Genomic DNA, 138,612 nt, shown 5'->3' with positions numbered 1-138,612 from the left:
ACAACGAGTTCTTTGAGAAATCACTTCAGAAACTTGGGGTGCTTACACATAGTCAGTTTCCTAATATCCTCAAATGCAGTTCCAGAAACTCATTCTCGTAGTCGTTCCCTCACCCCCAGGAGGCATCTCCTGCTTGAACTCGTCTGTCTCTTAGTGTTTCATATGAATCCACTTTTGCCTACCTGATCCATTTCTCCACACAACAGCGGTCTTTAGTATCTGCCTAATGGATGAAAAAGGACGCCTGAATCCTGCCCGAACTGAGTCTGTGAGTAGAGAGAATACTTGGTGGACAATGCCTCAAGGCCACCATTTTCATTCACCCAGAATTCCCTCTAAGGGCCGTCAGAAATCCGGTCCTGCGCTGGGGCATGGGAGCGCACGCCTTTAATTCTAGCACTCAGGAGGCAGCGGCAGGCAGATCTCTGAGTTCATGGGCAGCCTGGTCTACATTGCGAGTTATTGGCTAGCTAAGCCTACATATAGAGACCCTGTCTGTGTGTGTGTGTGTGTGTGTGTGTGTGTGTGAGAGAGAGAGAGAGAGAGAGAGAGAGAGAGAGAGAGAGAGAGAGAGAGAGAGAGAGAGAGAGAGATCCCCTTTCTGCATACTGTATCTAGGATAGGAAAGCAGCACCCATGAAATCTCAACAATACGATTTCCTAAACAACACCATGTTGTTGGTATCAACGTGAAGGGGAAAATCTCACTCACAAAGCCCCACCCCCTAGATAAAGAGCTACAGGCAATCAGTGGCCACTGAGAATGACTGAGAATGACCCCATAATATCCAATCTCAAGTGATCAGCCCTAAACTCATCTACACAGGAACAAGGCTAAAAGGACCCAGTGAATTGTTTATTGTTTGACAGCCGAAAGGGGGCTCACTGATGGGAGGCAGGCCAGAAGACGCCTTAAGCACGCCTTGAAGTTCTCACTGCACGGGATATCCGGAAGGACCCGTCCGAGTCCCGGCTTCGGCTGGTTGGGCTAGCTGGTGGGATACGCCCTCGTCTCGCCCCTCAGTCCGCCCCTCTTCTTTTTAAACAAAAAACTTCCGGTCTGCTGTAGTACCGCAAAATAAACAGACGCTGTGATGCGCTGGTTCCGGAAGGCCTTCGAGTTTCAGTGATTTAGAGAGACGTGAACGGAAAAGAGAACCGGAACCATTCCTTCACGGAACCATTGAGGTGAGGCCTCGGGGAAGCATTTGAGCAGCGGACCACGGCGGCCCGGGACCGGACTGGCAGGTATGGCGGCGGTGGAGTCGGACGCGGAATCAAAGGCCGCCATCCCCGTGGACCTACGGCGGGAACGGCGACTGGTGTGCGTGGAGTACCCAGGCGTGGTGCATAATGAGGCCAAGATGCTACAGACTCTGGGAGGCGAGGAAGGCGTCTCTCGAGTAAGGAGCTGGGAAACTGCGGGACCGCGGGAAAAGAACCAAGTCTACCGAATGGGCGGGACTACCCGATGGGAGAGCGGTTTCCTTGGCAACAGAGTGTAGGCAGGAATTAGGGCCTTTGAACTAGCTTTATTTACACGCCGCAGTCCTTGGAACCCCTAGAATAGGAATTGACAACACCTACACCTTACAAGTGAGCAGACACAGTTTAAGGCCACACAGCAGTGTGTGTGCCAGATCTTGGGATAGGTCCTGAGTTCAATTCCCAGCAACCACATGATGGCTTACAACCATCTATAATGAGATCTGGTTCCCTCTTCTGGCCTGTAGGCAAACATCCAGACAGAATGCTGTATACATAATAAATAAATAAATCTTTAGAAAAAAAATAGAAAAAGAAATGTTCTCCCTGAACACCTTAGACAAGTCAGTTAGTATCTGGCCCCTTCCATTGTTACATTTTGATACTTTTATTACCTGTTTATTTATTACGTGGTCCCGAAGCTGTAAATGCAGAGCAGGGGACTTCTCTTGTTCACCTGTGTACTAATATCCGTATAATTCCCAATTTTAGAAAATTTTTTTTAAAAATGTGATTGAGTCCTAATGACAACCTAGTGAACTAGATACTGCTGTTTTTATTTCCATTTTCCAGATAAGGGGACAGGTAAAGGTTAGGCCAGACAGTCGCTACAGTTACAACAGGGACTTGAATTCATGCCCAACTAGAGTTGGAAAGAGCTGGTTGTGTTAGTAGAGTTTCCATTGTTCACATAATGACCTTCACAGCATCCTTTTCTCCCTTACCCCAGGGATAGCTGCAAGGGATCATCCTCTATTGTTCATACCTTCTGCTTGGGTTTCTGGAGTACTCCAATATGCTAGGCCATGTCTAGGGTCATCCCTACTCTGTTAGGTCAGTGCTGTGTGCTTTGTGTGTGTGTGTGGGGGCGGGGGATGCCTGAGGACTGAGGCTGCTTTTTCTTTTTTAAGAGTTAAACCTTATTTTCAGTTGTGTTTGCAGGTGACTCTGAAAGCCAGAAGAGGGTGTTGGGTCCCTTAGAGCTTTGATTTCAGGTGGTTGTGCACTGCGCACTGGGTGCTGGGAACCAAACTCCAGTCATCTGGAACAGCAACAGATGCTCTTAGCCTCTAAGTCATCCCTCCAGCACCCAGGCTTTTAGCTTCCATCTTTTCCCTAATTTGCTCCTGAGCACTTCCTGAAGGCGCCCCGTCCTGAGTATTGGGAGTTAAGAGTTGAACTTGTGCGTGGCCTCAAGCCATTGCACATTCTTGGTGCAAACATGCAGAGCTGACACTCGTTGTGTGCCTCTTACCAAATGTGGGGCAAGCATTTGTTCACATGTAGGTGGCAGGGGCTGGGTGTTTACTATGAGTTAGGCTCCACTATTTCAATTTAATCTGTGTAACAGTATCATGAAGTGGACACTATTCTTAGGACTTTTTGTTGTTGTATTTTGCTTGCTTATTTTGCTTTTTTAAGAAGACAGAACTGGGGCCTGGAGGACTATAAGTAATAAGCAGTGACTGTCAGAATGGTTATTAACCTCTTGTAGCCCCCTGTGGATCTAGAAGCACCTACTTGTGAGACTGACTGCTGATTGAATCCTGGGGCAGACTAGTTTTTGGCATGGTTAGCCCTCCCTAGTCAGTTGTGAAAGCTTCTGTCAGCTCAGAAGTAAACAGGATGGTAAGCCTGCCTGTGATGAGCTATGAGAGTCCTTTTGTGCCTTGCACTTGATAAATGATACCTTAATTATCTCACTTTATAACCTATTGGAAGGAGGCTGTTTGACTTCCTTTTCTGTACTATCTAAACACTGAGAAATGTGGGTGTAAAAATGAGTTCTGTGGAAGGAAGAGCTAGAAGTAGAAGGGCCACCTGGCCTTCCTGGGCTTTGTGGGAAGAGGCACAGTGCTCTGCTGGGTGCTAAGCTGCTTACCGCTCCCGTGTCTCCCTTGGTATTGCTGCAGATCTACACTGACCCTTCCAAGAGGCTTGAGCTCTACTTCCGGCCCAAGGACCCATACTGCCACCCTGTGTGCGCTAACCGTTTCAGTACCAGCAGCATGCTGCTCCGGATCAGGAAAAGGACCAGACGGCGGAGAGCTGCCCCAGGGGCCGAGACCCAACCCCAGGTCACGTTCGACTTGGAAATCCTTGGCATCATCTCCACAATTTATAAATTCCAAGGTAACTGTGATATCTGTACTGCTATCGGGTGATTTCAGGGCCTGATATGGAGCCACACGGAAAGTGGGGTAGGATGTGCCCATGCCTGAGGGAGAGCCGTTGCCCATTGTGGAGACAGCCTTTCCCTTTTCCAGTAAACAGCCCCTTACGGACTGTGGGTATACTGCCTTCCAACCTTTTATTCATATCTCTCTGTCTCTCTGTCTCTGTCTCTCTCTCTCTCTCTCTCTCTCTCAGACAGAGTGTCCTAGTTAGGGTTACTATTGCTATGATGAAACACTATCACTAAAAGCAGCTTGGGGAGAAAAGGGTTTATTTCACTCACAGTTCCATCCAAAGCAGTGAGGCAAGGAACTTAAGCAGGGCAGGAACCTGGAGACAGGAGCTGATACAGAGGCCAGGGAGTGATGCTGCTTATTGGCTTGCTCCTCATGGCTTGCTCAGCCTGCTCTCTTATAGAATCCAGGACACCAGCCCACAATGGGCTGGGCCCTCCCACATCAATCACTAAGAAAATGCCACGTGGGCTTATCTGCTTACAGCCCGATCTTATGGAGGCATTTTCTCAATTGAATCTCCCTCCTCTCAGATGACTGTAACTTGTATTAAGTTGACATGAAACTAACCGGCACACAGGGTCTCTCTGCATAGACCTGGGTGTCCTGGAGTTCTCTGTGTAGGCCAGGCTGGCCTGGGACTCACAAAGATCTGCCTGCTTCCACCTCCTGAGTGCTGGGATTGAAGGCATGTACTACCACACCTGGCTTTCTGGCTCTTTTTAAGTGTTTATTTTCTGTTTTTTATGTGTTTAAGTGTCTGTAAATGTCTAAAGACAGTGTCCAATACCCTGGAGCTGGAATTACAGGCAGATGTGAGTCATTGATGTGGGAACTAGATTTGGTTCCTTGGGAAACTAGGAAGCTCTTAACCCCTGAACTATCTCTTCAACCTTTTATACCCTTAAGAGAAGGTAGAAATCTATTGAGTTCTGTGACAATCTTTCCATTTTTAAGATAAACCATTGTGTGGGGCTAGATCAGACTAGTGATCAGCTCTCCAGTCTGAGACACCAATGTTTTGGAGCCTTCTCCCAAGCTGGCCTTAAACTCTAAGCCCACTGAACATCTGTGCTAGCCCCCCAGATTATAGGACTGTGATCCTGCCTGGCTCCCCTGTCAATTTTTGACTGCAGCTAGTTTTATCCTCTGAAACCTCCCTGGCTGATGTGGGTCCCTTGGCACCTCATGCTTCTTTGAACTGGATGCCTAGTGTAGGATCCTCATTCAGAATTGCTCCTTCCAGGGAACTGTAAGGAGGAAGCAGAAAGGCAGGAAAGACAGAGCCAAAGAGCATTCACTTTGGAATTATTCCTGATGAGCCCTAACAATTTGATGTCCAGGTTTTTTGTTGTTTTTTTTTTTGTTGTTGTTTTGTTTTTGTTTTTCGAGACAGGCTTTCTCTGTAGCTTTGGAGCCTGTCCTGGAACTCGCTCTTGTAGACCAGGCTGGCCTCGAACTCCCAGAGATCTGCCTGCCTCTGCCTCCCGAGTGCTGGGATTAAAGGTGTGCGCCACCACCGCCCAGCTTGATGTCCAGTTTTTAAGTTAGCATATAAAGTAGTGGGTTTCGCTGTGACATATTTCTACACGTGTAGCATTGTATTTGTTCTTATCCTCTGTCCCCAGCTCACCAGTTTCTTTAAGCAAGTGCCCTAGCTTCCTTTGCCTCAGCCTCTTGTCGGTGCTCTGGGTCCTGGACAAGATTGCCAGCGATGGTGTCTGTTAGAGTCATGTGGGAGGTGCCTGGCGCACGATCAGCACACCTTAGACACAGCTGTTTACAGCTGCTGCCCTAAGGAAGAATCTGAAGAGACTAAATGGTTAAGAAGAGAAAAGGGAAATCCAAAGAGAAAAAAGGAGGGGGAGGAGTTTGAGGCCAGCCTAGATTGCAGTAAGATTGTGTCTCAAACATAAAACAAGGGAAAGAAGAGTGGGACCTAGACCTAGAGTCCCTGGGGCTGGGCATGGATGCAGGCTCCTGGTAGTGCTTGTTCACCATGAGGATTGTCCTTCCAGGAGGAGGGGACTCCTGATGGGTCACAGGTGTATTTCTCTCTAATGAGCAGCACACTGTTGCTCTGTGTGGCCCTGGATCGTCAGTTTTATGAATTAGCTCCCTGGACTTTACCTGCCGTCCTCCCCTTAAGCCATTCTTACTGTACTAATTTGTGCCCCCATGAGAAGGTGCTGCACAGCTCATCCAGCCCCTTCCTGAAAGGATCCGAGTATCCGCACAGCGGTGCCAGAGCCAGAGTGAGTCTGCCATCTGTCCTTCTGTCTTTCCAGGAATGTCTGACTTTCAGTACTTGGCAGTGCACACGGAAGCGGGTGGCAGGCATGTGTCCATGTATGACAGAGTGCTCATGCGCAAACCCGAGAAGGAGGAGTTCTTCCACCAGGAGCTGCCACTTTACATCCCCCCACCCATCTTCTCCCGGCTCGACACCCCAGTGGACTATTTCTATCGCCCTGAGACCCAGCACCGGTAGGCAGCCCCCACCCCTCACCCCACTCCAGTGCAGCAGAGGGCCTGGGGCCGAGGCAGCAGGATTAAATTCAGAAGGCAAGTGTCCTAAGCAGTGGTCTGGTGGTCACAGGCTGGCACTGTTCCCAACAGACAGTGAACTATAGGACTTGAGAGCTCCTGATAACAAATGGTCTCTTTGGACCTTGGAGTCACCAATAATGACATTACCTGTGAAATGCCTGGTGTGAACATCCCACTCTAACCCAGCCCTTTTCTGTCTCCTCTACACACCTCATGGCCTCCTGGTCCTGTCAGAAGAGTTCATAGCTAGCTCTGTTACTCAGGCTTCTGCCATCTCCCTGCAGAACCTCAGCCCTTTTGTCCCACTTCCACCTCCCCGTCTGCCCTCTTGACTGGAGGTTGCTGCCAATACTGTCCAGCCCTTACCTGTTTGCTGGTGCCTCCCTTCAAACTATGACCCTCCCTGAATTTCGCTTACTGAGTGTGAGGCTGTGTTCTGAGGGTGGGTGCTGTGAGTCTGAGAATCAGTGGCGGGCATCTCTTGCGCCGAGGGTTGTGAAAATCCCAAATAAGACCACATGCAACTCAAGTGGGGTGCGTCCTTTAGTTTACCACAATCTGGACAGAATGGGGACCCAGCGGCTGTTGGAGAGGCAGGTCCTAGGCATTGTGAAAGTTGGTTTTCTCTGGAGGCAGCTGCACATTGACACAAGGAAGAGTCCCTTTGTATAAGAGCCAGGACTGACTAATATGGAAGAAATTAATTTGAACATGCCCAGTCTGAGATTATTAACAGTCACCAGCTGTGGGGAAATGCTGAGGCTGCATTTGGTCTCAGCCTCCCAGCAATTTGCCAGCTCCCTATCATCCTGATTTTACAAAGGAGGTAGATGAGACTTGGGGGCTCCAGGCCACATGGTAAGCTCTGAGCCTGGCTTTGCCCAATCGCTGGGCCTTGCCCACACTGTTCATACTTTTACACTTGTGATCTCTAGAGACGAGGTCTGTCTCCGTAGCCCAGGCTGGTCCAGAGCTTATTTCATCATCCAGGCTGGCAACATCTCTTGCCTTAGCCTCCCAAGTGTTTGTGTCGTAGACTTGAGTCACCATGCCTAGTACCTTTTAAAAATTATACACACACAAAGACAGCATTTCTCATTTTGTTGTATGCTTCCCAGAAGCAGTGACTTGACTGCCTTTGTTCTCTCCTATAACTTTGGACCTGGCCTGAGCAAAGGGCTGCCAATAGCTGGGACCCAGTTAGAGAAGCCTTGGGAAGCAAGGCCAATATGCCAGACAAGCCAGAGGATGCAAACAGTGTGAAAGCCGGTCTGTGATTGGTCTCTGGTGTTTCTGAAGGAGACGCTGGCAGGCTGTGTGCAGCCTTCAGAAAACTGAGCTCTGAATGTTGACGTGGCACATGGTGGGTTCTGTGCCCTGTGAAAAGGGCAGGTGCTGGAACAGATACTGTAGCACAAAACAAATGATCGTGTGAGGGAGAGCAGGAGCCTGGGACCTTCCAGAAGGTGTGCCCAGGACGGCCATTTTGGAACAGGGTAGGACAGAAACACTTGCCAAGTCCTGATAGAGTCCTGCAGTGACCCAAGCTTGGAGCTTGGTGTCAGCAGACCACGTGGCAGAGAGGCTCTGCTCGGGGCTAAAGGCTATGAAGCAGGACAGAGTGTGATCAAATGGAGGGGTGCATTAAAGGCATTCTGTGGGTGGACTGAGGGGCTCGGGAAGCCGTGGAGGAGCTGGCAGCAGAAATGAGTGATAGCACAGCAGCGCAAGAAAGGGCTCAGAGAAAGCATTCTAGACCAAAGCTCAGGCCCATGCGGAAGCTGCGTCTAAAGCCAGGGATTAGGGTTAAGATCTCTTTGCTCTGGCCGCAGGTTTAGGTCTCATCACAAGAAGAGTATTGTTGCCGGGCGGTGGTGGCACACGCCTTTAATCCCAGCACTCAGGAGGCAGAGGCAGGTGGATCTCTGGGAGTTCAAAGCCAGCCTGGTCTACAAGAGCTAGTTCCGGGACAGGCACCAAAACTACAGAGAAACCCCGTCTCGAAAAAGCAAAAAAAAAAAAAAAAAAAAAAAGAGTATTGTTCTCTGCTTTAAAAAACTACTGTAGCTGGGTGGTGGTGGTGGCAGAACTCAGGAGATAGAGGCAGGTGGATCTCTGTGAGTTCAAGGCCAGCCTAGTCTACAGAGTGAGTTCCAGGACAGCCAGGGCCATTCCACAGAGAGATCTTTTCTCAGATAAAAAGCAAACTTCTGTGAATTGAGGTGGAGTAGTGTATACCCATACTCCAGTTACCCAGGAAGCTACAGGAGGACTCTCATGTAAGCCCAAAAGCCTGGGGCCAACTTGGACAAAAAGAGTTTGTTTCAAATGAATGAATAAATGACTAAACATGAGTAAATAAAAATGAATGAATAAACAAATAAATAGAGCTGCTGGGATTATAGGTTCATACACTGGTGATCCCAGCACTCACAAAGTTGAGGGTCGCAAGTTTAAGGCCACCTGGAGCCGATGTAAAAAGAACCAGATGGTGGTGGCGGCATGTGCCTTTTATTCCAGCATTCAGGAGGCAGAGCCAGGAGAATCTCTTGAGTTCAAGGCTAGCCTGGTCTACAGAGTTGATGTGGGATTTCCCTGTGTATGCTGTGAATACAATTGGTTAATAAAGCTGGCTTGAACCCATAGTAAGGCAGAACAGAGGTAGGTGGGGAAAACTAAACTGAATGCTGGGAGAAAGAAGGTGGAGTCAGAGAGAGAAGCCATGTAGCCCTACCAGAGACAGATGCTTGGGACAGAACTTTACCTGGTAAGCCACAGCTACATGGCAATACACAGATTAATGGAGATAGACTAGTTTAGAATATAAGAGTTAGCCAGAAATATGCTTAAGCTATTGGCCAAACAGTATTGCAAATAATATGGTTTCTGTGTGATTATTTTGGGGCTGAGCAGCCAGGAACTAACTAGCAGCCTCTTACAACAACACAGAGTCAGTTCCAGGATACCCAGAAGTACATAGAGAAACCCTGTCTTGAAAACCCCCTAAAATGGGAGCTGGCAGGATAGCTCAGCAGTAAAGAGCACTGGCTGCTCTTCCTGAGTTCCTGAGTTCAATTCCCAGAACCTACATGGCAGCTCACAACTGTCTGTAACTCCAGTTCCAGGGGTCTGACATCTTCACACAGACTTATATGCAGACAAAACACCAGTGCACATAAAATAAGAATAAATTAAAAAATAAAAAGGTAAGAGTTGTTGAGGCCATCTGTCGCTTTCCTGTCTCCTCTACTGTTTTTCTGATCATGAGAGTGAGTTGTGCGGACGGACAGTATACTGCGTGTACAGTGTGCCTGGCACCAGAGTGTTAGCCCTGTAGTTGAGTATAGGGTGTGGGAGAGTGGGGGGTGTATGTGTGTGTACTCAAGAGTGTGTTCGAGTGCTTGTGGGCATGCCTGTGCCACAGTGTATGTATTGAAGTCAGAGGACAACTTGTAGGAGTCAGTTCTGTCTTTCCACTATGTGTGTCCTGGGGTTTGAACTCAGGTCATCAGGCTTGACAGCAAATGCCTTTATCCACTGAGCTACCTTGCTTTGTTTTTCTTTTTTTGTGGGGGCGGGGAGGGGGACACGGTGTATGCTTTTTCAAGATTGGGTTTCTCTGTGTAACCTTGGCTCTGCTGAAATTTGCTCTGTAGACCAGGCTGGCCTCAAATTCAGAAATCCACCTGCCTCTGCCTCCCCGGTTCTGGGCCTAATAGTGTGTGCCATTATGGGTGGCTGCCTCATTGTTTTTTCAAAGTTGAATATTTCTGAGTATTTTTGTCTCCTCACAAAGCAATTTACACCTGTAGCAGGAAGAGCGCGCCATAGCAGTGGAACACCTGTGCTACACTCTGCACACACAGGCTGGCAGCAACTGGTCCAAGCCTCTGGAGTAGTCATGAGTGAGGGCCAACAGACTTGGGGCCTTTAGGCATGACCCTTTTTCCTCATGTGATCAAACAGGTTCCCTGCACATGGAAAGAACCTGCCTTTCTTCCCAGGCACTGTTGATTTTTGTGTATGGCTGGCCTTCTTAGGGAAGGAGGGCCTGGCTGTCCACCTCAGGGGGTTGAGTGTCCTACAGCCTGGGATTGCAGAAGGAAGGCTGGCAAGGTGTTGAGCCCCTTCTGCTCCTCCCAGCAGTTCTCCACAGACTTAGAATCACAGTGGTCAATAGAGCTAGCTGGAGGCAGTGGACAGGCAGCAGAGGCAGCTATGTCTCCCCTCCATGCTCCTGAAGTGAAGGCCAGCCACTACTTTCCTTCTTGAGGGTGCTGGGGGCTCAGGGAGAAGGGCTTTAAAGCAGGGTAGTGTTGTACTTACCTGGGATGGTTCCTGACAGGTACGTTTGAAAACACACACACACACACACACACACACACACAGAGACTTGACCCCATGTTTCATATTTGGTTTGTTAATGTAAAAACTGTTTTAAGTTTGCAGGTGGTATGCACTCATGTAGAAAAGTAGGGTAAAGTGCAAACTCGATGAGGTTGAGGAGGATTGCTTGAACCTAGGAATTCTAGACCAGCCTGGGTTACATAGCCAGAGATGTTTTTTTTTGTTTGTTTTTTGTTGTTGTTGTTGTTGTTGTTTTTTTAAAAAAAAAAGGTAAAGGGATAGCAGAGGGAACTCAGTGGTTAGGAGCACGTGTTGCTCCTCCAGAGAACCAGAGTTTGGTTCCCAGCACCCATATTAAGTGGCTCACAACTTCTGGCCCTGACACACATTGCATAAACATACAGACACATACGTGTAAATAAAATCAATATATTTGAAAAGGTGATGACTGCAGATGGGCTTGTGACATCTAGTAAAATGCATTTTGAAGAGCTGTGGGGGTGGGGCTAGTGTGGGGAAGCAGAAGCCTATGTATGGTAGTAACTATTGAAGCTGAGGATGCATCCATGGGGTTCCTGATGCTGATGTCTCTGTGTCTGCTGTTTGTGTTGTCTACCTCAAAGGGTTAGGGAATCTCTGCGAGTGCTTCAGGAGCCACCCACTCAGGCATGCTCTGTGCTGATACATGTACAGAGTTTGTGCGTGTGTTTTAAAGGTTCATGGCACACTGAGGAAGGTATGGAGATTGAAGTACCCTTGTGTATGAGAAGCACATCTCACACACTTCTCACCCCTCCCATGCACATACACAAAGTGGTCTGTGTGTTCCCGGGCAGAGAGGGCAGGACACAGCACTCTACAGGGTACAGTTCACATGGGTCCCTCCTGTTCTTAGATACTATGGATGTGGTCAGGTAGAACCCTGGCTTAACCTCTGGCTGCATCCTTGTCATTCACCTGTGTTGTCCAGATGCTTCTGAACTAAGTCATGCTCTGCTAGGTAGAAGGACAGTTGACTAAGAGGTGGCTGTAGCCAGGCCTCTTGGGGCTGAGGCCCAGCTCTTGTAGCAGATGCTGTTTGGGCACACTTTCTAATGTTGGTGGCCTCAGTTACTTCCTCAGAAACTCCTTCCTTGGAGAATCATTTTGAGAGTTGAGTGAGTCATGTAAACAGGCAGAGTTCACATCACTATCCACATATGTGGCTGATGGGCATTTGGATTGTGCCCAGCTTTGCACTGGCTGGATTTTGCTGTGTGTGGCTCTATGCAGTTGTAGGTGAGAGGCCACCAGCCTTGCCATGGTGCCCTTTCCCATACCCCAGTCTCTGGGACTTTGGGACCTTGCCCTCCTTCAAGGCTATTGGCCCCCTAGTTTCCCTGAGCCACTGCAGTTACAGCTCCTTCTCTCCATTGAATCCAGAAAAAGGCACACAGATGTGGTCTATAGTGAGGCGTGCCTGCTGGATTCCCTGCCTGCCTGGCCGGGTCTATGGCTGGGATGGTAATCTAAGCTTCTCTCTTTCCACAGGGAAGGCTACCACAATCCCTCCATTTCGGGCGAGAACCTGATTGGATTGAGTAGAGCCCGGCGCCCCCATAATGCCATCTTTGTCAACTTTGAGGACCCTGAGGTACCTCTACAGCCCTTGGAGGCTGCAGTACAGACGTGGAAGAAGGCCTGCACCAACCCCATAGATCAGAAAGTGGAGGAGGAGCTGAGACAGGTGAGTCTCAGCCCCACCCAGCCTGCTGGGCCACTCCTCCACCGCTCAGGGTGGTGAGGCTTTCTCTAGCACTGACTGGTAACACAGGGGCATTTTTACCTCCAGCTGTTACATCTAAGAGCTGTCAGAAGCTAGGTTTGGTTTCATAGGCCTATAACCCCCGGAGTAGAAGTAGTGCAAGAAGCAGGCCAGTTGGCCAGCAAAGTGAGTTCAGGGCTAGCCTTGGCAAACTAGATTATCTCAGAAAGTAGAAAGAGGGCTGGGAGACACTGCTGGGTCAAAGCCCGGTTGGGGTGCCCAGAGACGGGTCATTGCTGGGTGTGACCTGACTGGAGCTGGGGTCTAGCAGCCCGTGCAGAGCTATTGCTTGTAACAAGCCCATGGCATATGGTCATGTACCAGACTGTGGCACCTTCATCCTGGATTGAGCTGGAGAAACGTCACAGGGCACTGTAGTCCCTTTGGGCTATATGACTGGGTTTCTGCTGGGTCCATAGGCCTAAACAGCAGGGTCTCAGTGAGGCTTTCCTTGTCGAAGCTGAAGTCAGACCCTGTTCAAGGACAGGGTCCCTCAGAAGCACAACTCTTAACTGAATCTCAGTAGTCACTTGAGGCTTTTTCTGTGGCTCATCTCTGCCCTGGCCCTCCATTCTCTGGTCACAGTGGCCTTGCACAGCCTCCTCAGGACCAGGCCATCCCCTTCACCTTCTTGAAGTCCCATCTCCAGCACTTGCATTCCAGGTTAGCAGAGATCAGGGCTCTGGGGTTTTAGCATGAGCTTGCTCAGTCTTGTTGCTCCAGTGCACTGTGAACCATGCAAGGACAGGAACTGTGTGGTCATTTTCATGTGCAGGATGTATAATCTAGGCCTTCAAGGAATTAAGAGTAGGAAGGGGTTTATGAGGTAGGTGTGGCGGGTTTCAGAGGCTTGTTGAGTCCCTGCCTTCTACCACTGGGGCCCAGACACACAGGACATGATGTGAGAAGGCCAATAGCTGTTGTTCATCTCAGACTCTGTCTGTGACTTTCCCTAGCTCTTTGACATTCGTCCAGTCTGGTCACGAAATGCTGTCAAGTCTAACGTCAGTGTCCACCCTGACAAGCTCAAGATCTTACTTCCCTACATGGCTTATTACATGGTAAGTGGCAGCTAGTCTCACAGTCACCTTGGTTCCCACCAGTGTGGTTCTTGATCCTTCATGTGACATATTAGAGCCATGGCAACAGAAGGTAGACATACCTCCTAGCATTCCTGCCACATGGCACCCTGAGACAACTTGTATAAATAAGATAGAGAGCTAGGGAGATGGCTCAGTAGGTAAAGTGCTTGCTGTACAGGCTGGAAGATCCCCAGCACCCACATGAAAGCTGGGCATGGTGGCATGTGCCTGTAACTCCCAACGCTGAGCAGGTGTAGTTGGGCAGATCCTGGGGAAGTGTATCTTAGAAAGTAAGGTGAAGACTGATAAAGACAATCAGCAACAGCCTCTGGTATTTGGTGTACACACACATGCGCTCAGTGACATACACACAAAAAAGAAACAGCTAAAAAGATTTCAAAACTTCCTGGTCCACCACAGTCTTCTAATAATGTTTCTGGCTGTATGTGGATGACTTTGGATGAAGGAGCATTTCTTAAGTCATAGGTAAGCATCCTGTACATAGTGACCTTATAATGAGAAATGTCCAAGTGCCTAGCACTGGGTCAGCCTACATATCACTGTCTGTTCTTTCTGGAGGTGACAGTAAGAGTCCCTTTTTATCTCTGAGGAAAAGCAGGGCTCCGAGAGTTGACTGCCTTGTTTTGGTTTTGCAGCCCAGAGCCCAGGCCCCTGAGTGACATCTCTCAGCTCAACTGCCCATACTGAGTAGGGCTTAGTGGAAGAAGTCTACTCTTGATTCCTCCCAGGAGAGGATGGAAATAGGCATGGTGGTACAAAGGTTCCTAAACATTTGAAAGAAAAGGGGTCCTGCTTACCTGCCAAGGGGAGCCAGCATAAAACATGACCTCAGAGATTGATGATGGGCAGGGGCACTGTGGACTCCAGCCTGGAGAGCTCCTCTCTCCCTGAACATGACTTCTAACTGCAGTGCCGTTCAAGAACAGGAATCCATGCACTAGGACATTGTGGGTACCAGGAGCAGTGGTAGAAACTCCTGATCTCACTTCATCTTCATAGAACCTTGTCAAAGGGTAGAGTCTAAAGCCATGCTCTCAGAGCTGGGGCTCCTGCTGCCTCACTGCAGGGCTTGGTCTCCACCCAGGTACTAAGGACTCTTGGCCCTTTCTCATGTGCAGCACTTTTTGGTCTTTAGATAACAGGTCCATGGAGAAGCTTGTGGATTCGTTTTGGCTATGACCCTCGAAAACACCCAGATGCCAAAATTTATCAAGTGCTTGACTTTCGAATCCGTTGTGGAATGAAATACGGTAAAAATAAGTTTATTTTCTGTCTTTGTCTCTTTGTGTCCTCCATTTTAAGCAGATTCCTTAAAAAAAAAAAAGATGTATGTGTACATATCTGTGTGTGTGTGAGTACAAGCACACGTGTATGCAGGTGAGCACTCCTGTGCACACACGTGGAGGCCAGAAAAGAGGTCAGGTGACCTGTGTCACTTTCCACCTGGTTCTTTGAGGCAGAATCTCTTCATGAACCTGGGATTCAGGTTTTCTGAGCTGACTGGAAGCCAGCAAGCCTGAGCAGTCCTGTCTCTGTCACAAACCCACACTAGCGTACCCAGAGCTTGGGTAGATAGGATGCGTGCAGGGTGTTGCACAGCCACCTCTCCAGCACCGTTTCTAGCACTCGCCTCTATTCTGAGGCTGAATAGGGGATGGCTCAGCAGTGACAGCACGCATGCTTGTAGAGGACCCTGCTTTAATTCCCATTACCATGTCAGACAACTCACAACTGTCTGCATCTCCAGTTCCAGAGAATCCGTACACTGCGTCTGGGCTCCATAGGCATCTGCACTTACACGCACATACTGACACACATTTAAAATTAAATATGTGGGTGTGTATAGAGTACACATACCTTTAAGAGCCTATTCCCAGCAGAAATAGTAGCACACACCCTTAATTCTAACATTCACAAGGCAGAAACAGGTGGATCTCTGTGAGTTCAAGGCCATCATAGTCTATATAGTGAATTCCAGAAGAATCAAAGCTATATAATGAGAGACTGTCTTAAAAAAAAAAAAAGTCTATTCCTGTGGAGAGACCAGAAACATTTCTGTACCTCCCAAGGCCCTCCCGCCCCTATGGAACAGTATAAAGGATCTTGGAAATAGAAGTGCCAGCTCTTTGCTGACTAGGCTGTGGCTTTCTAGTTTATAAACAAGGACCTATGGCTCAAGTCCTACTTAAAAATTTTAAGTCCAGGATGCCAGGAAACCACATAAGGGTATCAGCATCTGAGAACTGCTAGATGTGCTGGCATCCATTCCTTCTGTAGGCGGCAGATGGAGTTGACCACCTTAAGGTGAACTCCTGACTGTTGCCCAGATGGGTTTGGCACCTACTTCCCTTCTGACACATGGCCCTTGCGTGTAGGTTATGGTTCCAGGGACATGCCTGTCAAAGCGAAGCGCAGCACATACAACTATAGCCTCCCCATCACTGTCAAGAAGACATGTAAGTGGCTGGGTTGCCTGCATTAGGACATAGCCAAGGGAGGTGGGCAACAAGATGGGAGGTCTGCTGGCTATTCCTTACAGACAGGTGCAAAGGGTCAGACTGGGTTGTACTCACTTCCTCTATTCCAAAGCACTGTCTTGCTCCCATGTAGCCAACCAGCTTGTTAACATGCGTGACCTAAAGCAGGGCCTGGGCCCATCAGGAACAGACGGCCCACGCAAATTGACCTACAATAAGTACAAGCTCAAGGTGAGTGTCCTCGGGCTCCAGTGTGGGGTCAAGTGTGGGGACAGAGTGTCTTTGCAGGGCTGGGCGTTTGTGATTCTGGAAAGGATCTATGACTGACTGAACTCTCTGCCTTCCAAGTGCCTTCTCATTACTCCCACCTCAGACCCCTCTGGAAACAAAATGAGAATTTGGAATGCCATGGGGAACTAGGGCCATCTGTGCAGAGAGGTGGTGACAAGTCCTGAGAAGGAAATTTGACACCAGCAGATGTGTGGCTGCCCCTGGGGAGCCTGGCTCCCCTGAGGCCTGTAACTACTGCTGAGATGACAGGACTTGGGCATAGACATGAGCACAGGCCAGACCAGAACATCTGGGGCTCAGCTGTGGGTTGACATGTGCGATGGGATGGACCCAGACCTCCAGTGCTTACATTGTCATCAGTGTCACCCCATGGTGGTTAGCTCACTCCCACACTTCTCCTGATCCCTCTGCAGTCCTGCGAGAGGCCAGGCTATTGTATTCTCTACCCTGCAGTCCCTGCTTGAGTGGCTGTGACAGAAAATGTAAGCGCAGAGACACGAGCGGGACAGCTGTCCCCTAGTGCCATCATGCCTTGGCCACCAAAGTCTTGGAGCCTTGTCCTTGACTTCAGGGTCACATTCTGAGTGGAAAGAAGAGAAAATGATACTCATTAAATGCTGCCCTCCTCCCGAAAAAGCGGTCAAGGGAACATGAGCGGCATGTAGAGTGACTGATTAGAGACAGCTGGTGAGGGGCAGATCCCGTCCTTTGAAGGCACAGAAGGCGGAGCCCAGTACAGGCTGGTGGCAGACTTCCAGGGGTCCAAGGAGGGCCTGACTGCCTCCACCCTCCAGAACCTCCTGGAGAGTGAGAGCCTCCTTTCTCCACATCTGCTGGCCCCCTGGGCCTGGGGACAAGCCAAGTCCTTAGACTCTCATGGAAGCCACAGCATGGGTGTCCTTAGCACTTTCAGACCCTGGAGTGCTACATAACCACCCCATTCTCTTCCCTCCTGTCCACAGGATTCGGTCTACATCTTCCGGGAAGGGGCTCTGCCACCCTATCGACAGATGTTCTACCAGCTGTGTGATTTGAACGTGGAAGAGTATGTATGAGGGGTCCTGTGCCACTGATGATCCCCGGAGCTCTGGGCTAGAACTCACTAGAACAAGACCAGTGTTCTCTGCAGTGAGCGTTAAGGGAAACTTGGCCACTGGGAGTTGGGTGCTGCTCTTGGTCCTGCCATATGTGGGCTATAAGGCAGGGACCAGCAGTCATGGCTGCACTGTACCCTGTAGAAAACAGCCCTGCTTGCTAATAGCAATGACTCTTGCTGAAGTATTTTCCTGAGAGTCTCTTTGATTGACATGGTTCCTGATCCTGGACACCTGCCCATTGTTCTCAAGCAAGTTTAGAAAACACAAGAGTGGGCCCACAGCGTGGAAAGGAACCAGGCAGCATATGGAATCTAGGGAGAGCCTGACTGTCGACAGAAAAGTGGGCCTGGGTATATACCCTCCAGCTTTGTGTAGTTCTTTAGTTTTTGTTTGTTTTTGCTTTTGTTGCTGGGGTGGGTAGGGGTGGGGGTTTCTGTCCAGAGACTGCAAATGTTAAGGAACCCAGCTGGGAGCATCCATCCCTGCAAGACCTTCATTACACACCACCTCTGAGACTTCCTTCTGAAGCACTGTTTGTCACACAGACCCCATGTAAGAGCCTCCCCATGGACATCCTGATCCAACAAACCCCTTGCCCATAGAGCTGTGCTGGAACTCTATCCCATGAGGAAGCACACTTGGAGCCACTCTCTGGCTCTGAGTTCCCCACCATAGAGCCCTGCCCCTGATTCTGCCCGCAGATTGCAGAAAATTGTTCACCGCAATGATGGGACAGAGAGTGTGTGCACGGAGAGAGATGGATGGTGCCTTCCCAAGACCACAGACCACCTGAGGGACACCATGTCACTCATGATTCTGCAGACCATCCGCTCTGAGAGGCCTGGTAAGAGCCACATGTGCTGGGAGGCCTCAGACCTACCTGTTCTGACAAAAGCTCCAGAGACCCTCATATTGTCCATCACCCTTGGTGGAGGGAGGCCTGTGAGCTAGGACTCAGCTATGATACTTCCTGTACAGAAATGGCAGCTCTGCCCATCTCCTCCCGTGGGGTTGTGTGGCCCTGTACTGTAAATCCCTAGCTCCTTTTTCAAACCAAAGCCAGAGCTAGCCACTGAGGCAGGGAGTCTACAAGGGGACCTACAGAGCAGTGAAAAGCTCTTGCAAAGGACTTCCTTCCAGGCTAGGTAGTGGGTATCTGAGTAGAGCAGGGCTTCCTGCCTGTGTTTGGGACACGGGCTAAACCTCCTGGGAGTTCAGTCAAGGCTGTGACCCTTTTCTGGGAGCACTGGTGTGTGCCTTCTCACGGTGCATAGGGTCCCAGGCTGCTCATGACTCTAGAGAAAATGGCTTCAAACATGCCTTGTGAGGCTCCGCCTTCCTGCATCCCGCCCTCATACTTTCCATAGTAGTTTCTTCAAGCCCAAATACCTGTCCTAGTAAATGAGCTCCGGGTCATCTAGGAAGCCTGCATGGGAGACATAGCCTTCTTTCCCTCTCGCGCAGCTCTGTTCTCTGACACAGGTAAGGCTGATCAAGGGAAAGGGCAGCTGATGTTCGAGTCTGGTGAGGAGGGCGAGGAGGAGGAGGAGGAGGAAGAAGAGGAAGATTTCAAGCCCTCGGATGGAAGTGAAAATGAGATGGAGACAGAGATTCTGGATTATGTGTGACAGCGCTGGCTCCAGGCAACCAGGTAAGACTGGCAACTATTCTCACGAAGAAGCCAGAGCCAGGTCACCCCAGAGGCACCTCTGAAGGAAGCTGGTATCTTAAGAAGCAGGCCCTGGCTCTGTAACCCACTGCTCAGTACTGCCTTCTGCCCTGGGTGTTTGAAGACGACCCTAATGCCATGTAGATGACCCAAGGCCAAGAGCTGCAGAAGCCAGAAGTGGATTTGGTAAAGCTTGGGACACCTATCCTGGCAAGGTCTTGTGAATATAATGACAGATGACCTGAGGAGCCTGGTCTGCCATCACAGACAGCCAGACTACCCTTGGTTTAGATAGCATCTGCCTGGGGTAGTGTTGGTAAAAGACAGGCCTAGCCATAATTGTCCTGTTAATGAATTTTCCTAGGTAGGCACCGATGGTGTCTCAGCTTGGGAGTAGAGCTGGGGATGTTTCCTCTTGTCTGGGGCTCTCTAGCGCCTCATTTGTTCCTTCACTCATTCAGGACATGCTGGTGTACCATGATGGGACAGTTGGGACAGGCCTGTGCCCCATCCAGGGTGGTGAGATGAGGACACTGGGCAACCTCAGACCGGGCTCAGCCTGACTTCGCCAAATGGACCAGCTCTTCAGTTCCCTGGAAACACCCTCTTGTCTCACAGCTTCCTTTTGTGAAACCAGAGTCTGTCATGTCCCTGCCAAGCTGGCCTCCCTGGAAGGTTCTCTCATGCATGGCCTCCCAAGCCCTTGGGCAGCAGCACCACTTCCTGAAGGATGCTGAGTGAGAGATGGGCCATTGCCTTGTTTCTCTGTGCGGCCTCTGTCCCTTGAACCGTGTGGCCTGGCACACAGTCAAGTCACAGCAATTCCAAAGCCAGATGCCTTGAACCAGCTCACCCTCCTGACAAGATTGAGGACCCATTGTTTCATTTGACCCAAGTGGATACCCCTGGGAACTTCCCAGCCTCGCAGGGAAGCAGCTGGACCCTTGTCCTCTGATGACCCTGCTCCCTGCTGCTTCAAAGAAAGCTCAGCCCAGAGGCAGGAAGTAATCCTTCCCTAAAGACTGGCCAGCCTTGCCTGGCCCCACAGGACTTCTGTCACAGAAGCTGCCAGGACTCCTCCCAGAAGCATTCCCACTTCTGAACTGCTGCCCAACCTGGTCTTTGGGGAGGTCTATCTAGGTTCTGGTCCCATCTACCCAGGAATATCTTGACTGTAGATCTGAGGAAGGTTCTGAGTAAGGGGCCCCATGCCCTCTGAAGGCCTTACCTACACAGAGCCCAGGGCAATAGCAGTCTTGCCTTAGGTTGGCCAAACTAGGACTTCCTGAGCTCTAGCCACGCCTAGCAAAGGGTGGTGATTCTTCTCCTGAATTCCCATGTAAATAAAAGTGTTTTCAGTATGAAAATATAAAATGCCCTCGGAAGTGCTCGTGTTTCATGCAGCTGATTCCTAGTCCTCTGACTTCACAGTTCCTGAGTCTTGGTGCATATTGCACCCTGGTATTGTCTTCTATTTGTGTTTTGCTGGGTGTGGTTGAGAAAAGACCATACTTGTCTCTAACAGAACTACAGTGTTGTTTGGCACAGAACCATTAGAATTTATTGTAAACAGCTGGCTCACAGTTGTAGTCCAGGTCCACAGCCTTGGGGCATGCATGGTGTAGGGTGGAGATTCAGTGAAAGGGCTGCCGTCAAAGACAGCACGCTGACTGTCCCGTCCTCCGCAGTCTCAGGCCTGCAGTAGACTGGGCATGAAGCCCACCCACATAGAGGCTAAGATGTCGTGTCACCGCCTACTGATTTATACAGCATTTCATCTGAAAAAAGCCTCAAACGTCAGAATGCTTGACCAGGTGTTTTAGGGTTTGTTTGTTTGTTTGTTTGTTTGTTTGTTTGTTTGTTTTGAGACAGGCTCTCTCTATGTAGCCCTGGCTGTCCTGGAACTCACTGTGTAGACTAACATTGAACTCCCGGAGATCCTTCTGCCTCCACCTCCTTCGTGCTGGGATTGAAGATGTGTACACCATGCCTACCTTGACCAAATATCTGTGTACCCTGTTAATTGATCACCATAGTTAACACAATTTCCAGTTCTTTCCAGCAGCCCTTTGGCCTCTGGGGACACCTGTACTCATGTGCGCATACTCCATACAGACATATACACATAATTTAAAATAACAAATCATTCAAGTACATACGTTTAACAGTTGATAAACTAGACAATGTAACATGATAAAATCAGAAGGCTGCTTGGGGTCATTTAAGCCTCTCTGCTCTTTGTACTTGGGGTGAGTTCTGCAGGCCAGTGCCTGAAGGGACTCTCCCAGGTGAGGCCACTCACTGGCTCCTTTAAGACCCACTACACCCTGTAAGCTTATGTCTCCTGCCTGAGAGCAAAGTAGAAGCACCTCTCCCGAGGCACCTGCAACCAGGAAAGGGAACTGCAGACCCTGCGCTTGCCATGCATGCCAGGAACTCCTTGTCAGAGAGAAACTGAGGCTCAGGCCACACAGCTGGGGAGTGGCGGCAGCAGGTCTGGCCTGAGTTGTGGTTGTAATTCTGCTTTATGTGATACCAGTGTTAGTGGACTTTGCTTCTTAGGAAACATTTTATTACCACCCCCTCAAAAAAAAAAAAAAAAAAAACAAGTGCTGTTAAAATGGCATGCCTAAATCCTGATGTGTCTGTGTCAGTGGGGTCAGTGTTCACCTTGATGCTTTCAGGCCAGCCTTTGGGGAGGTTGTAGACTGAGCATCCAGATGTGCCCCTAGGATCTCCCCATAAAGAACTCCACATGCCACAAATAAGTACATCCAGCGTCAGCAGCAGCCAGCACTACTGGACTGTGTGACAGAGGTGTGTCCTTGTGGGTCTGTCACTGTAGACCTAGGCTACTCCAGTGTTGGGGCGGTGGACATAAGGACTCTCCTTCCTGCTCAGTGTTGCTGTGAACTGAAAAGTATTCTAAAAGCTAGATAGAGACTCCTATCCTCTACTTCCCCTCCTGCCGCTTTCCTCCTAAGCCACCGTGCGTTGCTCAATCCGTGCTGCCCAGTACAGAATTGCTTTCTTTAGCACTGTTCTCAGAATCAGTAGCTGACATGATACCCAACATGCGTGTTTCCTGCTACCCCACCTCCACTGTGTCCCACCTCTCACATGTGCACACCTACTGTGCACCATGGAGAACTGCACACTGGATTGGGCACAGCACATGAACACAGTGGTGCATGTGGATCTGTAGGTTCCCCCCGTGCTCCGGCACACACATGCAGAGCTGTGATCTGAGCTGGGGACTTGGGCTCCTGGACTGGAGGGGCTGCTGGCCTAGGAAGACTCTGGCTGTGCCTGGCCAGCTGCTGTGTCCTTCGGGTGTAAAAGGCAGCTGCACTCCTTAAAGGGAGTCTCTTAGGACTTGGTTTGTGTCCGTTGCAGTAATAATGTTTTCCTGGTAGCCAAAGTACACATCCCTAGGATGGTGGCTGTTCTGATAACCTCGTACTGGCCTTCACCTCCAAACCCAGTATTTTCCTCCTCCCTCCTTCATTCTGTGCCTCTCCTCTGCCAAGATTTTGTCTTTCTGCCTGGTTATGTCCCAGAATCCTTGCTTGTGTTCTCCAGGAAGCCCCACCCCACCCTCCAGCAAGGCAGAGAGGTGAAATATACCCCTTTATCTGAAGGTGCCACCAAGCCCTGGTAAGTGAGCCACACCAGGTTTCGCTTTGGAAGCTCCCCTCCATCTGTGCCACCATGTCCACCTAGTTTCTTGTCCTGCGCTCCCGGGACTCTCTGCCTCCTGCACTTAGCTCAGCCTGCACTGCCCCATACTTAGTGCAGGTTCTTGGAGTTAGCAAGGGTCAACCACAAGAGTCTCTCAGGGATTCCCCACTAAGGCACCTTGAGATGAAGCACACTCACTTTTCTGAAGGTGATACTAGACCCTAAAATGACAGCACCCAGCCAGGGTTGGCCCTGGGATGCCCTCCCCCACACTATCCATGCCACCTGCCTCTGTTCCCAGGTAGGCAGTAACCCACACAGGTGCACACTGGGCGCCACGCAGGTTGCATGGGGCCAGCCTGACCTGGGAGAAATGGATTCATTCCACACCTGTGTGTCTGAGTCCATGGTATGCACGTGACCTTGGCTCCAACTCCATAAATATAGGAGAAATGGAGAGAGGAGAGAAAGGCGCCTAAGGGCAGACACTCACCATGGGGCGCCTGGAGGTTCTGGTTTTTGGCCTCACCTGCTGCTTGGCAGCAGCTTGTGCTGCAAAGGTAAGTCAGAGCCCTGCAGGGGACTGCAGCCCTCTCTTGCATTAAGATCTGGAAACTAGCCGGGCGGTGGTGGCGCACGCCTTTAATCCCAGCACTTGGGAGGCAGAGGCAGGCGGATCTCTGTGAGTTCGAGACCAGCCTGGTCTACAGAGCTAGTTCCAGGACAGGCTCCAAAACCACAGAGAAACCCTGTCTCGAAAAACCAAAAAAAAAAAAAAAAAAAAAAAAAGATCTGGAAACTGGGGGCAGGGTCTGGAGGGCGGAGGACAGAGAAATCACAGAAAGGGAAGAAGAGGCTAGCAAGCTCAACAGCACTAGCACTCCAGGTTCTGGTCCTGCGTGGGCCACACCCAGCTTGTCTTGCTCGCATGAAGCCTAGCGCAGCCTGCAGAACTGTACTGGAATCACACACCAGGAATAGTTTTGCGTGTAAGGACATCTCTTGCACTATTTGGAGCATTTATACTAAAAAGCCCACTATTGCTCTGTGGTTTCAGGTGTGCCTAAGTGGCAAGCCTACCCACAACCTCTGGCTTTTCCCCTTTTCTAAGGGAACCCCATAGAGAAAGAAGCAGCTAGCCTGACATTACAGAGCAACCACATCCTGTTCTTGAATAGGAATCTGAAATGTCTGTTCCAAATCAGGGCCTGTTCCCCAAGTAACCTCCATTTCTTGCTCTTTCTGAGAGGGGTGAACCCTACCTGCTGTATGCAAGGCTTCCCTCCAAGTATCCGGAGGAGGCTGTACCAGTTCTGGGGCGCCTGTAAGGTCTGCCCTTTGACCATCGTTCTCCGTGTGTGTGCACAAGTCGCAGAAAGCTCGACAGATGCAGGAGACGGCATAGGTCCCTGGACAGGGGTCCCAGCTCCTCACCATGTTACTTTCCACCCCCTTCATGCTCCAGTCCTTGTCGTGCTGGCTTGAGCCCTGGAGAACACCCTCCCTCCCCTGGAGCATGGAAGTTGGGGTGCTGGTCCTGGGCTCCTGCCGTGAGAAGGAAGTAATTACCTTTCTCGAGAGAGTTCTTTTGGGGACCTGAACTTACTTTCCACTGATCTACAGCCAGCCAAGACACCCATCCTGACACTGGCCAGAATCCCTGCATCCTTTTCCCCCCCTCCCCCCGAGGCACTCAGGTCAACCACAACCACACAGATACGCTGAGAGGTGACATCCCCCATCCCCAAGCTGGCTCTCTGACTCATCCCTGTAGCCTGCCCGGAGGCTGAAACAAGGAACCTCAGATCTCCCAGCTATCTGTGGAGTTTCCCCAACTCCTCTCTCCAGTTTCCTCACCCAGTATAGTAGGGACTTCATGGGCCTGAACTTCAGAAGGCTCCTGGGGTCCTAGCTTGGGCCTGCAGCTTCAGGCCACCTACTTCCCTCTACCTGAAACCACGCACAGGGGAGAGGCAGGAGGTCACACTGTCGCTGCTGCCAGGTAAGCAGAGCTGCTCCTGCATGTGTCCTGGACTGATGCATGCAGAATGGGAGGGGGCATGCACTGGCACTGAGGTTGGACAGCCTTGTCTCAGCAGAATGACTCCCAGTGGGGAAGCCCCTGCACCTCAGTTTGCAGGGACAGTGGGCCAATGGGTACCTGCCTCCAGGCCACTGGGTAAGACTACATACCAGCTGAGCGGTGGTGGCGCACACCTTTAATCCCAGCACTCAGGAGGCAGAGGCAGGTGGATCTCTGAGTTCCAGGACAGACAGGGCTGAAGTGGCTTCAGGCAGCTGCAGAAGGATGGGCCAGGATTGGGTGGGGGCTGAACCATCCCTTCCAGCACTTGGCAGGGGACCTGCTAGCACCCTGGAGCCTGTTCAGTCAGCCACTCTGAATTCAGGCTAGCCCAAACCCATCTGACCCTGCCACGTTTCACCTGCAGCTGGGTTCTGTGTACACAGAAGGTGGTTTCGTGGAGGGCGTCAACAAGAAGCTTAGTCTCTTGGGTGGTGACTCTGTTGACATCTTTAAAGGCATCCCCTTTGCCACTGCCAAGACCCTAGAGAATCCCGAGCGTCACCCGGGCTGGCAAGGTGGGTGCTGGGTGCTGGGTTGGCCCTGGCCCTGACCCTGGCCAGGCTGGTCCTCTTCATGCCTGCCCCTTCTCTCACTGTAGGAGTTCTGAAGGCCAACAGCTTCCAGAAACGATGCCTACAGGCCACCCTCACCCAGGACAGCACCTACGGGCAAGAAGACTGCCTCTACCTCAACATCTGGGTGCCCCAGGGCAGGAAACAAGGTCTGGACTCTCAGTTTCCCAGAGGATCCCACCCCAATCCCTACACCAGAGCTTCAAGGAGGGGTGCCCACTGCTGATCCCCATAGTCTGGGCTGAGCACCTGCTCTAACAGGGCTAATGAGTTCACTAGGGAGAGGGCCTGCCGGTGTCTGAAGTCCCTGTCTGCCCCGTTACAGTGTCCCAGGACCTGCCTGTGATGATCTGGATCTATGGAGGTGCCTTTCTTATGGGATCTGGCCATGGGGCCAATTTCCTCACAAACTACCTGTATGATGGGGAAGAGATTGCCACTCGGGGTAACGTCATCGTGGTCACTTTCAACTACCGTGTGGGACCTTTGGGTTTCCTTAGCACCGGAGATGCCAACCTTCCAGGTAGGTTGCAATAGTCAATGTGCTGAACCCTGTGAACTCTGAACCCAGCAGACAGATACACTCCAGAACTCTCTACCCTGATGGCTACGGGAAGGCCCAGAACCTTCTTCAGAGAGTTGGGGTACAGGAGCTGAACTGTGAGGCCTGGGAACTCTAGGCAGTCATCAGGAAATGAGAGAAGCTGAGGGACAGAGTGACTGAGGCGCAAGTTGAGTCCTGGAGAGCAAGGTAGGGAGGCTGAGGGAGAGTCGAGTGGACATGGAAACCAAAGGACAGACAGACAGTAGGAGGAAGTGTGCAGGACCCAAGCAGAGCCACCAGCTGGCTTTATTTCCCTGGACCTCCCCACCCTTGCAAGTCCTCTTCTGCTCAGCCTCCTGGAGAGCCCTTGTTTGCCATCCTGGACTCTCCAGGGCTCTCCAGGGTGTCACAGCAGTTAGGACTGGTTCCCGCTGTTCACATGACTTGCCACCCTCTGTATAAGCCCCAGGTCGCTCATCTCTAGCCTCCCCCAACTCTAGTTGAGGGTCTCTCCTGATGAAGGCTGTATTCCCCAAACCCTCAGGTAACTTTGGCCTTCGAGATCAGCACATGGCTATCGCCTGGGTGAAGAGGAACATCGCAGCCTTTGGGGGGGATCCCAATAACATCACCATCTTTGGGGAGTCTGCCGGAGGTGCCAGTGTCTCTCTGCAGGTCTGGGGCCCTCTGGTGTGGAGAGTCTGACCCCAAGATTACGGGAGGGAGCCAGTGGGGCCTAGGAGAATGGTCAGAGCAGGTGCAGCTAGGAGCTCTGGCCCAGGTACAGCCTGTTGAGAGGGCTTCTGGGTATTGCAGACCCTCTCCCCGTACAACAAGGGCCTCATCCGGCGAGCCATCAGTCAGAGTGGCGTGGCGCTGAGCCCCTGGGCCATCCAGGAGAACCCACTTCTCTGGGCCAAAAAGGTAAGTGCCACAGGACAGGAGTAGCCAGGGTGGGGACCGTTCCCATTTCCGTGCTGCCCTGGATCTTCCCTTTGCTGCCCACAGCCATTTCAGGCCTGGCCACGGCTTCCTCTAACCTCCCACTCTGCATTCCCCTAGATTGCTGAGAAGGTGGGTTGCCCCACAGACGACACTAGCAAGTTGGCTGGGTGTCTGAAGGTCACAGATCCCCGGGCCTTGACACTGGCCTACAGGTTGCCCTTGAAACAGCAGGAGTGTAAGTGTGAGCTGCTGGGGGTGGGAGGCATTGTGGGCCAAGATAGAAAGATGCCAGACCTGGGCCTGTCCCTAACTTCCTGCCACTTCCCTCTAGCAGGCCCCAGTAGTAAGGGGGGGGGGGCTTATACTGATCTTTCTTCCACTCCTCCAGAGACATTTAATAAGCCAAACATGGCCAGGTGTGGTGGCGTATACCTTAATCCCAACAGTCTGATCTACACAGTGAGAGGCCAGCCAGAGATAAATAGTGAGACTCCCTGTCTAAAAATAAATTAATTAAAAAGGAATAAAGAGTGCTGGAGAGATGGCTCAGTGGTTAAGAGCTTTGCCTGCTCTTCCAGAGGTCCTGAGTTCAATTCCCAGCAACCACATGTACTCAAACCATCTGTAATGAGATCTGGTGCCCTCTTCTGTCCTTCAGGGATACATGCAGGCAGAACACTTTGAATACATAATAAATAAATAAATAAATCTTATTTTAAAAAAAGGAAGAAAGGAAGGAAGGAAAAACATGATAGCATGAACCCATACATAGTTTCAGGAAGATGTGTGGACCCAGGCCCAGGGCCTTTCTACCTTCCTTGTTTTTTTTTTTGGTTTTTTTTTTTTTTTTTTTTTTGGTTTTTCGAGACAGGGTTTCTCTGTGGTTTTGGAGCCTGTCCTGGAACTAGCTCTTGTAGACCAGGCTGGTCTCGAACTCACAGAGATCCGCCTGCCTCTGCCTCCCAAGTGCTGGGATTAAAGGCGTGTGCCACCACCGCCCGGCTACCTTCCTTGTTAATGTGTCAATCATTTGCGAATTTCCAAATGCCTCCTGTGGTGTTTGGACCTTCTAGCTGGAGCTGCTATCAGCAAACATGAAGAAGCAACCTGTCAGCCTAGGAGATGGAATTTGTTTTCTTTGCTTATTTTTCTAAAGCGAAGTCCAGCAGTCTTAGTGTTTGTGCCCTCGGTTCCTCTTGTCCTCTTGTATCATAGAGCAAACCCTGAGCCTATGCGTGATAGGCAAAAGCTTGCCACTGAAGGAAGCCTCACTGTGCTGGGCCCAAGGACAGCCAGGGTCTCCTTGCTGACCCAGTGCACAGGCCAACTGGCAAGCCTGGAGGGCAGGCAGACCTCATACATGGTGGCCAGCAGACTAGAACCTCCTCCCTGGTGTAGGTTCAACAAGGAAAGAGGGAGGGGACAGGAACACTGAAGCAGGAGAGCAGACAGCCCTGGCCTGTGGAGCAGTGGACTCTCCCCATGGTCATGAGACAAAGTCTGGGGACGTTCTTGCCTATCACAGCCAGGGAAGGGAACCACTAATGTCGAGCATGTCAGGGGCAAGTTCGACAGCCTACACACAGGACAGTCATCCCTATCACAAGCTGACGGTAACCCAAAAAGTCCCTGGGCTGGGGCTAAGGAACCCTGCCTGGTCTGGTCAGATAAAGGAAGAAAGAGGTCAAGCTTAGTACAAAAGGTCAAGAGAAGGACCCGGCAGGCATTTAAAAGTATAAGGACCTGTTGGCTCTCCCACTCAGACCCCATTTGGTATTACCTGGGCTTCACCCCTGTTGTCGATGGAGACTTCATCCCCGATGACCCCATCAATCTGTATGCCAATGCCGCTGACATTGACTACCTAGCTGGCACTAACGACATGGACGGCCACCTCTTTGCTACTATTGACATGCCAGCCATCGATAAGTCCAAACAGGATATCACAGAGTGAGCAAGGGAGGGCAGCATGCGCCTGATAATACCTGGGAAGGAACAGGCATTGCTTGGGGAGGGGGAGGCTAACCCCGAGAGGGGGAGGAGGCGGGGTTGCTTAACAGGGTGAGCATGAGGAGGTGGGTGCTGTGTTGGGGTAAGGGCAGACAGACATGCTCCTACCACCACCAGCAGCAGGTCCAGTGTCTGTTTCCCCCATCCCCATGCAGGGAGGACTTCTACAGGCTAGTCAGTGGAAGCACCGTCAGAAAGGGGCTTAAGGGTGCCCAAGCCACCTTTGGCATCTACACCGAGTCCTGGGCCCAGGACCCATCTCAAGAGAATAAGAAGAAGACAGTGGTGGCCTTTGAGACTGACGCCCTCTTCCTGATCCCCACAGAGATGGCTCTGGCCCAGCACAGAGCCCATGCCAAGTGAGGTTCTGGGAAGGGGAGTGTGGGGGAGGCTCTTGAGAGAGGGCTGCTTAGGCTATTGTGGCTTTTGACCAAGGCCTCTTGGCTAACTGAGCAATGAATTTAGCTCTGAGCTACACATCCGTCAAGATTAAACGGGTAATAGAGGCATATACCTTGTCCAATCATGTGAGACATATGAATTCAGATGGGGAGAAACAAATCCTTAACCTTGAATTATGGGAAGAGCCCTCTGAATATTTTGCAGAGTGGAGACATGAACCATGAACCTGCAGATCCATGAACATGGATGCAGCTTTTCTTTCCCTGGGCATCAAAAACTCCAGTTGAGAACTAGGCACAGTAGCACACACTTTTAATCCCAGCACTCAGGAGGCAGATCTCTGAGTTCAAGGCCAGTCTGGTCTACATTGTAAGTTCCAGGTCAGCCAAGGCCACATAAAGAGACCCTGTCTCAAGCAAGCATACCCCAATTTGTGAGACTTGGGGGTCCATCAGTCCCTGCCCTGCTCCTCCTGGCCTCTCTCCAGGGCCTACCTCCCAATGGAGCCTCCCCCCAACCTATCTGTTTCTGTTACCCTTAGGAGTGCCAATACCTATTCTTACCTGTTTTCCCACCCTTCACGGATGCCCATCTACCCCAAATGGATGGGGGCTGACCATGCCGATGACCTCCAGTATGTCTTCGGAAAACCCTTCGCCACTCCATTGGGCTACCGGGCCCAAGAAAGGAGTGTCTCCAAGTCCATGATTGCCTACTGGACCAACTTTGCCAAGAGTGGGTAAGATGTGGGGTTGAGCCTAGGACCAAGGGCAGCAAACTTGAGGACTCCTGCGGCTCTGTAAGCCTGGGCTCTGGCCCTGCCCCTCATTTGGGCAAACTTCTTATCCTCAAGCCTTGGTAACCAGTTTGCACACGGGCAGAAGAGCTGCTGACCCAGCCCCAAGGCCAAGAACATGTTCACCATGACTGAGCATCAAAATGTTGGCTCAGAGGGCCGACCTGTCTCTGTGTAGAGCTCTCTGTGAGCACAGGTCTCCAGTTATAGCAGGCTTTCTCAGACCACCAGCGCCCAAGTCATGGCATGGAGACTTACTACTAATTATAACTGCTCGGCCTTATCTTATGCTTGTCCCATTAGCTCTTATAACTTAATTCAACCTGTTTCTCTTCATCTACAGTTTGCCTGGGGACTTTTTACCTTTCTTTCATTCTATATGTCCTACTTTTCCCATGACCTCCATTGCTGGCTGGCTAGCTGGCCCCAGGCGTCTCCCTTTTTCCTCTCTCTCTCTCTCTCTCTCTCTCTCTCTCTCTCTCTCTCTCTCTCTCTCTCTCTCCTCCTTTTCCTACTTATTCTCTCTGCCTGCCAGCCCTGCCTATTCCCCTACTGCCTAGTCATTAGCTGTTCAGCTCTTTATCAAACCAGGCAGGCAAGGTGAAAAAACAAGAACACATCTTTACCGGGGCTGGAGAGATGGCTCAGAGGTTAAGAGCATTGCCTGCTCTTCCTAAAGGTCCTGAGTTCAATTCCCAGCAACCACATGGTGGCTCACAACCATCCGTAATGAGGTCTGGTGCCCTCTTTTGGCCTGTAGGCATACACACAGACAGAATAGTGTATACATAATAAATAAAAAAAAAAAAAAAAAGAACACATCTTTACCTAGTTAAACAAATGCAACGCACCTTCCCATAGTTAAATACCCTGCAACGTAAACAAATGTAGCACCTTTCCATAGTCAAATATTTCACACATTCAGTCTCTTTGTAGTCCTCAGCCCCCACTCAGTCTCTTCTCATTCTGTAGGGATCCCAATATGGGCAACTCACAGGTGCCCACCCACTGGTACCCTTATACCCTGGAGAACGGCAACTACCTGAACATCACTAAGTCGATAACTAGCACGTCCATGAAGCAGCACCTGAGAGCCAAGTTCCTGCAATACTGGGCTGTGACGTACGAGGTGCTGCCCACAGTGACCGATGAACAGGGGACCCTCCCTCCCCCTGAGGATGACTCAGAAGCTGTCCCTGTGCCCCCTGTGGATGATTCCCAGGCTGCCCCTGTGTCCCCAACAGACGAGGCTCAGATGCCTGTCGTTATTGGCTTCTAATGTCTGGTAAGCCTTGGTCCCAGGGTCCTCCTCTTTTTAGGTTCTCCTTTCTCAATAAAGTCCTTTCTCAATAAAGTCTTAGCTGTGCCCACCTGGTATTTGGTTTTTGTTCCTGAAACAGCCTGGAGGAAGGAGGGACCCTCAGTCGATAGCGACAGACACTTGGTTCATCCCTGCCAATCCTCAGGCTGTAGAAGTCAAAGGACTGTCTTTAGCTTAGGAGCAAACACACAGCACCAGAGATGTCAAACACGGGGCGGGAGTCTCTTGTAGGCAGGAAGCAGGCACCTGGGATCCTGGAAAATGACTTGTCAGGGTCATTCTCTAGCCCTGGCCAGCATATGTGGCAGAGAGAGAGAGGGCCATATGGGCACAGGCAGCTATAGGGAGCTAGAACCTGGCTCACAGGCCTCAGGAATGCCAATAGAAAGACACACACTACAGCCTTAAGCACTACATTCTGGCTTTCCTATGCCAGCAGGGGATAGAACCCCGAGGCTGGTGTCTCAGGGAGTGTCTCCATAAGAAAGGGGTTGGCCAGGGTCCTGCTTGTCTGTGGGTAATCCTCCTCTTCCCCCTCTTCTCCCCCTCCCTCCTCAGACTTTTTTTGTTTGGTTTGGTTTTTGTTTTTTTTGGGATAGGGTTTCTCGGTGTAACATCCCTGGCTGTCCTGTCCTTTGTAGACCAGGCTGGCCTTGAACTCACAGAGATTCGCTTGCCTCTGCCTCCCAAATTCTGGGATTAAAAGTGTGTGCCACCAAGGCCTGGCCCCTCTTAAGACTTTTATGACTTTGAAGTCTACATGTCCCTACTGTGATCCAATAAACATTCAGGCAAGCTTCAAATGCTCCCCTTCCTCCGCAGCTGTAGGAAGGCTTCCTTTTGGTTAGGAAACCATCCTTGCAAGTGGCTTTTGTTTCGAACCTAGGACTTGCTGTATTGTCCAGGCTGGTCTTGAAGCTGGTCTCAAGGGCTCCTCCTGCGTCAGCTTTCCAAGAACCTAGGATTATGAACTAGGACTTATAATACTATTTATATTAAATTAAATAATTGTATTTTGAGTCAAAGTTTTGCTATCTCAGGCTGGTCTCCAACTCATAATCTTCCTGCCTCAGTCTCCCAAGTGCTGCGATCACAGGGGTGTATCATTGTGTTCAGTCTGCAAGCATAAATTTTTTAAAAATCATTTATTTGTATTTTATGTTCATTGGTGTTTTGCCTACATGTATGACTGTGTGAGGGAGTTGGATCCCCTGGAACAGGAATTACAGACAGTTGTGAACTGCCATGTGGGTGCTGGGAATTGAACCTGGGTCCTCTGGAAGAACAATCAGCGCTCTTAACAACTGAGCCATCTCTCCAGCTGGTAAAATTCTTAAAATTGTAATAAACAGGTCAGCAAGATGGCTGAGCAGGTAAAAGCCTGAATTCACATAAAGGTGGAAGGAGAGAACCAACTCCATGAAGTAGTCCTCTGACCCCCAGTGTGCACATACCCCCTACACATTGAAAGATATTTATTGTGTGTGATAGAATACTTGTCTTAGGGGCTGGAGAGATGGCTCAGAGGTTAAGAACACTGACTGCTTTTCAAGATCCAACACTCTCACACAGACATACATGTAGGCAAAACACCAATGCACATAAACTAATTTTTTTTCTTAAAAATCCATGGGCTGGAGAGATGGCTCAGAGGTTAAGATCACCGACTGCTCTTTCAAAGGTCCTGAGTTTAATTCCCAGCAACCACATGGTGTCTCACAACCATCTGTAATGAGATCTGATGCCCTCTTCTGGCCTGCAGGTGTACATGCAGGCATTGTACACATAATAAATAATAAAGAAAACATTAAAAAAAAAAAAAACCCATGTCTTAGGCTAACTGAAGTATTTGCAAGAGAATTACACTGTTGTACCCCCAGCACCATTTGCACCATTTTTTTTTTTTTTTTTTTTTTTTTGGTTTTTCGAGACAGGGTTTCTCTGTAGCTTCGGAGCCTGTCCTGGAACTAACTCTTGTAGGCCAGGCTGGCCTCGAACTCACAAAGATCCGCCTGTCTCTGCCTCCCGAGTGCTGTAAAGGCATGCGCCACCACCGCCCAGCCAGCACCATTACTTTCTTTTGGTATTTTTTTTAAATTTTTTTCATTTATTTTACATATCAACCACAGTTTTCTCTCCCTCTTCTTCTTGTTCCCTCCCTCCAATTCCCATCTATCCCATCATCCACTCCTCCTCTGTATCAGAAAAATAGGCAGCCCTCCCATGGGAGTCAACCAAGCATGTCATATCAAGTTGAGGCAGGACCAAGCTCCTGGTGCTGTATCAAGGCTGGGGAGGCATCCCTGCATAAGGAATGGGTTCCGAAAAGCAAGTTCACGCAGCAGGGACAGACTCTGGTCCCATTGCAGGGGCCCCACAAACAGACCGAGCTACACAACTGTCATTCATGTGTGGAGGGTTTAGGTTGGTCCCATGCAGGCTCCCTAGCTGTCAGTCTAGAGTCCGTGAGCTTCCATTAACTCAGGTCCGCTGCCTCTGTGGTTTCGCTGTCATGGTCTCGACCCCATTTTGCTCATACAATCCCTCCTCCCTCTCATCAGCCAGATTCCTGGAGTTCAGCCCAGTGCTTGGCTGTGAATCTCTGCATCTGCTTCTATCAATTACCGGAAGAAGGCTCCACGATGACAATTAGGTAGTCCCCAATCTGATTAAAGGGGAAGGCCAGTTCAGGCACCCTCTCCACTATTGCTTGGACTCTTAGCTGGGGATCATCCTTGGAGATTCCTGGGAATTTCCTGGCACCAGGTTTCTCCCTATCCCCCCAAATGGCCCCCTCTATCAAAATCTCTTTCACTACTCTCCCCTCCGTACCAGCCCCGACTTGATCAACCAGATCCCTCGTGCGTGCGTTTGCGTGTGTGTGTGTGTGTGTGTGCGCGCGCGTGCGCGCGCGTGTCTGTTACCCAGGAGATCTCACCTATTCCCCTTCCCAGGGAAATCCACGCGTCCCTCTAGGGTCCTCTTTGTTACCTAGCTTCTCCGGAGCTATACCACTGCCTATTTCCCAAATTCTTCATCATCCAGACAGAAAGAAACTCTGGATCCACTCAACATCGGTTCTCCACTCTCCTTTCTAGCCCCTTGTGACATTTCATATACCCTGAAGGTCTATGTTCTCCCTGCCCTGGGTGAGCACACCCGCTCCCCGCCCTGCCTGCTGCTGGTGCTCCAGGACCTTAAGTACTCCTCTGATTGTTGCAAAGTTGGTAGCAATGCACTCACTTTCAAATTTAAGTGACGTGGGTCCTTCATTTAAATTCTTGGCTGATCTAACTAAAGGTTTGTCAATTTTGCTCATCTTTTCAAAGAACCTGATTCTCTTTTCCATTTATCTGTTGCATGTTTTCCTGTTTTTGTGTGTGGAGCACGCGTATTTGTGCATGATCGGGGTGTGCATGTGGAGGCCCAAGATTGATGTCAGAAAGCATTCTGGGTTTTCTTTCTGTAGGCCTTTCCCCACAGTAGACGAGATGATTTACTTCAGTGTGTTTGAGGTTTTCCCTGCACGTGTCTAGGAGGCCAGAAGAGGGCGCCAGGTTTCTTAGAAGTACAGGTGGTGGTGCGATGCCACAGGGAACCAAATCTACATCCTCTACAAGATCAACAAACATGGCAGACAAGTATGCTGACGCCCCCCGCCCCGTGCTCTCTCCAGACCCTGTTTAAAATGACGTGGATTTCTTCCTTCATTGTGTGTGTGTGTGTGTGTGTGTGCATGAGCACATGGTGTTTGTGAAGACCAGAGGAAGACTTACAGGAGTTGGTTCTTTTTTTTTTTTTTTAATGAAAATAAGCTTTATTACATCAAGTAATACATACAAAGATGTAACAGTTGCAGCAGTTTTCTTCCAGATGTTGTGACCATCTCACAGTAAACACGGAACTGAGATCCACAGTCTCAGGATAGACATTTGCAGGGCGTGTGGCAGGTTGGGTAGACTGCTCTTTCTTCTGTAGTTGGTTCTTTTGCCACCACGTGGGTCCCCGGGACTTGGATTGTCAGGCTTAGAGACAAGTGTTTTTACCTGCTGAGCCATCTTGCTGGCTCACACTCAAAATCTGCGATCTCTCTCTCTCTCTTTTTTTTTTTTTTTTTTGATTTTTCGAGACAGGGTTTCTCCGAAGCTTTTTTGGTTCCTGTCCTGGAACTAGCTCTTGTAGACCAGGCTGGCCTCGAACTCACAGAGATCCGCCTGCCTCTGCCTCCCAAGTGCTGGGATTAAAGGCGTGCGCCACCACCGCCCGGCTGCTTTTTGTTTTTCAAGACAGGGTTTCTCTGTGTAGCTTTGGGGCTTGTCCTGGCACTTGCTCTACAGACCAGGCTAGCCTTGAACTCACAGAGATCCACCTGCTTCTGCCTTCCGAGTGCTGGAATTAAAGGTGTGCGCCACACCACCCGGCTTCTCTATGTATTTTTAAAAAATATTTATTTTTGTTTGTGTATGAGTGTTGGCTGCATGTGTACAACACATGTTCTGGTGTCTAAGGAGACCAGAAAAGAGTGTCAGATCCCCTGGCGTTGGAATTATAGGTGGTCATGAGCTACCTGATAAGGGTGCTGGGAAGCCTGTCTCTGGGCACTACCCTCCACAGTGAAGGGAGATGTGTATGCTCTTCTCTGTTGAGCCGTCTCTCAGTCCCCGAATCTTCCATCTCTATAGAGACTGCACCCTGGAAGTGTTTGTTTTCAGATGCCAACAATTCAGAGGCTGTGCTATGCTTCCTGAGAACACGCTCAGGAGTGCTCAGCAGCATAGACACACCTCTTTAGCCGGTCTGCCACATGCGAGCTGGAGGAGTGTTTCCTTTAGCATGCCTGGGGAGCGCAGCTGGCTCTTCTATGCCTGCATGAAATCTACTGAGAATCCTCCATGAAAGAGAGCCAGAGGACCCTTCTAGTAGCAAGAAAATAAAAAGAACAAACCACAGTGACCAGGCCATAGTAGAAACGGGATTTTAATATAATATTCAAGTCTAGCATTTTCTATTTACAACAAATAAATATTGCCCCACCCCAATCAGTAAACTTTATTACTTTTTATACAAATATTCAGTCGTCTTTCCCTCCCCACAGCCTCCCACTTCATGTAGTCTCGTACGACCCAGGCTGTAGTGATGCTGCATGGCACGTTCAGTGGTATGGGATTCGATACCAACCGGGTGGTCCATGAGAGGGCTTCTCTCTCTGATCCAAGGGAGGGCTGGGGCTCGTGCTGGGCGAGACTCCCTCGCTTTGTAGGCCCTGAAGGTGGAATCTTTGGTGCAGCCTGAGAAAGGCTAGAGTATGGGAGGAAAGGCCAGGACTTCCATGAAGGTCCCAGGCCAGTGCCTGTGGGCACAAGGAGAGAATGCAGTGGTCAGCCCTGCTGGGTGTGTGGGTGCCCTGGGGCATCCGGGGGCATGGGTGGCAGTGATTTGCACCTGGGGAGGTGTCAGGAAAGTGTGGAGGGTAGTGTCCAGGGCAGGCAAGGTACCATGCCCAGTTGGCAGCACTCCTTGGCAAAAGTCAGCTAGTCCTCTGGTTCCAGAGAGCAGAAGGCACCTGAGGCGGCGAGTGGTCCCCGGAGGCCAGGTCAGCCTGACAGTGGCAGGTGTCAATCCCGGCAGCAGGAGAGGTTTAGGGTGAAATTGGAGTCTGGGGGTAGCCTGGGCTAGCAGGTAGGCAGAGGTACCTGTGTGGCCTGGGCCACTCTAGTCTCTAAGTGCTTAGTCCTCAGCCAGCCAGACCCTGGGAGACGTCCTTAGAAGATGCCTTTGGCAATCTTGAGTCCTTTCTGCTTCATGCGAGGGAGGGTGGAGCTGGCTCCATGCTTGACCTTATTAGCCCCCTTGGTGAAGGTCCGCTTCTTTAGGATAAAGTCATAGTTGGCAGTAGAGTTCATGGCATAGAACACGTTGGCGTTTTCTGGAATCTTCAGCTCTGGTGGGAGGGGAGCAGGGCAATAATCAGTGATGATCATGGGGATGGGATAAGCCTACCACTTGAGAGCTCCTCCAGGCCAGGCCACCAACAAGGACCTCTCCTGTGACTCTAGCCAAGAGTCTCCCTGTGCCGCCTACCCACATGGCTGTCTCTAATAGTTGGGACTTCCAGCCAGAGCAGGCTTCCTGGGATTCTGACTGCTTTCTTTGATGCTCCCCTACTACTCACAATGGCTCTGTGGACCAGCAGGAGGCAGAACCTTCCTCTAGGTCCAACTTCCACCATTCTCCCCTGGCCTAGAATCTGTCCATCATTACCGAGCTGGACTTGCTGCTCCTACTGACCTTGTGTCTGACTCTGGATCCTAAGCCTCTGTAGGCCTGCTTTCTGCAAGGCAGGGGGTCCCCTCACCCAGTCCATATAACCAAAATGATAGAAGTTAAGAGAGGTCATGAGCATCACTGCTGACTGGGGCAAGCAGTGACACACCACCACTGCCTGGCGGGTTGGTTCTTTTATTTAATTATGTGCATGTATCTATTGTATCTATGGAGACCCAAAGAAGACATCAGATCCCCTAAAACTGGAGCTACAGGAGGTTGTCAGCCAGTGGATAAGTGTGCTGGGAACACACTTAGGATTTTAAGGTTTAACTTTATGTATGAGTATCTGTCTGCACGTATGTGTATGTGACATATGTGGTACCCAAGGAGATTAGACGGGAGCATCGGATCCCTGGAACTAGGATTATAGGTGGTTGTGAGTCACCATGTGGGTGCTGGGAACTGAACCTGGATGCTCAGGAAAAGCAGCAAGTGCTCCTAACCACCAAGCCATCTCTTCAGCACACAGTACATACTCAAACACTGAGCCAACTCTCCAACCCGGGCTTGTTCTTGATTCCATCCTTCTACTAGTTTCTAGAACATGGGACTCGCTATGTGTGCTTTTTGTGTTCATGTGTAGATTTTAACACGTGGAAATTCTTTCTGAACACCTGCTTTCTTAGTTGAGCCAGACAATGTCCTCCAGCAGACCCCAGAGTGAGCCTCTCTCAACTCTTACATCTTAGGTGGGGAGGCCCAGCAGGTGCTGGGGCAAGACAGGTCGCAGTAGGTGCCATGCCCACATTTACCTGCTACTGTGCTTTCTAGGGTCTCAGGCCTTGGCTTGGAGTAAAGGACAGTGCTGACCTGCCCCTCTGCCCTTGGCCTGCGGCAGAGGATGGTGCTGACCTGCCCCTTGCCCTTGGCCTGGGGCAGAGGATGGTGCTGACCCGCCCCTCTGCCCTGGCCTAGAGTCCAGCCATCTGACTTACTGTGATCTTCTGAGATGATCTGCACTAGTTCATAGTCCTCTGGCTCATCCTCATCCAGGTTGTGTTTGTCCATGGCTTTTCGGATGACAGTCGGGGCCTTATCCTGGCTGGTCACCTGAAATGGGGGACAGGCTATCAAGACAAAGGTCATAAATGCTTTCCCAGGGCACAGTGGCCAGAGACCCATCTTTGTACCTTTCCATCTTCTGCTTCCTTAAAGTGGCCACCATAATATGAGGATGGCCGCTTCCTCTGTCCCCAGACTCATTTTCCTACAACAGCCTTCCACCAACTCCCACACTGCCTTGGGAGCCATGTGCCCCTGAAGGCAAGAGGATTACAAGCCTGGGGAACCAATAATTTCCACTCCAGTCCTAAGGAGAAACCAGCCAATGCCCACTAGTCACCTACATCCTGCCCTGCCCTGACACTGTGATGGCAGGTGGCACAGGCTGGCTCAGGACTTAGTCGTGGGGTCACCCAGGTGAATGTGAGCCATTGCAGCTCCTGCGGCTGAGGGGCGGGCTCCACTGCAGCTGGAGCCCTGGCAGGTGAGAAAGGGCCTCCCTGTGTGCCCACCTACAATCTGTGAGCAATCCCATTGGCTCCACGTTCAAATAACACCCATACTTTAACACTACTGACTCGCCCATGGCCACCAGCCTGCTTTGGCCTCCCTTTCCCTGAGCTTGAACTGCAACAGCAGCCTTCTCAGCAGCCTGCCTCCATCTTGGTCAGCAGACCAAGTCACCAAAGAAAGTCAAGGGCCTTACAGTTTAACGGAGCCCTGACCACCTCTCCCTCAACCCTCGTCCATTGCCTCAGACTTGATGACCTACAGGCCACAGTCTCCTTACTGCTCCTTTCCCACCTCTCAAGCCCTGAGTGCTGACCAAAGTCTTCCGTTATTTCTATTTTTTCAAACCTAGAAGGTCAATGCTAAAAATTAAAGTCGCACACAGGTGTCTGTGCATGTCTGCATCCTGGCTAAGTTGGGCCCCGTAAGGAGGCCCTGCTGCTGGCTCACCAGGATGCTCTTGTACATGTTGCCGTTGTCCACATCCAGGCTGACCCGGATGATGCAGCAGTCGCCCACCTGCTGGTTATAGAGTGGCAGTGAGGAGCTGTAGCTGCAGACCCCTGAGACGGAGCGCTTGTGGGTCCGTGTGGTAGACACGGGTGTGGTGGAGGCTGATGAAGAGGAGGTGCTGCTGGAGGCTGAGCTGATGCCAGAGGTCTCTGGGGATGACTGGGAGGCTGACTCCCAGAACTGTGGAGGACAGCAGTGTCAACAGCAGCCTGAATCACGAAGGGCCCTGAAGGCTAGAGGTCAGCTTTGGGGACTTCTGGGCCCCTTGTTGGACATAGTGTGAGATACAACAATAAGGAGGGGTGGGGACATGGGTGGTCACCTTCTTTTCCTGGCCATCAGGAGACTCTGGGACAAAGCTCATGTTGATTTCCTCTACGTCAGAGCTGGAAGAACCAGCTGAGTGCACGCTGAGGGCATCAGTGATGTCCCCGCTGCCGAGGTAGGGGCCGCACCGGAGCTGGTCACAGGACTTGGAGTGGGCACTGCTACTGGTACTAAGCTCAGTGCTGGGAGCCTGGCGGCTGAAGGAAAAGGATGGCTTACGTCAGGGGTCTTCTCAAGGACACCACCCTTAAATATGTGGAGTCTTGGTCTACCAGTGCTTGGTTCTCCCTGGGTATCTATAGGATCGCCTTATTTCAGAGAGCTGTAAACTAAGCACCAGAGAGCTGGGTCAACTCACTCTGTGACTGACAGGGCTGGCAGTGTCAGGGTGAGACCCTAGAGCCAGCTTAGTTGGCTCTCCTAGCCCACAGCCCCGAGACTCCTCTGGTCCCGGTGCGCCCCTGGGCTCAGGCACTTACTCGCTCCAGCGCTTGACAATGGCTGTGCTTTTCTTGCTCCTGAGGGTATTGCTGGCTGACTCGGATGGAGGCTCCAGCTCACACGAAAGGTTGTAGCTAAGGCAGAAGTGGCTGTGAGGCTACCAGAAGCTAAGCTGGAGCTCCCAACCAGGGTTAGCCCAGAAGCTGGAGCCTGGGTACACAGCCATCACCAGACAACAGTGTAGCGTGACAGTCCAGGGCCTACAGCCTCACCTCTCAGCCTCACTGAGCCGTTCCATGGCTCGGAACCAGGCTCCGAAGTGCTCCTCCGGAGCAATGCTGTAATTGTTGCAGGCGGACTGCAGCAGCTTGATCTGGGCGATCACTTCGAACTCCTGGGTCAAGGAAGACAGGGTGGTGATGGACCTATGAGGGTGGGCAGGGGCTAGCTGCTAGGTCTTCTCTGGCCACTCCCCCACTTACACCCACTCAGGCTCCTTCCTGCTTCCCAGTCCAAACAGCCACACCTAGGAAGCTGTCCTGGATGCCGCCTCCCAGCTCCCCTGGTATAGCCCTTGAAGGGTGTACCGGATGTCACCAGAGATCAACACAAGGGTAGAGCGTGTTTGGCCCCCTCCCCACCCAAGGGTGGCAGTGCCTCACCTTCCTTCTCTTCTCGAAGTTGATGAGTCTCCCCTAGAAGATGACAGCCAACATCCATAAGAAAGCAGTCCTCTCCACCATTAACGTCCTGCCTACTTTGTTCTGCACTACGACAGGCACCCACTAGGGGGCAGGGAGCAGGGGCACCTGGCCCTAGGCACCACCTCAGATAAACCTGAGGGGAGATTTGTAGACATTTTTGTCTAACCCATTCTGAGTTAGAAGGCCCTGCTTGGCCCACAGGCAGTTTGACCTTGGAGTGTAGAGAGTCACCATCTGAGGGTCGTGCACATCAAGTCTGGCCAACCCACTTCTCAGCTCTGCCGTCAGACAGCTCTGGAGGGCTCGCCAGGGGGGGCAACCTTCAAGTTCTCATGAGAACCAGAGCTCAGGGGTCAGCAGGGGCCTCCAAGGCCTCAGGATCCCACCCTCAGCCCACCTCAGCCCTAGGTTCACTCACATACAGATAGTCCTTCATGGCAGTGTCCAGCATCACCAGGTCAGTGAGGAATGTGCCCAGGTAGGGGACAGTGCCCTGGATGACACCCTGGGACATCAGGTGGGAAATAAGGAAGGCTTGGTGCTCCTCTCCCCTACTCACCTGACCACAACCCCACCAGGGCCTTGCACTTGGAGCAGCCCGAGAGCCTTTGCCCCATCTCTCCCAGGTCCTCCCATCCCAAGCTGGCAATGGGCAGATCAAGTGGTCCCTGCTCATACTCTCCCCCAAAGAGCTGCTGGGGCCCTGACTCTGATGGTACAGAGTCTTGTTCTGTTCCCCAAGATGTAGCTTGTCACCTTGCAAGGAAGATAAAGGCCAAGGGAACCCTTCCTCTCCCAACCTCCAGTTCACTCACTGTCTCCTTCTGCCGCCTCTGGGCTCTCCTAGGGTTCATTTCCAGAGTGGCAAACTTGGAGGTTCCCTCCTGCCAGGGTTGAAGGCAGAGTGAATGAGATTTTCTCCCTTCCGACCCCAGTCTGTGCTCTGACCCTGGGTCTGGAGGTCCCGTACTGGCCCAGCATGCCTTCTGCTACACAGTTGGTGCTTCTAGAGCGGTCTCCTTTCCTAACACTCAATGGTGAAGGAGGGAGGGCCCGGGCCTGGCCTTCCTGCACTCGAGTCCTCACCTTCAAAGTTCAGAGGACCCTGCACCTGCCTCCTGCAGACACGTGGGCTCAATGCCCAGACCCAGTGCCATCCTGACTTATTTCCTGTAAACAAGTCCAGTGATCTCTTGCACACTCTTTTCCCTTAGATAGCATCGCCTCCTGTAACCTCAGTACCCTCTATTTGCCAGACAAGAAAACAGGCATAGAGACTGGCAGCAACTTGTGCAGAACCCCACAAGGACTCAGAGGAGTGCAGCCCACTGACTGGGTCCTGTCCTGGGACCCCTTGGTGTGTGGCAGGATCTTTAACTGAGCTCAGTCATAATGGGAGAGGGACAAGGTGTCTCAAACTCCTTGTTTCAGCACCCAGGTGGAGCCCATGACCAGTGCTTCCCACAGGGCCCTCAGCAGAGGATACAGAACTCCTCAGGGCTGTCTCAGCCTGACCAGTATGGCAGGGGCAGGGCTCACGAAAAATGCTGCCTTTTGGGGGGGGTGGTGAGAATGTTCTGGGGTGAGACAGAAAGGTATGTTTATCAGTCCCTGATGTTAAGCTGCCTGTGCTTCCTGTGGCTTCAAGGGACAAGGTAGCCTGCCACCATTCCTCATGACAGCCAACAGCTTCCACTTCAGGGCAAAGGGGAAAGCCAATTATGCAGGCATATCTGTACCCTGGGACTACATGGAGGAAGGACCCCCAACCCTGACAGGCCTGGCATCACAGAGACAGAATGAACTGCCACAGGAAAGAAGGTAATTGCACCCCCTTCCATCTCCTGCCCATCAGTCTGCCAGTGGCTAAATCCCAAGAGGAAGCTGTAGATCTGCTAACCTGGCTGGCTCTTCCTCCTGCAGAAGCCAGGCTGGCTGTCCCCACTAAATCAGATTACCAGGGGCCTCCTGTTCCTTCTATGCCTGCTACCTATCCAAGCTTTGTCAAGCACAGAAGTTTGCCATCCCCTTGTTCCCCGCGGTTCCTCACCTTGATGAGCAGCTCTCTGCTCAGGGAGTAGTTGTTCTCATCAGAGAAAATCTCCGACAGCTTCTGGAACACTCGAAAACTGTCCCTGAAGGAAGTACAGAAAGAAGGCAACAGTTAGGAAGAGTCTGCACTGGGGCAGGCACGATGGAGAATCCATTTGCTTTTACACCAAAGACCCTAAGCTGCTGGAGAAGGATGTTTTAAACATGGCTCCACTGGGGACTACAGACAGGTTGCTTTCAGCTGGACAGTTCTGTGGCTGTGTGCAAGCACAAAACTCTCACCTGGTTCTATCAGGGTGTGCACACTGCACTGTGCTCACCAGTGGACACGCCCCTTGGACTTTGCTGCTGGGGCTCACTGAAGGCAGAGCCATCCCAGGGTATAGCAGGGGCAGGGGACAGGAAGGCCTACCTGGAGACCTCTTCCCATGTCTTCTTCAGGCGGTGGATGGCATTGCTCTGTAGAGCAGAGAGGATGGCGTAGAGGGAAGAGAAGTTCTTGAGCGCTCTGCACTCCTGGAGACAAAGAGTCTGTGAGGGGAGTCCCAGGCTGAGGCCCCCGTAAGAATGCCAGGAAGCTCCCAGAGGGCATGCCAGGGGCACTCATTCACGCAGTTGCTCAAGTGCACAGTGCCAGGAGGGAGTGTGCACCTGGCAGGGGGCTGTGTGGCCCTGAGGTCTGTGAGAAAAAAGAAGAGGTCCCCAGGCCCCTCCTGCAGCCTACCCTGGCCACCTCGATCCAGTGTTCCACCACCCGGGCCCTGTCTGGGGCCTTCATGCTCTGGTCGCCAAGGCAGGTGGTAATGACACAGTTGGCCACGTTGTTGAACTGGGCGACAGTGGCACGGATGGTAGGTGCGAGGTGCTCCTTGCCCTTCTTGTCCCGCTGCGACCAGATGGAGCCCAGGCAGTGGTAGGGCACCACTTTCTTGAACAGTTCCTAGGGAGAAGAATTAGTGTCACTGTGAAATGCTCGGCCCACAGGCCCAAGCTGGACCTCAGAGAGTGAGGATGAGCCCCGTGGGACTCTTACCTCTCCACCTGACCTCTGAGAGCAGGAACTATGACAGGGAGAAGGCAGGGGCACATACCAGTGGCTCATGCCTGCTCATCTCAGAAAGCATCTGCTGCCCCCTCCCCAGTGAACACACCGGTTACAGTCTGTCCTGTGTCTGTCTGTCTCCAATACATAGGTAGCACTTCATAAGTGCTGAGGCTAGCTAGATAGGACTCCAGGGGGGTGGCCCAGGGGCCTATGGGTATCTTGGTGAGCATGCCTCCATCCCTAAGAGGTCAGGCCCACCACACTTCCTATCTGCTCCAAATCCTTAAGTGTGTAGTGTGTGCGCACGCGCACATGCGCAAGTGCACAATGCATGTACTTCATGACCACCAAGCAGGGGGAATTACTTGGGATTAAGTAATGTGTCCTATTCACATGTTTGTTAACAGTGGAGCTGGGATTTGCCCTGGGGGCACAGGCTCTGAACCAGAAAACAGGTCTAGACAGCAGAATACAAAAAGAAGTCAGCCTTGCCCTACCCCACTGAGCCACTCACAGCGTCCATCAGCGTAAACTGCTCAGCCACCAGATCTGGAGGGAATAGCAGGAGGTGCAGCTTCTCATCTAGTCCATTCTCTGTGGCTCCCGGCAAAGACCAGGAAGGCTGTAGTGCAGGAGCAGGCACAGCAGCTGGCTCCAGCTCCAGGGCCTGTGACAGAGCCGGTTCCAGCTCCAGAGCAGGTCCGAGGGACAGCTCAGGCTCTAGCGGTGGCACTAGAGCTGGTTCCAGCTCAGAAGCTGGTGCCACCACTGGTCTGGATGCCAGTGCTGGTCCTAGGGATGGATCTGGCTCAGAAGCTGGTACTGGCTCTGGCGCTGGCTCTAGTGCCAAACCCTGGCTGGAAGCCAGAAGCAGTGCTGGAGCTGGCTCAAGCTGGGAAGCTGGTTTCAGAGACAGCACTGGAGCTGGGGACAGGGCTGCAGGAGAAAAGATGTCCAACATGGGTGCCTTGTCCAGAGCACTTCCAAGGACAGAGAGACAGGCACCTGTCCCCCCAACAAGATGCTGACCCAGGTCACAGTATACTGCCTGCTGGTCCCAGGCGCATTCTAGCTCCTGGCCCGGTGCCAGTCCTGGGGTCTCTGTGGTAGGAACTAGTATTGGCCCCTCTGACCAGGCTCTGTGTGGCTTCCCCTGTCTCCTCACCCTCAGGCTCAGCCTCGCTGGGCTCCAGGTCCTCCAGCTGGGCCAGAAGAAGGTGAGCGCGGCGCTCCAGGTCTGAGCCTGGCATGTTGAGCTGCACATAAGCCACCAGCTGCTTGAGGCAGGGAAAGTCCGGAGGTTGACAGAAATCCTCTGAGTATTGGTCCAGCCAGGTGCCCAGAATGGAGGAGATGGCACTGGGGACAGGCAACAGAGTCAGAGGCATGGCCTCTCCTTCCACCCTCCCACAGCACCCCTGTGGTGTGCTTCCACCCACAAGTCTCCTTTGGCTGTCCTGACTGTGGCAGGCCAAGGAACGAGATAGAGGCTACAGAGAATTCCCATAGGAGACTGCTCATCAACAGGATGGCAGTTCTCCAGGCTCTTTAGGGGAACGCCCCTACTCCCGTTCAACTCTGCCTGAATGCAAATTCAGGAAGGGCTTATCCTCTTACCCAGCATTCAAGGAACCTCAACCAGTGACTGGGACTACCTCAGTACTTATTCTTTGTGAGCCACGTGTGGGCTGTTTTCCTGAGGCACATGGTTTGTTCTTTGAACCCCTTACCAAGGAGTGAAGCTGTGTGTCTATCGAGATAGGCTGTGCTAGGAAGGATTCCCATAGTAGCTGGTTCTGAATGGTACCCCATATGCACGCCTCTCTCTCTCTCTCTCTCTCTCTCTCTCTCTCTCTCTCTCTCTCTCTCTCTCTCTCACATACACACACACACACACATACACACACACACACACCCTCTCCTCTCTGCTCCTTGAATGCTTAGTTCCACCCTGAATTCTGTCTTCCTCCTGCTACAGGAGGAGCCTTAGACCTCAGCCCACCAGCACGAATCGGAAGTGTGGGACCTACGGTTTGCTCAGCCCTGTTCCCCAAACCTCCCCACTCTTGACCCAAAGTCCACTTACTTTTTGAGTTGGTCCTGCGGTCCACCATCCTCACTGGAGTACGGGAGGATGCAGCCATATCTAGAGGAGGCCGTGAGGGCGTCACATCTACCGTACCTGCTTATGATGTCTAGTGTTATTGGCCGACTCCCTGATGGGAAGGGACCTCAGGGAGGCAGGGACTCTCTGCTCTTGCCACAGAGAAGTGCCTGGCAACACAGCTGCACACGGCACATGTTTTACACACTCAGACACCTCGGCAGACCCGGGGCCTCTCAGTCGGTTACCACAGGGCCTGTGTATATCCAGGTCAAGGTTCCCCTCCTTTCTAAGTGGGGAACTGTTTAGTCTGAGACTCAGGTGAAATGGCTCTGCCATGGAAGAAAGGACAGCCATATAGATAAGACCCACACGGGCCTTGACAGCTCAGACTGGGGTGGCACTGCCAGGATCCAGCTAATTCAGTCCTGACAACCGTCTATGAGAATGTTTACCATCAAACTGGGGCTCACAGGGACACAAGGTATTCTCAAGACCCAGCCAAGAGGAAGGGTGCCCTGGGTCTGGAGCTGGTGCTCACCTCTTGAACAGCAGGTCCAGCACCTGCTGAGTGGTAGTGAAGGCTCTGTAGGTGCACAGGAAGACAGTGACGTAGGAGAGGTCACTGCCCTGGAAGGCAGGCACCAGGTGCTCCACCAGCTTCTCCAGAGTGCCAGCCTTCACCGTGCGCACCTTGCAGGTCTCGTAGAGGTTCAGGGCCGACTCATTCTCACACTGGGTGAACAAGGGAAGGACACAGTCAGAGGCAGGGCTATGGTCTCAGGAAAGCTGGAGGCTGGAACTCAGATCACCTCCTACACACCTGCAGTACAATGTGGCCAAAGCTGGGAAAAGAGGGTCTCTGGCAAAGGGTCTTGGATTTTCTTTTCTTTTTTTCTTTTCAAGACAGGGTTTCTTTGAGTAACAGCCTTGGCCGTCCTGGAACTCACTCTGTAAACCAGGCTGGCCTCTAACTCACAGAACTCCGCCTGCCTCTGCTGGGATTAAAAAGGTGTGTGCCACCACCACCTGGCAGGGTCTCAGATTTTAAAGTAAAATATGAGGCGTGGAGCGCTTCAGGGTAGTTTTTTAGGTGAGTGACAAGAGTATCTAACATACCGGGGGGGGGGGGGGGGTCCAAACTGAACAGCCCATCCTAGAGGTGGAAAAACAGGCTCACTCCAGAGTCAGGGATTGGCCTTATCAGGACCTAGAGCGTTCCCTGAGGAAGCTCAGTGACCAGAGAAGAATCCTGTTGGGACAACAGCAATGACACTCAACAGCTGTGGCAGCAGGTTTTTCTTCTGGAGTGTTATGGGGCTGGGTCAGGCCGAGCTGCTGAGCTCAGGGGGCCCACAAGGTGTGTTCGGAGACAGCAAGTTTCAGAAGTGTATACATGCTCGCTAATTTTGTCAACTTGACACAGCCTAGAGTCATCTTAGAGAAGGAGACCCGACTGAGACAACGTCTCCTTAAGACAGTGCCATAGACAAGTCTGTAGGACACTTTTTAACTTGGTGATTAAGGGCCGGACGGTGGTGGAGCACGCTTTTAATCCCAGCACTCGGGAGGCAGAGGCAGGCGGATCTCTGTGAGTTCGAGACCAGCCTGGTCTACAAGAGCTAGTTCCAGGACAGGCTCCAAAACCACAGAGAAACCCTGTCTCGAAAAACCAAAAAAAAAAATAATAATAAAATAAAAATAAATAAATAAATAAATTGGTGATTAATGTGGCAGGACCCAGTCCATTGTTGGTGTACCATCCCTCTGTTGGTGGTCCTAGGTTCTATAAGAAAGCAGGCTGAGCAAGCCACAGTGAGCAAGCCAGTAAGCAGTGCCCCTCTATAGCCTCGGCATCGGCTCCTGATGGCAGGTTCCTGCCCTGTTTGAGCTGCTTCCCTGACTTCCTTTAGTAATGGATATGGATGTAGAAGCGTAAGTCAAATAAACCTTTTCCTCCCAGCTTGTTTTTGGTCATGGTGGTTCTTCACAGCAATAGTAATCCTAGCTAAGACAATGTACAAAGCCTGAACTTCTATTCCCTAGGGACAGAGGGCAGCCCTGCTATGTGAGAGGATTTATAGGACTAGGAGGAAGGTGTAGGACTGACATCTGGAGACAAGTACTTAAACCAGGCAAAATATTCAAGTATGCATGGCCTTATGGGAAATGCGAAACAACGCCAATGGTGTCTCTCACTTGTAGGTAGGTAAGTCAGCAGGGCCTTTTTGCACGGGTTGGACTTTGGGTTGGGGGAGGGAAGGAGAGAGGTGGGGAGGGTCTCCTCTTGTTACTCACCCCTAGCCAGCGCTGGCCTTTGGTGGCTCCCTGGTGTAGCTGAACCTTGCGCAGGGAGATGGAGTAGATGACCCCGTTGATCAGCTCCTCCCCAATCTCCTGCGTAGAGCTCTGGAAAGACATGGGCCAGCAGCCGGACCAGGTTATCGGGGTCTGATGCAGGGGGATGACACAGACAGCAGTTCCGAGACCTCCAGTGTGAAGTTAACGGAGAGCCCAGGACTCCCTTTCCCACCAGGCTCCTCATGACCCAAAGACCAACGCTTCAGGTCCCTGCTCCTGCCTAGTCCTGGATCACACCCCTATTCTCCTTCTAAGACAGGTATTGTTATCCAGCCATTTTGCAGAAGGGTAAGGGGAGGTTGAGGCAGGAGTAACTGATCCAAGTCAAACTGTCTTGTTGTATATGGCAAAGTCCCCATCCCAAAGTCCTAACATAGTCACAGGTGCCATTGGCCCTCAGTAAAACCTAGCCCCAGAGCCCAAGGCCCGGGGTCACCTTCGCCCTCATCTCTGTCTAGTCTGAGGTTCCTGCCTGACTCGGCAGCATCAGGCAGTTCCTCCTAGTTCAGCCCTGAAGTCAGCAACATGGGTCTAGGAAGGTGCAAACGCAGGCCGCATCTGACTGCTTCCTTCCTTCCCCTTCTGCTCATTCATGCTGCTGAGACCTCTTGGGCAACACGGGACTTCCCGGCCGGCTGTTCTTTCTCACGTGAATGGGGAAGAGCAACAATGCTGGGGTTCCACAAAAGCCCAAATCATGAGGTCTAGTTGAGAAAGGAGGGGGTCATATGGCTGCTTCTCAGAGTCCCAAACAGAAAGTAAACATGCTTCCCGATACCCCAATATCTCTTCAACTCCTGTGGTCTAGGGAAGGGCTATAGCTGGGATGGAGGGTAAATAAACCAACCTCTCGGAGCTCAGAGAGGGGCTAGCAGGTACGAGTTACTGCCCCTACACCCCATGTGAACCATAAGGATCGCTGTGGTGTCCAGAGGACTCTGGCCAAAGTGCTTACCTACCCAGAGTCCCACTGCTGACCCTCCCGGGGGCCAGGGTGATGTGGGCTACACCTGAGCTCTCGTGTCTGCCATCCACCCTCACAGGGCTCTGGGAAGCCTGGAAACAACTTTTGGATCTTCTGACCTCCTACTCCAGGCTTTGAACCAAGGGTAAAGCCATGGCCACCACACTAGGCTCATGGCTGTCTATCTTCTCTGGAAACAAGGCCAGGTCTGTTTCCTGGAAGTCAGTATGTAATAAGAAGGTTCACGTACCTAAGCAATCCTGGCCCACAGCCTTAAGAGACTAGTGACATTGTCATCAGCTCACCCCTGGCCTGAATCTAGAAAGTCTTTCAGAGACCATGGCCCTGCACCACCCACTGTGCCTCCTCAGAGGTTCTTGGTAGTCAAGGCTGGGAGAGTCTGCCTTTCCTAAGGAGTCTGGCCACATCTGGTGTCAGCGTCCTAAACACCCAGGTGACCAGCAGCAGGAAGTCAGGGTCTCACACATGAAACTCCCTCTCCCACCACACAACACTGGATTTCAGCCCAAGGAGCCCAGTACAGTAAGTTTTTTATTGGTGCTCAATGGAAAGAAATGTGCCCTGCCTGGCCAGGCAAACCCGAAGGAGAAGCTGGATGCAAGTAGCACAGCGGCCATGCTCGAGCAGGGCTCAAAAGCAAGTCCTTTCTCAGCCCTGGGCTCCAGCTGACAGTCTAGCAGCTGGCCTGGGCCCTGTGGGAGTGTCATGTGATCCCTGTACCCTTCCCCCACCTGAGGGGGGACATTCTGCCAGCTGGGTGAGGGGGGTGCTGACAAGCACCGAGAGTCATACATGCCTTCCTCTGGGGAGTCGATACCCTGTCACACAGATGGGAACTGCTCCATTTCCTTAAAGCAACCACAGCAGAAACGAACCAGACCACCCTACAATGCTGAATGTGGGCACCTTTGCCAGACCCCCAGGGAAGACAGATGCTGCCGACCTGGTTAGAAAGAGGCAGAGAAGAGCCCCTCTCCCCAGTCTAAAGATCCTCCCTAAGGCCCCTCTGAGGCTGGAAGGGCAGGGACCTTGGGCTACCTTTGTAGCACATGGCGGGATAACTCAGGCAGACCAGGGAGAAGAGGGGTAAGCTGGCCTAGTGAACAGCTGATACAGCAAAAGTGTTTGCCTGCCTGTCCGCCTGCGGCAGGCATCCAGGAAGCCTCCGAGCTCCGAGGAAGGAATGCCACATGGTTGGCTGTGTCCTTAAGGAGGATCATCCTACCCCCAGCATGTGCAAGGCCCCCAGGGCCCTGGGACAAAGTTGGCAGCTAGGTGTAATACACTTGGGTCAGTCACTTGTGGGTGACAGTATCCCTGGGGGGGGGGTGAGCAACACCCCACCCAATCACTGTCTCTTGAGCTAGTCCAGAGCTCCCAGAATGGGGAAAGAAAACATGGCCTGGGTGGTATCACCTGATTAATGTTCTCAGGGTAGCAGCCAGCAGGATGTGTGTGCCCAGCTAAAACAGAGAGCGAGCTGCAGGCCAAGCCCAGAACAGTAAGCAGCAAGGGGCCCACGGGGACTCCAGGCCTGTCATCTCTCCCTGAAGAGCACTGGGTGCTGGTGGTGGGGTGTCCAGTCAGACAGTGGCTGCTTCTGTTTCAGGCCTTGGCAGACATGGTAAATTTCAGAGCACAGAATCACAGTTTCTCTCTGCTCTTACAGAGGCTCAGCCTACTTGGTGGTGCAGGGGGATTCTAAACCTTCAGGGTGATTTCTACACCTGCCTGTACTACTGCCCAGGGCCACCGAGTCACTAGATCACCCCAGGGCTCTAGCAGGCCCCTTGCAGGCCCCCTACAGCTCTGGCCACGCAGGACCCACAGGACCAAACCCATGTACCATATGTCAGGAAGGGTCTCAACCCCCAGTTTGGATGAGCCATGGGCTGGGAGACCAGCAACAGCTAATAGGTGACAGGATGGGGGCTGCAGAGGAGTAAGGGTAGCAGACCATACATGGTGTACCACCAGAGCCGATGACGTGTGAGAGCCACCTGTCAGAGGCCCACCTGGGACTACTGGACCCAAATGGCAGCTCACTCAGAGTCCTGGACCTTGAATGAAGCTTCCAGAAGAGGGAGAGAGCGGTCTGCATGCTAGTTAGCAATCTCAGGCTGTCCTCTCCCCATTTTAGAGGTGGAAACCAAGGCCCAGGGGAGGGGCCAAACAGACAGTGTACATGACTCCTCAAACCTAGGCCTTGGTTCGGCTCTTAGACCATGAGCCCCAGTAGAAGAGGGATAATGAAAATATCAAGTATTAGAGTCCTCTAGATGCTAAACCCTCATAGCAGCTCTAGGTAATCCCCAAGCCTGTAGGCCACAGAGGGTGGCCTCAGCTGGGGACTGTGGGTGTCTGGTTGCCGTGGCAGGAAGGGAGCACTAGGACCTCAGGCTGTAAAGCCCTGCGTTCAGCCTGTGCAGAGCTCTCCCAGAGTCAGATCCCGTCGCCAGGAGCCCTCCCTGTCAGCCTGAATCCAGCTATTGGTCAAATTAGCATTTTAGGAAAGAAAACTGAGCTCAGACGGGGAGGGGAGATCCATCCCTTCTGCCCAGTAAACCCAGCTTTGTCTACCTGGTCCCGCTGTCTGTTATCATAAAATGGCCACTGTTGGCCAGGTCTGGGATGACCCACACCACAGACCATGCTGTCCAGCTGACTCGGGCACCTCTTTTACCAGGTCCTTTTACACTTAGTGCATGTGACTCTTCCAGTATGCTGCCTGAAAGAAGAGGGAACAGCCAGGTAGGGACAGGTAGAGGCCTAGATCCAGGCAGATCCCAGGAAACAGCAGCCAGGACAAGGATTTGATCCCTGGCCTGGAGGGACACACCCAGGGCTGGCTGCCGCTTCTATCAGAGGCACAACACCAGGGCAGGGTCCAGCTAGCATTATACCCATCTTACAGATGAAGGAAACTCTGGAACTCAAGAGGAGCCAAGCTGGCCTATGAGCACAGCTGCCTTCACCACAGAGCTTGGGCTCTGCACCTCTGGGCTTAAAAGGGCAGAACTCCTGCAGGTGCGGCGGTAGGACAACAGCCTACATTCTCAAGGGAGGGGAGAATGCTAACAGAACACCCATAGCCCAGCAGTTCTGGTCCTTGTGCCCTGCTCAGTGAGCAGCCCTCAGGCTGTCCTTTCTCCAGAGAACTGAGTTTGCTCGGGGCCTCAACCAATCTGAGTCTCTCACTCTCACTGTGCTGGGGGTGGCTTCCTTGGGGTGTGAAGCACTTGTGAGGATAACAGAAGCTCAAACCCAGGGCAGGTGCAAACTGAGACCCTTCAGAGTGCAGCCTTCTGGAACCCCCTCCACAACCCACAAACCTGAAAACTGTCTGGTCACCTCACTGAGAGTCAGCCCCCATTCTTGCCCTGCTGGCAATCTGGTTCTTCCTGCTCCAGAGCTGCCCTGGGACTCCCAGGAAACGGACCAGCAGGTCTCTCTCAGCGCAGAGGATCAGTACCAGTCTGGTCTGGGCCTCCTCATCCTCTTTTGTGTCTCTGAGTAAAAGCAACAGTGGGACCGGGGGGGGGGGGGGGGGGGGGCTGGGGGCCCGGCAGTGATGGCCAGTCCCCTCAGGTTCCTGGAGGCTGCCTTCTTAGAGTCAGCCAGGAAGTCCCTCTGAAAGATTATCTTGTGTATACACACACACACACACACACACACCCCTCCCTATGTCTCCGAGTCTTCAGTGCCAAGGGAACAAAAGAACCCTAGGGTAAGTTAAGAGTTGCACACAGTGTGATCAAGAGACCAGACCGTCCAGAAGAAGAAGCCCCCACTTCACTGTGTCCAGCCCACACAGCCTTCAGGCTTCACAGGCTAGCTGCCGCGGTGAGAAGGCGGTCTGGCCTCTGCCTCTGCAGTTGACTGCTTATTGACTCTGTGCAATCGAATTAGTTGTTTCATCTGTCAAATGGGCTATTAATAGCCCTTTCACCACCCCCTCCCAGGACAAAATGCATGCAAATTATTTAGCCCAGGCCCTTCCACCAAGCCCTAGGCCGCTAGCTATTATGCTAAATTCCTGGTCCACTGTCCTCAGGGTCTCCAAATGTAAAGTACTTTCACCTTCCTCTAAGCTTTCCCAGCTCTCACCCAACCAGGCCCAACCTCCGCCCCCAGCTTCTGCTGTCTTCTACTGTCCACTAGCCATCTCTGCTTTGTCCCGCTTCCAGCTCTTACAGGCAGCAGGCACCCCATCCCCAATCCCAGAGAACACGGCTTGTGCCGAAGTCCTGTCTACGACCCTTCCTGACAGCATACTTATCTAGGTCAGGGACTTCACCTCTCTGCCCTCCAGCCTCTTAGCAGATGGCGCTGGCATCTAAACTGGAGGTCTGTCAAAGTCAGGAAGAACATGGTGCTAGGGCCTGCTGCCTGTAAATGCTACAGAGCCACAAATCACTCCTGCCAGGCTGGCGCCGAAGCCTGCCTGTCGCAGGAGCATAGACCTCATGACCTCCAAAAAGCATGGACTGAGGCGGGTCAAGCTAGGTCAGTAGTGGCTTAACTTAGAGTTGAGATGGCAGGCAGATGCCCAGATGTGTGAGGACATCTGGCAACCCCACGGCTGGGGAAACAACGACAGAAGAGGAAAAGCAGAGACAGTTTGGTGTTTTCCAGAGAACCCAGAGACCTTAAGCAGGTCAGCTTCATTTCTGGACCTGGGACTGCCATCAGGAAATCAGCTCCAGGATGGGGATGGGAGGGAATTATTGGCAAAACAGAGAGGGACTTCCCTGCCCCCTCCCCCAGGCAAATGCTAAATGGTCATTGTGTTCAGTTTCCGGTTGCAGCCTCCTCTTCTGCCAGGACCCTGGTTTTCCTGCCACAGCCAGAAGCTTCCCCTCTGATGTCTAAACAGTGACAGGACAGCATGGAGGCCTGGAGAGGGAGGGCAGAGCAGGCACCTATAGCAGCAACCTGTGCAGGGGCAGAACTTTCCACCTTGCCACTCCAAGCGATTCTCAGGGGTATAGACAGCCAGAGCCAGAGAGAAGTCTGAGCCCCCCCCATGAGTGATCAGGCCAGACCCTTCCAGCACACAAAGCCCGACGCTCTGCCAGACATAATGAAAGCCAGATGAGCGCAGGGCTGTGGCAGGCCGCCCACCACCATGTTCCCTGGAGTCCCTCCCCAGCCGCCATGAGGATGAGACCACTGGGTGAATGAGATGCCGGGCCTGGACACCTGCCAAGCTTGGGAGGCCTTCCAGGCCTGGGGGTTCCCTGACCAAAAGTTCCCAAGTTGGGCACAGAAGTATGCTTTGTCCAGGCCTTCTCTAGGCAGAGCAGGATTTGGAACTGCCTCAGGAGTGCACTACCTCTGGGCATGATGGCAGGTGCACACTGTAGGTGGGAGGCGGAGGCCCCGCCCAGGACATGCAAGAAACAAGCTCCTACCTTCACCTATTACCCCCACCTCCTGCCATACATAAAGGCAAACGGTCTCCTTTCTCTGAATCTGCCTAGACTCTTACAAAGTCAGGATGTCGGCACATTTTTTAATCAGGCGGAAATGAATCACAGGTCTCAGTGAAGCCCTGTCCTCTCACTACCTTGACACCTGGTTCCACAAGTTGAAGATCAATCTCCACCCCTACCCCCCCTTCTTTCAACTGCCCCCTCTGAGCAGCCTTGATGTTCGGGGATCATTAGACCTATATCTGACTCAGTGATAGCTATCCAGAAGCCCCAGAGGCCTCACTCATATCTGGGGAGTCTAGGACTAGGTCAACCCAACCATTGACTGATCCCACTGTATTGTGTGGCCTCCTCTAGTCCCCAGTCCCATTAACAAGGGTGTGAAATGAAGCTAGGCCCTTGTGGTTGGAGCATTCACGAACCAGGGATGTAAACAATGACAGCGCGGAGAGGCCTAAAGGTCTGCCTGAACCTGATTGCAGAGATTGGGGCTGTCAAGCTTGGGATGGGTAGAAGCAGGCACTGGCATGATGAACTGAGGGGGACACGGAAATCCAGCTCTTGTCCCTAACTACAGCTCAGGGTGTGCTGGAAGCTGTGATGCCCAACTTGCTGCCCCGGAGCTGGTGCAGCAGGGAGATTTCTGTGGAAGGAACCCCCCCCCCCCCCGCCCACGCTCACCCACCTCCAGGCGCGGTAGATCCGGGTCTAGCTGCGTGAAGCTGTGCAACACCACCGGACAGCTGTCCGGGACGCCCACTTCTAGACGTACAGCGTCCCACACGCTGCGGCTGCGCCGGGAGCCAGGAAACAACGACTCGCCGCCCCCTACGGGCCCGGCCGCCTCGGCCCACATGCGCTGCACCATGGACGGCTCGCAGTGGCTCGGGCGGCCGGTGGGCCGCGAGACCCAGGGCGGCGCGGGCGCAGGGCCGGCCCAGCGCAGCTCTGCGCTGCCAGCGCTCTGTGCCCGCTGCCTGGCCCGCTGATGTCAGCTGGGGGCGGGGGTCCGAGGAAGGGGCGTGGTCTCCAAGGGGCGTGTCATCAGTTGCGGATACCGTGTGCACGTGCTGTCTGACTGATGTGTGGGTGGTGCCCCGATGCTGTTTTGCTGAAGTCAGAACTGGAATTCCCAAGAATTCCAGTTACCACACCCCCTAGTTCTGTAGCCTGTTTCTTCAACTGGAAAGTATGGGTAATGAAAATGACTTCCTGCAAGAGTGTGACAAGAGGATGTCACGAGATCACTGATTATGTGCTCATATACCAGAGTACGGGAAAGGGTAACCCTGAATATTGGGTTGAGTGTCCAGCCCAAGTTCCCCTGGGAGAGAAGACATGCATAAACTAGATGGGACCTACTGTGTAAAAGAAATGCTACCTCTGGGTGAGGCTGTATATTTTTTTTTTCCCAGGACAGGGTCTCTTTGTGTAACCCTGGCTGTCCTGGAACTCACAGAGATCCACCTGCTTCTAACTTTTGAATGCTGGAACTAAAGGCATGCACCATCACATTGGTTGAGACTGCATACTTTCAAAAAGCTTACTTTATGTGTATGATTATTTTTCATTCATGTGGGTATCCTGCAGGTGTACCTGGTGTCTGAGGGGAACAAAAGGGGGCACTGTGAGCCACATGGGTGCTGGTAACTGAACCCAGGACTTCTGGAAGAACGGGAAGTGCTCTTAACTCTGGAGCCATCTCTCCAGCTCCAAGGTTTAAATTTTTCTGAATTTTCAAACTGTCCTAAAGTATTTTTACGAGCAGGGTCCAGTGATAAAGCTGGTTTAAGAAAAAGATAAGCAGGTTTGGCTTGAGATGGAGGCTGCTCAGAAGCCTCAGGGGCCTTGCCTTGCCTCCAGGGAAGACCGGCTGTGCTGCAGTCCTGCAGGGCGGCACTAACTGCCTGACTTCCTGAGGGCTTCTCCCAAGCCCCAATCCTGGGGCCAACCCAGCACCAGGTCAGCTTTGTTGCCTGTGACCACTGACCTTTTTCTAAGGACAGCTTCTCTCTGATACTTAGATCCGAGGCACTACCTTTCCAGCCTCAAAGAGGTTGCAGGGAAGGGGTAGTCCCAAGGAGGCTGGAGTTGGGAGTTAATCACACTGCAGCCTCATGTGGCAGCTGGACTGCCTTCTGTCTCACTAATTGCATGTGATGACCACTGGCAGAGAGGTGGAGGTCCCATCCATCTACTCAGCCCTTCTGGTTGCTGTTCTCCTGTTTTACCAAGTTCAAGTTCCCTTTCTGTCTTGTTCTGCACTGCTGCATCCTTCCTCTTGGAAAGCCTGTTCATGGGTACCATACATGTAGATACAGAAATACAAACATTCACATGTATAGGCAGATACACAGACATAGCCACACAGACAAACATACAGATACACAGAAAACCTAGCTCCCATGGCCCAAGAGCTCAACCCCTTTCTTCCTCTGGTCCTCTTTCATGTCCTCATGTCCTCTGTGAAGAGAAGAAAGCTGGCAGACAACACACTGTGCCCGGTGTGCCCGGTGCCCTAGACCCTGCAGGGATCACATCCTTGTCATCCTAGGCACTGGCTATGACTTGCGAGATGCTTCCCAGCATGCAAAGCACTCCCCAAGGCCCGGTAAGCTTCCCTCATGATCATCCCCACACTACCAAGGGCAGGCCCATCCTAAAAGAGGGGGTAAGGACGGCATGTGACATGACACGAAAGAACACAACCCACACCTAAGCCTAACCATCACTTGGGGGAACAACAGGTCAGAAGGACACACTAGACAGACTGCCAGCCTACAACCTACAGAAATACAGCCTGCAGGACAGGCAGACAGGCTTTTCTTTTTCCAACAAATATGGAGGGGGTACACAAAAAAGAAGAGACACCAGCCAGTGTGTGGGTTTGTAAACAAAGCAGCTGTTAACAAAGGCTCCCCTCCTACCTGAGGGCAATGCAGTCTAAGATGCCCAGCAGGATCCTGAAATAACAACAGGAAACTCTGTGTGATACCAAAATGGTTGGTGCAGTAACCCAGTCAAGTGGCTGACCAGCAAGTACAGTCTAGTGTGGCTATGATGGGCAAAGGGGTGATTTCTCATTGGGCAGGGTGTAGAGATGAAAGGTACTCAGAGCAGCAAGAGATTTAATTTTTATTTCTAGAATTGTCCATTTAATATTTTCAGAGCAGGCTGGCCTCGGGTAGCTGAAGAGTACTGCATATTGTTGGCACTGGACATTACTTCTTCTCTTTCTTTCTTTCTTTCTTTCTTTCTTTCTTTCTTTCTTTTCTATTTGGTTGTAAGAGATAGGGTCTCACTGCATAGCTCTGGAACTCAAGAGATCCACCTGCCTCTGCCCACCAAGTGCTGGGATTAAAGGCATTGGCCAACATGCCTGGCTGGACATGGACACTGTTTCTTAGCTGCCACTATGGTATGGGGTTACCATATGAGTTGTATGGCTGAATCCATGTATCTGGGACTTGTGGATGAACTGACCTTGTTAAAGCTTTATGCCATTTTTTCTACCCTGGGTCTATTTGAGATTTTTCCATAATAAAATTTAAAAGAACAAATAGGGTTTGGCTGGAGAATCACCCTCTAAGGCTCCTGGGGCTCCCAGCAGCTACTGAAGGAAGGCCACAAGCTATAGACCTGGTGGATATACTGACCCTGAGCTAGATTTGAGCTACTTCCTATGTTCTTCCTCTGCCTAGTCACTCACACAATCCTTACAATAACACAGGAAAGAGATCCTGCTTTGGGCTCAGGTGGTGGACCCCGAGAAACTGAGTTCCAATGCCCACATGTTCATGAGAAAGGCTGGGGCAGCCCCAGTGGCCCTGGGTGAGTCTGAAATGCAAGGCTCACATTAACACTAACACTTGGGGTATTAGAGAACTCTGCTTCCCTCTGCAGTGAGTTCTGTGGAATCTCTCCCCTTTCCTCACTCTGCTCCTGGTCTTCCTGGAAATGCATCTGCTCCTCGCTGGGGACATAACGAGCCCCTCAGAACAATGCTGACCTTCCACAGTAGGATGTTCCTCACAGAGAAAAGCTTTGGAGACCAGCAGCAAGCCAAGTGTGGTGCACATGTGTATTTTGTTTGGACTGCAAAGTGTTTTTAAATTTTTGAGTCAACAGTAAAAGGTCAGGTGACTTCACATAAAAATCTAAATTCCAAGCTTCTCTCAAAGCTCTGGGTGACCCACTCACACCAGCTGCATCCCCACGTGGGATCTGCCCGCGTGGGATCAGAGGCTCAGGGGAAGCTGAGTAGCACCTGTGACCTTAACTAGGCACACACTCTGAGTTTGCCACAGACCCTTGGACACAATCCCTGATTGAGGAGAAAGGTGTGTCCAGATCAAATTGTTGTCTTTTTCTTTTCTCCCTGCCCTCACACAATCCCTGATTCCCTGACGAACGAGCCTCTCCAAGTTCCCATCTGCACAACTGCCTATGGTCCCCAGAGTCTGGGCTTCCCCCTACTAGGACAAATGTGAGTCCTCACCCCACCACAGTGAACTTGTCACTAGTGCCTTTCAGGACCTTGGCTGCCTCCGCACTGGCTCCCCAGAGCACAGGTCCACGATTGCTGAGCAGCAGACAATGTCAGGGCAACCACAGACATGGGTCAACACTTCACACCTGGACTGGGCCACAGCCAGTGAGGACAGCAGCCAGGCTGGGCACCGGTAGAAATCCTTTTGTCTCTTGTCTAGGCACATGCCTGTCACCCCAGCCCTGGAGAGTCCGAGGTCAGAAAATTATGGATTTGGGACCAGCCTAGGCCACAGAGCAAGATCCTGCTTCAGAACAACAGACAACTTTTCACCCCTGGATGGCAGGTAAAGGCCTGCCCACCCATCTGCTGTTCTGCATGTAGAGTGCTTGGAGGGAGGACATAGATAGGGTGTGGCCAGGCCCAGGTCATCTGTCATTTCCCGACTAGAGTATCATCATTCCTGGCCTGCCTGGGTTCTGGGGTGGCCCTGTGTGGGTGTGTGAGCACACACCTTGGCGGGAAGTGACGCACCGGAGCCAGAGTGGGTGCGGCTAGCACAGTGGGACAGGCCTGGCTATCCTGCGTCCCCTGCAGCCTCCAGTGGCCTCTCCATACATTGAGGTGGGAACTTAAGTATCTAACCTCACAGGAGATTGCACTGGGTGGAAGGATGTGACATCATTACCACACATCTCTGACCTCACATGGAAACTGGAACAAGGCCAGCTGATACTCAGTGGAGGGCTTGCTGGAAGACAGTGCAGACCTGGCCATCTCAGTGTGATCCCTGGAAAGCCCACTCAGAGTCTGAAGGAGAGAGCAACTCCAGCAAGTTGTTCCCTCACCTCTACATATGCGCTGTGGCAAGTGGGCCCACATACATCATACACACACACACACACACACACACACACACACTCTAATTAATTAATTAGAGGGACTGAAAAGACGGCTCAATTGTTAAACTCTGGCAGAGGACTTGAGTTCAGTTCTCTGCATCCACAACCAGCTGTAACTCTGACTACAGGGGATCTAACACCTCTGATGTCAAATGGACATAACCACATGCAGACACACACATTTAAATATAATTAAAAATAATAAAAAAGTTTGTACAAACGTGTACACACACACTAAACAACTGTTAAAAAATATTCACCAGGGGGCTGGAGAGATGGCTCTGAGGTTAAGAGCATTACCTGCTCTTCCAAAGGTCCTGAGTTCAATTCCCAGCAACCACATGGTGGCTCACAACCATCTGTAATGGGGTCTGGTGCCCACTTCTGGCCTGCAGGCATACACACAGACAGAATATTGTATACATAATAAATAAATAAAAATATTAAAAAAAATATTCACCAAACCTGGGGCAATGGAAATGGCCCGTGTAAGGACACATGAATTCTGAATCAGCCTCACTGAGTCTCATGGAGCCCCTGGAAGATTGTGGCTCTCTGTCCCACCAATTCAACTCCAAGCTGGGGACACTCAGAGGTGGCAAAGAGCAGTCTGCCTGGTACCATGAGACATGTTATTCATGGAACAAGAACCAAGGCCACCCTGATGACGAGATGCCCACTGCAGACAAACACCTGAGCAGCCATCGACGGCACTAAAGCCGTAAGTGCCACCTGAGGGAGATGGAGGCAGAGGAGAGTCAGTGGGAACACACAGGTAGAAATGGAGGGAAGACCCGAGGGATAAGCTGTTGGGGCAGTCACAGGAGTCACCAAGCATGTATGGCAGATGAAGGAACCAACAGCCCCATGTGTCCCACAGTCCTATCAGTCCCCAAGCCTGGTAATCAGAAGGCAGTCATGTCCGTCCCATAGCAGGAAAGGGCCCATCACACACAGAGAGGCCTTGACATCAGACACCCATTCTCTTCCCTTCCCTGGAGGGTGGGCAGCTGTCCTACCCTCCTCTCACACACTCAGCCAAGTGCCAAGTGGACAACGTCCTGAGGATTTGGAACCAGATTTGAGCCACACTCCCTGCTCTATGTCTTTTGAGTCACCTCTCTGAGTCTGTTTCTCTCCCAGAAAACTGCGGACACTAACATAACAATGACTACAACATACCAGCCAGTTTTCAGAGTTCCAGGAGCAGATGGTAAGACACAAAGCCCATGTAATCCAAGAAGCACCATCCAACACAAGCTGCCATGTGAGAGGTCACAGGCATGCTGCCCGCCGTGGCCGGGGAGAAGAGCTGCCAGAGCTCACACAGGTAGCATGAGCACAACACCCCAACCTCCGTGTTGACACTGGGTCCAGGAGACAGAGCTTCCCTGTGCTTCTTACCAAACTCCTTCAACCAGTTCTGACAAGGAGGGTAAGGAGCCCTGAGGTGCCATGTCCCACAGCCCAGCCCTGACCTTGGCTGTGACAACCTTTCCCAGCAAACACTCACCTCAGTAGTCGGTGCCAGCAGGGGTGCCGGCCAAGGTGTTGCTGGAGTGGGAGTGCGGGGAATGGTGTGGCGGGCAACAGCCCACCGCCTGGCAGTCACCACTGAGACACAGGCAAAGAACACTGAGCCCTTCCTCCCCCTGGGCACAGTAGGTTTGGCATGGACCCAGTCTGCTTCCCGGGCCATGGTAGGGTGGGAGCCCAGTGGGGGAGTGGGCTCTTTGGCAGGCTTTCCTTTCCGATAGTGTGCCTGTCGCCTGCCTGCCCCAATGGAGTTGAGCACCAGGAGTGCCAAGGCCTGCTGTCACCTGCATGGCTGTCATACTTGCTGTTGTGACGGGCAGGGCCAGGAATTCCCACTTGTACCAGGCCAGAGGGCAAGCAAGGATGAGTGGCCAGGGCTCTGTTCTGGGCTGGCCCAGCAGCTCTAGCCTTAATTTACATCCCTTAGGTGGACCCAGCTCTCTCCTCCAGTTCCCCTCCACAAGACCTCATCCCCACTGATCTCCCTTGGGGGGCTTGGAAGTCTCCATACTGGGATAAAATCAGCCCTGTCAGGAGCAGAGTCACCAAGTGAGCAAGCCAGGTCTATGGGAGACAGCAGGGAAGCCCTCGTGACTCACACGGAACTGAAGGAATCCCAGAGACAAGTGTGATTCAGGTGTGTGCCTGCAAGTCTTACAGGAGGCAGCACCAAGCAGGGACAGGAACCAAGGCCACCCCCCCCCACACACAATCACACATTTTTTGAGATGGTGTCATGTAGTGCAGCCCAGGCTAACTTCTAACTTACTTTGAAGCCAAGGATGACCTTGAACTCCTAATGTTGGGATTACAGGTGCTGCCACCATGCCAGGCACAGAACTTCATTTTAAGCCAGGATTGCCTGCTGCTCATGCCATCAAGTAGGGCAGTGAAAAACCAAGTTCTGCCATTGCTGCATCACAGAAGAGACCATAGGAGAACTAGGTAGGCAACCCATCAGGAAAGGGGCAGCAGCAAAGTTAGTACATTAGGCTTTGAGAACACTCACCAGCCTCTCTCTGGTTTTACTGTGAAACAAATACTGGACGTCATCAAACAAGCTTAACACTGCCATCTGACACACAGAACTGGGGCTCAAGGAAGAGACTTGCCCAAGGGCTCCCTGGCTCATATCTGCCAGGCCTACAGCCTGTTTCCATCGCATCCTGAGACCTGACTCAAGGCCTACCAACACCAGGATGAAGGCCAGGCTCCTCACCCTCCTGGGACCCGGGCTGGGCCCTAGCACTTTCAGAGGCAGGAAGCAAGGGTGGTGGCCAGTGAGTCTACAGCATCCTCAGAGGCACATCCATCTCCAGTCTCCAGGATGAGCTCCACCAGCACCACAGCTCTCCCAGTGGCCCTTGCGTACAGGGTCACTGACTGACCAGATGGTTCAAAGACTTGGGGAAGGTTAGGGTCAAGCCCTGGTTCTTGTCCATGCTTGGTGCCGCCTCCTGCAGGACTTGCAGGCACATACCCCCCCACCCATCTGTGATGGGAGAAGGCAAGGCACATATAGAGACTTTCGAACTTGAATCCAACCTCTTGCTGCTCCCTCCCACCCCATTCCCAGTCTTGTGATAAGATCTTCACCCTAAACTCACCCAGAGGGCTCTTTCACAGAAGAGAGGATCTCAGGGACCTTGGGATGGGGATTCTCTGGGAATGCAGAGGGAATTCTGGGGAAGGGGGAGGGGTCAGGCCAGACTGGACAGGAGCATAAGAACCAAGGGCAAGGATAGATGATGCAGGGGCCCTGAAGCTGACATGCCCATACCTCCCTGCCCCCACTCCATCTCTCCACTAAAATCCTTCTACTAGTTAGTTTCTGCCCCATCCAGAAGAGGCTCCAAGTCCTCATTTGCCTTGACAATGCTCTGAATGAGGCCTCAGCCATAGCTTCTGTGTCCTCGGCAGCCCACCACTCAGTAGACTTCTTAGACCACTGAGACACAACAACAGTTCCAGCTGCCTCCCTGTGTGCCAGGTACACTTCCTGTTCCTTGTCACTGCGCCCTGGGAGGCCAGGTGTCAACTCTGGCTTCTGGCAAATTCTGACACTCAGCCCTGACCTTTGGAAAAAGCAGTGCCCATAGGCTGTAAATCAGCCAGCTCAGGCCTCTGAGACCCTGAGACCAAGGCTTAGCATCTCTGGGCCTCATTTTCTCATGTGTGAAATGGGCCCACAGCACAGGTACTGCATGCAAACCTACTATGTGTTAGGCTCTCAGCAGCTCCTCACTCTCTGAGGATACCTGTGTCATCTGCTTTGCCCCACACACCAGCAGCCCGGGTAAATGACACAAGAGTTTGGTCCCAGCAGGCTTAGAGCATTAAGCACTCAAGTGTAAGATGCATTAATACTCTTGGGGACACTGTGGCAAGGACACAAGAGAACAGATGTGAGCTGACAATGCCTGGGCAACACTAGTACCATAGCTGAGCTCCATACTACAGAGGGAGCTTCAGCTGACAGTCTGGGTCTGTCCAGCACTCAGGACGGCCTTGTAACTGGGCCTCCACCAATCACTCTGAAATAGCCACTGATGTGAAAGTAAAATTTTTTACTTGAAGAATGGATATCCCCAGGAAAACTTGTTCCCTGGGAGAGAGCAGCTGAGGGGGAATGCAGGTTGGCTCACCCAGGCTCTGGTCCTCTTCTTCTGGAGTTCCCAGCATGGCTTTCTGCTCCATCCCCTCCCTTCCCCTTTGCTTGGCTGTTCTCCTTGTTGGCCCCTCTCTCTCCTGTACTGCCCACCTAGCCACCGGCATTGGTTGGTGCAGGTTTACCAGAGAGGCAGGGGTTTCCTATGATGTGAACCTGTTCAGGTTCACAGAGGCCTGTGGAGGAAGTGTGAAGGGGTCAGGAGGGCAATGGTATTGTCCTAGTACCTCTCATGGACAAATGTTTATATGGACTTCCTGACCACCAAGCCTGTGCAAGACATAATGTCTAGCTGGGCAGCGGTGGTGCATGCCTTTAATCCCAGCACTTGGGAGGTAGAAGCAAGCGGATCTCTGTGAGTTCGAGGCCAGCCTGGTCTACAGATCAAGTTCCCGGACAAGCTCCAAAGCTCAGGGAAACCCTGTCTCGAAAAACCACCCCCACCAAAAAAGATACAATGGCTGCCTCTGATGCACATTTCCTATTACCCAACACCTCCATCCCTCCCAGCCTCCCAGGCCTAGTACCCCCATTTCCTGACCCTGCTGAAGCCTTTAGCTTAGGCTGCAGGGCTTGATCCTGGGGCTATTCCTATTCCTGCAGGGCAGGGCTGCCTGGGGCAGCAGCTCTGAGGTGGCTGAGAGGGCTGGAGGGTCTGAGTCACAGCCAGGTCAAAGAACAGGACCAGAAGGACCAGCTGCCGCTTCTGAAGCTGGGGTTCCAGGAGGAGGGACTGGAGGGAGGGAGGAGCCAGTAGGCCTCCCGCCCCTCCTCCCATCCATATGCTCCCAGCCCCACCCTTTCACGAGGCTGGCCTGGGAGAGCAGGCCCTTTGTTCCAGGCCCTCGGGAACCACGTGACACTTCACTGTCACTGTCACTGCCTGGAACGAGGATGGACATAGGAGCTTCCAGAGCCACAGGAGTGGGCTTTCGGGGCTGTGAGGATGGGCGGTACCTCCTTAGCCCCTGCCACAGGAGCTTCCAGAGCCACATGAGTGGGCTTTGGGGGGTGTGAGGATGGGCGGTACCTCCTTAGCCCCTACCACAGGAACAGCGCACCACCCCTGCCTACACACCTGTGTACACACAACTCATGCCCACTCCCCAAAGACACCTGTGTCATCTGTCCTGTTCTCCACACCAGTAGCCCTGGGACTATATCCCCAACCACTCACATAAGCCTATGTTGTCTCGGCCTAGCACTTTTTGGGGATATTACTGCTGGGAAGTGTCTTCCTACCCTTCACAGTTGAGGGCAGGCCTTGAGGGGTGAGAGCCCATTGTTTATAAACAGCTAGTGGCTGTCGCTAGGAGCTGTGACTCAGCTGAGCAGTGACTCCTCCAGAAGCTGTTTACTCGGTACAACATCCTGTTCAGGAGGCTCACTGGGGCCCTGGTTCTGCTCCTCTTTTTTCCTGCAGCCTGCTGGCCTGACACTCCTGTGAGGGAGGAGAGGACAGCCCCCCAGCCCTCCATCCCCACCCCACCACATGCACCGGGGACTGGGACCATCATCAAGTCACTCAACTCGCTCCTGTGGTTCATGCTGCACTGTCTTTGCTGAGGCCAAGGAGAGTGCAGGCCTTGGGTTGGGGGCATACCTCTAACTCTCAGCTCTGACCAAATGGCCCCGTGGAAGTGGTACTGCCAACATCTGCACCCTGCAGCCCAAACATAATGTTTACCCACAGAGGGTCTGGAGATGGGAGATTTCTGAAGCCCTGGTCCCCAGTCACCTGGTCCCACATTAGACCCTGCCTTTAGCACTTCTCAGTGAACACAAAACATTTCTTGCCCAGCCTGGCCAGGCTGTTGAAGAGACAGTCATTATCGCTACTGTACAGCAGGGAACAGGGAAGCCCAACGAGAGTAAACAATCTGCCTTGGTCACACAGTACCAAGTCTAAGGGGATGCTCAGACCCATTCAGTTTCTGGGCTGCCCATTTTACTTTGAATCAAGTTAAAGATGACAAAATATTTATGCCTGCGGCACTGACAGGTGCAGGGCTACAGGGTCTGTGTCACTGAGAGGGGTGGTCTGTCGTACGGATGAAGCCTGGGCTGAGATTCTGACTTCCATGTACCCTTACCACTACCCCTAACCTGGTTGGAGTCATCACTGTTAGGTTCAAAGAGAGAATCTTTTCTGCCCACAGAACAGTTCAGTTCAGTGATTTCAGGGTGTCCTCACTTACAAAAACCACCCAGTGCAGACACCACTGGATCACACAATGTGCCCAGGCACAATGCGAAAGGCTCCCTCACAGCCACGCAGCGGCTCCCTCCCACAATCCCTGCCTTTCTTAAAAAACGCCAAGAGTGCCTTTGTCCTTGTAGTGCCATCTGTGAGCAGGGTGAGCATCTCAGGGGCTCCCGTGTTTTTGAAGGGCCAGAGCCTCCAAGTGACTTATGGGAAGGTTCATAGAGCCATGGGGTGTTGCCTTCTGCTCTTTACCGGGAAGGCCAGGAAAGCTGGGAGCACAGCAAGCACAGGCCACACCTGCTCCAGTGTGGGGAAGCTGGGAAAAGCCTAGGAGCCTGGCTCACAGCAGGGCTCCCCTGCTCTGGCTGCCTGCCTGCTGGCTGGCCATTCTACCAGACCACCTAGTCCTGTGGGTTGCCAAGAAGGGGAGGTCCTGAGAATCTGTGCCCTGCCCTTGGCCGCTCCCACTGGCTTTGGGCCCAATAGATTCAGTATTGCCAAGATTGAAGTTTCTCTCATTGCAGCTAGGGCTAGTTCTGCCTCCTCCACCCTGGGCCTGCCCCCAGGATGCCCTGCCAGTAGCCTCTGCCCAACTGGAAAGATCCAAGTGGCAGCTGTGAGCTGGGGTCAGGACAAAATTCCAAAGCACCTGATGGCTGTTGGGTCTCTTTTCCTTTTTGGTCTTGGCCCACAAAAAGAGCTAATCTCTGCCTCAGACATGCTCTATGTTCAAAAGGAATATTCAACAGACACAGGACCGGGCCACTTGTTCAGAAAAAATGGTAGCCCAAAGCTGCCCCGGGGGTTGGTTCTCCCTGGGAAGAACCAGGCATTCTTGCTAATTCAGAGGTATGCAAAATGTAACCTGAACATGGCTTCGGTGACAAATACCGCAGTTTCTAAACCTCTTCAGTTTCTCTTCCTAAGTAGGAAGGGAGCAAGATCTGTAGCGAGGTCTGGCCACCTGAGACCACGGGGCCCTGGGCCACACAGCAGCTCACCCACATTGGCCTCGTGAAGTCTCCTGGCACCTACTGGGTGCCTGTTCAAGAGCTGACGGTAAGCCAGCAAACAGAAGAGACATAAAGCTGGAGGACATTGCTCAGTTGGTAGAGTGCTGCCCAGCACGCATGAGGCCCTGGATGGTGTATACCTACCATCCTAGCTCTGGGCAGCTGGGGGACTTCAAGGGCATCTTTGGCTACATATGTAGTTGGAGGCCAGCCTGAGTTACATGTTTTGTTTTGTTTCAAAACAAAAACAACAACAACAACAAAAATACATAATCCATCCCTCCCCCAAACCCACATCTGCCCTGCAACCCTAGGGCACTATGAGCAAAATACATGTTTGAAGGTAAGAAGGCTATAGGGAAACAAACAAACAGAACAGGGTGGGTACAGAGGAAATCACTGCAATTTTCAACCAGCCAGGAAGCCCCACACTTCATGGGTACAGCGGTTACAAGTGTCCTATTTCTCATCCTTACCCACAGCTAGAGTGTGCTTGCCCACAGTGTTGGCAGGTAAAGGGATGCACACCTGCGTAACACAGCATACATCCTGCAGCGTTCCCTCCTTACAGAACTGCACCTCCTTCCAGCTGGGGCTCCCGGCACTGCTCCCGGCACGGTGGATGCACAAGCACCTACATGAACAGGTGATCCGATGGCTCCTGGGTTTTCAAGTTCCTGACTATTCAGAACTCCTCCAGATCAGGAGCTTCATGGAGGAGGAGGGGCACGCTGTCTGCCCACCTGTCCCCGTGGAGGTGTTACTTTGCTACAGAGGAGAATGAAGCAAAACACCAAGGCTGGAGCCGGCCAGCAAAGGAAGGCAGAGGAGGCGGCAGCCAGGCTTCCTGGGAAGCAGGCACACATTCCCTTAGAACAACAGCAGGGCCCTTCCCAGAAATCAGCCTGCCCTGGGATGTCAAGTCAGCTCTGGTTCAGGGCAGGGATCACCCTCCTTCCTGGTTGGCCGGAAGGAGTTTTAGGGAGAGTGTGTGGCCACTAGCTAAGTAAAGGGTTTTCTGGTGCAGCTTGGCCTGTGTGGAGAAGACCTCACCAAGGGATAGCCAAGGGTAAGGGGAACCCACAGCCAGGCCCTTGTGCTGAGCAGGCCATTTGTCATCCAGGGTTCATGAACCGCAGGAGTCAGGACAAATGGGCCCTTGTGGTACGGGGGACTGTTTACTATGCCAGGGACACTGCGTGCCCAGAGCTGCCACCAGCCTGCAGCCCAGGGCTGGGAAGCCCTTTTTAGAAGGACCTCCGGAGTTGCCCTGGCCTGAAGAGGGCTCCAGACTCCCGCAGGCTGCTAGATGGCAGGGCTAGCGCCTACTGCTCTCTTCCCACAGAACTATTCCCACCAAAGCAGTCCCCTAAACTGAGGGCTGGTGACACTGCTACATGCTGGCTCTCTACAACCTTTAGGCTTTGTTTCTGCTTTGGCGCTTTTCTCGAGAGCAAAACTCAGACGCTCTGCATCTGTCTGTCCATATCTGGGAACTTAACAAGGGAACAGCAAAGGCTAGGCACCCCCTCCTGCTGTGGCCTGCTAGAGGTCTCCAAGCCCCCATGGAGTAAGAGAATGACTATGCCTGCAAGGCTCTAAGAGGAGCCCTTTCCAGCCACTGAAATGCTGGGTGTCTGGGAATGACTATCAACGGATGAACAGATGGGAAAATGGACACCGGGGCGGCTAAGGGCAAAGGCTCACGGCCCCACTCCACAGCTAGGATGTGATCATATATTTTCCCTCTCCCCCTTCAGCACTGGCCCCCACACACAGACACTTGTCCTTCCACATAAGGCTCAGCCACCGACAGACTTGTCATGTCTGGGGACACATACACCAGCGGACAACAATGACAAGGGCCCATAGTTACTCAAATGTGGGCCTGAGCGTCCAAAGGCGGGGAAAGGATCCTCAGTCACGCATGTGCACACCGAGCACACACTGATCCACATCTCCCAAAGCAGCCAAAGACACAGCTGCTCCATCTTGAAGGCCCAGAGGCTTGGGAGGCGGGCATCTTTCCCACAAGGAGAGAGTATGACCTGGTAGCTCCCTCCCTCGGCCCCTACATCTGGTCTTTTGTGTCCAGCACCTGTTCCTGACAGGGCTGCTGGGAGCAGTGGCAGAAGCAAGCACTCTGTGAAGGGATGTCCTGGCCCTGGCTGCTGGGAAGGAGATACTCTCAGAATTGCAAAGATTTTGAGAATAAGAGTCTTAGTCCCTTCCCACCAGACACTACCTGCCCACATGCTCCCTCCAGCCTCCAGCTGCCACCTCTATGGCCGTCAGGGCTTAATTCGAGCCAGGCAAACCAGCTGGCTCTTAAAGTCTAACCTGCAGCGTGGATATTCCGAGGCTTGAAATTGGCCTGGGGGAGGCAGTGGATGATGGCAAGGTCACCTCAAATGGCTCAGACAACAGACTCAACTTCACAGGGTCTTTCTGGAAAAATCTGTGGAGTCAATTCTGGGCCTACAAGTGTCCCTGCCTGTTGCTTGCTCCAAGAGTAATCACTTCTGGAGAACCCTGCAGCCATCTGTCTACAGTGCTGAGTACACTCCCTGTACTGTTGGAGGGCCTGCTTGTGTGGTGTCTGGTAGAGCGCGCACGCACGCACGCACACACACACACACACACACACACACACACACCACGTCTAAGCGTGCAGGGAGGTCATAGAGGATGGGATTAAAGAGCCTGCTCAGGTCCAAGCCAGGATTTTAACCAACCTAACTTGATCCTCCCTTCTGACTTCCAGAGACCTGCTAGCACCCACCCCTCCTTGTGACAGGGGACAGGAGATGGTGCAGACAATCAAGGCTGGGCCTCAGCCAGGCATGGGTGGGAGGGGCAGGAATTCTTTTGAAATGGATCCAGTTCAGGTGGGAGCAGACCCAAGGTTTCAATACCCTTTCAATACCCCACCCCATCCCACGCCCCAGTCTGAACTTTACTGGGCCATCTCACTCATCCCCAGTCTCCTGGGACAGGCCACCTAGGGCCAGGACGGAATCCCCAAAGAGGTGGAAGAGGAGGTGGGCTACACAGACCTCCCCATCTCCTCTGGTAATAAAGGACTGCAGGTGGCACTCAAGAGAAAAGTCTCTGCCCTCTCCAGGAGAGGACCCATTCCTCTCCCAGCAGCCTTTGTAAGAGGCAGGGCTACAGAGCCAAGCAGGCAGAGCTGTGAAGAAGGTAGGGTGCCCAGGCAGAGGTGGGTTTGGGCTTCAGGCTCTGGTTTCTACTCCCTCCATGCTGGGAAGGTATAAATAGGACAATCCTGGCCACTGTTTACCCCATTCTTGCTTCTCCTCTTGGGCAAACACCCACCAAGGGCTTGCCCAAATTCTGCCTCTGTCCCTCCTGTGAACACAGCAAGTGTGTCCAGCGTACAGCAGATGACATCACAGGAGCCTCCCAACTGTGAAAGTTGTACACACCCCTCTAGTCTAACAGATCCAAGAACAGGCTGCAGCCCAAGCTTATCAAGCAGGAGAATGGGCGAGTCTGGCTCCCTCCTGAAGCAGGGAGTCACCAACATCTCACTGCCACACCCAGTCAGAAAGTCTGGAGGTCATCTCCTCACCGCCACCCCATTCTAAAGTTCACCCTACCCATCCAGTCCATCCTGCCCTCTCCTCTACGCTGTGAGGCCACTCCAGGTGCCCAGAGGCCTCTTCTTTTCCAGCTATGCTGGCCTCTTCTTTGACTGTGTCCTTGGGCAGCGTTCAAGCACAGGGTTGGGCTCCACGAGTGAACACAGCACCTAAGGGAATGCACAGCCACACAGCCCCTGCAGGGAAGGCAGGAGTAGGAATTCTCTTGTAGAAAGGAAAGGAAAAGAGGACACAGATGGATTCTGAAGGATGGTGGCACACATCTTTGATCCCAGCACTTGGGAGGCAGATCTCTGTGAGTTCAAGGCCAGCCTGGTCTATGTGGGCGTACCTTTCTCAAAAAACAAAATGAAAAACAGACTGGCTTAGCAATCACGTCAGGATATCCAGTACTACGCCTGAAGCTGGGGTTCAAGCCTGGGGTCCAGCTCCACAGTCAGCGTATCCAAAGCCTCGCCTGAAGCCCTGAAATCTTCCAGCTGAGATGGACTCGGGCAAGTGGAAGCCCTGGGCCCAACATCTCACTTCCCATGTAAACCCCCATGTAACTCATGGGGTAGTGTTTATGTATAGGATGAACTCGCAGGCAAAGGGGCTGATGAGCTACAGATGGAGAAACAGATCAGGAAGGAAAAGTATGGTGGGGTTGTCTGGCTAATCAGCTGGTTTAGAACCTCAGTCTTGTATTACATGGGCTCCTGTATGCCTGGCACTGACATTCTACCACTGCCCAGCTGTCACTCAGGTATCCAGGAAATGGCCTCTGTTGCTAGGGGATGGCCTGATGCTTGGCAGCTGCAGCTTGGGGTGATGGGAAGAGGGACTAGACTGGGGTTTCCCTCAGGAAGGATCCAGGGGGCGAGGGCTGCTAGGTCCTGTGCTGAGGGTGTGGGTGGACCAACCATGAGAGGTACCCAAGCAAACTCAGAACTAAGGGCCACACATAGGCTGTGGGAAAGCCCCTAGCTGGGAGTCTTCCTGCAGGTATTTTGGGGGACTGCAGTTGCCAAGCAACTGTGCTAGGTTGCCATGGGAACTCTCTTCTTCTGGGGCTTGTCATTTTTAGGGGGAATGCCACAATCCTTCATCTCTACCTCCTCAGGCTGGCTTAACTACCTGTAAGGGAACCTGGAGGCTCCCCCAAACCCACCCCACCTGTAAGGAGGCCACCTATCCATACCGATAAGAAAAGACTCCTCAGGCCGGGCGGTGGTGGCGCACGCCTTTAATCCCAGCACTTGGGAGGCAGAGGCAGGCGGATCTCTGTGAGTTCGAGACCAGCCTGGTCTACAAGAGCTAGTTCCAGGACAGACTCCAAAACCACAGAGAAACCCTGTCTCGAAAAAACAAAACAAAACAAAAAAATAGAAGAAAAGACTCCTCAGAGTTCATTGTTTATTTATTTTGAGACTCACAATGTACCTCAGGATGACCTTGAGCTCATAATCCTCCTGCCTCAGCTGGGGTTATAGGAAAGGACCACTGTGATCCTCTAAGACAGAGGATTCTTTTGAGGCTTGAACTCCAGCAAAACACAGAAAGCAGAGCTGAGGCTCTCATTAGCATTAGAGGAATGAAAAAACTATTTAATTTGTTTACGTCTCCATTCCTGCTAATCACCACCTCAGGGCCTTCCCGCCCTGCCAGGGCTCAGACCACTGCAAGCCCTGTGTAATTGAAAGGCATTCTCGGCTACAGCGGGCGCCTGGCCCCTCCCTGGCTTGTCTGCAAAGGAGTGTCACCTGGGGCTTGCCATTACCCAGCTAGGGGTTGTCCCCACACCCTGCCAACCCTCCCCCTCAGAGAGCTCTGAGCTGCTACAGTGCAGATTCAAGGGACCAACAGTGTATGCGGGTGTCAGGACTCCCAGCATGCCCCTGAAGAGCACAGTTCCTTCCTGGCATGGGATCCTCACCCGCCATACTTCTGGATGGCAGACTGAAGTTGAACCCAGGTACTGAGACCTCAGTCACACCCTCTCCCACCAGACCAGCTGCAGGCCCCATATACCTGCCCTGTGTTATAACTTGTTCAGCACTCTCCACCTGAGACCGCATGTGTGCAGTTCTCCATTAACTACTCTGTTAACTGCCTGGGTCAGTGGGCCACTTACTATGAGCTCAGGGCTGAGCCTGGACCCAGTAGCATTCAAACAGAGGTGCAGTCAAAGAAGGGTGAAAGTGGGAAATGGCCTCCACTCCAGACACTCTGGAGCCCATTCCACATTGTCCTAACAACCTACATACCAAAGGGCATTTAAGAAGACCCCACTGTAACCTGCCAGGAGCACACCTCCTTTTGGGACAGTGAAATCGCTGAGGCAAGATCCCTTCTAGTCCTATACTGCACGGGCAGTCCATCTTTTCTTAAGGCTACTTCCTGAAGCCTTCTAGACCTGGGTCTTGTGGCCTGTGGTAACAGGAGAGTTTTCTGGAAGCTGGTGAAGAAGAGAAGCAAAGCCCTGGCCTGAAGGTGTGTGCATGTGTGTGTGGGGAGGGATGAGCTCAGGTGTCTTCCTCAACAGCTACGAGCTACCTGCCTAGTTTGATTTCCTTCAGTGTGTGTCATCAATGATGTGACTCCTGACCTTTTGACAGTTTGCTTTGGTCTCCTGGCAACCAGATGAGCCCTTTGTGGAAACTTAGTGCAGTGCAAAGCAATACAATGCTGGACGGAAGTGGGGACACCAGAAGTCACAGCGCCACCTGCTGGTGCTACCATTGGCAGCCTCTAAGCCTCATGCCTCAAGCCTAAGACCACAAGCCTCAGGCCTCCAGCTGCTCTCCTAATACTTGAGGGAATCTGGCCTTTACTATGACCTTATCACAGGTTAAGCTTTATCCTACCTAACGACCTTGGGTCCTGTAGGTACAATCAACATGAGGTTAGACTGGCATGCACTAGGGTCAGGGCCCATCCTAACCCAATGTCCTTACAGTAATGGCAACAACTAGACATAGACACAGGGAGGCAGCCCTGTGGAGGCAGAGGGCTTGGAGTGACATGTTTAGGAGGATCTAAAGCTAAGGCCTATAGCCATGCCAGAAGCTGACGAGAAAAGAAAGACACACTCCTGCAGCCTTAGGAAAGGACTCAGTGGTACAGATGCCTTGATTTTAAGCTTCCGGCCCCTAGAACCATGAGATCAGGTTTGTGTTGTGCAGGGTCATCCAGTATACGGCATCGTGTCAGAGCAGCTGCAGGACACTAACACAGCATACCAGCCAAGCCCGTTACCTCCTTTCACTGTCACACCTGCCCTCGGGACATCTCCCAGAAGACCGCTTTCCACACTGCTCTTCTGTAGCACAAATAATAAAAATCCAGAGACAGATACTGGGGTTCAAGCTGAAGATCAGAAAAGCAAAACAGCCAAGCCACTAGAGAAGTCAACTCTACCAAGGCTGGGCGACTGCAGACAGAGCTGAGCCTCTGTCTCCTCCCATCTTATATTCCCTTTTAGTGCTGGGATTAAAGGTGTGAGCCACCACCACCTGAATCTTTTCTGTATTGATCTTGTGTAGCCCAGGGTGCCTGGAACTCACAGAGATCCATCTGCCTCTGTCTCCCAAATCCTGAGATTAAAGGTGTGTGACACCACTGCCTGGCCTCTAGCGGCTTAGTTTTACCCTGTTATCTTTAGGCTAGCTTTATTTATTAAAACAAATAAACTAAAACTATACTCTTCCTGTCTCTGGTGTGGCCTGGCTTGCAAGAGGTACAAACAAAAGGGTAAGTGAATGGACCTCCACCTCTGTGACTTCACCAAGCTCAGACGTCCATAAAAGTCAGAAGCTGGGGAGATGGCTAAAAGGTTAAAGTGCCAGGCCAGGACTGGATCTGGATCTCCAGGACACAGGCAAATGTCTGGTGGGCATGGCAACCTGTCTATAAATCTAGCCTCTAAAGGTGAGGCAGCATCTCCAGAGCAAGTTAGCTAGCAAGACCAGCCACAGTAATGGAGACCCTGCCTCAATGAAAACAACACCTACCATACACACGTGCCTACCCATGTGCAAACATGTGTCCAAGCTGGTGTACTGGCACACACTTTTAATCCCTGCAATCAGAAGGAGAATCTCTGACTTTGAAGCCAGCCAGGGATCTACATAGTGAGTTCCAAGATAGCCAGGGCTATGGAGAGAGACCTTGTCTCAAAAACAAACCAAAACACCCCACTTAAACCAAACAAATAAATAAACAAATAAAATGCATGCCTCCACATATATGCATAACACACATACATGAAAATGGAAAAAGGAAAAAAAAAAACAAGTGACAGCAGTGTGGGGGGGAGGGGTGATGGGAAACAGGGAAAGTGATGGTAGGTGAAAGCCGGAGATTCCTGCTGCTCACAGCCACCCTGAATGCTGGGACGACCAGCCTCGGTGTCTCTATAGCCCTAGTCCTTGAAGCTCTAGATGTTTAAGGCCATGTGGGTCACCCTTGCGTTTTCCTGGGTAGCTGCTGTGCCTCTCAGGGCCAGTCTAGTCTCTGTGAGCACAACGGGGGCTCGTTCTGGCCGTGTATATAAGACGACACCCGTAACACTTGAGGGCTGATGTCATCTGTGACTAAAGCACAAACTTAAGAGGGAGAAGAATTATGGGTGGGGATGGGAAATGGCAAGGAATACAAACCCAGACAAGCCTGGTCCTGGGGCAGTATTCTAAGGACAGTCTCATTTGCTAGTCTACACACTGGGTGGTTGGCAAGTAAGCAAAATAACATCATGCCACGCTGGCATAAAGCTCCCAGAGGCCTGCATGTTAGTCTTCCGCTCTGCCTACGTATCGGTAGACCTCCAACACCTCCAGTCAACAAACACTGCAGCTACAAGGTCACTACCAGTGCTCTGTTTAGAAAATGAGTGCTGTCTCATTGGTCTTCGCTTGTGCTTCCTCCTGATCCTCCACCACCCCTGCTCGACTCTGAGGAAACAAGTCCTGATGTTATGGGCTGTCCTACAGAGGGCTCTCATGATCACATGGAACTGAGGCCTAAGGCCCTACTGTATCCTGCCAATCGCATTGGAAGGAGCTCTGATGTGGCTTTTCCCAGAAGAACCAGTCGGGGTGCAGTAACCCAAACCCAAATGAATTATTACCAAGGCCTGGGGATGGTTAGTTGTGAGTTAGGGACAGACTGTAACACCTTGGAGGACAAGCAGAACCTCTGCTTCTCCTCCTGCATACTTGGGCGGTCCCAGAGGGCAGGGCCTACAGCTATCACTTTAAGAGCCACACCCAGGAGCAATCACTGGTCCGAGTTCAGGCGTGCAAGGCACTAAGTGAAAGGACAAGAGGAAGCTAGAGCCCTTACCCTCAGCTCACCCTGAGGATGCTAGTGATGGGGTAAACCTGGAAAAGTGGGGCAGACAATACCCCCAGAATGACTCTGGGAACTCTGTCCCCAGGTTCTAGTTACTCCATTGAGGACACAGACACTGCTGCCCCCTGGTGGCCAGTACCAGCACTACAGCCCCAGGCAAGAAACCCAGAAAACAAAACACAACCTTTTGTTTGCCTGTTGTCAAGGTAGCAGGTCTCCCAGGCCGCAGCTGGGCAGAGGAACAGGACCTGTAGGTTCCAGGAGTTACCACAAAGACCTCAGAAGCCTCACTTCGCCCCCTCTTTCCCTCTGATGGCTTTGGGGCTCTGGCACACTCAGGAGGCCGCCTCTCTGAATCTAGGCAATAACTTGACCCCAATTCCAAATAAGGACCACATACTCCAGTGAGGACGGTCTTGTCCTTGGACCCTAGAGGAATGGTCTAGATTTTTGCCGCCTTCTGCATTACTCCAGCCTTTAAGTCATCCAAACCCTCGGGCTGCTTGTTCTCTGTTCAGGAAGTCCACGGGGGGGGGGGGGGGCATTTTCCTAGAGCCTTTATGGGTAATGGGTCACTGAAGGAGAATCAAAGCCAACAGACACTCCACAAGCCCGTGGGATCCTGGGAGATTCACAAAAACCAAGCACCCCAATCTGCAAAGAAGGAAAGTGAGATCTTCTCTGCAGGCACCTCCACACTAAGGGTCTTCGCCCTGCCCTCCAGACTGGTCTGAGGATGACCTCTGTCAAACAGACCCTGGGAATCCTAGCATCATCGTCTGTCCATCAGCGCCTCTCATAAAATGGGCACCCCCAATGTTGCTAGGAGACTGGACGCCTCAGCCCTAAGACAGAGCTGCCTCCAGCCTCTTCCTTCTTCCATTTCAACCACCTCTTCACTGTCCCGCCCTCCTCTGAAACCTAGGAAGTCTGTAGGATCTTTCTAGAGTGAACAGAGGTGTGCGCTCGTGCCTGGGTGGGCTCCATACGGAGGGGTGGCCAGTGTTCCCCAGGACTTCAGGAGACTCTCATTCCCAAAGGAAACCCCACGCTAGGGTAGAGCTCTGACCCAAGAGGCCGGAAGTCTTCCCTTCTCCTCTGGTCCCCGCCCACCTAGCGAGCTTCTTTCCAGACCTCAGTTTCCCAATTGTACTAAGACAGGTAGGACGCGGAACAGCGTAAGTGCACACTCTGCGTGGAGGCGGCCCCGCTCGCTCTCCGGGTGTGTGCGGGCCTCGTCCACACCCACGGCTGCAGGGCCCCCAGCCGACTCACCTGGCAATCTACCATCATCCTCAGCCTCGGCAGCTCATCGCCAGCCCCAGGGCGCGGCCCAGGGCTCGCAGAGGCCGCTCGCCTCGGCCCGCGCGCAGCGCAGCGGGGCGTCCGGCTGCGGAGCTCATGGCGCGGCCTCCGGTCCCCGCCAGGCCCGGGGCTCCGCGGCCCTCGCCAATCCCGCTCCCATTGTCTGCCCCGCGCCTCTCCTCGCCACGGTCCCGGCCGTTGAGGCCTCGCTGCTCGGTTCCGCCGGAGCTCCCGGGACTCGGGACGGGTGGGCGGGGAGAGCGCGGCCCCGCCCCGGTCCCGCCCAACCCGCTCGCAGGTGCGAGGGGCGGGCCACGGCGCACGAGCTCGGGGACGCGCGAGCTCGGGGACGCGCTCGGCCTGTCTTCTCGCGGGGCGCACGGCACGCGAATGGACCAGGGCGCAGGGAGGTCGGCCTAGCGCGCGCGGTGCCGGCAGGCGCGCGCACGTGACCCCGCCTTACCGCGCGCACGCGCCGCGTGCTCGGGAGGACTGATCTCTCGCGTCCCTCAGCCCTGTACCCTACGCAGTACTCCCCCTCCTCGCAGGGTTTAGAATCACCGTCACGGGTGCTGAGGCTGGGTGGACATGGAGAGCCTGGACACTTTGTCACCCAGGTACCCCCACGCCACCTTCAGGACTCAGCTCGGTGGGTGGCTGGTGTCAATAGACTCTGAGACTGGCCGAAGATCAGGTCCTTCCCCGGACCTCCATCTCTCCTATGCCTTCCCTTCCACCTCCAGGTTTTCCTTCGCTTGTGTGAGGATTAGGAGGGAGCCTAAAAGGAGCGCCTTGTATCTGGGAGTGAGCAGGTGTTGGGGTGTGGGGAGTCACTGCTACTAAGGAGCTGTTGGGCACGCAGGATTAAGCCTTGTTTTAGAAATAGGAGAGATGGTTCAGCTGGTAAGAATGCTTGCTGCTTTCCAGAGAACCCGAGTACAGTTTCCAGCACCCATGCTGAGGCTCTAACACTCTTCTGGCCTCCGTAGGCACCAGCGTACATTCACACAGACACATGGACTCATACACATTAATAAAAATACACCTTGCTGGTTGTAGGCATGAACACCTTAAATTCCAGCTCTGGGGAGGCAGAGGCAGGCCAATCTGAGTTCGAGGCCATTATTGTCTATGTAGGGAGTTTCATGTCAGTCAGGGTACAGAGTGAGACCCTGTCTCAAATTAAATACTTTTATTTATTTATTTATTTTTCGAGAAAGGTTTTATCTGTGTAGCTCTGGAACCTGTTCTGGCATTCGCTGTGTAGACCAGGCTGGCCTCGAAATCACAGAGATCTGCCTGCCTCTGCCTCCCAAGTGTTAGGATTAAATGCGTGCGCCACCACTGCCTGTTGGATAAATAAAATATTTAAACAAAAAGCCTCATTTATAATGAGCAGTGGCACCAACATTAACAGCTAACCAGCCACATCCAGCTGTGTCTGGGAGACTTAGAAGCATCATTCATCGCTCCACTCGCCCCAGCCAGGATATCCTCTGTGTCAATCTCCCCATTTGGAGGACCCCCACTTTCCTGTTTTATTTTAAAGCACACTTACAGGGGCAATCACTAACCCACTTTTTTTTTTTTTAATTTGTTTTACGATTTTTTTAAGTGTATGATAACATATCCAGCTGTGTTGCATTGCTCAAGGAAGCCAGAAGAGGGTGTCTGGTCCCCTGAAACTGGAATTACAGGCAGTCACGAGCTGCCATATGGGTGCTGGGAATTGAACCTGCCTTCTCCTCGAGACCCCAGGTGCACGTTCTGGCAAGAATCAGCTACAAACACGAGGTCCAGCTGGGGACTGGCCTTGGCTAGCCACACTGGCTGAGATCTCCTCCTTGCCTGGGGGACAGCTGACATTTTCAGTGTACGAGGATTCAACAGTGTGGGCCCAGCTCAGAACCTCACCGTCCCCACCCGTATAGCAGCCACCTCTGCTCAGAGTAACTGCCATGCCAGGGTTTCTGCAGGTTGAACTTTTTTCTTTTTCTTTCTTTCATTTTTATTTATTTTTTGCTCTGGTGGAACAGCCAGTACTCAGCCTGAGCTGTCACCTCAGCCCACTAACCAGCTTTCAATGAAAGAAAGAGGCTTTCAGAAGTCACCCATGACCCTACCTGCCACAGGTTATGCTGAGGCTCAACTATGGTTTTGAACCAAGTCCAGCAGGCCCACAAGGCTGTGCTGTCTAGGAACCAAGGAGATGTGATGGGACTCTGAGGAGCTAGGGTTTTGGGGTGCCCGGTAATTCCAGGCAACCAGTTGGGAGTTACTGCAGGCTAAAGGTCCAAAGCCTTGTCCAGGAACTCTTCTCAGAGCCAAGGTATCCTAGAGAGGATGGCTGGAGCGGTTGAGTGGACACTGTTAGCCCAGCATGAACCCCAGACACCTGCTTCATTGCCCTCCAGTGGCTCATGAAGCTATAAGCTGTTGAGCCGCCTCCAAAGTACATCTTCTGCCTGGATGGCTCAGGGCTGGAGCCACCAAAGTCGCTGTCCAAGAAGGGCAGGTGCCGAGAGGTCTCCTAGCATTATTCCATTGATGGGGTTCTGAGAGGTGAGTGACCTGCCCAACACTGCCCAGGTCCTAAAACAAACTCTTTCCTTTTTTTTTTTTTTTTTTTGGTTTTTTGAGACAGGGTTTCTCTGTGGTTTTGGAGCCTGTCCTGGAACTAGCTCTTGTAGACCAGGCTGGTCTCGAACTCACAGAGATCCACCTGCCTCTGCCTCCCGAGTGCTGGGATTAAAGGCGTGCGCCACCACCGCCCGGCCTAAAACAAACTCTTAAACAGATTTTTGTAGCGAGCTGCGTGAAGCCACACCTGATGGCAATGTAGAGAGCTGCGTGGAGTCGCACCTGATGGTGCTGGCTCCCGCCCTCCGCGATCCCGAAAGCGAGTGCTCTCTGTGATAATCAACTCCTATGGCTAAAGCCTGACTTATGCTATTATCATGCAATGACTGTCAGCTGCTTGCATATGCGTGAACCTATGGGCAGTGCCCACCTGGCAGTCTGAGGTTGGCGGCCCAGGCCTACTTAAAGGCTGGGAGCGGTTTGCCCAGGGAGAGAGAGAGAGAAATTTTACAATTGTCAAAAGGTCCTGAATAAAACTGCAGTGAGAAGAGCTCCGGTGTTGCGCGTCCTCCTTGCTGGACGAGGGGGACCGTGACAGGTGGTGGCCTGTACGGGGACAAGACAAGTGGTGCTGCGTACGGGGAACCTCCAAACCTCTCTCCGTGGAGCCCAGAACTTGCTGCAGTCAGGGGGTGCACCGGATAATCCTCAGGTAAAAAAGACTGGGGATCCGCGAAAAAAGCGGGTTTTCCGCTCTCGCCAGTAGAAGGGAGAGTGGGGGTAATGAGAGCTGCGACTATAGCAGACGGATCAAAGTGAGAGCCACAACCAAAGTGGACGGTTTAAAATGAAAATAAAAGAATGGGATTTTAGAATGGGCGCTTCAACATCACACCTGATTTTTCTGGCTCTTAATGAGCTGTTAAGGAGCGCATTGGAAAGGTTTTTGACTGAATGTGACACAATTGCTCCTTGGTTTGCCGTCTCTGGCAATCTTAATGTGTCATCCTGGGACAAGCTTGGTAGAGATATGAATTTTGCTGCTGAACAAGGTATGCTAAGGAAGGGAGTTAGATTCATGTGGTTTGAATTACCGAGACCTCCTGAGTTTGCAGTGGAGTGTGAGCAGCTGCGGCTCCAAGGCCAAGCAGGGCTGAGGGTCTGCGAACCTGCAAACACCCAGGACCTGCCTTGAGGACCAACAAGGCCAGAACGCTAGGCCACTCCCAGCGTGTGCCTCAGGGCGTAGAAGCAGCACAACCAGGGTCGCTCTGCACTGCCACACCTCCACCTTCCAGCTCGGTGGGGAGGTAGAGTCTCCGCCTCTCCCCAGTCGCTGCCGTGACCTGCGTCCAAGCGAGGCTGAAAATGGCAGTAAGAATGCAACGTCCCCGCTCAGCAGGAAGTAGCCAGACAGACTGACAACGCCCAAATTCCCTAAAACGTTTTAAGTGGGGACCCTTCAATGGTTGCAGAGCAGCAAGCCTGCTTTCCTGAGTTCCGCTCCACTCCGTGCACCAGTCTGGACCCAGAACGAATGCAGCTAGGGCAGAAAGGCAGCTGGAGCAGAGCTGGAGCAGAGTTTTGCTAGGTGGCTGTGGTGGAAGGCACATTGCCTCAGCAGTCGGTGCCTAGCCTGGCGGATGCCACAGCAGTGCTAAGAGTATCAGCAAACGCAACAACAAGTGCTGGAGCTGAGACAAGCTGGAGCACAGACCCCACAGGGCTGCCCGAGAATGCAGCATAGCTGCAGGGCAAGGAAAAGGTAATGGCAGTTTTAGGCTCTGCACGCTGCTGAAGAGTCTGCGACAGAGCTAATTTAAATCAAGAGACTGCCCTATTGTAGGAGCAGGTACCTTGTGTGTACTGTTTTAGCCAAAGGGTTGGTAGAATACCATAGCCCAAATGGGAGGTTGGGTCTAATGGTGATTGGGAACCCTACTGCTGACAATCTCAACACCTGTTGTCATGGGCATTTATCTTTAAATCCTGTGTAAGATCAGACAACTCATGAGAATGCAACATATGGTCACTTAGCAGAAGCAGGATCAGCTGAGCTGCTAGGGAAGCCAAAGAGGTGCACGAGGGAGAAGGTGTCTTCCATGCACTCAGCTGACAAGAATGAATGTGCCACGGGGGTATGGCAGCTGGGGTATGTTAAGAGAGGCAAGTCCATACCCTAGTCTGTCAGACATTTCTATCCATCCAGGGCTGTGTGTGACCAGCATTCAGTATGAAAGATTAACCCATGCAGCTAATCTGTAAAGAATTGTCTAGGTATCTTTTAGGTAATTGGTCTGGTGAATTCGAAAACAACTGGAAAAGCTTCGGATGACGATTGCGACTGTGAACTCCACACGCATGGATACCAGCCTGGCAGAAGGACTATCCTGGATCACTCCATGGATCATCTGAAGGAGTGGGCGGGAGTAGGAGCCCTAGCAGGCTTAATGGTGCTTGCCTCCCTGGTTTGCCTGTGGTGCGTCTGTCACATAAGGGTTTCACAGCATTGCAATGCAGTTATGATCATTCAGGCCTTCACGGTCATTGAAGCAGGACAGTCTCCCCAAGTTTGGCTATCTTAAAAGAGACAGAAGCAAGCACAGGATGCGAGGCTTGCGCACTGCACTTGAGGTAAGCATACATCAACCTCAAGAAGAGCAAGTCTGATTGCATGTGGGTTGGTGTCTAACTCCCACCTCTGTAAAAAGACACCAGACAGGTCTAATGTTCTCTGGGTGAATGACACCTGGACGGACACTAGCACATGTTCCATTTTTAACAGATCAGACCTCTACTCTTGCCTGTAGCTTTACAAAACAAAAAGGGGGAACTGTAGCGAGCTGCGTGAAGCCACACCTGATGGCAATGTAGAGAGCTGCGTGGAGTCGCACCTGATGGTGCTGGCTCCCGCCCTCCGCGATCCCGAAAGCGAGTGCTCTCTGTGATAATCAACTCCTATGGCTAAAGCCTGACTTATGCTATTATCATGCAATGACTGTCAGCTGCTTGCATATGCGTGAACCTATGGGCAGTGCCCACCTGGCAGTCTGAGGTTGGCGGCCCAGGCCTACTTAAGGGCTGGGAGAGGTTGGCCCGGGGAAGAGAGGAAGAGAGAGATAAGGAGAGAAAGAGAAGGAAGCTGTGAATAAAGTCCTGGAATAAACTGCAGTGAGAAGAGCTCCGGTGGTCGCGTCATCCTTGCTGGACAAGGGGGACCGTGACAGATTTTCATTCTGCTGCCTCTCATGTAGTCACTGAGACCGTGAAGTCAGGTACCAGGGGACTGCTGTCTAGGGGGCAGTGCTTGGGAGGGGTCTTAAAAGTACTGCAAATGGTGCTGCCTGGTAAGAATTTATGGGAAAACAGAAAAGCGCCCACTCAGGAGAGCAGCAGAAATCAAGGCAGGCTTCCCAGAAGATATGCCATGAAGAACAATTCCCAGGAAATTTCCCCCTGTCCACTGGCAGACCTGGCCTGTGAGCAGCATGGGCAGAGATGTGTGGCTGGGTCCTATAAGCTCAGCCATGATATTGGATGCTGCTGGCCACAAAGAGATAGTGTTTGAACCTGGGGTAGGGGCTCTGTGGTTGACCTTTGTCAGCATTTATCATTTTGTCTGTTTGGGCAATAGGGAGGGGACTTCACAGGGCAGCCTCAGGTATTATCCTTGGAGCTATTCACTTTTTCTTTTCTTTCGGTTTGTTGTTGTTGTTGTTGTTTTGGGACAGGGTTTCTCCATAGCTTTGGAGCTTGTCCTGGAACTAGCTCTTGTAGACCAGGCTAGCCTCAAACTGATAGAGATCAGCCTGCCTCTGCCTCCCGAGTGCTGGGATTAAAGGCATGCGTCACCACCACCTGGCTTTTTGTTTTTGTTTTTTGAGACAGGGTTCAGGCTGGCTTTGAACTCACAGAGATCCACCTGCCTCTGTCTCATGTGCTGGGATTAAAGGCGTGTACCGCCATACCCACGTACTATCCACCTTTTCAAATTTTATTTATTTATTTATTTATTATACAATATTCTGTCTGTGTGTATGCCTGCAGGCCAGAAGAGGGCATCAGACCTCATTACAGATGGTTATGAGCCACCATGTGGTTGCTGGGAATTGAACTCAGAATCTTCGGAAGAGCAGGCAATGCTCTTAACCACTGAGCCATCTCTCCAGCCCCACTATCCACCTTTTTTATATTATTTATTTATTTATTTATTGGTTTTTCGAGACAGGGTTTCTCTTAGCTTTGGTGCCTGTCCCGGAACTAGCTCTTATAGATCAAGCTGGCCTCGAACTCCCAGAGATCTGCCTGCCTCTGCCTCCCGAGTGCTGGGATTAAAGGCGTGCACCACCACCGCCCGGCCTATCCACCTTTTTTTTTTTTTAAAGATTTTATTTATTTATTATGTATACAACATTCTGCCTCCATGGATGCCTGCAGGCCAGAGGGCGCCAGATCTCATTACAGATGGTTGTGAGCCACCATGTGGTTACTGGGAATTGAACTCAGGTCCTCCGGAAGAACAGTCACTGCTCTTAACCGCTGAGCCATCTCTCCAGCCCCTATCTACCTTTTTTAAAGATAGCTTTTTTTTTTTTTTTTTTTTTTTTTACTGGCCTGCAGCTTGCCCACTAGGCTAGGCTGAATGGCCAGTGGGTTCCAGAGGGCTGTCTCCAGCTTCCCTGTGCTAGGATTACAAATGTGTTCGACCACACCTGGCTTTTTTAAATTTACTTTTTGGGGAATTTCATATGAGCACTGTATTAAAACATTTTCTCCCTCCCTCTTCTTCCTCTAATTCCTCCCATGTCCGACCCACTCCTCAAAGCCATGGCTTGTTCTTTCATTGTAATGGATTGTTCTACACACAGACACACATAGTTTATAAATACAGTCTGCTGGGCTCGTCTAATATTGTCATGTGTTTAGAGCCAACCTCTCAGACTGGCTACCTTATCAGGGAGTCTGTCCCTGAAGAAGCCTGCTTTGCTCTCCCCCAGCAACCATCAACTGCCTCTAGTTGTCTTTCTAGGGGTGAAGCCTGTGAGAATTCCCCCATTCCGTTGGCATGTCAGTAGGGCGGTGTTGTTTTTGAGGTCTCGTTTAGGCAACGATATTGTTGATATTTTTCTGGGTGCTGCTTCCCTGTCAAACATAAAAGACACTGTCTCAAAGCGGACATCCACCCATAGGCTGTCCTGGTCTTCTGGCTCTTCCAGTCTTTCCACACCCTCTTTTGTGATGTTCCCTGAGCCTTTGGTGTAGGGGTTGTGTTTTAGATATAGGAACTGGGGCTGGACACCCCATGGCGAGTTCTTTGCATTTTGATCAGTTGTGATGCTCTTTATCCGCTGCAGAAAGAGGCAGCTCTGGTGAGGGGTGAGGGCTGCACTTATCTTTGGGTATAAGGCTAAGTGTTTAGAGTTCAGCCAGAAATGCTATTGGTTTAATGACATGGACTCACCAGCCACAGGCAATGGGCCAGCTTTTTCTTTTTTTTTTTTTTCTTTTTGGTTTTTCGAGACAGGGTTTCTCTGTGGTTTTGGAGCTGTCCTGGAACTAGCTCTTTTTTTTTTTTTTTTTTTTTTTTTTTTTTTTTTTTTTGGTTTTTCGAGACAGGGTTTCTCTGTGGTTTTGGAGCCTGTCCTGGAACTAGCTCTGTAGACCAGGCTGGTCTCGAACTCACAGAGATCCGCCTGCCTCTGCCTCCCAAGTGCTGGGATTAAAGGCGTGCGCCACCACCGCCCGGCGGGCCAGCATTTTCTTAAACAAAGCAAAACATGGTGTACTAGATAGTTTTATGTCAACTTGACACAATCACCTGGGAGGAGGGAACCTCAATTAAGAAAATGCCTATATGAGATTGGGTAGTAGGTAAGCCTGTAAGGCATTTATTAGTGACTAGTGGAGGAGGGCTCAGCCCATTGTGAGTAGGGCCATCCCTGGGCTACTGGTCCTGTGTTCTCCAAGACAGCAAGCTGAGCAAGTCTTGAGGAGAAGGCCAGCGTCTTGGTTAGGGTTTCTATTGCTGTGAAGAGACACCATGACCACAGTAACTCTTTTTTTTTTTTTTTTTTTTTAAGATTTATTATGTATACAGTGTTCTGTCTGTACTCTTGCTGGCCAGAAGAGGACACCAGATCTCATTACAGATGGCTGTGAGCCACCATGTGGTTGCTGGGAATTGAACTCAGGACCTTGGAAGAGCAGCCAGTGCTCTTAACCTCTGAGCCATCTCTCCAGCCCCACGGTAACTCTTATTAAAGAAAAATGTTTAATTGGGGTGGCTTACATTTTCAGAGTTAGTCCATTATCATCATGTTGATGAACATGGCAGTGTGCAGGCAGACATGGTGCTGGAAAGGGAGCTGCTACATGTTGATATGCAGGAAACAGGAAGTAGACTGTGTGTCACACTAAGCATGGCTTGAGCATATATGAGATCTCAAAGCCTACATCCTCCAACAAGGCCACATCTCCTAATAGTGCCTTTGGGGGCCATTTGATTTTAAACCACCACAGCCAAGTAAGCAGCATCCGTCCATGGCCCCTGCATCAGCTCCTGCCTCCAGGTTCCTGCCCTGCTTGAGTTCCTGTTCTGACTTCCTTCAGTGATGAGGAGTAACATAGGGGTGTAAGCCAAATAGACCCTTTCCTTCCCAATTTATCTGGCCATTGTGTTTCATCACAGCACTAGTAACCCTGACTAAGATGAATGGATTGAGGGTATTGAACTCAGGTACTTGTGCTTACTTGGCAAGAACTTTACTAACCTTGAACTATCACCAAGCTCCTCACCTTTCTTTTGTTGTTTTGAAACAAGGTTTCACTGTGTAGCTCTGGTTAGACCAGGCTGGCCTTGCACTCACAGAGATCCACCTGCCTCTGCCTCCTAAATGCTGACATTAAAGGCACGTACGACCGCTGTTTGGCCTGCTCACCTTTCCTGAAGAGGATGTTGTGTGATTTTAAACCTTCTGGCCCACAGAACCTCAGTCTGTCCTGGAACTGTGTGCTTATCACTCCACAAACCTCAAATCTGATTCTTCTATACAAAGGTCTAGGGCTCCTTGCGGGGATTGTCCCTGGACACCCTCAGAGACAGTGGGCCAGGCTCCTATCTGGATCATCTCCCACCCAAACCCAGTTCAGAAAGCAACATGGATGGTGGTTGGTTCTACAAGTTGGGTTCAGTCTCTTACCTAGTGTCTGGGACCATGCCCTGAATAGTAATTGCTTGAAGGTCTTAGTTGGCTGAAAGAGATCAGGTACCATCTCCTCCCCTGCTGGCTAATCCTGCCTCAGGCTTCAGTCTTTCAGAGGCCTTCTCTGGCTTCCATGTTCAAAACCCCCTGCTTCAAAGAGCAATTCCTTGAAGGTAGAGCCTGCCCTCTTCCCACAGCTCTGCTTCAGGACCATTCTGATGCCTGGCAGCCTCAGGCAGATGCTCACCACCAAAGACAGAGGCGAGGGTCTATTACAGCTTCACTGTCTAGAAGCCCTAGGGGTTCTTCTGCTTGGCAGATCAATAACAAAGTATAGAAAAACAGGCTCAAGGGGGCTGGAGAGATGGCTCAGCAGTTAAGAGCACAGGCTGCTCTTTCAGCGGTCCTGAGTTCAATTCCCAGCAACCACATGATGGCTCACAACCATCTATAATGAAATATGGTACCCTCTGCTGGCCTGCAGGCAGGTATGCTGGCAGAACATTGTATGCATAATAAATAATAAACTCAAAAAAAAAGAAAAGAAAGAAAGAAAAACAGGCTCAAGATGGCCTCCAGCTTTGCAGGGGATGGGTGGGTTATGGGGTGCCTGCATGACTTCGGAGTGTACCCCAGCCAACCATGTTGCTTCCTTCCATGGAGAAGATACTGCTGCCTAGGGAAGAGCGCATTAGGCCACCAAGCTCTCAACTAGCGTCTAATTGCATCTCTGCCTAGCCTCTATGGGCCTCTGAGCGTCCTCTGGACCCAGGCTGTTAACACCCTCTGAACCTGGCCTATTCATCCCACCATCCTGAAGCCCCATACCCACCAGTGGCTTCCCACAGGCATAGTGGTCATGGATACAGAGGGGACCACAAGCACACCTCCTATATGTGCAGGGACTAAAGGGACAATGGAGCTGAGAAGCACCGCTGCTCTCTAGGTGTGGCACATCTGTCCACAGGACTCCACCTCACCCAGGCTCCCAGAACTGGGATGAACAAGGTCTGTGGAAGCAGCCAGCTTTGGCTCAGTCTCCCGGAATAACCATTAACCAACCCTCTCCCAACATGAACTGTTTGAAATCCAGTCCACTTGTGTCCCCCAGAACTATCCTGACTGGCAAAATAGTCCACTGTGCTGCCACATGGACTAGATCTGATCAGGATCTAGATCACACCATCTTTATTGGAAGCTACCACAGACAGACATCTAGTCCCTGAGAGTGAGGTACCTCATGGGATACAGGTGACCAGAAGGAACCTAAGCCTCGTCCGCTTCAGAGCTAGCTCTGGGATCTGGAGTGAAGAACACATGTGGCTGGGGGAACAGCATGGTACTCGGGATGAGGATATCACAGTGCAGATTCAAGGCAGCAGGCCGGGGCTCAGGGGAGGAGCACTTCCCTTCAGCGTGCATGGCCCCTGTTTGATCCCCAAGACTGCAGATTAAAACAAAACTCAAAAGCAGCATGTAACAGTGAGGGCAGAAGCAGGCCACTGGGCACTTCGAATAGGGCTGGATGCCAGGGCCAGTCCTGGAAGGACACATCCATGCCTCGGGTAGCTGTGAGGCCTGCCAGGCCCTGTCTCCCTCTTGTCCAACCACTGGTATTGGAACAATGTATGACTGTGGGTGCACAACCCCTCACAGTTTACACTTCCTCTCCAGCCATCTTCCTGGTTGAACTCCCCCGGTAGACTGAGGTGGGCAGGGCTGGGCTTTGGGAGGGTCTCAGCTCCACTGTCAGCTCCTCAGCCAGTTGGTATCCTTTTTCACCGTGGAGAATCGGATCAGCTTCAGGCTCGGGGGCTGGGGCTTCCTGTCATCCCAGAGGTACTCTGGAGACAGCACTGTAGATGGCTTGTGCCAGATGAAACGGCGGTTCAGGTGGCTCTCCTCCTGCCAGGCTGCCATTATGCCGTTGGCTTTGTCCGCCAGGATGGCCATGTGGCAGCCCCTGGTAAACTCATACACCCGGGCCACTCGTCCCCCAAAGACTGCCCCACCATAATAGAAGTCCCCCTCACTGTCTGCCACAAAGGCGGCGGAAACTCGCCTGCGTTCATAAGGGAACTGCTGGCGAGGTACAGCGAAATAGCCTGGGTGAATGGCAGCCACTAGATCTCCCAAAGTCTCGGGGCCCCATGGGTTACGGAAGACCATATCCACATCGAGACAGAAGAGGTAATCCACCTCTTTGTGAGCCCTCTCGGCAATGTGTTTGCTGATGGTCTCCATCCGGCGCATGGAGATCTCCTCCCACCGGGAGTGACCCTGGATGGGGATGATGCTGAGGAGGCGCCCAGGGCCCAGGAGGACTCTGGGAACGGCTGCAGGGTCATGGGTGAAGAGGTAGTAGTGTACTTGGTACCCACGCATAAAGAACTCTTCAGCTGACTCCAGGAAGGGTCGAATGAAGTAGGTGTACCTAGGGATGACAGTTCTGTCAACTGGGGATGATAGTGATGCTGTCCGTCACTGCCCGGGTCCCCAGTACTGGAGTCTATACTCTAGTTCTCCACCTCAAGGAGTCATTCAAGTCTTACCTTGGTGTCCTCATCTGTCAAACTCCCACAGTCCTTGCCAAAGCTGAATACCCCTCATCGAAAAGCCCTGCTTCAGAGTTTTAGATTAAGATTTGTAATTATTAAAGTCTAAACAAATTTTAAAATCTATACTGGGAGAGACTGCTGGCCCAAGTGTTTCTAATCAGGAATACTCAGTGGATGACAACCATTTGAGACAGATCCTTAACCATCTGTATGTCTGTATGTGTGTGTGTGTTTATGCACACATGTGTACCAGAGGTCGAACATCTTCCTCAGTTGCTTGCCACCTTATTTTTTTGAGACAGGGTCTTAATGAATCTGGACCTCAGCAATCTGGCAAGGCTGGCCAGGCAGCAAGCCTCAGTGATGTTCCTATCTGTATCCTCGGGGCTGGGACTATAGGCATGCGCTCTGGAGTCTGGCTTTCTTATGTGGGTTTTGGGAAAAGAACACAGGTTGTGTTTGCATGAAAAGCCCTTTACCAACTGAGCTGTCCTCCCCAGTGTCTACTGTGTTTCTTTAAAATTTAAAAAAATTAATTGTTTTTGTGCATGCATGCATGCCACGGTGTGCCTCTGGAGGTCAGAGAGCAACTTTCAGGAGTCAGTTCTCTCCTTCCGCCATGACTGGGTTCTGGGGATCAAACCTAGGTCATCGGGCTTAGAGACAAGGACATTTACTAAACCCAAATAGCACTGTTAGGTATTCCCGTGATCTTTGATCTTAGCATTAACAATCTGCTCAGAAACATGACCATTTGACATGCACAAATTCTGAGCACCAGGAGGACGACAGTCACTGAGAAGCAAATGGGACAGAATCCAGGGAAGGTGGGTGACAGACGCTGGGGACATACAGCACAGTGGATGACATGGCTCCATCCTTAGGGGTCACCTGACCTCTGAGGTCCACTTGTCATCTGGCCAGTATGTTAAGTCCTAGGGTGGGTGGACTAAAAGGGAAGGCAAGGTAGGGACCAGGAGAGACAGGGAGGACAAAGTCTCCTTCCCATATTCCACTATTCCTCACCCAGGCTTCTCGCGCCTCCCTCTCCATGGCAGGTAAGGCCCTACATCAGAAAGCTCCCCCACATCACTGCCCCGCACTCGGCCACACTGGCCTCTCTAGACCACAAACCCCAGTGGCTCAAGGACACCCAGCCCCAACCCTGCCTAGCCCACTACTCACTTCCCCACGGCGAACACGGTGACTCCGATGGTCAGGTTCAACGGCTGGTACATATTCTGCAGAAGCTCTGGGCTGAAGGTTCCCTCGGAGATGATGGGTGCCAACCAGGGGGTAAGCGTCAGTAGCTCTGTGGATCTGGCATGGGGGAGGCTCAGGCCATGGAAGCCTCCCTGTTCAGATGCTTAGGTAGCTCTTGGCCCAGTTACTGAGCCTCAGTTTCCCCATGCGAAAGTGGGGATAATAACAGTTATCTCCTGCTAGGGCTGGGAAGTCTAGGAGTTGGCATGGACAGTGTGTCTAAAGCAGCGGTTCTCAACCGTGAATCGTTACCCCTTTGGGGTTGGGGGCTGCATATCGGATATTTATATTACAATCCTTAACAGTAGCAAAATTACAGTTATGAAGTAGCAACAAAATAATTTTACGATTGGAGGTCACCACAACATGAGGAACTGTAGTAAAGGGTCTCAGCGATAGGAAGGTTGAGAACCATTATTCTAGAGCACTCCCACTGCAGACCAGGGGGTGCCCAGAGGGTGACAGCCTAAGCCACTGGGGACAAGCATATGTCACAGTACCCCTGTCTACTGCTCCAACCTCCTATAAAGTAGGTAATATTATGATCTCCACAAAAGGTAAAGCTCAGAGCAGACAGCCAACTGCCTAGGGTCATGCAGTCATTGCGTGGCAGGTGGAGCTCAGTTCCCCGACGCTCTGGCACCCAGGTCCCCTTTACTATCGGTACCGCCACCACCCTCTGGCCTCATTGTCTCTCTCTGGCTCCCCTCCCTGCCGCTACCAGGCCATTCCCTGACACCTACCTGTGTTCTAGCAGTTTAGGCTGAGGGTACTGGAACCTGTAATCAGGAAGGGTCAGTGTGAGGAAGGGAAGGCAGTCCCCGCTCCTGGGGCCAGAATCTAGGGAGAAACGGTAGACTTACTGTGTCATGGGCTGGAACAACTTCTCCTGCCTGAACTGCAGCTTCATGTTGCTGGTGACAAAGACGGAGAGTGGCATTTGTTCAGGATATTTTAATACACGCTTAAACATGAAGGTTAAGAGAAAGAGAGGCACTTGGGGAGAAGGAAAACACCTGAGATGATGCATGTGGGCTTGAGGGAGGGTTCCCTTACCTTTTCCTTGAGACAAGGTCTCTTGCTGGCTTGGAACCTGCCTAATAGGTTAGGCTGGCTAGCAGCTGCCCTAGCGATCTACCTGGTTCCACCTCCTCGGCATGGGGACTATAAGGGAGTCCACACCATCATACTCACTGTTTTTAAAAGCTCTGGAGACCGAACTTGCAAGGAAAGTGCTTTACTGACTGAGCCTCTCACGGGTCCTATGTCAATCATTCGCAAGTGCACAGCTCACTGGCAACGTTGCAGTCATCACTATTACCTGTGCCAAGAACTAGCTTTCTCTCTCTCTTTCTCTCTCTCTCCTTCCTTCCTTTCTTTTCCCTTCCCCTTCCTTCCTTCCTTTCCTTTTTTTTTCAAGACAGGTTTCTCTATAGTTTTAGAACCTGTCCTGGAACTCACTCTGTAGACTAGGCTGGCCTTGGACTCACAGAGATCCTCCTACCTCTGCTTCCTGAGTACTGGGATTGAAGGCATGCGCCACCACTGCCCGGCAAGGATGTTTTCTTTGTCAGTCTAAAATCAGGTCCAGCAAACAGGCCTGCCCTGTTCCTGCCTCTATGAATTTGGTACCATCTCTATGAATTTGGTACCTCCTCTTGAAGTAAAATAAGGTAGAAAAGACCAATTATGAGATACAGATTTGTGGATGTAGGGATTTACTTAAAGCACTGCCTGTACTGCCTATTTGCCGAGCGTGACCTCACTCGCTACCTGGATAGCTACCTGAATGACCTGGAGAAATAACCAGAACAATGAGTCATTGCCCTTAACCACCTGCTGATTGTCACATATGCTTCTGCAAAATCTTACTTGCTTGCCCGCCCTGCCTTACGGTTTTAGAGTATAAAAGGAGACTACACACTGGGTCCGGGATGGAAGCTTTTCAGGAGCTGTGCTGGCTTCGGTCCCCTGGAGGCATATCTTCTCCTTTCCACTCTCACTGGTGTCAGGGTGCCTAGTCCAGAAAGATTCTCGCAACGCTCTTGAGGGAACCTGCATTGTATCTGTCCCTTCACGATTCGCCTCTACTCTTTAATTGCTACTCTCTAAACTCTGTTACCGAGTCCCTGTTCAGAAAATACAGGGGTTCCGAGGAGGCGATCAGAATCAGGAAGAGGATGCCACACCAGGACCCAGCATTCTGTGCAGCCTGACAGTGATTTCATTTTTCCCACAAGTCCAGACATGCTCTTGCTCCACTGGGGAATAACACACAAGAATATAGAAGCAGAAACGGGGAGTGTAGTTCAGGGGAAGATAGCCTGTCTACCGCACAGGAGGCCAAGGGGTTGGCCTAGAGCCTTGCACACACTCATCAAAAAAGAACTTCATATTTTTAAGCATCTAAAGGCAATAAAAATGAAAGGTAAGATGAGCCTGCCAAGGAAGCACAGGCCTGTGATCTCAGCAGTCAGGAGTGAAGGCAAGAAAACCAGGAGCTCAAAGTCATCCCCAGACGTACAGAATTCAGAGCCAATGTGCTTAGGTTTTTAGTTAACTTGACACAACCTGGGTCGTCTTGGAACAGGGAACTTCAGTTGAGAGAATGCCTCGATCAGATTGGTCTGTAGGTAAGTCTATGGGGGCTTTTTCCTGATTCATGACTGATTTATCACTGGGCAGATGGTTGTGGATGGTCTAAGAAAACAGGCTGAGCAGTGGTGGTGCATGCCTTTAAATCCAGCACTCAGGAGGCAGAGTCAGGTGGATCTCTAAATTGAAGGTCAGCCTGGTCTACAGAGTGAGTTCCAGGACAGCCAGGGCTACACAGAGAAAGCCTGTCTCAAAAACAACAACAGCTGGGCGGTGGTGGCGCACGCCTTTAATCCCAGCACTTGGGAGGCAGAGGCAGGTGAATCTCTGTGAGTTCGAGACCAGCCTGGTCTACAAGAGCTAGTTCCAGCTGGGCGGTGGTGGCGCACGCCTTTAATCCCAGCACTTGGGAGGCAGAGGCAGGTAGATCTCTGTGAGTTCGAGACCAGCCTGGTCTACAAGAGCTAGTTCCAGGACAGGCTCCAAAACCACAGAGAAACCCTGTCTCGAAAAACTTAAAAAAAAAAAAAAAAAGAAAAAAGAGCTAGTTCCAGGACAGGAACCAAAACCACAGAGAAACCCTGTCTCGAAAAACCAAAAAAAGGGGGCTGGAGAGATGGCTCAGTGGTTAAGAGCACTGACTGCTCTTCCAGAGGTCCTGAGTTCAATTTCCAGCAACCACATGGTGGCTCACAGCCATCTATAATGAGACCTGACGCCCCCTTCTGGCTTGCGGGCACACATGGAAGGAATGCTGTACACATAATAAATAAATAAATATTTTAAAAAAAAAAACAACAACAACAAAAAGAACGAAAAAAAAAGAAAAAAAGAAATAGAAAGAAAGAAAGAAAAATGAAGAAAGGAAGAAAGAAAAAGAAAGAAAGAAAGAAAGAAAGAAAGAAAGAAAGAAAGAAAGAGAAAGAGCAAGCAAGCAGGCTGAGTAAGCCCCGAAGAACAAGCCAGTAAACAGGTTCCTCCATGGCCTCTGTTTCAATTTCTAACTCCAAGTTCCTGCCTTTCCTTTCCTGACGGACTATGATGGGGACACATAAGCCAACAAACCCTTTCCTCCCCAAGCTGATTTTGGTCATGATGTTTTGTTTCTCATTGTTTTTAAAGACAGGATTTCTCTATGTGACAGCTCTGACTGTCCTGGAACTTGCTTTGTTCACCAGACTGGCCTCGAACTCACAGAGATCTATCTGCCTCTACTTCCCGAGTGCTGGGATTAAAGGTGTGTGCCACCACCACGGCTGGTCATGATGTCTCATTACAGGAATAAATAGAAACCTAAGTAGAACACTGTGGTGGTTTGAATAAGAATGGTCCCTCTTGGGGTTATGTAAGTGTGGCCTTGTTGGAGGAAGTATGTCAGTGGGGGTGGGTTTGGGGTTCCTAAATCCCATGCCAGGCCCAGTCTCTCTTTCTGCAGATCAGTACGTAGATGTCTACTTGCGTTCTGCCAAGCTCCCCACCATGATGATAATGGACTAACTTACAAAATTGTAAACAAGCCCCCCATTTCATACTTTAAGGTTGCCTTGGTCATGGTGTCTCTTCCTAGCAGCAAAACAGTGACTAAGACAGACACTCTAGCTACATAAGGCCCTGTATAGGAACTGGAGAGAGGGCTGTTCTTCCAGAGGACCTGGGTTCAGGTCCCAGTATATACAATAGATACACGGTGGTTCACAACCACTTGCAACTCCAGTCTCAGGGGATCTGATACTCTTTTCTGGCCTCTGAGGGCACCAAGTACATGGTGCATAAATATACATGTAGGCAGAGCACCCATACACATTAAAAATAATAAGTTTGGCAGTGGTGGCATATTCCTTTAATCCCAGCACTCAGGAGGCAGAGGCAGGTGAATCTCTGTGAGTTTGAGGCCAGGATGGTCTACAGAGTGGGTTCCAGGACAGCTAGGACTACACAAAGAAACCCTATCTCGAAAACCAAACCAAACCAAAAATAAATAAATATAATTTTAATAATAAAAGCCAGGTTTGGTAGTACATACCTTTAACCCAAGCACTCAGGAGGCCAGATCTCTATAAATTTAAGGTTAGCCTGGTTGACTTAGAGAGTTCGAGGACAGGTAGGTATTAAGACAAAGAGACCAAAAAATATACACAGAAATACATTCTGCCTCTCACCCTGTGCTGCCCTGGGACCTTGCCAGCAAGATAGTCGCCAACAAATTCAGCACATGTAGCTCCTTGACTTTGGGCCAGAACTGTGGTATCCTGTTATAAACATCTGAATAAGGACTAAAATACTACTATATTTTGTTTTTGATAAAATGTGTTAAGCCAGGTGGTGGCGCACATCTTTAATCCCAGCACTCAGGAGGCAGAGGCAGGCAGATCTTTGAGTTCAAGGCCAGCCTGGTCTTCTTTAGGTGCTATAAAACACAAAAGTTCACGAGGTCCATCTTTTCACGTTTAGCTGTCAAATACATTCACCATGTATGGAAGGCTTTAGCCCAGTGGTACTAGGTTTCCTGCATCCACACAAATGAAGCAAGAGGTTCCTTCCTAACAGGGCTGTTTATTGACCACCTTCTGTGCACTAGGACACTAGCATACGTAGCAGCCAGGAGAGGCATCTCTACCATCCCATCTAACAGGCACAGCAGGCAAGAAGCAAGACCCATAGCTGTGCAAGCACTGAGGGCAGAAGGAGGCTTGAAGGCTGAATGAAATCTCAGACGATGTCATCCTAAAAGCTTTCCTGTTTCTCCAAATACACTCAGCTCACACTGCCCCCAAATCCTCTAGCCCCATACTTACGAGTCTCGGCAGGGGAGGTAAAAAGGCACATAGGAGACCAGCAGCCAGTCCCTGGCAAATCCCCTAGAAAGAAAAAGTACCCATCAATGATGCTCTGCCTCAGGGGCAGATTTGGTGCACTTTATCAGGAGCAAAGGTCACCAGTGGTGCGGTTGGAAGGAAGCCCTGTCACTCTGTGTTGGCGGCAGAGGACACCTGAATCCGGCACAGGGCCTAGTGTGTAGCTGTTTGTCTGTATGGCTATCCACTCGTGGCTTATGTCCTTGACACTAGGTCCCACACACAAATAGGAGACATGCAGTGCCAGTAGCGCCCCACAAGACCAACAGGGGTGACTTTAGGAGCATGAACAGGGTTCCTTATCAACATCACTTGAAGGACAGTCTAGGCAGAAAACGTGGCAAGTTAAAGGAAGGCGAGGAAGTCAAATCAAGGCAAAACACAGAAGCCAATACTAGGTAGTCCAACTGGGGCTGGAGGATTCTGACTCTCGAAAGGTTGATGGAACCTGGAAAACTGTATGCGTATTCAAGGTTTAGGGGTGACATGCAGCGGGAGGGAGTAGACTCCAAACCGTAACTCACCACAGGAGCCAGAGACTTGTGCTAGCAAGCAGGCAGAATGCCAGGCCCAGGGCCAGTCTTTGGCGGGCCATCGCTGGGTGCTGTACAGAAGCCAGGCACCTTCAGCGACCCCAAGGACCTTGGCCAATCAGGCACTTCCCTCCCAGGTCTGTCAGGCTTGGAACCCGCCTCTCTTGAGCTACCAACTCCTGTAAAGAAAGGCTCCAATTAGATTCCTCATCAGCTGACCTCGGGCTAAGGAACCATATCTCAGTACTCAGTGGCAGCTAGGATGTCACTCCAGGCAGTGAGTGGTCTGTCCTTAGGTTGACTCATCATCAGCAAAAGTAAGTAAAGGGCCACCTAGGATCAGATTGGGACAGCATCCTCAGTGACTGTAGTTCTTGGAATTTTTCCTAAAACAATTCCCAGCCACTGGGCAGTGGTGGCGCACGCCTTTAATCCCAAAACTCAGGAGGCAGAGGCAGGCGGATCTCTGTGAGTTCCAGGCCAGCCTGGTCTACAGTGCGAGTTCCAGGACAGGCTCCAATGGCAGAGAAACCCTGTCTCTGTTTATAAACAAAACAATTTCTGGTCACCTGGGAGAGGCGAGGCCTGGATTCTGTAGGATACAGCAGAAAGCACTTCTGCATTTTCCACTCAAAGATCTGGTGCCTGGTGTTTCTCCACCGCCAAAGGGTTAGCGGAAGCTGGGATGATGCTACAGGCCACAGAGCGTGGTGGACCGGAAATTGCAGGTCTCGGGTCCTAGGGGGCTAGGGTTCCGCGTGCTCTATTTTTCCTACAAACTTGTTCCCTCTCTTGCCCTCTGGGACATTAGTTTCCCTACCAAGCTCTCCACTTCCCGCCACACTAGCCTCGGGCTCAAGCTGGACAGAACTGCTTCTAAGACCTAAGTCCAAGAGCAAACCCCGCCGGTCCAAGGTGGAGTCAATTCCAGGGGGCTGGGACTGAGATGCGCACCTGCACTTTGGCCCACTTGGACTGGCTCCCGGATCTCCTCCTTGGCTGCTGCGGTGGGTGCCGTGCGAGGACCGGGTGGGGCAGAGTAGGGCTCAGTGAGGCTGTCCCTGGAGGTACAGAATCACTCCCTTTGGGCTGACAGGCGTTAGGACGGAGAAAAGAACACGTCCCAACCCGGAAAACAGAAACAGTACAGCTCCCCGGAGCTCACTGCTACCCTACAAGGGGTGGAGCTGGGCAAAGCTGGTCTCTGGGGCGGAGCAAAGCCCGAGACCCACCCACTCACGCCCCCCACCCTCCATACTCTCCTTCGGCCTGGTGAGCTACACTCGAGCCCCGCCCACAAGCCTCAGCCGTACACTTCCTGTAAGAGGAGTGCTTAAACCACGCAGTGTCTTCAGGGATCGCAGATCCTGGTACACAAGGCGGCGTGTAGGCAGAGATATGAGAAACGATTTTGGAGAGAAACTTCCTTCCAGGTAGTCAAGGAAGAGGAGAACCAGGAGCACTGAACCTGACCGCGGCTCTCAGACTCTCCCGGAGGCCCTGTCTCGTCCTCAGTCCAGTCGTGTGGCCACGCTTCCTTCTTCGACCTAACGGTTCCAGGAAAGGCCGCCCTTGTCCTCCGCAGGATCCCAGGAGGGACCCACTGACACGTCTGAACAAGTATCGGCCAAACACGATAGATGCAGAGGACTCTGCTAGGAGAGAGGACAGAAGGGGAGAAACCATGCGCAGGAAGAACAGATTCAAAAGAGATTATGGATTTGCTCAGGATCTTAAAGCAGCTTGTAGCGCTGGCTCTGTGCCGCAACCCTCCAGCTCAGAGCACTTAGTGAGCAGCGAGGTGACAGTCTAATAGTTCAGTGGGTAAGGTTAGGAATGGTGGTCGTGTGAGTTTGACCCAGGAGGGAGACCCTACCGGGGCTCTCCAAAGCGGTCAGGCAGGGTGATATTTAGGAGTTGATATGCGGAGGTTAAGGTCTGAAACAAGAGATGGAGTGACCATAAGAACAGAGGTCCAAGAGGGGAGATGCTAGGGAGGAAAGAACCTTTGAATGTTGGGCTACTTCTCCTACCGTGTCTATAACTAGGGGTTGAGAGAGTGGGGTGCGTACCCTCTGTATTTTGATCGCGCCTGATGGGCAGCCGTGATAAATCCTATAGTAACGTGCACTAGTGACCCCTGCCTCCCATCTGGGGTGCCAGGAGTCCTTAATTAGGAAAGATGCCTCTTATGTCACCAGGACAACAGGGATGAGCCCTGATGGACACCCCACTGCTCTGGTGATCAGCAAGTTTAGCCTGCGTTGGGCACTTATGGAAGTCCAGATGAACCAGTTGAAGGAGACCACCCCTAAAATTGGCCATGGGGAGCTGCGCAGACTCTTTCCAGGATCAAGTTTGTTGATTCTTCCTACTGGTCGTGCAGTGGAATCCAGATTTAGAAGACCCTTACAGGGCGCTTCCTGTCCCTCCTGTGTCAGTTCTCGGAGAGATGACGACTTCAGGGTCGTGCAGCACTCGGGGACCACTGCACTTTGGCAGCCTGTTGGAGCTGTGTGCTGCAGCATGATCTGCTTAGCTGGGGCATCTCACGACCTTCCCATCCTGCACTAACCCCTCCTCCTGGGAACTCTGTGTGGATAGTTTGGAAATGTGAATCTTACAGCGCTTTTATTTATTGTACCTCTAGTTTATAAACCCTTGCTGGGAAAACCAGTGGCGTACAAGCAGAATATATGTTATTTTGCATTAGGCCATGGGTATGTGTGTGTGTGTGTATCTATGTGTCCAGTGTTGTAACAAAATGATTTTTGAGATATGCCCCAAGCTTCAGGGATTCCATTTCTTGTCCTCTTAATTCATCTGATTTGGTCGTCTTCATGTGTCTGGATGGCCTACCTCTGATATCCTGAGGGTCACCCATGGCTCACCACTGTTTTCCATCTGCCTGTATTGTGGTTCCTTCTCAACTCTAGACAGCAATGAGAAACACTGGAGGTTAGGATGGGGCTAGTTATCCAGTATGTCCGTCTTTTCGTCTCTTAGACTCTCCACCTCTGTTAAGTGATCGTGAGAACCGACTTGTTTCTATCACAGAAGGAGCAAGAGGCAGAGTTTCCGTGTTTCCGCTGATGATCAGGTCCCTATGTTGATGCGGGATTCCCCTCTGTATGCTGTGAATACCATTGGTGAATGAAGAAACTGCTCTGGACCTATAGTAAGGTAGAACTTATTTAGGCGGGAAAAACTGAGCTGAATGCTGGTGGAAAGAAGGCAGAATCAGGGAGAAGCCATGGAGCCACTGCCGGAGACAGACACACTGAAACTTTGCCGGTAGGCCATGACCTCGTAGTGATGCACAGATTAATAGAAATGGGTTAAATTAAGATGTAAGAGTTAGGGCTGGAGAGATAGCTGGAGAGAGATGGCTGGAGAGATGGCTCAGTGGTTAAGAGCTTGTTCTTCCAAAGGTACTGAGTTCAATTCCCAACAACCACATGGTGGCTCACAACCATCAGTAATGAGATCTGGTGCCCTCTTCTGGCATGCAAGCATATATGCAGGCAGAATACTGTATACATAAAAAAATAAATCTTTTTAAAAAAAAGATGTAAGAGTTAGTCAATAAGAAGCTAGAGTAATTACTGGGCCAAGCAGTAATTTATTTAAATTAAATATAATTCCTGTGTTCTCATTTTGGGTCTGCACTACTGAGCAGCCAGGAACAAACAGCGACCCCTTACGACACTATGTGATGCCCTATGAACTTCTGATGACCCTGCAGCTATGAGCTTTGATTCTGCAGTAACAACAGAAGGGTTTGCATGCACATTGTCCTCAGCTTCAAGGTTGGAAGTCCCATGGCCTTGTCTTGGCTGAAGCTCACCCTACTTGCTCCAAGTCTTGTATGTATAGGGCATCTCCATCTCCTCCTCCCTTGCTTCCTCTCCAGGTTGCTTAGAAAGTTTTGTCTGTCTAGATGGTTTTTTTTTTTTTTTTGGTTTTTTCGAGACAGGGTTTCTCTGTGGCTTTGGAGCCTGTCCTGGAACTAGCTCTGTAGACCAGGCTGGTCTCGAACTCACAGAGATCCGCCTGCCTCTGCCTCCCGAGTGCTGGGATTAAAGGCGTGCGCCACCACCGCCCGGCGGGTTTTTTTTTTTTTAAAGATTTATTTATTTATTATGTATACAACATTCTGCCTCCATGTATGCCTGCAGGTCAGAGGGTGCCAGATCTCATTACAGGTGGTTGTGAGCCACCATGTGGTTGCTGGGAATTGAACTCAGGACCTCTGGAAGAGCAGCCAGTGCTCTTAACCACTGAGCCATCTCCCCAGCCCATAGATGGGTGTTTTTTATTGTACTCTTAAGTCTTGTGGCAAATGCGGGAGTCTGGACAGAAATGGATTAGGCTCACTTGATGAGGGAGAACAATGGTGGCCCCTACAAGTTTTGTTTCTGACTGGTCTCCTTTGAGCATGTGAACTTTTGTGTTCTGTGTTTATAGGTTTTATTTTTGGTTTCTCTGCCACTGCCAGCTGCCAGTCACTGTCACTAATGCAGCTTGCCATGGCTGCTTTGATGGCGAGGGTTCATAATTCATCTCTGGGATTTCTGGCCACCAGATTCAGTTTAGCAGAGATTCACTATCTTTTGAGTGTGGATAATATTAAAGTTGTTTTTAAACTTCTTGTTTAATATTTAAGCTTCTTGTTTAGGTTTCTTTAACAACAGATCCAAAAGATTTCTAATCATAATTTTTTTTCAAATATTTATTTATAATGTATACAATATTCTGTTTGTGTGTATGCCTACAGGCCAGAAGAGGGCACCAGACCTCATTACAGATGGTTGCGAGCCACCATGTGGTTGCTGGGAATCGAACTCAGTACCTTTGGAAGAGCAGGCAATACTCTTAACCGCTGAGCCATTTCTCCAGCCCTCTAATCATAATTTTTAGTCAGTTACTATTACAGGATCACAGGCTGCTAGATATGGAGTCAGAGGCCTGTAACTCCTGATTATATCCAGTGGTGGTGAAGATCAAGCTCCAAGGACTTCGATGTCCCCTTTCAGCAAGAAGTCTTCTAAAGATAAGACTTCCTGACCCGATTGTTTATCAATAAACATAAAAGGGGGGGGGGAATGTAAGACCCTCAAGGCATCGGAGTGACCAGGCCCTGCCCCTGAGGACCTCCAACTGCAGGCTCTGCCCACAGAACCCAGCCCCTTGAGATTCAGACTGCCAAATTCTGCCCTACAGAGTAGAAAGCCCAAGCTCAGGACTTGAAAGCACACCAATCCCTACCCTGGAAATTGCCACTCTTGAGAACTCTGCCCTCAAGACATCCTGTATACTGCCTGCCTCCCACTCAGTTCTTTGCTGCTTTTCTTCTGAGCAGAAGCAGCTACCCTCGTGTCTTTCCCGATAAATCTATTGTGTGAGGTTTGTTGTGACTTTGTGGTATTCCTTGGCTCCTGACTGCCAGGATGCCTTTCCCTTCAGAGCTGTAACAGGTACCAACCTGGAGAGGGCTGCTGACAAGCAAGGGAGAGGAAAGACAAGAGAGACTCCCTTAATTTAAAAATGTATCAGCACTGGGAGCCCAGGAAAGGGAAAAGCCATGGTGAGACAAAGTGCAGGCGCATTTAGGAAGTGGGTGGGGGAAAGCCAGGTGCATTTAGGAAGTGGGTGGGAGGAAGTGCAGGTGCATTTGGACTCCTTATTGGAACACATGTGACTTGAATGGGTACTTGGGCAGATAGGAAAGTGTTCAAGGAAACCAGCACAAGGGCCAAGAAGAACAAAACAAGATATAGGATGAAGGGAGCCGTGAGCGGTGATCAATGTGTTTATCATTTATGCTCTGCTTCTCTCTCGGCATACAGAAAGAAATGTGCATATGTATCTTTTATATCTTTGTGTATGTATGTGTAGTGTAAATGTGTTTTCACATGTATAGGTGTGTCTGTGTGTGTGTGTGTGCGCGCACGCGCGCATTTGGAAACCCATGGGTGACATGTGGTGTCTTCCTCTACTGCACTCCAGACATAATCTTTATTATCTCCACTGTGGAGAAGCAACCCAATATCCCCATGGTAATCTGGGTCAATCATTCATCCTAACACTGTTATTCCTGTCTTAACCTGTTGACTTAAGGGCATCAGAAGCTCAAAGTGGCTAGGAGGTTGTAGTGGGAATCTAGTAGAATCATTGTATCTAGACGAAACATTAGAATGTAACAGTTGTTTCTCACTGTATCTAGGGTAACAGTTGAATGTATTAATGATTGTTGAAGGTACCTAGACATTGAAGAGATCAGTAGAGAACAGTGTGTTCCATGATTTAAAGAATTGTTTTCTGAGGGAGTTTTCCATCCGTTGCACGACTTTGGTCACAAGACTATGCAGGCACACTTGGAGGTCTTGCATTATTGAGGACTGCAAACAGTACACAGTAAGGACTAAAGGTTGTAGGGTGTGAAGATTTCCTTCAGAGAACATATAGATGAAAAGGGCTTTGGTGTAAGGAACTTGTTGTACCCCAAACACAGCCTTTGTGTATAATCAGTACATGTGCTTCTGAATAGAGAGAGGTTTGAGGTTCAGTTCACAGAAACTGTTCCTCCCTGCTACCAGAGAACCTAAATTACATTCTACCTAGCCATATCACTCCTGTCTCCACCTCCCAATGCTGGGATTAAAGCCATGTGATCCCAAAGTGCTGAGATCACCTTTGCGTGAGCTGTTTCTCTTTTAGATATATTCAGATAGATTCAGTGTGGCCCAGGGTGGCCTTGAACTCACAGAGATAAATCTCCATCTCCTGAGTGCTGGGATTAAAGGTGTGTGCCACCACTGCCTGGCCCTATGGCTAACTGGTAGCTTAGTTTTGCACTCTGATCTTCAGGCAAACTTTGTTAGCTCACACACAAAATTTCACTACGCATGTTGTTGGTCTCTGCTGTTGGCAGATCTGGCACTCAGCAGCAGCTGCAGCCAGGTCAGTCTTGGTGAGTAGAAGTCCATGTTACTGAGCCCATGCATAACCCCTATCTGTGCCACCATGGCCACTTTGTTCATGGCCCATAGAGCAATGACAGGAATGGCTGGGCAAAGAGGCCGACTGTCCACAAAATGGGCCGTCCTATCTAAATGATTACTGTAATTCCTCCTCAGCTGAAGCCACCTTCTGATGAGCATTTACTTATTCTATATTTAGGAGTACCTCCACATGTGCTCCCCCACTAGACTCCTAAGAACTTCATGGAGGTAGGCCCTTGACTTTTGGTTGGATCACTTCCCCTCCTCTGATGTGCATATGCGTTACCAACGAGTCCAAAGTGGTTGCTACCTCCAGTTTGCTTGGTCCAATCGGCATAATGTCATCAATATAGTGCATCCATGTGATATTTTGTGGAAGAGACAAATGGTCAAGACCCCTTCTAAGTTATGACACAGGGCTGGAGAGTTAATATATCCTTGAGGTAAAACAGCAAAGGTTTACTGCTGGCCTGGCCAAACTGCTTCTGGTGGTCTTTACGGATGGGTACCAAGAACAAGGCATTTGCTGAATCAACAGCTGCAAACCATGTATTAGATGTGTTAATCTGCCCAAGTAAGGACACCACATCTTGTCCAGCAGCTGCAGCTGGAGTCAGTATTGAGCTTTCCATAACCAACTGTCATTCTTGACAATCCATCTGTCATTCTACACTGGCCAGATAGGAGAGTTAAAGGGAGATGTAGTGGGAACCACCCACCACTCCTGCATCTTTCAAGTCCTTGATGGCACTCATTTCTGCAGTTCCTCCAGGGATGTGGTGCTGTTTTTAATTCGCTATTTTTCTTGGCAGAGGCAACGCTAAAGGCTTCCATTCAGCCTTTCCAACCATGATAGCCCATACTCCACACATCAGGGAACCAGTGGGAAAATTCTGCCGACTTCTATCTATCCCAGTTATACAATCAGGGACTGGGGAAATAACCACAAGATGAGTTTAGGGACCCATTGGACTACTGTGAGTTGGACTTTAATCAAAACTCTACTAACCACCTGACCTCCATAAGCCCGTTCTTTAACTGGAGGGCCACAGTGTTTCTTGGGATCTACTGGAATCAGTGTCAGTTCAGAACCAGTACCAGTAGGTCCTGGAGAGTCTAATAGTTACCCTTGTCAAAGGCTGCAGTACCTTCTGGGAAGGAATGAGAAAGGCTAACAGTAAAACTTTCAGGCATTTTATCAAGATCCTTCCACGGAAGAACCTGGCCATCCCCTTCACTCTGGAAATTGGTCCACAGGTGGAGAATCCGTTTGGCCACGACCCAACGTAGCTTTACTTTCATTTATTTGAGAAGTTTCCCATCTGTGCAGATCAAACAAACATTCTGGTTTCTTATCTATTTAATGCTCGGAAACACCATAACTGATTAGCTGGTACCACAGATCCACACAAATCATGCCCCAAGAGAACCCACTTGGCCTGTGCTGACCGTACAGGTCAGACAGTTATGGTTGGACAGTTATGGTCGGTCAGACAGTTATGGTCAGTCTGTGCTGCTGCTCAGCACAGTAACTATGCCCACCTTGCCTTTGGTGCTGCCACCTGTCCCCTGCCACAGAACTTTTTTTAAGACAGGGTTTCTTTGTGTAGCTCTGGCTGTCCTGGGTCTTGCTCTGTACATCTCTGAGTTCTGGCCTCAAACTCAGAGATCTGTCTGCCTCCCAAGTGCTGGGATTAAAGACAGATCAGCTGGCAAATCTACTGATTGCATTTAATTCATCCAACTGAGCAGCAGCATTCCCAGCCACAAGGAGAAGGGAGACAGCAGATCTCTTTAAATGTGCTGGTGCCCCTCACCATTTTGTGTCTTACAGGATTAGTGAAGGGCATGTCTTCTAGGCCTTCCCATGTGGAGGATTGTTTTACACAACATACTCACTTCAGCACTGCAATTTCCCTGAACCTTAAAAACCCTTTGTCAACACTAAACCAAGGGATATGAGGCAACTCCAACTCCTTTTCAGTATGCTATGGGGGTCCCTGCAAGTGTCAAGGCCTGCAGAGAAAAAACCTTGAAGGAAAACTCAGTTCAGTCTCTGACCCAGATAGCCTATATAGAGGTCAGCAGGCTTTAAAGGACCTGTGACATCTCCCCTAAGGATGAGTTCTATTGACTGATAAACAGAGCTAACAGGGCAGTGGTGGCACATCTTTAATCCCAGCACTCTGGGAGGCAGAGGCAGGCGGATCTCTGTGAGTTTGAGCCTGGTCTACAGAGTGTGTTCCAGGATAGTTAAGGCTACACAGAGAAAAGCCTGTCCTGAAAAACCAAAACCAAACAAACCAAAAAAGGTCTAAGGAGGGAGAGTCTAGGTAAACATCCTGAGGACTTTGGGTGAGGTCTGGTTCTACAGATAGCAAAGGTCGCCAAGTCATAACAGTATCCACTCCCAGCCTTCTTCATGGAAAGCAGGTATTCACCCCTTCTTTGAGGAGACATCTGTGTGATTAATATTTCTGGTTTCCCCAGTGATCTGTGGGCACAAGGACCTTCCTGCTCCTAGGCCATCTTTTGACAAATGCTTCAACCAACCTTTCAAGCAAACTGTGGACACTTTTTTATTTTAACTGCGAGTTTCTGTAGCGAACCTAGATCTCCACTCAGAGGGTCCATTTCAACAAACTCAGCCTTATTCAGTTCTGTGTTCCTTTCACCATTATCCCACACCCTGAAAATCCATTCCTACACATATTCCCGACTGCTTGAACGGATGAGCAAACTCAGTAAGCTCTTTAGTGGTGCAGCACACCTCCTTAGGGACTATACTTCCTACCCTTCTAGGAGCCTGCTTAGCCTTTAAGACTGGTTATAGATCTAGAGGCGACTATTGGGGGCCCCGAGGGACATCAGTATCGTTTTGCTCAAAATTTGTCAGAGAATGAAGTATTAATTTTAATTGAAAACCCACCTGATACAGACCCAAAGTGGAAGCAAGGGCTTCTTGACAAAAGAGAAACAGTGCCTTCCACTTGGCTAGCTATGTCCAAGTCTTAGTGGATGCCAGAGGCCACATGGATATGTACTTTACTTGAGTTTGCTCCCAGAAAAAAGGCAGACCAGGTTTAACTCAGGATAGTCGGACTCTGGGGTGGCCAGATCTGGGAATTTAGGAGTCTGATGCTGAGGATAGGGAATGGGGATATAGGCAGGGTTGGACAGGAGCTTCCTGCTCAGAAGGGGCTTGGCTGTCTAGTGTGGGAGAAGAGGCTCCCGTCAAGGCGAATGGCTTTTATCAGGTGCAGATGTCCCACTGCCCTCAGACCCCCTGGAACTCTGCAGCCGATGCAGCGCCTCCATCTGCCTCCTCTTTTCCTTGGCCCGGTTGATGGTGGTCCGGAAAAGCTTGCAGAAGAGCTGGATAGCTTGGGGCGAGTCATCGTTGCCAGGGATAGGGTAAGTGATGAGGCACGGGTTGCAGTTGGTGTCCACAATGCCCACCGTGGGGATGTTCATCTTGGCAGCATCCCTCACAGCCACATGGGGCTCAAAGACATTGTTGAGCGTGTGCAGGAAGATGATGAGGTCCGGCAGGCGGACTGTGGGCCCAAAGAGGAGGTGTGCGTTAGTCAGCAGACCACCCTTGAAGTAGCGCGTGTGGGCGTACTCTCCACAGTCCTGGGCTGTCTTCTCGATCAAGTAAGAGAACTGCCGATTCCTGCTCACAAACAGGATGATGCCCTTGCGGTAGGCCACGTGAGCGGTGAAGTTCAAGGCCAGCTGTAGGTTCAAGGCTGTCTGTTCCAGGTCGATGATGTCTTGACCCAGGCGGTTCCCAAAGATGTATGGTTCCATAAACCTGCCAAAAAAAACCAAAAAACAAAAACCCAAGGCGAGTGGAACAGTGTTCACAGAGCTACCCCTTCCCCAACCTCCCCCCCCCCAGCAATTCAGAATCTTATATGCGGGCACTGCAGGCTGTGAGGCACTATTTACATTCACCTGCACACTGTTTAGTGAGTAATGGGATGGGGACATAGTGTTGTGGAGTTGACCAGCAAGCATCAGGTGCATGACTCAACCTGTCGCACCTTCCCCCACGGAGATTTGAGGATTTGAGGGCCAACTGCACATTAAACAAGAACCCAGGCCTGGCACTCTGTCTAGTATTGCTCTCTATGACCACTCCAGTTCTATATAGCAGGACCTCTCCAATGAGGTGGCTGAAACTCAGGGGTCCCCGGCCCGAAAAGACCCTTAATATTCACCATGTCTATGAACCGTATCAACACTAGCACCGCACTTGGTGTTGCTGTTAACGCTACCATGGGCCCCCACTTCCACCCCTGACCTGATCCCACCGCCCCGCCCACACTGCCTGTGCCAGCTACCTATGCCGGCAGCCGGCTTTATGGCCCAGGTGTACTCGGGCCTCGAAGAGGCTCTTCACAGAAAACAGCTCCTTGACATTGAAGAAGTCCGAATGTTGCAGGGGCACATCTAGGATCCTGCTCTGGAGATCTGAAAAGGAAGGAAAGGCACTGTGGCACACCTCCACCAACCAAAGACTCAAGGGTCCCTTAGAAGTGGGGCCCTCAAGGGCGAGGACGAGGAATGTTAGGAAAGGTCTGGAAGACACAGGTGCATTTTTATGGCGTCAAAGGGCTAGAGCCAAGGTTTGAGGTGGACTCTGTGTGGGGAAAGCCTGCTCATCTCTTCCCTTAGTCTCCACAGATAAAAGAGAAAGAGACAGGGACCTCATTGACTTATTACGTGTTAAATACCCCGCCAAGAGACCAGCAAGATCAATAGATCCAAAACTGGTCTTCACTGGTCTGGGGAGCTACTAAGCCACGGGGAAAATGCCTCCCCCCGACACTTAAGAGAGGTTAGCATAGGGCTCGTTTGGGGATCCCGCAATGACAACCCCTCCACGATTCTGCGCCCCGACCCAGCTCCAGCCGCTGGCCTTTACCGTCGTCGTCCTGGGGCTCGCTGACAATGGGGACTTGGGCTCCCGTCACCGTCCTACCATTCAGCCCCGCCGGGCCCGGGGCCGCCTTCTGCAGGAAACCTGGCCAGCGCCACACACCTGCGGAGAGAGAGGCGGTGGGACCGTGCCCTGACCACATCCCTGTCCTCCTCTCTCGGATCCCAGGGTCCCTCCCGTCTCGGGGGTCCTGCGCACTCACCTGCACACAGCAGTCGGGTCAGCACGGCCGGAGAAGGCGCCATGGTTGAAAGGCGTGGACAGAAACGCCGCGGAGACGCTTCCTGCCAGGCAGAGCGCCTCCTCCGCCGAGAGCGAGGGGTCGCAGCGCCGCCTGCAGGACTGGAGGACTGCCCCCGGCTCCTTCTGTGCATGACCTTGCAGGAGGGATCCACCAGGGCGAATCAGGGAGGTGGCTGGCGTTCGGTGCCGAGCTGTGAGGTGGGACACTCATCTACAGCGTGTTCCTCCATGTAAAATTACAGCGTCCTCTCAGAGCTGGTCAGGAGGAGGCGACCCTCTGATTCAAAGTGGTCTTTATTGTTTGTTTTCCTGAGATAGGGTTTATCTGTGAATCCTTGACTGACCTGGAGCTCTGTAGACCAGGCTGGTCATGAAGTCAGAGATCTGCCTGCCTCTGCCTCCCTAGTGCTGGGATTAGAGGCATACGCCACCACGACGCCTGGCACATTTTTTTCTTTAAACTTTGTTTTAAGTTTATTTATTTTGTGCATGAGTACTTTGCCTACATGTATATATATATGCACCCCGTGAGTGCCTGGTGCCCGTGGAGATCATAAGGTGTCTGACCCCTAGGCACTGGTTAAGGATGTTTGCGAGTCACGTTGTAGGTGCTGAGAGTTGAATCTAGGTTCCCTGCAGGAGCAACAAATGCCCTTAACCACTGAGTCATCTCTCCTGCCCCATATTATTTTAAAGAATGACGACAACAATGAACCAAAGTCTCTCTGACTGGCCTGGCCTGGAACTCACAGATATCTGCCTGCCTCTTTCTCCGAGTACTGGAATTATTGGTGTGCACTACCACACTATGTCCCAAGTGGCTTTTATTATTGGTTTTAAAACTTATTATCATCATCATCATCGATACAGGGCCTCACTATGTACCCTTGGCTGGCCTAGAACTCTCTATATACATCAGTCTGGTCTCGAACTCAGAGATATGCCTCCCGCATGCACTAGCATGTCATAAATACCTGCACCGCTCACAAGATCATATTTTAACATTTCAATAGTATTTGGCCTAAATTTAGCAACATCTCGCATCTAAATGTAGGCTGAGTTGTGGGGAGCACGGGGCGAGAGGCCAAGGAGAAGTCCTGGCAAGTCCAGCAAATGACAGACCAGTGAGTGTTTGTTCAGGGAGAGATCGGAAGCACCTGATTCCTGTGTATTTGCTAGTTAAGCCACAGGTTCTAATGTCTCATTTGCCCAGAATCTGCTTCCTATTGCATTTTGAGATGATACCAGGATGTTCCCAACAGTCGCAGAAAAAAGCCAGCGGAACCCCCGAGGGGATGAAGCGTGAAAACTTGGGATTCCTTCGCGTGACCGTCCTAGCTTAGAACTCCTCACTGTCCCCTTTGTTATTCGCCCTCTGGAAGATTCTAGATTTGCCTACAGCTCCAGGGGGAAGCAGTCCACAAAGAATCGCCCCTCCTCCCTGTCAGGTGACATCGTTGCCTAGCAACGGACGCCCTGCTGCTGCTGCCGCAGCCTTGGCTATTAGTCGGGGGGCAACTTTTCTGTGGAGGTTAAATGTCTGAAGAAAACCCCCAAGAGTGCACGGAGCCGGTGGAGACAAAGGCTAAGCCCGCCCCAGAGAAGACGAGCGACTACTACAGAGTGAGCGAGCAGCTCCCAGTCAGGTTCAACAACCCGGGGTGGTTTCATGGCTACAGGTGAGGACTGGGGTCACCTCCTCCAGGCAAGCAGCAAGGTGCCTCGGGTGACCCTAACTTTAGCCATGTGTGTAAAAACTCCCAAGTGCCTGACCGCTGAGGTGAAAAGAAGCCAGAGGTGGACCCTTGTGCCTTGTGTGACCATTACTATCAGGATCGTGTACCTTCTGCCTGAGCAACCACCTGTGGATGTAAGGTAGTGTGTAGGGTCTCTCCGCTTTTGGAATTCCTCTGAAAGTCACCTCACAGGGCAGTGTGGCTCCCTTGCAAACGATGGAAGCCTGCAGGCACGCTACCAAGCCCTTCCCGCAAGCGAGAAGACGGCTTGCTGAGGCCTCAGAGTAGGAAGCAGAACTGCGTCCTGCCAGTAGCCTCTGTGTCACAGACCACAGCTTCATAAACCACAAACCTTCCTCCGCTCCAGCTGACAGAAACTAGGCCTCTGTAAGGGTTGGGGCTCAGAAGTGTAGGGACCGCTGGGTGACAAGGTCTTGAAGCTGAGATGTAGTTCCTGGCAGTAGCAGTCTGTGTACCAAGGTTCCACCGAGGCTCCTAACTCCAGCTGGGTGTTCTGTAGGGGTTTGCCTTGAAAGGATCAGGGGTCATGGCCAGCAGAGGAGGCCAGGGGCCTGCTGGGAGAGAGTGGCCACAGTGGGAGCAGGGTTGGCATGGTATTGCTGTCTGGGGACATCACCAAAAGAACTCCATCGATCTGATTCTTTCAGGTTATGACTTGACTGACTTTGAAGGAGTGGGAAACAGAGTGTGTCTCTCTTCTACAGGACCAACGAGGCCGTCTCCATGTACAGGACCAGTAACCAGACCTATGGGAGCAGAGCACCCACAGTGCATGAGATGCCGGTACGTGAAAGTCAGACATGCCAGGATGAGGTGCCATCTAGAAGAACAGAGTTGGGGGAGTCAGAGATTGGGACCCCATTATAAATATGGGGCACCTTAACTCATTTTTGAATGGGGCAAGGCAGAGAGATGGTAGGATACATCTAGGAGCAAAATATATTGTAGAAAGAGAAAAGTCCAAGTAAACTGGCTTCTGCCTTGTCCTTCTCCTGTTCTATAGTCACTTACACCCTCAGATAGGTGTGCGCTTCTTCACATGGGCACACACACCTTTACATGGGCACCCAGGGGCAAACCAATGAAGCCAAGTGTTCTCTGGCATGTTCTGTACTGTGAGATGTGCTCTGTGCATTGGGGTGCAGTTCTGGTCAGAGCTAAGTTTGCAAGCTGATGCCATTGTGACCGAAGTCATTCAGATCCAGGGAAATCACTAAAGGAGTCAGGGAGCACCCCCATATCGCCAGGGCTCCCACTTTGGAATGAGGATGTTGGGGGTCATTACCCAAACAGCTGCCTTTTTTTTTTTTTTGAAGAGCTGGTAGTTGATCATTTAGTTATGTCGTCATTCTGTGTGACAGAACTCCTGTGAAGAGACTATTCTAAAAGATATTCTGGAATCAGTGTCCCCAAATCAGGGGAAAAGTGTTTCTGTGGGAACTAGGTACATGGGTACTGCTGCTTCTGCATTTTTTTTTTTTTTTTGAGATAGGGTTTCTCTGTGTAACTCTGGCTGTCCTGGAACTCACTTTGTAGACCAGGTTGGAAATGAAGGCATGTACCACGACTCCTGGCTGTTTCTGCTTTCTTAAACTGCATTCTCCTTGTCCTTGTGTGGGAGTGCACCATGACACATGTATGTAGGTCAGAGGACAGGGTGTAGGAGTTGGTTCTTCTTTCATTGTGTGAGTCCTGAGCATCCAGGTCAAGTCATCAAGGCTGGCAATAAGTACCTTTGTCTTTTCCTTTGAGATAGAGTCTCTAGTTAGCCCCAGATAGTTTTGAACTCACCATATAGCTGAAGATGGCTTTGAACTCCTGAACTTTCTGCCTCCATCTCCCAAGGGCTGGGTTAAAGATGTGCTCTTCCACAGCCTGTTTTATGAAGGGCTGGGGCTTGCTAATGTCAGACATAATGTTCTACCGCTGAGCTCCCCTGCCACCCCCAGTTTCTGCTTCTGCCTTTAGAAAAGGTCACTGTTCTGGTCAACAGTGGCATTTGACACTCAGATTAGCAGGCAATGGACCACAAGCCGAGGGTATCAGGCAAGTTGGGAGGTGGCTACTCCCTGCTTCTTACAGTCCTGTTCTCTGGGGTTAGTTGTTTAGCTTTCTGATTGAGTACACTGCACTCTGCGAGCAGTTCCTAATATTATTCTCTATGCTACTGCAGAGGTGAATATCTGTCTTTATACACTTGTCAAATGGCACTGAGTGTGCAGGGCCGAGAGGGGGCCCCTGAGTGCGCAATGCCGTCAGTTAACCACCAAGGGGGCAGGAGTGGCTCAGATGCAGGTGCACCTGCAGTACACCGTGCTAACAGTGGGGGACCTGTGTGCATTGGGATGGGATCGGGACACTGTTTTATGTTCAGTTTTTCTGGAGATCTCAAACTTGCCTTTTGAAAAATGCTCTGAGCAAGGCGGTAGTGGAGCACGCCTTTAATTCTGGCACTTGGGAGGCAGAGGCAGGTGGATCTCTGTGAGTTCGAGGCCAACCTGCTCTACAGAGCAAGTTCCAGGACAGCTAGGGATGTTACACAAAGAACATCCTGTCTCAAAAAAACAAAACAAACAAACAAACAAACAAATAAATAAATACTAAACAAAGAAAGGAAGAAAGAAAGAAAGGGAGAAAGAAAGAAAGAAAGAAAGAAAGGAAGAAAGAAAGGGAGAAATAAATAAATAAAGAAAGAAAGAAAGAAAGGGAGAAAGAAAGAAAGAAAGAAAGAAAGGGAGAAAGAAAGAAAGAAAGAAAGAAAGGGAGAAATAAAGAAAGAAAGAAAGAAAGAAAGAAAGGAAGAAAGGAAGAAAGAAAGGGAGAAATAAATAAATAAAGAAAGAAAGAAAGGAAGGAAGGAAGGAAGAAAGAAAGGGAGAAATAAAGAAAAAGAAAAGAAAAACGCTTGAAGTCATTTCTTTACATGGCGGAGGTTAGTCAGCTATCTCCTTATCATTAGCTAGATTTTGTCTAGCTAGGCTGGTTCTCACCCCGGTTTCTGTATTCACAGTGCTCTCACCCCTCACCACACTCTCAGCAAGGAGTGCTTCAGGCCTCTGCAGGGCAGCCCCTTCCCACACACTGGGCCGGTGGTTCATGCTCTGGGGTCTTTAAAGCACTTGCCAAGAGGGTTTTGGCTCACAGCCAGGACAGGAACCTTTGCTGTAGCTTGGAGGAGGGACCTCAAAGGTCTATGTGTTAAAGGCAGGGTTACTAGTGTGTGCTTCAGGGATGCGGGACTCTGTGGGGGTTCTCAGGGTGCTGGAGGTACACCCTTGAGTGGGAACATAGGGTCCAGCCTGGCCTCTCTTTACTCTTTTTCAATGGCTCCTGACAAACAGTTTGCTTTGGTCACTGTTACCCAGTCAGGGCCAAAGCATCAGAACTGCTCATGGGACCGAAACTCAGGAGTGAGGCGCAGATATTCATAGAGATAGATAGATAGATAGATAGATAGATAGATAGATAGATAGATAGATAGATAGATATTCTTTCTTTTTCTCTCTTTCCTTCCCTCCCCTCCTTCACCCCTCTCATTTTGAGATAGGGTCTCTCTATATAGTCATGCCTGTCCTGGAACTCTCTCTATAGACCTCGCTGGCCTCGAACTCGCAGAGAACTGCCTCTCGAATGTTGAGATTAAAGGTATGGACTACCATGCCCTCCTAACTTTAATTTTAAGTATTTGTTAGAGTGTTGCAAGTGTTGTGGCTATACTCACAGAAGAAAAACCTGAATCTTACAGAGGCCCAGTGACTTGCCCAGTGTGGCATGGTTGGCAGGAGTGGACCTTGATGTGTGTGTGTGTGTGTGTGTGTGTGTAGGGGGGTGTCACTCTGGCCTGACCCCCGGTTAATGCTTGTTGTCACACCTAGACGTGGAGGTGTTGCACACGGGTGATCATGTAACTTCTCTTGCTGTCCGTGTAGTGTGGAAATAAGGCACTGTTAATTTTTTTAAAAGGTTTATTTATTATGTACACAGTGTTCTATCTGCATGTATGCCCGCAGACCAGAAGAAGGCACCAAATCTCATTACAGATGGTTGTGAACCACCGTGTGGTTGCTGGGAATTGAACTCAGGACCTCTGGAAGAGCACTCAGTGCTCTTAACCTCTGAGCCCCCAGCACTGTTAATTATATTGGACATATTAAGCACAAACTGGGAAGGTTGGGGCAAAAGCCCACTCTGGTTTCTGTGCTTCCTAGCAATAGAGGTTATATTTTCTCAGAAACTCTTACTTTCCTTCTGAAATACCAGTCTGGCTGCTTGAATATTGTCACGCACCATTAACCCTCTTGTTTCACTTCCAGAAAGTGTATTACCCATCTTCAAATAAGTTTTCCAGACAAGTTGCAGCTACGGGAATGTTCCAGAGTAATACTTTGAATGTCGGCTTGGAGAAGAGCATAGTGACGGGTCCTGACAATTACATTACTCACTGTGACCGCCTGAACTTTCACCCCAGCTACAATGTCAACAGGCCATCCATCTGCGACTAAGGGAGCTGGATGCCAGTCCCCGTGGAGGGTCTCCTGACTCAGTGTGGCTGTAGGGAGCATTGCTGCCCCATCCTTGACAAGGGCCCGGTCTACAGGCACGGATCTCACAGCTTTCTCAGAAAAGACTTATCCTTCCCGGAGGAGAGGATACGCGAATAGGGCCATAATGTCTTTCGCTCTGTATTTTACACAGGGAAGATGCTGATGGCTGGGTTTTCTATTAAAAAAGTTGTCACAGCCTCAATTTCCGACTTGTCTCATATTTGTCCCGGAGCAGCAGGGAACTGCACATCTTGGAACACAAATCTTGACCCGAAATGCAGAGTGAGCCAAGGAGTGCCACAAAGTGTCTTTCTGTGAGAGCCGTTGCTATGTGTCTGACTATACTAGGTCAGCGTCTGCACAGACCCTAGAAGGTCCTCACAGAGTGTGGGGTGCCCCAACTGGTAGAACAAATGTGAGGTGAGCACTCTCCAGTCACAGTGAGGGTTGGGGAGGGACATATGCCACCCATTAAGATTGACAATGATAACCAGTATGATAGTCATTGCTGAGAACTGTGGAGGTTGTAGGTATCCCATCCAAGTACCATTCAGTCTAACCTCACTTCGCTCCCTAGATTGGAAATGCTCAGTTTATACAAGGCTCTTTCAGGTCATTTTCTTTTTCTTTTCTTTTCTTTTCTTTTCTTTTCTTTTCTTTTCTTTTTTTTTTCTTTCTTTCTTTCCTTCTTTCTTTCTTTTTTTTTTTTTTAAGATTTATTTATTATGATACAGTGTTCTATCTGCATGTATGCCTGCACGCCAGAAGAGGGCACCAGATCTCATTACAGATGGTTGTGAGCTACCATGTGGTTGCTGGGGATTGAACTCAGAACCTCTGGAAGAACAGCCAGTGCTCTTAACCCTTGAGCCATCTCTCCAGCCCCTACGTTTTTATTTCTAAAGTGTGTGTGTGTGTGTGTGTGCGCGCGTGCGTGCCTGGGGAGTCCAGAAGAGGATGTCAGATTTCCTGGAGCTACAGCAGGTGTGAGTGTGTCCCATCTGGGTACTGGGACCTGAACTTGGGTCCTTTATAAGAGTAGTATGTGGGAAAGGAAGGGAGGGGAGTGGAGAAAAACATATAGCTCAACAAAAACAATAAAAAAGAGTAGTACGTGTTTTCAGCCACTGAGCCATCTCTTCAGCTCCCGTTTTCTTTTCCTTTTGCTCTTCCTGGCAGCAAGCACCTTACCCTGATAGCCATCTTGTTGATCCAGATTAGTTTTTAAAATACATGTGTGCTCCTGCACCTGGGTGTACATGTGTAAGGCTGTACTCTGCCATGTGTGTGTGCGGAGGCCAGAGGTTGACATTAGCTATCTTCATTGCTCTCCACTATGTGGTTTTGGGTCAGGGTCCCTCACTGAACATGGAGCCTGATGTGTTGGGTAGACTAACTGGCCAGTGAACCCCGGGGACCCACTGGTATCTGTCCTTAGTGCCAGGGTTATACATGTGTGTCCCTGTGCCTGTTCCAAGCTCAGGTCCCCTCACTGAGTCATCTCTCATCTCCTGATTTTTTTTTTTTTTGAAACAGAGTTTTTCTGTATAGTCCTGACTGTCCTGGAACTCACTTTGTAGACCAGGCTGGCCTTGAAATCACAGAGATAGACCTGGCTCTACCTCCCAAGGGCTGAGATTAAAGACTTGCACCATCACCGCTCAACCTAATTATTATTATTATTATTATATTTTAATAAACTTCATTCCCATGTATGAGGTGTTCTTACTACAGGGAATTTGGGAAGTGTTGAGATCAGAAAGAAGAAATCCTTACACACTTGTCATTAATGCTTCAGAAACTTGTTCACAAAAACTAAATGCCCTCTTTTTTCCTACAGTATTATTAATGCCCAAAGTAAACATTTGGCAACAATCTTAATGTCTAATTTGGAGTGGTAATGCTTTCTAGAAAAAAATCTATTGACTTAATTAAAAGGCTATGAGCCAAGGCTGAAGCCAGAATCTACAGACAGCTCTTCGGAGGTGGAAAACCAGCAGGCTGGGTGTCCAACTGAAAAATTTTATTTGTTTTGCTGTTGTTGTTTTTTGAGATAGGATTTTTCTGTGTAGCCCTGGCTGTCCTGGAACTCACTCTGTAGACCAGGCTGGCATCAAACACATGTAGATCTGCCTGCCTCTGTCTCCTAAGTGCTGGGACTAAAGGCGTGTGCCACCACTCCTGGTATTTTTATAAGATATATTTAGGGATATCAGGAGTGGTGGTACTGGGCTGAGACAGAGGCAGAGGCAGAGGCAGGCAGAGCTTTGTGAGTTTGAGACTAGCCTGGTCTATATAGCCAGTTCTAGGATGTCTACATAGAGACACCCTGTCTCCAAAAAGAATTATTTTACTGAGGGTCTGGAGAGATAGCTCATTGGTTAAGGGAACTGGCTATTCCTTCAGAGGACATGGATCAATTCCCAGCATCCACATGGTGAGTCACAATTATCTGTAACTCCAGCTCTAGGGCCTCTGAGGGCACCACGTGGTGCACAGACATACATGCAGACAAAAATCATATACATATATGCATTAGGATTCTCTAGAGTCACAGAATTTATGGGATGACTCTCTCTAAATATAAAAAGATGATTCACTGGAATGACTTACAGGCTGCAGTCCAACAATGGCTAGCTGTGAATGGAAAGTCCAAGAATCTAGTAGTTGCTCAGTCCCGCAAGGCTGGGTGTCTTTTGTAAACACTGGAATCCTGAAGGATTGGGCTCCAATGTCAGTGAAGGAATAGGTGTGCTAGCAAGTCGGTGGCAAGCAGGTGAAGAACAAAAGCATTCTTCCATGTCCTTAAATAGGCTTCCAGCAGATGGTGTGGTCCAGATTAGAGGTGGATCGTCCCCCATCAAGATCCTGATCAAAGATGTGTGCCTTCCTACATCAAAGGTCCTGCCAAACTAGAAGTGGATTCACCCACTTTAAACTGAGCAAAAATAATCTCTCGCAGGTTATTTCTGGATTGTAGTTCTATTTCTGGATTGTAGTTCATTCCAGATGTAGTCAAGTTGACAAGAGCAACCATCGCAACATAAATACATTTTAAACTTAGTATTTGTGTACATGTGCATGCCTTTGTGAGTTTGCATGTGCACACAAGGGCAGGTGCCTGAAGAGCACGGAAGAGGAGCCCCTGCAGCTGGAGTTACAGGAGGTTGTGAGCCATCATCTGATGTGGATGTTGGGAACTGAACCTGGGTCCTCAGCAAGAGCAGTATTGCTCTTAACTGCTGAGCCATCTCTCCAGTCCCTGAATTAATCAATCTGTGGCTTGTTGAGACAGGGTCTCACTATGTAGCCCAGGCTGGCCCTGACTCACAGAGATCCACTTAACTGCCTCCGCAAGTGCTGGGATTAAAGGTGTGTACCACCATATCTTGCTGAAAATAGGTTAACAATCATTAAAAATATTCTTTAAATGCCACTGACCTCCCTGTATTTAGCCTCTCCCCTTTCCACAAAGCTGAGGATGACCTTGAACTTCTGACTTTTTCTACCTCCTGAATGTTGGGATGACAGGAATGCACTACCACACTTTATGTGGTGCTGGGGATCAAACTCAGCAGAGCTACATCCTCAGTCCCCTCTACCTTCTGTTGAAAGAAAAAAAGCCCCAGCGACCAAGTGCTGATAAGGAACGGCTTCACAGCAGCCTTCCTGAAGAGCGTGGACAATGCCACCATAGGAAGAACCAGAGGCTGAGTGGAGCCCAGAGTGACTAAGCTCCTGTCCTGCCATGTGATGAGGCAGATTTGTCTCAGCAACCAGCACATCTGAGAAAAACTGGGCTGGATAGTCCCCACTTCCAAATCCAGGGCTAATGTGGAGCCTGGGCCAGAATTGTTGGCTGGCAAACAAAATGTGGGTTGGCACAGGGATCAAGCTAGCCTGCGGGCTGTGTGGGTTTCATTCTGGCACTGCAGTTGGGCACTGAATTGCTTTAATTGGCCATGTCCAATAAAATGCTTTTTCTGGGAGAGCTGATGAGAGTACAAAGGTAGACACCACATGCTAAATAGAGGAAGTGTCTGGAAAGACAGAAAGCCCAAATACCTCTCATGTAGTCCTCTGACAGTCTTACTCCATTTCCTGTTGGCAGAACAATTATCTTAGGCTTGTAGTTCATAGAGAATGGAGGTTTATTTGCCTTAGGGTTCTGCAGCCTAGGAATTCCATATCAAGGACCCGGTATCTCCTGGGCATCTGCAAGGCCATCACTTTGGATCAGAACATGCAGAGGGAACACATAACAAGGCAGAGCAAGCCGGCCCCATCAGGCTTCTCACAAAACCACTAGCGCCACCACAGGGGCATTCATTCTGTTTCCGGACTGTGGGTGTGATGTGACCACCTGGCCTTGCCTGCTGTGAAGGACTGAACCAGGATCAACCCTGATGTTGCCTTTGTCAAGAGCATTTTATCATGTTGTCAAGAGTATTTTGTCACGGGGACAGGACAAGAAACTAAGATGTGAGTGGACATGTGGGTTTGCTGACCGTAGCTGAGAGATGGTACAGCCCTCAACCTAAGGGCTGTCCTTCCCAGAATCAGGGCAGCTTTTGTTGCATGTAGCACAGCAAACTTGGAAGGGAAGAATTACTGCTCCGGGGTTCAGGAGACTGGACCACAGGTAGGGAGGGAGCAGGGATGGGACTGAGATGCTGAGATGTTGTGGGGTGAAGCTCCTTCCCTTCGGTGGTGATGTCATTAACCCATGCAGGCCAGGCTATATTTGTAGACCCCCAAAACAAAGAACAAACTAATCTGTGGATAGCACTTGGTTTATTCATTAGAAAAACAAAACCAAAAACCCAATGGGTTTTACATACAAAACAAACGTTCTGTTTTCAAGGGTTAGAAGCACTCTTTAAAATTTAAAGTGGGAACACAGATGACACAAGGCCGTTTCTCCCAGAAACACATGAACAAATATAATATGCACATGGAATTTATTATATACAGATCAAGATTGTTCAGGGGCAAGACAGAGCCACAGAGCCCTGTGCACATCACAAGGCAGACACAGAGGATGGTAGGAGCATCTGCATCTGGGCACACAAGTGAATTGCAATTAAGACCCAGGTGCATAAAGCAGAAAGCTTACTTCCATGTTAGAAAGTTAGAACACCGACAGAATCAGCCACAGTGTAGAGCCAGAGCAACCCAGCACACTAAGCTGCGGAACTCAGGGGTGACAGGGAGATGAATCACAACACAGATACAGTCCTCACACTGGGGGTCCAGCACAACTTCAGCCCCCAGTTGCCACTGGCACCTCAGCACCAAGGCAGTATCACTCTAACTTCCAGGACCCCAAGCTGCTGCCTGCAGTCTGGCTGCAGCACTGGCCAGGCCCTTCTTTCTTGTGGGTAGAGACAGGGTTGCAGAAAGCCATGCAGGTTGCAGGTGTTATCATTGGTCATATACAACTGGGCTTTGAGTCCTACAGGGCTGGTGTGGGGAGGGTTTGTCCCCAATGTTTCCAGGGCTGGGGTTCACCATCACAGGTGACTAAGGTGTTCAGGGACCAAGCCATCTCATGGCCTCACTACTCACCCATACATAAAGAACAGGACAGTCAAAACGAACACGTGGAACCACCTTTTAGAGCCACAAATAAAAACAAACCTGCAGCTCTTGTATAAAGAGGTTTATATGGATGCTAGGATGGGCAAGCAACTAGATACTGGATGATCTGGGCTCAGCTGAGCTGCAGAGCCAGCAGCCAGATTCCCACACTAGATAGGGGATGACTGGTCCGCTATCTGCTGGCTGTTGTGCTTTGAACTGTTTTCTAATTACAGGCCATGACTACAGGATGCAGAGACAGCCACTGGCCAGGGACCAGAATACTTCATGAAGCACCCTTGTCCCAGTGGCATCCGGACACACCTCAGCTATATTAGCACTTCCGAGGTGGACAGCTGCTGCTGTCTCCAGGCCGATTTGCACCAGCAAATGGCCCACAAATCCAGCCTCTGTCTGTGACTCTCACAGGGACAGTAAGCCAAGTGTTTGCTCATCTACACACATGCATGGAGATCACAGAGAATTGTAGCTAGGAACACCCTGCAAGACTGAATGACATTTTCAAAAAGTGTTTCTTACACTACTTTTAAATAATTTACAAAAAAAACCCCTACAAAAACCTTATGTACCAGGACACATACATTAAATAAAAAAAACATCATTTGAGGTTAGTGTACATATTTATACAGGGGGGCTACACAGAACAGAAGGGACCTTCTTTTTGCTCTTTAATGGTCAGGATCCCCTACTCCAACCCCATGCTGCCAACACACACACACACACACACACGCACGCACGCACGCACACACACACAGATTCTCACAGCTATGGCAAGAGAACCAGGGCATGCCTGTCACAACTTGAGGCCTTTGCTGCTCACTGTGGTGCTGCTCCCATCTTCCACAGAGGTGTCACTGAAGTCGCTGGCATCACTACCCAAGGCCTCCTGGTCCTGGTGTTCCCTGTCAACCCTGTGTCGATATCTCAGGTCTAGGACATTGTCTTCAGAGCCAGAATTCCTCCTGTCCTGCTGTCTCAGGGCCCCCTGGGCCTTCAGGCTTGGCCAGTGCCCACTGTCCTTCATAAGCAAGTGTGGGCTTCCAAACACAGGGCTGTGACCAGACTGGGTCTCCCTGAAGGCCGAGAATGCTGGACCCTGAAGGGGCAGGCCCAGGTTGGGGCTGAAGAGGCCAGCCTGTTTGCCTCCCCAGGAGACACTCTTCCCGAAGTGGAAGAGCTGGGTAGAGAGGAAAGGCAGGCCCTTCTTGGGGCCTGAGGAGAGGCTGGGTGAGCCCCCAGCCTGTGATGTGGCCCCCTTTTCTTTCTCACTCCCAAAGACCCCTGTCCATAGTGTGCCTTGTCCGGAATTCAGTGCCCATGGGCTGGACAGCCTGCTCTGGTGTGCAAAGTCACTCCAGGGGAGGGTGAGGTCAGTCTGGGGTCCAGGATTGGGGGTCAGCAAGTTCTGACTGCCATAGTTCAGGTGAAATGTGCCCCCAGCACTTCCAGCCTCAGTACCTAGTTTGGCACAACTGGGCAGCTGACCGAAAACACTCTCTGCCATGGCAGTCTGGGTTCCCCGTGGGCTCTGGTCTTTGTGAACGCTGGCACTTTTCCTGCTTGGTGGAGACACTTTGACAGAGTTGTTCCTGCTGGTATTCTTGGGAGGTGCTGGCTCGCTTCGACCCAGGGCAGTGGGAACACGAGTGGCCTGCTCGGCACGGGGAGTGCCCCTCCCAGTCTGGCTTAAGAGGCCCGTTGCCTGTGTCCGAGCTCTCTCTGGGCCTCTCCTTCCTTCGGCCAGCTGAGGGGTTCCCCTGGCTTTTTGGCTCCGTGTGCACACTCCTGGCTGCAGTGCTGGGGTTGGCTCCTTTCTGCAGGGCATCTCTAGCTTGGCAGGGCCCCCTTGAGGTTCTGAGCTGCGTACAGACTCCTTGGCCTTTTCTGCCAAAAACCTTCTGATCTCCAGCTCGATGCTGTCATCACTGTCCACTGAGCTGTCCTCAGACAGAAGGCTGGAGGCAGAAGGGAGGTGGCCACTGGCTCCTGTGTCCTTAGAGGGAGGAGTCCCTTTTGGACTCTTCTTCCTGGGAGGCAAGGCCAGGGCAGCATCCTCACCCCCTGTGCCAGCCAGCTTTGCCCTCTCGGCCACGCTGCTGAAGATGCTTATTGGGCTTCTTCCGGGGCCATCTTTGTTGTCCCCTCTGCACTTGGATAGACAGCTCCGTAGTGCCTGCTGCCCATGGTCCTTCCAGTCCCCAGGGGGGCTGCTCAGCTTCTCTCCACACCGAGTCTCTGTGGTGCCAAATCTGACCTTCTTACACGTAGCTCGGGGGTCTCGGCACCTCTTCTTGAACTTTCGCTTAGATCTTAACAAGTCCTTGATGGCCATGTCCAGGTCCTCATCACTGTCCAGAGAGCTGCTCTTGTCCTCAGAGCTCTCTTTCTCACCAGCACTCTTCCCCTCAGCTGCTTTCCCGAGACCCCCATGGCCTTGTGACAGCTGTGCATCACTGAACCCAGCTGTCCTGGAAGGGACAGACTGGTCCCTGGCCTCAGTCTCCCCTCCCGGGGCCTCTGTGACTTTGCTCTGGCTGGGAGGGTCCCAACCGTCATGGCCAGGCTGACCCTTCCCTTGGATGTGGTCACTGTCCTGGGCACTTTCTCTACCCTCCCTTATTTTCTTGGGCACTGTAGTGTTGCCTCCACCTCTCCGTTTCCGTTTGCAGCCCAGGGGAAGATCTGGTGTTTTAGCCTTGGGGATGCCAGTCTGGCCACTGGGGCCGGATGGGGACAGTGGGCCCTGGGCAGGCTGTGGACTCCCTACTTGTGCCTTGAGGGCCAAAAATGTCCGGATCTCCTGCTCTATGCTGTCATCACTGTCAACGTTGCTGCTATCACCTTCAGAGTGGGGAGGGACAGGTGGGGGACAGAAGAGTGGGTTCATGGATGGAGGCCGGTCACTGCCTTCCATGGGGACTGGCAGAATGGTCTTGGAGATGTCCAGGATTGCTTCTGCACACATCAGCTCGGTGGATGTGTCTGCTAGGCATGATGGAGTCTGGTGCACAACTTCGCTCTTGGCAGCGGTGTGTCCTGGAGGTGCAAGGGCTCTCGCATCCTTTAGAAGCTTGGAGAGGGGTTCAGGGTGGAGACCACCCAGGGTGCTGTCTATAACCTTTGGGGCTGCTAGCTTTTTCTTGCTTGGGGGTCTCCTGTGGGCTTCAGGCAAGGCACTAGACTGAGCACTGCCAGGGCTCTCCTCTTGGAGCTGGGCTCTCAGAAGCGGCTCCCCATTGGCCTCATTCCTGGTCTTCTCTAGCTGGTACAGCTGGATGGCCTCCTCGATGCCATCATCACTGCTGGAGTCAGAGGCCTGGTGCACTGGGGCTGAGTTCCTAATGCGCTTGCTGCGCCTGGCAGGCATGCTCCTCCTCACCCCACCCCTGTTCTGCGCAGCCTCTGGTCTGTGGGCAGTTAGCCTTGTATTCACAGGGGTCTCAGGCTCGGTGGTGACCTTAGACCGGAAGTTTCTGGGCTGTGTGCTCATCTTTGTTAACCTGGGAGGTTTGCGGAAGATGAACTCCTTACAGGTTCCCATCAGAGCTGCCCTGGCTGAGGTCTCTCGGTTCCCTCTGTGTCTGGCAGGGCTTCCGTTTGGGTCTGATTTTTTATCCATAGACCCATCACACTTGGGGTTTTCATGCTGTCTTTTCTCATTAAGAAACTGTTCTATTTCAGCTTGGATGCTCTGTTCAAAGGAGTCTTCGCTGCTCATGCTAGCTGGGGAGGTGGAGCCCTCGTCCTCACCGGCTCCCACAGGGACACTACCTGAGCCAGGAATGATTTGTGAGGGGTATGGGCTCGGTAGGGTACAGCTGTGGGCAGGCTCTGGGACACAGGGGGCTCCTCGGGACACAGGCTCGGAAGGCCCACCCTTGGCCTTCAAGTACTCTTGGATAGCCTCCTCGATGTCCCGGTCCACAGAGTCATCACTGTCAGAATCCAGCTCCAAGGGACCCTGTCTCCCAGCTTCATCTTTCTCTAGGGCTTTGCCGTCTGCAACAAGACCACAGGCAGGGAACTCTGACTGCTCTTTGCACACAGCAGGTTTGGGGGCCAGTCTGGTGTCCCGGCACCTTTCTGCACGTTGGCCTCTCTGTGGGGCACGCTCATGGCTCATGCCCAGGGCAGCCTCGTCTCTCTGCAGCGTGCTGATGAGCATCTGTACCCTGGCGCTCACTGAGGCCCTGGAGGTGTCCTCTTTAGACTCTGAGAAGCAGTCAGGAAAGCAGAAGCTCCTGGGCTGGCCAAAGGCCTCCCATCTGGACTGGAGCGCCACCACTGGAGGGGCGTTCATGAGGAACATCCTAGCAGGCAGGCTGGGCGCTGGGGGGCAGGGCTTATGGGTCAGCCCATTTCACATCCTTGGAGCAAAGAAAGCATAGTGAAGGCTATAGCTAAGTGGTTAACAGCAGCACATACCCACGCCACTATAAGAGACAACACACCTGGGGCTACAACCTAATGTCTTGTTGGCTGTGGAGGCTCATGCAAGCCACTCAGACCTTAGTTTTGCCAGCAGCACTGGGAGTTGTAGCATAATTAATAAAAACCCAGGGATAGACATTGGGGTTCAACCTGAAGGTCAGAAAAGCAAAACAGCCCACCACTAGCTCTTACCTCTACCTCAGTCTGAAATGGGGATCCTACCTCCAGGAATCTTCAGAACGGGACTGTTTGAGAGCTGTCTCCTCCCATCTTATATTCCCTTCTAGGGGTGGGATTAAAGGAGTGCACCACTACTGCCCAGGCTTCTATGGCAAACTAGCGTGGCTACTGGGATTAAAGGTGTACGCTACCACTGCCTAGTCTGTAAGGCTGACCAGTGGAGCTGTTTTACTCTCTGATCTTCAGGCAAGCTTCATTTATTAAAATACAAATAAAATATCTCTACAAGGGAGTCACTTCATCCTGTAGGTGGAAGACTCAGGAAAAAAAATGCTTGCAAATTCCTGCAGCCCTTTTCTCTCTTCTCCAGGGCTGCATCTCTTCTGCAAGAGGACGAAAGAGGCACCATTTCCCTCCCAGTGTCATCAGAAGCCACAGCAGCCTATAAATGCTCCTCTGTACTTTAGAAAAAAAGGGGGGGGGCTAACCACAAGCCCAGGGAAGTTGGACGTCATGGCTGGATTCTTTGTGGAAATGACCAATGTGCTCTTTAACCAAAGGTGAGCTCTTTAACCAAAGAGCACTTTCTCAGGCTTTTTTTCAGAGCTGCCTTCCCTACATTGCTGTGTGTGAAAATGTCAGATATGTGGCAGATCATTTTCATAGGCTGACATCACGTTTTGCTAATTAGCATAAAAGCTGTGCCAACTTTCTGGCGGTCACAACTAATTGGTGGTCACATCACATGGGTGGATCTGGGTCTAGCAGTCTTTTCGGAGAAAAGGACCGTGTGACACGTGAACAGATCATGGGTCTATCAGCTCGGATGAGGAGAATGCTGGAAAATAAAGTGTCACAAGCCAGGTGTCCACACATCAGCTAGCCTGATGTCAGGAGCACCAAAGACAAGTTTGCAGAATCACTGCAGAGGAGGCACATACAGAGGCACAGGGTCGTCTGGAAAAATACCAGCTGCTCTGCATAGCTCCTGATTCTTCTTGGGTCCTTTGATCACCTTCTGCCTCCCTGAGATGGGAGAGCACCTAAAGGCTGAAGGACAGAGACCTGAGCTCCCCTGAGGGAAAGCACAGAAGGTTGTCCCCACCCCTAACCCAGGGTGGAATGGTAGGCCTGGCCTGCTGTTGGCCTCTCTATCATCTGTTTCATCAGACAAGCCTTTCGGACAGCCAAGATGTGCTATATACAGACTGAACTCCCTTCCTAGACGGGTAGGGCGGCCATCTAGACCAAAATCTGCTCAGGGGACAGGCAACTAATGAGAGCTCACTGCAAAGGCAACTAACTCATGGGTGATTGCCAACGTGTGCTTCAAAGGTTAAACTAACACATAAAACCTATTGCAATTACTTGAAATTCTCAAGTGTAGGCTGATGTTCCACAGGGCTTCAGGGATGAGGTCACCACTGCTCCTCTTACACTTCGGAGTATCTCTCACCAGCTCTTAAAGTTGGCTCTGAGGGCTGGGTATGTGGTGAGTACTTTTAATCCCAGCACTGGGGAGGCTGAGGCAAGTGGATCTCTCTGAGTTCCAGGTCAGCTTGGTCTACACATAGCGAGGCCCTGGCCTTCCAGGGCATATAAGTGAGACCAAGCTGTATAAATAAATGAATGAATGAATAAATAAATAAATCAGCTTTATGACTGGAATTACAGAGAATCAGTGACATCTGGTTTACAAATCGGTGATATCTTAAAAATCTTTTTGTCATGTCATTTTTATGTGTGTGTATTTTGGGGGGGGTTTGAGACAGGATTTCTCTGTGTAACAGCCTTAACTGTCCTGGAACTCACTTTGTAGACCAGGCTGACCTTGAACTCACAGAGGTCCTGCCTGTCCAGCTACTAGGTGTTGTTAACGTAAAACAAACTCAGGAAAGCTTGCCCTGACACCATGTACATTTACTGTATAGCTAGTTTACCACTGCTCTAGATGAGAGCCACAGGGTGGGGAGAGCTTTACTATACTGGTTACCAGAATTCACCTCCTGGCCATCTACCACAGCCCTACTCCCCAATAACACTGCCTCCCCAGCACCCCACAGGCACAGGGCAGTGGGAGCTAATGGAGAAAGTGGCTTCTTTCACCCGTTAGGGGACCTCCGCCTTTCCCTGCAGCAGATGTTGTTGAAGCTCCCAGAGCAGCAATACGACAGAAATCACAACACACGCGCACAGCTCAACTGTGGAGGCTCTGAATCAGCAGGGCGTGGTGGTACATGCCTGGAATTCCAGGTGAAGGCTGGGGACCAGGAGTCCACTGTTTCCTTATCTACTTCAAAGGCGTCAGCTGGGCTATTGAGATTCTGTCTCGTCTCAACAGACTGAAAACAAAAGGTGCATGGGGTGGAGTAGGTGTGTGTGTGTGTGTGTGTGTGTGTGGTGGGTGGGGTAGGTGGGTATGTGTGTTGGGGGGTAACATTAACGTCTTAACGAGAGGGCAACCATTACACCAGGTGCAGTGCCGGGGAGATAGATGATTTTATCTCCACTCACCTGTTCACAGCTTATAACGATGGACCCAGAGCTGGGCTTCTCCAACAGTCTTAATGGTTGTTGGTCCAACTACCTGGACTACGTCCATCTTGGGAGCGGTCATTCTGGAGAACCATGAACTGTAGAGAAGTTAGAAATGTGAGCTGAAGCCAGGGTTGGGGCTTTAAACTGGAACCAGCCTTCCAGGGTGGCTGTGGGTACAATCAGCCAGCCTGGCCTCTGAACATAAGTTACGGTGCAGAGGGCTCTGCACCCGCCAACTTGAAGTGGGTATGGGTAAAATTTGGTCCTTAGGAGCCAGAGGAACTGGTAAGATTCGGCCCCCTGTAAAACTGTTGTGTCTGCCATCCCCTGTGCGGAGACAGACTCCTACAGCCGCCTAAGTACAGGCTGCTCATCTCGCTGCCTCAGAGGCAGCTGGAGCAGCAGTCTGGTCTTAAGCAGGTTAATGCCAACCCTTCTCCGGGCAGAGGCAGGGCCTCCGGCTGGTCTGTGCCCCAACCTATCCATCCCCCGAAATCATTTTCTGAGATCCCAGGTTTAGGAAATCCGGGGGTCTCGAAGCTGCCTGTGGCAAGGCGAGAAGGCAGCCGTGAAGACCAGGCAGGCCGCGGTGACCCGGAGCCCGTCCCTCACCTGAGCCTCACCTGGGCCCAACCTGCACCCGCTGGTTCTCGAGGAACGCAGGGCGCAACAAGCGCCAGGCACGCGCGGGAGGCGCTTCCCGGGGGCCGCGACCCTGGCCCATGGCAGCGTCCAGCCCCAGCCACTGACCCGATCCGGAGCCCGCTCGCCGCGGCCTGCACGGCGAACCCGGCCCAGCTGCCCGCTTTGCGCCCCGCGTCCCTGGAGGCGGCCGGCCCGGAGCGCGGGGAAACGCCGACACACGCGCCCCGCCCTCCTCGGTCTGGCGCCCGCAGCCACCGCGGACTCCCGCGGGTGACCCCGGGGCCCCGTGCGCCGTGGGAAGCGCGGGAGGGGAGGGCGGGGCCGGCGCGGCGAGGGGCGGGGCGACCCCCCCTCAGGCCGTCCCTCCCGCCACCTACCAGCGGCGGCGGTGGCGGCGGTGGTGGCGGTGGCGGTGGCGGCGGTGGCGGCGGCGGCCGCGCTCCGGAAGCCGTGCCCGGTGGCTGGGCATCATGGGAATGGCACGGCCGAGTTCCGGGGGAGGCGCGCGGCCCGGCCGGACCCCCGCCCGCGAGAGCGCGCCCACCTGCACCGCGAGTGCCTGCGCTCGGACACGCACGGCGCGGCGCGCGGGAGGAGCGCACGGGCCGGCGCGGAAGCGGCCGCGGAGGCCGCGGGGGTACGAACCTGCGTGGGGACCCTCCTGTCCTCCCCCCGAGCCTGGCGCAGCGCCCGGCGCCGAGAGCGCGCACAGCCCAGGGGTGCTGGAGGTCGCGCGCGTTGGCAAGTTGGCCACGGCGAGGGGCGTGGTCGTGGACTGCAGAAGGAGGGCCGCTGGACCGTTGCACCTCCTTAAGCTGCCTTGTGCTGGTCCAGATCCAGTGCCCCCCAGTACATGGCATCTGCCCAGCCCTGCCCTCCTCATCCTCAAGCCAGTAGAGGTGTGCTTCCCTGCCTGCGGTTTGCAGCCAGCTCGGGATTGCGGTTAGCTCGCCTGCGCTGGACACTTCGGACCTTCTGCCAGGGTCCTCCGTGTCGCCCATGCCTTCTGGAGTGCCCAAGTCCTTTAACTTTGTAGAATGCTTCTATATATCTGTACCCAATGTCTCCTACCCTGACCTTAGTGAGATCTTAGACTACACCAAGAGATATGGACCCTGTGGCTGAGGAGGTGAAAAACACAGGGGTCATGCAAGGTGACCAGCTCCACATTCACAGAAGTGGCCTGGTGGAACAGGTGGGGTAGGACTGGCTTCGACCAACACAATCAGTATTATAGAGTGGAATTCCTTGGCTCTGGACACATTCTGACCACGTGACTTGGAAATCTTCCTAGTTTTCTTTGGCTTTTCAAATATGGAGATATTGTGTTGCTGACAATGTCAGGGAGCAAGCTAGCACCATCCTGGTCCCTAGGCACCCACCCTATGTGATGGGGCAGATGACATGAGTGAGTGCGGGGATAGGACTGGAGAAAACCCGCAGAGACTTTGTTCCAGAGAAGGGCTCCTTCCCCCTCCCCTCTCCCCTTACTCCTCCTTCAACACCCTTCTCCGTTTGTGTTTGTTTTTGTATTTGAGATAGGGTCTCCTGTAGCCTAGGCTGATTTTGAACTCCTAATCCTCATGCCTCTACTTACCTGGCATCGGGATTACAAATAAATGCCTTGTAGCACGATTAATAAAAACCCAGAGACAGATATTGGGGTTCAACCTGAAGGTCAGAAAAGCAAACCAGCCAGCCACAGTCTCTTACCTTTACCTGCCTTCAGGAATCTCAGGATGACTCTGTGTCTGAGAGCTGTCTCCTCCCGTCTTATATTCCTCTGTAGGCTGGGATTAAAGGTGTGCAGCACTACTGCCCAGTTTCTACAACAAACTAGCATGGCTACTGGGATTAAAGGTGTGTGTCACCATTGCCTGGTCTGTAAGGCTGATCACTGTGGCTGTTTTACTCTCTGAATTTCAGGCAAGCTTTATTTATTAAAATACAAATGAAATGTCACCACAACGCCTAGCACCAAAAAAGTATTTCTAAGCTTGGGGAATTGGTGTGGAGTTGGGGATCAAGAAATACACAAAGCCGGGCGGTGGTGGCGCACGCCTTTAATCCCAGCACTTGGGAGGCAGAGGCAGGTGAATCTCTGTGAGTTAGAGACCAGCCTGGTCTGGTCTACAAGAGCTATTTCCAGGACAGGCTCCAAAGCCACAGAGAAACCCTGTCTCGAAAAACAAAAAACAAAAAACAAACAAACAAACAAAAAAAATACACAAAGACATTTTAATGTTTCCATGACTGGGATTTTTTCTATTTTTTTCTATTTGTTTTGTTCTTTTAAAGATTCATTCATTTTATTTTATGTGTATGAGTGTTTTGCCTGCATGGATGTATGTGTACGGTGTGTGTGCAGTTTTATCTTGCAGTTTTGTTTTTTTTCCAGGTGACGGAGGTAAGAATAGGGCCTAGACATGTGGCATGTGGAGGCCTCTGGGCAGCTCTGGGACCTGTGGTGTCTAGTATACCTCTTGAAGCCTCCTCTTGGCTCCTGACAAGGGATCAGAGACTTGGGACTTCAACATTTTTAAAATTACATTTATTTCTTTGATTATTTATTTATTTATTTGGTGCCCACACTCTCTGTGCATGTGTGTATATGTGCATGGCTACCTGCTATAGTGTGGATATGGAGGTCAGAGGGCAACTTGAGGGAGTCAGTTCTTTCCTTCCACTCCACGGAACCCGGGACTGAACTCAGGTCATTAGGGCTGGTATCAAGCGCCTTTACCCACTGAGCTCTTTTGCCTGTTCCTTTTAGAACCTTCTTTTGGTCATTATGCATATGAAAAGACAGGGACCTGACTGAAGCCCTGATGTCCTTTGTTAGAGTCTCCCTACCTTTATGGAATGAAGAACTCTCAAAGCACTCACATGGAAGTAGTTACCACGGACCCTGGCCATATCTGAGAAAATGTGACAGTCTTTGACTCATGGGGTATGGGCACCCCAGACCTGTTTGTGAGGACAATTAGATCCACATTAGGGAGGCTGCCTAGCTGTGTGTGTCACAAGTCAGGCTCACATTCAAGCTGTGTGAGTCTTTGAGGTGTTGATGTCGTCCTGAAGTTAGGCCCACAGCACTGACAGGTGTACTGCACTGTCCAGGTGTACTGCACTAACCAGGTGTACTGCACTGTCCAGGTGTACTGCACTGTCCAGGTGTGCTGCACTGCCCAGGTGTGCTGCACTGCCCAGGTGTGCTACTGCACTGTCCAGGTGTACTGCACTGTCCAGGTGTACTGCAATGCCCAGGTGTGCTGCACTGACCAGGTGTACTGCACTGACCAGGTTACTGCACTGTCCAGGTTTACTGCACTGACCAGGTGTACTGCACTGTCCAGGTGTACTGCACTGTCCAGGTGTACTGCATTGACCAGGTATACTACACTGACCAGGTGTACTGCACTGACCAGGTGTACTGTACTGACCAGGTGTACTACACTGACCAGGTGTACTGCACTGACCAGGTGTACTGCACTGACCAGGTCTGCAGCACTGACCAAGCACACAGCACTGCCCAGTACCGCAGCACCCACCAAGTGCACAGCACTGGCCAAATACACAGCTGCAAAGACTGTTCTTTGCTTGTCAACATAAATATCCATAAGAGATGATTGGTGGGAAAACTTGATATTCACTCTGGCTGCAGTGACTCTGTTCTGAAGAAGAAGGTTTGTCTTGCGCCCTGACAGGATGGGAGGCTCCAGGGTCACAGTCATGTGCAAAAATTGTGTGGCAGAAAAAGGAAAGCATCATTCCATGTCCTGGAGAGCAAGGTGGATGCGGGAGATCCACCACCTGCCTGGTGGTGCAGTCTGCCCTGAATGGCGAGATGGGTTCTGGACAGTGTCCTGCAGTGGAGAGTGGGATGAGAGGGGACGTGTTAGTGTTTGCATTGTCTTTTATACTCTATGAACTCTTAAAACTGTGAGCTCTGATCTCATATCTAATAACTTAAATGATGAAAATATTTAATACAAGTATATCCCCCTATCCCCGAGGCAGGGTTCTCCGTTCTTGGCTGTCCTGGAACTCACTCTGTAGACCAGGCTGGCCTCGAACTCAGAGATCCTCCTGTTTCTGCCTCCCAAGTACTGGATCAAAGACGTATGCCACCACTGCCCAGCAAAAAGTACATTTTATGCATGCAAGATGGGCATCGTGGCTCATACGCATTTGAGAAACTAAGGCTCATTCAAGGCCATCCTGGGCTACATAGCAAGACCCCTTTCAAATAAAGAATATTCATGCTCTTGATATTTATTTTGCACAAATGTGTGATATATATATATATATATATATATATATATATATATATAATCTGTATGCATGTTCTCATAGGCACATGAATGTGTAGATGTGTGCATATGTGTGTTGAGGCCAGAGGCTGACATCTGGCATCTTCACTGAGCCCTCTCATTGAACCCACCTACTTAGCTAGTTTAGGTAGCAGGTTTGCCCCCTGAATCCCCTGTCTCCTGCTCCCAAGTGCTGAGATTACAGGTCACTCCCACATCCACTTGCCTTTTCTGTGCATGCTGGAGGCCCAAGTGCCAGCACTCATGCTTGCAGCCAACAGCTTTTCCACTGAGACACTCCTCCACCGCCACACCCCGTTTTGTGTGTGTGGATGTGCCACGGCGTGAAGGTTGAGGTCAGAGGACAACCTTGAGGGGCTGGTTCTCTTCTTGCACCAGGTGGGTTCAGAGACGGAACTCAGGAGTTCAGCTGTGTGTGCTCTTACCTGCTGAGCCTTGCCCACCCCTTTCTCCTGACAGTCGCGAGGTGAGTAGCTTTGTTCCGCCATGCTGTTCCTCGACAATGTTCTACCCCATCGCAGACACGCAAACATGGAACCAGTGGATCCTGAATTCAAATCTCTGGAACAGAAATGATAACAGTCTGTATGTGGGCTGTAATTTGAAAAGCACCTGACATTATATCGAGTTGGTGTGTTAAAACACGACAGAAAAAAAGACCCAAAACAGCTACGTCAGTCATGAGCTCATCTATACCGGAGGCATTTAAGCTGCAACAACAGCAACAAATCAAGAGGGATTGTTTATTTCTCTGTGTTTAGTAATTTTTTGTGAACAGCATTATGTTCATAAACAGAAAAAATACTTTATTTTCAATTAAGAAATGTTAAAGGAGATGGTGTGGTGTGGCACATCTTTAATCCCCGTGTTAGGGAAGTCAAGAGAGGTGGATCTGTGTGCATTTAAGGTCAGCCTAGTTTACATGATGAGTTCTAGGACAACCAGAGCTACATAGTGAGATCTCAAAGAAAAAAATGGAAGGTTTTTGCTTATTTATGTGTCGTGTGTATATGTAAACATGTGTGCAATCCTGGCAGAGGCCAGAAGAGGGCGTCGGATCTTCCGACCCAGGTTACCAGTAGTTGTAAGTCACCTGAGGGTGCTGGAAGTTGAACTCTAGTCCTCTTAGCTACTGAGCCGTCTCTCCTATCCCCTCTTTTAATAAAAAACTTTTGAGAGTCAGTTCTCAAGAAACAGAAAAGAAAAAGAAAAATAAGAAGGAATTCTCTCCTTCCACCTTGTAGGTCTCAAGTCATCAGGCTTGGTGGCAAGTACCCCACCTGCTGAGCCATCTTGCCTGCTCTGGGAAAAAAGTTTTAGAGAAAAATCAATTGAATGTCCTATTTACATATTTCTTAATTTTTACTTATTTGCTTATTTATTTGAATAGCGTCTCACTGTTTAGCCCTGGCCTGGAACTCACTATGTCAACCAGGCTGGCCTTGGACTTACCATAACACTCCTGCTTCTGCCTCCAGGTGCTAGAATTACAGGTGTAGCACGAATAAAAAAACCTAGAGACAGCTATTGGGGTTCAACCTGAAGGTCAGAAAAGCAAAGCAGTCAGCCACTGGCTCTTACCTCTCTCTCAGATCAAAGATGGATTCTCTTGCCTCCATGAATTCTCAGAAGGAGATTGAGAGTGAGATCTTTCCCCTCCTGTTTTATATTCCTCTCTAGTGCTAGAGTTAAAGGCGTGCACCACCACCACCTGGCCTCCAGGCTAACTAGTGTGGCTGCTGATTTTAAAGGTGTGTGCAACCACTGCCTGGACTGTACGGCTGACTAGTGTGGCTGCTTTGCACTGATCTTCAGGCAGGCTTTATTTATTTAAACACAAATAGTATTCCACTATATACAGGTGCTCCAGGATGCACAGCTTGTGTTTCTTTAGTCTTTTAAAAAGGTTTTGCAAAGAAATACTTTTCCTACTGACTTTTATTTAGTTCTTTCAAATACTTAGTAAACAATTCTGCAGCTATGAAAAAGATAGTCATGCATACAGATGCATCCACTTACCTCCTCAGGTCAGTGAGCCCTAGGGGTCCTCCTGTCTACTTCCTCAGGACTTGAATTACAATTATGTCCTGCCATTAAAAAATAGATTTATTGTAATGAATTATTTTATGTGTATGGGTGTTTTGCCTGCTTGTATGTCTGTGCACCACATGTATGCAGTGCCTGGGGAGGTCAGAAGAGGGCGCTGGATTCTCTGGAACTGGAGTTATAGATAGAAGCCACCATGTGGGTGCTGAGAATTAAATCCACATGGAATGCCTCTGGAAGAGCTACCATGCTAACAGCTGCACTCTCCCTAGCCCAGTGACTTTTTTTTTTTTTTTTTGATGTGGGTCCTGGGACTAGAACTCAGGTCCTTGTGCTTGCAAGGCAAGCATTTTACTTACTGAGCCATTTCCCTAGACTGCAGAACGTTTTCTTTTTTTTCTCTTCTTTTCTTTTCTCCTTCTCCTTTTTCAGAACCTTTGCTTCGAAAGGACTTTGAAGGTCCTTGGTTGGTTTTATTTCTTAAGTACTGGGATTTTGGAATTTTTTAGGCCAGCATTTTATCCAATCCATTACTTATAATTTCAGGAGACAACTTGACTTTTGGATGTCTGTTAGTAGCATTTCAAGCTACTAAAGAAAGCAAGATTCCCGAGGAAGAGTTATTCAGGTGAGCAGCATTCAACACCCAGGGAGAAGCAGGACACTGCATCTAAGAATAATTCAAGGATGTGGGAGGATTATTTTCTCATTGACTCTTTGAAGAAAATAAATTGGATGAAGGCCCTGTTGCACCTTCTTCTTCTTCTTCTTCTTCTTCTTCTTCTTCTTCTTCTTCTTCTTCTTCTTCTTCTTCTTCTTCTTCTTCTTCTCCTCCTCCTCCTCCTCCTCCTCCTCCTCCTCCTCCTCCTCCTCCTTCTCCTCCTCCTTCTCCTTCTTTTTTTTTTAAAGATTTATTTATTTATTATGTATACAGTGTTCTGTCTGCATATATACCTACAGACCAGAAGAGGGTGCCAGATCTCATTACAGATGGCTATGAGCCACCATGTGGGTGCTGGGAATTGAACTCAAGACCTCTGGAAGAACAGCCAGTGCTCTCAACCACTGAGACATCTCTCTAGCCCCTGAACCTTCTTCTTGAAAAAAATATTTAAAATATTTTATTTTCTGTGCATATGTGTGAGTCTGTATTTGCATGTGAGTGCAGATGCCCTCAGAGGCCAGGAAAGCCATCAGATCCCCTGGAGCTATGGGCAGTCATGAGCTGCCGATGTGGGTGCTGGGAATTGAACCAGGGTCTTCCTGAAGAACGGCAAGCCCCTCTTAGCCACTGACCATCTCTCCAGCCTTGCTTCTTATTAATTCATTTTTGTGAAGCTTGGTTCTTTCCCCTCACAGGTAGGCTTATGAAACCTGGGTGTGAGGTGACCCAGGGGAGACAGGGGGATCAGAATAGGGACTGTGGTCCCTCTTCGAAGGCATGGGAACTTGTTCAGGGCGGAAAAAGTGATGAAGGTCAGAAGAATGGTATTCCTCAGACCAAGAAAACCTCTGGAATAGGAGTCCCGGATAACAAGTCTCCACATGTGGGGAAGGAAATGTGAGGGACTGGATATGAGCTCCCTCAGGCAAAAGTGAGCAGGCATACTGCCCTGTTATCATGCTGACACCATAGAGGCCTCAGCTGAAGATGCCCGGCACCCCAGAGCTGTGGCAGCCCCTCACAGAGGCCCCACTGAGGTTACTGGGTCTTACACCACACACAGTGACCCTTTCCGACTGTCGGAGTGGGGCAGTCCCAAGTGTGTGCCGGCATCAGTGACAGGCTAAGCTCTGACCACCAAGGGCTCCTGAGCCTTGGAGGGGGTCTGGGCAGCTGGTCTGTGTCTCCCACTACCCTCCCAGCCTCGTGAAGCAGACTCCGGATCCCTGACTTCCGAGTTTCTGGCAGGAGCTGGCGCGTTCTTTATTTTAGGCAAAGATTTTGTTAATTTTGTAGAACTCCGAGGCACGTTGCTGAAACTACGTGCAGAGGAAGAGGCTGTGGAAAATGTGTCAGGCCTTCTAAGATTGTATGACTTACGCACGAAAACCCAAAATAGAATTTTAACAGGCAGGATTACGCCGATGGCAGATGCGGTGGAGGAAAAGTTCCCACAGGCAAGCTTCCGCGCTCAGGGAGAGAGCAAGGTGCGGAGGGAAGCAGAAAGTACCGCTCTCCTCACGAGCCCTGCATGACGATTATCCTAGTTCTATGCTCCTTCAAGGGGAAGAGGATCGTGAAAGGCACTAACATTGTGTGGGGGGAAACACAAGACAAAAGTCTTATATCCTGAAACACGGGATGGTAAAGCGACTCCTTGAAGTTTGCAGCGATTAGTTTGAGGTCAATGAAGGTAGCAGAGGGCTGTACTCTGCGGTTCTTGCTGGGCCATTCCAGAGCTGTGGATCTGAAGCTGGCTTGGCTCGTTTTCTGTTACTATAAGACGGTATCTGGCATGGAGGAATGAGAGAAAACTTATTCAACTCAAAGCTCTGGAAGCTGG

At 51.1% G+C, this 138,612-nt stretch overlaps 7 protein-coding genes across 13 annotated transcripts; 3 read left to right on the top strand and 4 right to left on the bottom strand.

The window, feature by feature from the left end:
• Positions 1-1,071: 1,071 nt before the first annotated feature.
• Positions 1,072-20,385, top strand: Gtf3c5 (general transcription factor IIIC subunit 5). Of its 2 annotated transcripts, none has more exons than XM_057755825.1 (12): positions 1,072-1,403; positions 3,399-3,618; positions 5,963-6,161; positions 12,102-12,297; positions 13,332-13,436; positions 14,614-14,728; positions 15,854-15,934; positions 16,089-16,186; positions 17,209-17,291; positions 18,045-18,187; positions 18,826-18,994; positions 19,474-20,385. In XM_057755825.1, exons 1-11 carry the CDS (start codon positions 1,251-1,253, stop codon positions 18,969-18,971), a joined length of 1,539 nt encoding a protein of 512 aa, XP_057611808.1. In that variant the 5' UTR covers positions 1,072-1,250; the 3' UTR covers positions 18,972-18,994; positions 19,474-20,385. The 2 variants fall into 2 exon arrangements, with proteins under 2 accessions (XP_057611808.1, XP_057611807.1); XM_057755824.1 differs by having other exon boundaries at positions 18,808-18,994.
• A 2,802-nt stretch (positions 20,386-23,187) lies between these two features.
• Cel (carboxyl ester lipase) lies at positions 23,188-31,327 on the top strand. Its single transcript, XM_057755694.1, has 11 exons — positions 23,188-23,253; positions 25,144-25,294; positions 25,378-25,500; positions 25,677-25,874; positions 26,440-26,570; positions 26,712-26,819; positions 26,958-27,075; positions 28,604-28,790; positions 29,006-29,209; positions 29,794-29,991; positions 31,021-31,327. Exons 1-11 carry the CDS (start codon positions 23,188-23,190, stop codon positions 31,325-31,327), a joined length of 1,791 nt encoding a protein of 596 aa, XP_057611677.1.
• Positions 31,328-36,345: 5,018 nt separating this feature from the next.
• Ralgds (ral guanine nucleotide dissociation stimulator) lies at positions 36,346-78,490 on the bottom strand. 4 transcript variants are annotated; one of them, XM_057754986.1, is made up of 18 exons: positions 78,219-78,490; positions 48,693-48,803; positions 46,936-47,129; positions 46,377-46,475; positions 45,456-45,649; positions 44,805-45,226; positions 43,970-44,185; positions 43,658-43,761; positions 43,244-43,328; positions 42,009-42,077; positions 41,612-41,698; positions 41,152-41,184; positions 40,762-40,883; positions 40,528-40,623; positions 40,044-40,245; positions 39,659-39,901; positions 38,632-38,746; positions 36,346-37,310 (listed from the first exon to the last, which is right to left on the bottom strand). In XM_057754986.1, the coding sequence occupies exons 1-18, from the start codon at positions 78,234-78,236 to the stop codon at positions 37,132-37,134; spliced, it is 2,589 nt and encodes an 862-aa protein (XP_057610969.1). In that variant the 5' UTR covers positions 78,237-78,490; the 3' UTR covers positions 36,346-37,131. The 4 variants fall into 4 exon arrangements, with proteins under 4 accessions (XP_057610969.1, XP_057610966.1, XP_057610967.1 ...); XM_057754983.1 differs by lacking the exon at positions 78,219-78,490 and adding an exon at positions 55,861-56,124; XM_057754984.1 differs by lacking the exon at positions 78,219-78,490 and adding an exon at positions 55,861-56,124 and having other exon boundaries at positions 46,377-46,472.
• Positions 78,491-89,213: 10,723 nt separating this feature from the next.
• Positions 89,214-98,995, bottom strand: Gbgt1 (globoside alpha-1,3-N-acetylgalactosaminyltransferase 1 (FORS blood group)). Of its 2 annotated transcripts, XM_057755301.1 has the most exons (7): positions 98,789-98,995; positions 97,826-98,013; positions 97,242-97,304; positions 92,715-92,765; positions 92,595-92,630; positions 91,774-91,908; positions 89,214-90,464 (listed from the first exon to the last, which is right to left on the bottom strand). In XM_057755301.1, exons 2-7 carry the CDS (start codon positions 97,894-97,896, stop codon positions 89,780-89,782), a joined length of 1,041 nt encoding a protein of 346 aa, XP_057611284.1. In that variant the 5' UTR covers positions 97,897-98,013; positions 98,789-98,995; the 3' UTR covers positions 89,214-89,779. The 2 variants fall into 2 exon arrangements, with proteins under 2 accessions (XP_057611284.1, XP_057611285.1); XM_057755302.1 differs by lacking the exons at positions 97,826-98,013; positions 98,789-98,995 and adding an exon at positions 98,054-98,116.
• A 7,213-nt stretch (positions 98,996-106,208) lies between these two features.
• Positions 106,209-110,083, bottom strand: Mrps2 (mitochondrial ribosomal protein S2). The gene is made up of 4 exons (XM_057755255.1): positions 109,989-110,083; positions 109,772-109,888; positions 109,188-109,317; positions 106,209-108,655 (listed from the first exon to the last, which is right to left on the bottom strand). The coding sequence occupies exons 1-4, from the start codon at positions 110,029-110,031 to the stop codon at positions 108,073-108,075; spliced, it is 873 nt and encodes a 290-aa protein (XP_057611238.1). The 5' UTR covers positions 110,032-110,083; the 3' UTR covers positions 106,209-108,072.
• A 1,469-nt stretch (positions 110,084-111,552) lies between these two features.
• Positions 111,553-116,525, top strand: Pierce1 (piercer of microtubule wall 1). The gene is made up of 3 exons (XM_057755521.1): positions 111,553-111,708; positions 112,491-112,569; positions 116,100-116,525. The coding sequence occupies exons 1-3, from the start codon at positions 111,566-111,568 to the stop codon at positions 116,286-116,288; spliced, it is 411 nt and encodes a 136-aa protein (XP_057611504.1). The 5' UTR covers positions 111,553-111,565; the 3' UTR covers positions 116,289-116,525.
• Positions 116,526-121,109: 4,584 nt separating this feature from the next.
• On the bottom strand, positions 121,110-130,232 carry Ppp1r26 (protein phosphatase 1 regulatory subunit 26). 2 transcript variants are annotated; one of them, XM_057755520.1, is made up of 3 exons: positions 130,103-130,232; positions 129,057-129,175; positions 121,110-126,298 (listed from the first exon to the last, which is right to left on the bottom strand). In XM_057755520.1, the coding sequence occupies exon 3, from the start codon at positions 126,238-126,240 to the stop codon at positions 122,725-122,727; it is 3,516 nt and encodes a 1,171-aa protein (XP_057611503.1). In that variant the 5' UTR covers positions 126,241-126,298; positions 129,057-129,175; positions 130,103-130,232; the 3' UTR covers positions 121,110-122,724. The 2 variants fall into 2 exon arrangements, with proteins under 2 accessions (XP_057611503.1, XP_057611502.1); XM_057755519.1 differs by lacking the exon at positions 130,103-130,232 and adding an exon at positions 129,704-130,074.
• Between the last annotated feature and the right edge of the window lie 8,380 nt (positions 130,233-138,612).

Source organism: Chionomys nivalis, chromosome 22 (assembly GCF_950005125.1).
Source record: "Chionomys nivalis chromosome 22, mChiNiv1.1, whole genome shotgun sequence".
NCBI lineage: Eukaryota > Metazoa > Chordata > Mammalia > Rodentia > Cricetidae > Chionomys > Chionomys nivalis.
Note: the sequence above shows the minus strand (reverse complement) of the source record. Positions and strands in the feature narration are given on the sequence as shown.

Bases quoted from the DNA above. Each gene is read 5' to 3' on its own strand.
- Gtf3c5 (XM_057755824.1), top strand. From the start codon at position 1,251: ATGGCGGCGGTGGAGTCGGACGCGGAATCAAAGGCCGCCATCCCCGTG. The intron at 1,404-3,398 runs GTAAGGAGCTGG...GTATTGCTGCAG, and splicing joins GCGAGGAAGGCGTCTCTCGA to ATCTACACTGACCCTTCCAA. The intron at 15,935-16,088 runs GTAAGTGGCTGG...GCTCCCATGTAG, and splicing joins CATCACTGTCAAGAAGACAT to CCAACCAGCTTGTTAACATG.
- Cel (XM_057755694.1), top strand. From the start codon at position 23,188: ATGGGGCGCCTGGAGGTTCTGGTTTTTGGCCTCACCTGCTGCTTGGCA. The intron at 26,571-26,711 runs GTCTGGGGCCCT...TGGGTATTGCAG, and splicing joins GTGCCAGTGTCTCTCTGCAG to ACCCTCTCCCCGTACAACAA. The intron at 27,076-28,603 runs GTAAGTGTGAGC...TCTCCCACTCAG, and splicing joins GCCCTTGAAACAGCAGGAGT to ACCCCATTTGGTATTACCTG.
- Ralgds (XM_057754983.1), bottom strand. From the start codon at position 56,043: ATGGTGCAGCGCATGTGGGCCGAGGCGGCCGGGCCCGTAGGGGGCGGC. The intron at 38,747-39,658 runs GTGAGCCAGCAG...CCCCCATTTCAG, and splicing joins ACATGTACAAGAGCATCCTG to GTGACCAGCCAGGATAAGGC. The intron at 37,311-38,631 runs GTAAGTCAGATG...CCCTCCCACCAG, and splicing joins GATCATCTCAGAAGATCACA to AGCTGAAGATTCCAGAAAAC.
- Gbgt1 (XM_057755301.1), bottom strand. From the start codon at position 97,896: ATGGCCCGCCAAAGACTGGCCCTGGGCCTGGCATTCTGCCTGCTTGCT. The intron at 97,305-97,825 runs GTGAGTTACGGT...TTTTCTTTCTAG, and splicing joins ACAAGTCTCTGGCTCCTGTG to GGGATTTGCCAGGGACTGGC. The intron at 90,465-91,773 runs GTGAGTAGTGGG...TGTCATCCCTAG, and splicing joins ACCGTGTTCGCCGTGGGGAA to GTACACCTACTTCATTCGAC.
- Mrps2 (XM_057755255.1), bottom strand. From the start codon at position 110,031: ATGGCGCCTTCTCCGGCCGTGCTGACCCGACTGCTGTGTGCAG. The intron at 109,889-109,988 runs GTGAGTGCGCAG...CTCTCTCCGCAG, and splicing joins GACCCGACTGCTGTGTGCAG to GTGTGTGGCGCTGGCCAGGT. The intron at 108,656-109,187 runs GTAGCTGGCACA...TTTTTTTGGCAG, and splicing joins AAAGCCGGCTGCCGGCATAG to GTTTATGGAACCATACATCT.
- Pierce1 (XM_057755521.1), top strand. From the start codon at position 111,566: ATGTCTGAAGAAAACCCCCAAGAGTGCACGGAGCCGGTGGAGACAAAG. The intron at 111,709-112,490 runs GTGAGGACTGGG...TCTCTTCTACAG, and splicing joins GGGTGGTTTCATGGCTACAG to GACCAACGAGGCCGTCTCCA. The intron at 112,570-116,099 runs GTACGTGAAAGT...TTTCACTTCCAG, and splicing joins CCACAGTGCATGAGATGCCG to AAAGTGTATTACCCATCTTC.
- Ppp1r26 (XM_057755520.1), bottom strand. From the start codon at position 126,240: ATGTTCCTCATGAACGCCCCTCCAGTGGTGGCGCTCCAGTCCAGATGG.